A 120,763-nucleotide genomic window follows, 5' to 3' on the forward strand; every position below is an offset into this window, starting at 1 on the left:
TCCAGCCCTAGGTCAAAATTCTGTGTAGAATTTCGTCGACAGAGTCGCAGGAGGAAGTCGACTCGTTAAAAGGTCCAGTGAGTAAGCAAGCTAGTTCGTCTCGATTCGTCGGATTAAGTCGAAGAAAAACTTGAATCTTTTGGCGAATTCAGCAGGTTACCCCTCTCCATCGGCCCAGAATTTGTAGAAACATCGTTTGATAACAGTAGTAAATTGGCCGTGAGGGTCAAGTTCAACAGTCAGACTGTTATGACCATTTTCTATTGGTCGCCATTACAGACGAATCGGCAGATTTACGCACCGAACGAGAAGACTTCATATAACTCGGACCAGAAATGATTTTAGCCTCAAAAAGACCTTCCAGACTTAAGCCAGCAATCTTGCGAGTGCATTGCAGTGGATCTTGATGAATAGGTAAATGATGACGGAGCGACGAAAGTCAGCCACCGTGACGCCATACACGCTGTCTACCTGCATTGAGAATTATTTCGAACGTATTAAACCACTCTACATTGTTTCAGATTTTTAAGGTCATTTCGGATGTCAAGAACTACAGTCAGCTATTTGGAACGTCTGTTTGCTACTTGCCTAGGTCTGCCTCATGCATGGACAAAGGAATGGGGGGAGACCTACCATTGACTTACAGAAGTAGGTATTGATTACGAAATGGATACTTGGGAATGCCTGTGATCAGTGGTCGATCGATTTAATATTACAAAATCGATTTTATTTCGTGTTTATCGCAGAATTTGGGGAGCGATTGCCAACAATTTTTCCAGTCAATATATGAAGTACCTACTTGTTTGAAATTGAGCACCGCCAGGCAAAATGATTAATTTCGGATCCTTCGCCCAATGGAACGCGTTGGATCAATAATCCAATAATCCGTCTTTAGATCGCGCATATTAGTGATCCGATGAAACCTTGTTTAGAGTGAATTTGATAGATCACTGATCTGAAAATGGATTTGCTCGAAAGGAACGCCACAGATCAGAAATCCTGATCCGGATCTCCCTAAGGAACGCACCCTAAGTACGTCATGACTCTAGTAATGTTCCTTTCAGCTAGCGGCGCTACTGTTTTAAAATGTGCCGTAATTATGCTCAGTTTTCCAAATTATGCCAAAAATTACACCAGCACAACCTATAAGGAGATACCCCTGCCTTAAGATCACACGCTGTCAGACAGTCCGTAGCGCATGCTCAGTTTATCAGAGGTCCGCCGAGACCGTGTACCCATGACCAATCAGGGCGAAATCATCCCTGTATTTGCATATTTCTGATTCGACAGGTAATTGATAAACATCCTTGAGGTATTCTCTTACAATGTTGTTGGTGTTGTCAAAATTTGTTTCCGAGTGACTGAAAGGGCAATTTTTTGGATGTAATTTGCGTGACAGCACATGGAGACGATTTATGCATGGGTACGTCTCTGAAAAATCTAAGATGTTTAATTATCGCCATAGTTGGCGTCTCTTTCATGAGTACCATGGCGATGTTTTTCTACTCTTCAAACTTCTGGAGGGGAATGAAAGTGAGGGAGAAAGATGAGCAAGAGGGCAAGGAAGACACTCAAAAATGGTTTAACACTACAGATCAAGCCTACTACTCGGCGTTTATTGGTGATTCCCTCAAAGGGCCGTCGACACCCTCCGACGGTATCAAAGAATATTTACCTCGAGTAAATTTGCCCCTCAAGCATTCAACACAGATGCCCACTGTTAACGTTTCAGTTACAACTAGCACTGATACTGCTGAAAGTCTACCTACTGAACGGATTGAAGATAACGAAGCTCGGCAAAAAGGTAGTTCAAATATAAACGTAAGTGAAGCAAGGAAGACTGTTGATGCAAGTCGTGAGAGCGATTCAACGTATCACGAAGAACCTGCGTTCTGCCCAAAAGTTTCACAGATTCATGGTAAGTATTGGCTACTATTTGAATTTAATTATCTTGGAATTTCAGTTGCGTCCATTTTTCACCATAAGGACTTAACTAATTTGTTTGAATCAAACTTTAAAATTTATCTTCTGTGATATCGTGACAATATTTAACAGACGAAGGTTTTGAAGTGAAGGAAGAACCGTTAATTATATTGAGCGTCATAATAGATTCGCGCTTTCACGAGAAATTTATCATTCAATATACATCGAGATATCATGGTACTTGACACAAAAGGGAGTCAAACTTTTACACATCTTTACAACAGTTTGCTTTACAGTAAAGACGAAGTCCTGTGTAAACTTACCGGTAAATATCTACTACTTATAATGCATAATTTCTCAGATTCTCGCACTCTGATTGGTCGAAACAATCGCTAAAATATAGCAGGGGGGCTGAATTTAACAATGGTTGCATTGAATTTTATTTTGTCCATGTTTTTTTGTATTGTTTTTGTTTTTTGTAATATTCTTTGTTTTTTTTTTGTCCATGTATTTTGTCCATAGACAGAGAAAACAAAATTTTATTCCTAAGAGCTCAAAAGATATTAGGTTTGGAGTAACGCTTTTCAAAAGTAGCACAGAAAGTTATTCCTGATTAAATTGAGTAGACCTGTTAAATTCTTGTGCAAATTGGCAGCTTGCCTCAGCACAAGTACTCCAAACAATTGTGACAAATTATATGCAGAACTTTCTTTATTTTCAGAATGGTTAGAAAAGAAAAGACAAATTTGCAACAGAACTTGAAAGCATCAGACCAATCAATTATACAAAGACAATTTGCTCATTGCTTACAAAATACCTTGCAATATATGTTATATGTGATACAATGTTAGAGTTTATGTTCACTAGCATAAACATCTTGAATCAGAGTCATTTTAGACTGATCTGCTTTGTAAGGGTTAAAATGACTCAGAGAAAGGTCCATAACATATTTATTCCCACGGACATAAACTGCACTACTATTATCATCATTTTGGAGGGTATTGAGAAATTAAAAACCAAAGAAACACAGTCTGAACAATCAAGCAAGTATCTGAGCAAGTTAAACCCATTGTACCTACAAAATGTGCTACAATGCATGACAGTGACATTAATATGTGTTATATGTTTAATACCAACTATGGTTTATACCATTGATTCAGGTGTATATATAACTTACACACAATGTCCTTTTTTTTTCCCTTTCTTTCAGCAACTGAAATTTCATTTCATAAATTTAGATGGCTCAATGGTGTATTGAATAAAAAGCTTAGCTTTTAACCCTGAATGGAGTATGTTAGTGTTTCAAGGGTAAACAAGTGGTTTGAGGAAAATGTGAGGATTGACCATAAAGTGTGTGGGTCTGGGGCAAGAAACAGGTTACTTTAAAAAATTGGAAAATGAAGAACAGGGAATTGAAATTGAAATGAAAAAATCATTTAATAGGAGTTGAAGGTCTTAATGAAAATTTGCCAACAGCTAAGAATCAAGAAGTTTCCTTTTTCCTTTTTTTGTTATATTTAGAGTGTAACTGAAGATCAAGTTTAATTTGGAACAATAAAGAAACTTAATGTGGATTTGCTTTTTTCTTTGTTTCAATTTTAAAATTAGAAGGTGCTTTGATTGTAAATGTAACACAAGTTAGAATGACTGATGTTGAAAAGGACATGTCTAGTTGGGTCAGTGAGGGAGGTTGCTGGAAACCTTCGAAGTGTAAAGCCAGGGTTAAGGTAAGATGTTGTCTGTTCTTCGTTTGATTGTAAAAACTAAATCAAAAGAAATTGCGACAGGCTCTCTAGACAAGGATATATATCATAGGGAGATGATGTCATCCAAATAGTATGTCAGTTTTCAGGCACAGTGTGTGACACCCATGGGAAATGTTCTCTATCAGCCTAGACTGAGCAGATAGTGTTGTACATTGCTTGACACAAGTTAGTTCCAATTATCTTGGATTTGAGAGTTAACAAACACTTGCAATGCTGTAACACTGTTCTCAGAACTATTCAAGCTCTTTAAATACCTGTCAAAGTAATTTTTTGGGAAAAAACACTTTTCTCCTGGATACTTCAAGTGCTTAAAAGAAAATTGCTGCTTCACTCTTTTATATAAGAGTGACTAAAATCTAATTTCCCCTCTCAATATCAACCCTTAATCAAACACTATGGTCATGAGAATAAAAGAAATGATCAGCAACTGCAGAAGCTCTTGATTGTTAAACAAATTCTCCTTGTCAGCACCTTAGGAAATGTATAGAGAACAGTATGGAGAAATATGTTGATGTTAAAGTGTAAACAGTGAAAGTAAGGTAATTTTACAATAACAATGATACAAAGTTTTATTGAACATGTGTTATTTAACATGTATTTCATTGGATGATCTCTTGCCAGATGTCCCTCATTATTCCATACCGCAATCGTTACGAGCAACTGTCTATCCTAGCGAGACATATACACCCCATGCTAAAGAAACAGAATTTGGACTACAGAATAATTGTCGTAGAGCAGGTCTGTATTGGGAACTGTTTTTTGTTTAGTTTAAATTAATAGTGATATGCTTGTGGTTCTTGTTGCTTCCTGGGATGTTAAATGGGTCTATAACGATCATTATCTGATGTGTTTCATTTGCATAAGACTTAAAGCTGTTTTATCAGTGTAAGTGTCTGCTAACTATGGGAAGCTATTCCTAATTTAAGCCTTAAGTTCTTCAGATTGTTTATGGTCCTTTGTGCATGCCACTATTTCATATACATGTTGCACAGGTATGGTGTCAACTTCCAAGGCTACAAAACAACCTTTAGAAAACAACCCAAAGAGTGACAAGCATCTAATTTCTCCTTACAACATCACCTCTGATTCACATATTCAGGTCACGGGATCGTATAAAGGAAATTATCATCAATTAAAGGAGCTCATGATTGTTAAAAAAAGTCTCCTTGTCAGTACCATGGGAAATGTGTAGAGAAAAGAATGGAGAATGTGCAAACTGATGATGGGGTGTAAAGGGTTAAAATATATTTTAATAGTGGTTAGTTTTATTTAGAGTTGTAGTTGGGTTAGAGTTAGAGTTTCAGTTTTAAAATGGAGAGAAAATATTTTAGTTGTTGTAGCAATAAGGCATGATACATTGAGGATGAAGGCTTTGTGATCCAAGACTCTTTTTACCTTCTGCTTGGCAAGTTTGCCCAAGCTACATGTTGTTGTCTTCTAACTACTTCACATGTTTATGAGAGTTTTTAGTGAGCTACAAACTGTTACGAAATTAATAGAGACATTTTGTATGTATAAGATCGTTAGTTCTATGCTGTATGTCAGACTATGATCTTGCAAAAAAAATTACCCCTTCCCTCTGATTAAAGTTACTGGCTAAGCAATGCTATGCCTTACACCTATATTAATAAGAGGGGGTGGGGAGGGGTGGGGAATCTTTGTTTATTGGATATTGATTTGTAAGAAAGGCAGGTTTTTTAGAAGGAGTACCTCGCCTGACATTCTTGTGACCGTTCAAGGGTAATACGATAGTATAACTGATTAACTTGCTACATTTTTGTTTGCAAAAATTGCTTTTTTCGTGTTTTTTTTTTCTTTGCTCTTCTGTCATTTCAGCTCTTACTCTTAAGAGTGACCAAGACAGAATTTCTCCTCACACTATCACTACAATAACAGGCAGACAAGGGATAAGAATAAAGAAAAGTACCAGTTAGGGGATTATTAGTAGATTCAATACCAAATTCTGCAAACCAACATCATAAGACCTGTATGGCAGACAGTAAGGAGAATTACTAATGAGATCTTGAGAGTGAAAGGGTAAAATAAGTTTACTGAATATAACAAAGCAGTAGTTTTTATTGCTACTTACCCAGGTCACATGATGAAACGCGTAATTTACCATGATTAGAGCAACTTCAATTGAGTATTATAAGTAATCCAGGATTGCTTTAATTTGACTCAACTTTGCTCAGTGATTGGTGCAGAAAACTCGCGCAATCCTGTCAACCAATCAGATGCAGACTAAAATCAATAACGACTTGGCCATTCGCGTTTTCCCGCGATTTTAGCCGTTTGGGCGTTGTCACTTTTAGTTCTCATTGGCTAATGACAATTGGTTTCTGGGATTACGCTGGTTTTGGTTTTTCGACACTTTGTGATTTGGATTTATTGATTCTTTTTCTCACAGGCAGGAGATACTCCATTCAACCGAGCCATATTGTTCAATATTGGCTACCAAGAAGCACTCAAGTTTGATGATTACACATGTTTTGTGTTTCATGACGTTGATTTAATACCAGAGGATTATAGGAATGATTACGGCTGCTCCTCATCGCCCAGGCATCTGTCAGTTGCTGTGGATAAGTTCAATTATAGGTATGGTATTTCAGATGTAACAGAGGAGGAGTTGGCTATTTGCAGGTTATATTTTGGATGAAAATATCAGTAAGAGTCAGGTATTCCTATACAAGACTAGGTTTCCTTCTTAACGTATGGTTTTCTTTCAGGCTGCCGTATCCGACCATTTTTGGAGGTGCTGGGTCCTTTACAAAGGACGACTTTCAACTTATCAATGGTTTTTCCAACCAGTTTTGGGGATGGGGAGGAGAGGACGACGATCTGTACAAAAGGTGACTGGGTTTTACTCGATTTACCATATGCATTTTGGAATCACTGGTGTTCCTTGTTATCTGATCGGCTCTCACTGATGCGATTTATTCGAGAATTCTAAATCGCATCTTTTCTTAGCCAATGAAGAATCTTCACTAAAATGCAACAACCAATCAGATTTCAAGGCTTGTTTAAAGAAACAAATCACATTGCAGGAAAATGAAAACAACTTTTGCAACTTTCTACGAACAAGCTCGCCATTAGATCGTTAAAATATTTGTACAGACTAAAAATTCCTGTATCTGAGCGACTTAATTTTGCGATTGGACTTCGTGTCGTGCAATTTTGGTCTGAAACTATATTTTTTATTTCAGAACAAGTTGCGCTCCACTGACTTCAATTACCATTATGAGTTTTCGCTCCAGCGGAACTTCCGCGATTGCGTCAGTTTTTCTGCGTCATGGTGCCCAGCGCCAGACCATTGAAAAATGCGTATTTCTCTCAACTAATGATATCCAATGCTCAAAAAAACAGCCCAAGAGAGTCAGAAAAGACTGTGTCGCACATAGCAGATGGGAATCGATATCAATAAAGAATTATCTCCACTGATACAGGAAGGTCATGCGTGTGACTCTCTTTTAAGCCCGAATTTCTTTAAAGCTTTTTCTTTTCAACTGCGTCAGTTGTTTCTCTAACTGCGATGCTGTTTTGAAGCAGTCAAGGTTTTTTCTTTTTTTAGTTCTCTGAGTCATTTCGCTCACTCTTTCTGTACTTTTTGTAAGTTCCTACCAAGGACTTTGTCGAAGTGACCTTTTAGGCAAGTCTACCCGTTAGCTTTAGTTCCGTGTATTTCTCCTAAATCACGTCTAAACGAATCAAGCGTCCCGATTGGTTACTTCCTCTCCTGCGCTTGAGGTCGCTTAGATACGAATTTCTCTGAGCTTTGCGTCCTTGCGTTATTTTCCTTTGGTCACCTTAAAAGTGACAAGAATCTTATTTCTCCACACAATACCACCCCTGAATCACACATAAGATCATAAGAATAAAGGAAATCATTACAAACTCAAGAAACTCTTGATTGTTAAACAAACTCTCCTTGTCAGCACCTTAGGAGGTGTATAGAGAACAGTTTGGAGAATACGCATACCGATGTTAGGATGCAAAGGGTTGACGAAATTCCATCACAATCTGCCGTTAAAATTTAAACAACAGGCGACGCTTGACCTTGACCCTTAGCGTAGCATTCATGACGTTTCTAGCATCGTTTCATGACCAACCCAGCCCAGCGGACTCTCCTGTCCAACCCCTCATCGTCCATGCATTGTTCAGGAAGTTTTTGTGACTGTATATGTTTGAACTTTTAGAATAACGGCCGTGGGTCTTACATTGACTCGACCATCCATGAAAGTGGGAAGGTATAAAATGCTTAAGGCATTTCATCGTCGCAGTACAAAAGATGACCCAATTCGGTACGTACTGATACTTGATGATTTACAATGTTGTACTTCGAACCTTACACCATTCACGAAACAACTAACAAAATTCCTCTAATAGTTTGGTAGAAAACTCGTATCTCGATGATTGGCGGTCAGTCTCCTATAGTTATTCTTTTATACTCTGTTTGCGACGACTGATCTTTCCCCTGGAAACCACGTGATTTCCCCCTTCCCTCCCCCCCCCCCCCCCAAAAAAAAAAAATCCTTCTTTTTCCTTGGCGGTGAATAATGACTGATCCCCGTTTAGATACCTTTCACTTCGGCTCTGACAGCTGATGAGCGGGGGAGTCCTTTCCAACAAGACGACTAACAGTGAGTTGAGATAGCAGGAAGACACGAAGTCAAAAAACAGTTTATTTTCAAACAAAAACGAAAAGAGTTTTTGCAGCCGCGCACGAGATGAGATCACGGCTTGTTAAAAAGGTTCCAGCTACATATGGTGGTTCATAAGAATAATTGGTGTCCCTTGGAAAAGTGGTCACTCACTGGAGGTACTTGCTTATGGGACTCGGTCGCTCAGAGAGGTTCTATTGTTGTAAAAGATGGAAAAAAAAAAGAGCCTTAGATAGAGAGCGCATTTTCCCGACCTCCTAGAACCCTGTAAATCCCAAGATTTGATTTTTATTTCTCTCCTCTAGCTGTCACACATTTCCTTGTAAATCAGTTACAAGAATTTGTCGTGAGATCAAGACAAGAAGTTTTACCTGATATGTTCTTGTATTATCATTACCTGTTAAAAAGATTACCTATGGATATTATAGGGAGAAGTGACAGCTTAATCACTTCTGTTAGTTTAAGGGTTAAACTTTGTTACATCGGGGTTCCCATGAATGGGATGTTGCATGCACACTTCCCAAATATTTGCATTTAATCTTGATGTTAAATCTTTCTCGGAACTTTCCAATCCATGTTCACATTGAAGTATTTTTTCAATCAAGAATTCTCTATGTTCAAAATGTTTCTTATTTTGAGTTTACTTGACAAATAAATGTTTTTCAATTTACACGCAGCTACAATAAACTGCAAACTTCGGTTTACCGCATGAGATCCGACGGCCTCAACTCTCTTAATTATACTGTGGAGCAATTGACAGAGCATCCCCTCTACACTTTGGTAAAGGTTGACGTGAAAGACGCTTTGGCTGAATACTACAGGTTATATGGCATAGAAGATCACAACACGTAATTATTAACAAGTCTCTGGGTAGCTTGTGAGATAATTAAAAGGGAGGATCCTGACTCATGTGGACTGGAGTTATGAATGGCCAGCTCTGCACACTATTTCAGGCTAAGAGAAGTCTAGGACGAATGGAATGGTCTCGTTTCATATCGAAACAAAATTGAGGCAAGGAGGCATTGAGAGAAACCCATTTATTTCTTGATTAAGAAACAGGATCAACAAGAAGACGGTAAACTGATTTAATACCTCGGTGACTCCGAACCTCAATAGTATGGTGGACTACTGTCGCCTTCCCTTTTACTTCACGTTTGTTACTTTATGGCTTTCTTTGGGCCTTTCCGCTCCAGCGGATAAAACTAGACTTTTCCTGACAAAATCATGGACATATCCTGTCACGACAAATGTTTGTTCCGTCTGTTGCATCTGCATTAAATTTCAAAGCCGTTAAATTCCGTCAGCGCGTGAACTTTTCATAATACCCGCCAACACCGTTTGCCAAAGGATTTCACCTGCAATTTCCAGAATTTATCCTAACTCGTTTTGCAACAAAAGACAATTTTTACCTTGTAAATTGATTTCAGTGCAATTACATGCTGGTCGTAGCTTTTATGACAATGATCGACAAGTTTTATCACGGTTTTGTTTATTAGTCGATTTTGTCCAGTTTTTACTCGGGACAAATTTTGTCTGCGGTGCGCCAAAATTTTGTGTCTGCCTATTACAGTTTTTGGGCGAAAAAAAGGATCCATACTAGTGCCCCCAAAACCGCAGACCGCCAGCAACGCAGGCTATGCCCGCGTTTAATCGGTGTGGGAGTTTGCTGAGTAAAGGTACCTTGCAGTGAATCTACAGAAAAAATCGTGCGGTCAGCTCAAGGGGTATCTGCTTAATAGAGGGTTTTCGATCATTACATTTGTCTTTGTATCTATTTACTGAATTATTTAAAGCATATAATAGTTGTAACAATTTGTACTTACGGCTTTGTTAATAAAACGGTGATGAAGTTTGCAATTATTCACAATCAGACTCTGGAGAATTTATCAGCCTTTATTGCTTGGAGGCAAATGAACACACGATTCTGTCACGCAGTTTGCCAATTTATTTTCCCTTACAATATCCTTGACATTTTCTCTTACTCAGAAGTGAACAAACAGTCGATGTGGCTTCACGGAGGTTAACAGTTTTATGGTGATACTACCGTAGTTGCACTTTTTTATATCTTTTTACCTTACAGTTAATGGTTTGAACCCAGTGATAACATTTGATCGTGGGGTCTAATCGTTTGAGAGAAGTCCTGATAAGGACCGTTGTTGGTGGCGGTGACTGACGTTTTGACAACCTGAGCGGAAGTCATCTTCAGAGTCAAGTGCAGGGTTTTTGATGGGCGAGTGTTGAGTGCGCTTGCAACTGAACTATAATTCGGCTATAGCTTCACATGAAAGTGGGACTACAACATATTCTGCGTTGGCACATCGAGATAGAAAGAAACGCGGCCGGAAAATGACCTCGAAACATTTCTCCTGCCTGTGGTGGAACTTGTACTGATTCGGTGTAGTTGAAGAATAAAAGGTCAAAAATAAAGTGTACATATTGCAACAGGCTTCTCTTGCCCTAGACCACACATGATGGGACACATGCAGACTAACTTTAAGGGCGAGACGAGATGTAAGCCAAACTATACAGAAAGGAAGAAATGTGAATCGGTTAAGATTTTAACACTGAATAATAGAACATTCAAAGTAACTCTATCTTAAGATGTCAGTGAAATTAAATGCTTTTGCACTGAGATGCAGTGTCTTCTGATTTTTTTTTTTTAACTTTCCGATCAGGAAATTTTTTTTTCTGAATCATTCTCGACTGTGAGCTTTATATGTAATTACCCATGAAGCCAACGGTTGGAAGTGACTCAGTAAGAAAAGGTTTTTCAGCGGCCTGGAGGGGTAAACATTTCACGTCTGGCGATGACGGTACAGTACGTCTTTTTTACTTGACACATCCTTTCAACTTCTCTCTAACGCTGACCACGAGGAACGTGGTCCTTTTTAAATTAAAACCCAGACCTCTCGCGGTCTAGTGAACTGGGAAGTCAATATGGCGTCTAATTTGAGACGAATCAATAACGAGCCACATCTTATGTGAAGGTAAGCGCGGCGTATCACTGTTTTATTATTTCAACTATGATTTATCTTTTATTTGAAAAATTTCACAGCAGCTCAAGATTACACCAGAGCATTACAAAGATACGATTTTTTTTTCCATTTTGATTCCATTTTACGAGATAGGCTCGATAAATACACTCCCACTTTTTTTTGTCTAGAAGCTTCCTCAAGATTTTGAATTATACCAGTTTCACTGTATTTTTAAGACTCGGTTATAGTATTAAGTTAAAGGAAGGACGTCTGTACTGTTTATTCAATTTTTTACCCTTCTGATAAAATGATACTACGTATTCTTCGCTTCGATCGCTCACTGCCGGATGTGAGATTTTATTAATACGAGACCTCAGATTTGTGTCCACTAGTGGGAATGTAATAATCTTATGATTTTGTCAATGCTATTGGGATTCGTAAATCTAAGACAATTTTAAAACTCATTTGACGAACAGCAGGTGCAAGTTTGAGATCTTTTGCAAGTTAAATCAGCTCTAATGAAAACTGATTCATGTAACTTATAACTGAGCGGAGCTCCCCTAATATAAAAAGAAGAGCCGCAGTCCCAAAGGCATTCTATTGTCTTGCCATTGTTTTCCTTATCCAAGAAACTGTATGCATAATTTGAAGGGGCTTTAAACAAATCTTGCCAAAAGAGATCCACAATTGTGCTTGAGGTTTTGAGTTTAGCATACAGCCTCCCAGGGTTATTCTCAAGACTGAAAGTGCAGGTTTTTCCAGATTAGAACTAACCTTTTTAATCATGCAAAATGGCATACAATTTTTTTGTAGCCTTGTTTCTTGTGATGGAGTGGTTTTTGAATGAATTGTTTTCATAGTTGTATCATGGAATGGGCTTATGTGCCATTTGCAAACCATGCATCATTTTTAAAATATTCACAAAAAGTTAGTCAGAGATACCAAAGTTCTAAGACAAAACTTAAGATGAGACTCATTTTAAAGAACTTATTTTTACCTAAATTCATTTCACCACTTGAAAAATAATTTTCCAAAGTACAATGCAAAGATAAGTTTGCAGCTCTATTACAAGCATTTGTCTTAGTTAGTCAATGGAAATCAAATATGTCTGCCTTAAAAAGTATATCTGAAGCCAGAGACATCAGTACAAATGAAGTTGAATATGATCCCCTCCTAAATTTGTGGTTTAGGATCCTGTTCAAATTTGAAATTTTTCAGAGTCTATTTCCACAACTACTTTTGTTAATGTTGCTTGTTTAATTGCCAGTATCCTTATCTAATTTATTTCTAACAAAGGGCTAATGTTCAAATGTCAGCTTTGAAGCTCTTTACAGTGGCCAGATTACGTTATCAACTCCATTGATTAACAAACAAGCAGACTCTTGTTACTGACTTTGAAATGAAATTAACTTTGATGACTTTCCTTGTCTCTGACAAGTAATAAATGGTAAATTTAAGAAGGTAATCATTAATCCAAGAGTTCATGCTGCAAAGTGTTGACTTTTGCTAATTTATGGACAAGGAAGTAGAACAAAAATTAAAAAAAATTTTTTGGAAACTTTGAATATCTCTCTGTTTTTCATGATCTTATTTTACCACCTCTTGGCAAGATTTATTATAAATTTTAAAACAATTTTTCAGATTGAGTAGATTTTCATCAACACGGTTTTAATGTCTGATAAAGCCCTAAGTTATGAAAAATGTATTTAAACCTAAAGGGGAGTTCTACAGCTTTTGTCTAGGACTTTGGATCAAGTTGTAGGTGATATTCCAGTAATTTGTTGCAAGGCACAAATTACTTTGACAATGTTCTCTTCCAGGTATGTGTGGATGGGTTGGAGTAAAATGTGCCTCAGCTTGTGAAACGTGGAGTTCCCCTGCTCAAATCCTGTGATATTCCTCTTTACAAGATTTTTCCCGCAGTATTCCCAAATTTAACTTCTGCTCCATCCCTGCACAGTTTAATGCGCCAGCTTATTCAGCCATCTGCTGTTTGTAATTTTTAGCAACATGGTGTCTTTTTATTTTGATTGTTTAGGTATTCACAGTGGGGTATCACCAGGGAAGGGCTGGGTGAATTGTAACCTATTCAAAGCTATTAACCTCCTACACCCTAATGTCAAGATGCATATTCTCCATTTTGTCCTTTATACATTTTCTAAGTTACTCTTAAGGAGAATTTGACAAACACTTAAAGGAGTGTCCTAAGTTGGTGATCATTTCCTTTATTCGTATGACGTTTATGTGTAATTTAGGGGTGATATTAATTGTAACTAGAAATTAGATGCTTGGATAGTCACTTGTAGGGTCAAAGAGTTGAAGAATTAAACACTTGTTTTCTTTTGTTCTAATTGTTGTGACAATCTGATGGTGAAGGAAAAGTGGAGACGGAAAACCTGGATTAATTGGAAAGGAAATGAGAAGTTTCCTTGCTAACGATGAATACCACAGTCACCCATTTCACCACCAAAAATTCAAATTTAAACTGTCCTCTGAGTCATGACCCAGTAGGTGTCTGTCTGCTAATTTCTCTTAACTTTCTGTAAAGTTTAAATCTAAAGGTTGTGAATTTCTTTTTCCATTTTAAGATACTTGAAAATGACTGGGAACGATGGAAAATTGGAACACACTGTCTTCTGTCCCGAAAAATGTTCATTACGTCACAACGAGATGATTCTTGCATTATGTGGCAATGAAGATCACAAAAAACCATCGGATTTGTCATCTTTAAAAGTTGCACTCTACTCTCATCTTCAGAATGGATGGAATGCCCATTGTAATGTTCCGGATGCTCTTCCAGAGTTCCGCTTCCCGCTGGTTCACTGGGCATGCGTGTTGGGTAGAACTCAAGCTTTGAACTGGCTTCTTACAAAGCTGAAATTCAAGGCATTTGTGACAGTCGAACGAACCGGCGAAACGGGTTTGCATCGAGCTCTGAGGCTACTTCATCAAGTGGAAAGTCGCGATGCCAAGCCACGGTCTGTCAGATTCATTTGCAACAAGTTTCGTTCGATTGTTGTCAAGCTAACTGAGCAAGACCCTAGTGGCTTGTTTTTGAAAGACAAAGTTCAAGGAAATACGGTTTTCCATATGTGTGCACTCTGTATAAGCGAACAGGAATCTGTTAGTAGTGAATTAGATTACTACGACAATTGCATGAAAATCTTGCTCCAATGCGTCGATGAGCTAAAGAATACAGAGAAACTGCCCACAGATGCGCTGCACAGAGCCATCAATTCCCAAAATGACAGAGGCGAAACGATTCTTCACATACTTGCACGGAACAATTACTCCTTCCTAACGGTCAAGTATATCCTGTCCGATCATAAAGAGATTGTGGACAGGGTTAGAAAGAACCATGAACACATGACCCCGCTTGACATTGCTCGCGATCGACAGGCAAACCTCGTAGAAAAAGAACTTGATTCTGAAGGAGTTGGAATAGATCACCTTGCGCGGAATCATCCGGATTTATATCAGCTTTATACTCAAGATACTAACGATGCTTACCTTTGCGAAGACCAGTTTTCGCCTAATGGTCAAGTCACTCTTAGCACTGATAATTCTGTAACTGCGGCCCAAGATTCTTCAAGGGCGTATCCTTTGCGTTTAAGTAGCTTGGTTCAAAGAGAAGGGTTTTATTGTTCGTCCTCTCCGCAGAGATCTACTTCGGAGGATAGTTCACAGGACGAGGGAGCTCAGTCTCCGTCAGTTCTTGACAGTCTTTCAGTTCCTTTGTCACAGAGTCTTGCAACGAGTACTGAAAATACTGTTGCGTATGACAGCCAGTCGACTGTCGACTCTGATTCGGAGGGTGGATCTCAACGCAACAGGAATGAAGATGACAGCGGTGTTATTGTAGTTGTCGACGAAGATCCTATACGAATGAGCGTACAAGACCAAGGTGATACATGCGTTGTTAAAGAACTCAACAATTGCACAGTTCCATCCGTCGCTAATTGCGATGAAAACGTTGTCGTAGTGGAAATTCCTTCTAGTTCAAATTCATGCCCAGGAAGTGTTCTATTTCCTGAACCTGGGTTAGCAATGGAAGAAAGAGAGGACGTGCCAGCTTTGACGGGGCGAAACGCCCAAGAGGAGAGTGCATGTGATGCACTTGGTGACCGTCCATTATTTCGTGAGAATAATGTGTCCAGTGCTCTTGCAAAAGTTATTCGCGAAGAGACTGATGTTGCGAGTATGTTGGTGGCGAGACTTCAAGATAAAAAGGAACAAACCCGTGTGACTTTGCGGGCAGCGCAGCGATCGCTGATAGATAAACAGGCAACAGAGATAGCGGCCACCAACAATCTTCAGCAACTGAAAGTAGAGATGGAACATTTAAGAACTCAAAACGAACATGTGAAGCGTAGAAGGGAAGAATTGTTAGCAGAGCTTAAGAGTATAGAGGAAAGTGTGAACCATTTTGAAAAGCAGTCGCTTACAGTTCAGTCTAAGGTCGAAGAACAAGCTAAGGTCGTTGCAAGTTTAAAAGCAGAGCGTGAAAAGGCCAACAAAGAGTGTGTTTCTCTAAAACGCAAATTTACCGAATATAGCGAAGCTTTAAATGACATTGGTTCCCCTTGTGAGGGGCCAAAAACTAAAAGGGAGTGCTTTGAAAATATTGCCTCTCAGTAACATTGCCCATAGCAAGCACATTCTTGTCACACACTAGGTATTACGAGTTATGCTGAATCGGAATTGTAGTATTTACAATACATAGAGGTGAGAAAATATTAGCCGATGTTCTGTTGCTAGAGTCTAGAGGGGTCCTTCATCTGTAGCATCAGAGTGTGAAACGAGACTGAACTGATTAGTTGTCAATCGCTCTGTTGTTTCTTGATCATTAGTCCTTTACACTAAGATCTCAGTATGTTTAATCTTCATAGTGATCTTTACATGTTTCTTAAGGTGCTGAGAAGGAGAATTTGTTTAAAAAATCAAGAGTTTCTTAAGTTGGTAATCATTTCCTTTATTTTTTCGACCATAATATATGATTCAGTGATGATATTGTAAGGAGAAATTAGATGCTAGTCATTGGTTTTAGTCAAAGGGTTAATACATGCTTGTCTTTTGAAGTGAATTGGGGTTTGTTCATAAGTTTGTTTTGTTTTTAGTTTTACTTAGTGTTTTTTTTTTCTTTTATTTTTTCAGAAAAAAATAGTGGTATTTCGTACTCGTTTTCAGACCTATCTGGTGTGTTTGTGCATTATTAAGAATTGGACCTAAATTTTTCTTGCAAGTTTGTCCAGTGACTACCTCATTACTCTTTTTCTGAATTTGAGTCAAGATTTCGCGTTAACGGTTTGAGAACAAAATTTTGAATTGTGTAAAGCAAACTTTGATTTTCTGTGGTGTCTTTGATGCTCCAGCACCGTCTTCTGAAACGCTCTGAAACTCGACCACTATCTTGGCATTTTATTGAACGTTACCATCACCGCTTAATTTTTCAAAGGTTAATATGATATTGATGCTAAAATTTTGCGCCAATATCAAGGAGTAATTTGTGACTCATGAGTTTGGCTATTTTTGATCCGTCAATATTACAGGTCAATTTATTTTTACAATGATAAGTCTTCTAACGGAAGGGTAATAGATCTATTAAGTCTTAAAGATTACGTTACTTTCCCTTTGTCTCTTTGTTTCTCGCTGTGTTTGGCTCTCGCTAGCACGCTTAGCAGACCTAGATTTTGAGTCTGTCACGCAATTTCATAGCGTCGTCGAATGACTTCCTCGCGCTCGAAAAATCACTCGAGCCTGGAGCGCGAGCCTGCGTGGAATGAGCGTTTCACGGCTGGATGCCTCTTGTTGCAAGTGGTCAGAAGACGGGTTGATGATGGAAATGTGTCATGACAGCATAACAATTTGGCTTAGGAAAACGCGTTGTTTTCGAAGTTGAAAGAGGTTTTTTAGTAAACAGATTCCTCTCTATGCCTGAATTTTAGTCGCCTATTTCAAATCCTGAGGGAAAAACGATCATCAAGGAAACGAATATTTTACAAACAGAAAACTGTTAACTTCAAAAACGTGTCAGTTTCCATGGCAATGTCATCGGTACTTTGTCAATGCGCATAAAATCGCCTTATTATGGTCTTGCAGACCCGTTCAAACAACAATGCACCGGTTCCCTTGGGTGAACTGAGCAGTGCAGTGCATCAGTCGCTACAAGAATTTCGCTTCCTCTGTATGTGTGACGGCTAAACTATAGAGCAGAATGGATTGGGAATTCGAAGGAGAGCGCAAATTGGTGTGTAGATTTATTTCACAGACATGCTGTAGCTTTAGTTTTGGTGGTATTATTTGAGAACAGTAAATATCATAATTTACTCGTCAGAACGCGTTTTTATTTAGTTGAAGAGCGCCGTGCGTTACTTTGTGTTTCGCTGGAGATAATTTTCGGCTCTTTTAACATCTCTCGATAAAATTTTCCCAATTCATCGCAGAGAAAGCAGAGTCGAAGGAATTACAACTACGACACAGATGATATTATCGAAGGGAAACGAACATTTAGCGTCGAGGAAAAGCTAAACAGTCCTAAATTCACGGAGGGAGATTTCGTGCAGAAACTCACAGGAGATGGTGGGTGAAAAGAATTGCCTTGTTGAATAAAGTCATTTTATAGAAAACTTCTTTGCTTACTGTTTGTCTTACTATTGTAGAATTAAACCTAAAGTTTATACAAGAAAACGGCTTTTCCTTTCCCATGGTAATCAAACACCCAGACGGGTTAGATATGCGGTACGTATTTTGTTCAGCCTTCACGGGTTTCTGCAAATTTTCTCAGTCATTTTTCAAATTTCTAAGAGTAAGCTTATTAAAGCTCAGACTTCTCTGAATTTTACAACCATTGTAGGGTTCCGCGGGAAGACTTTTCAGTAGAAGATGTCAAGAATTTTGTCGGTGAGCTTTTGAAATTATTTCAGAATGTTTACCAATTAGATGTGTGTAGTTTGAAACTGCAGATTATCAGAATCGACACATCGTGATCTCAGACCGATCCTTATGTTTATGATGGCTAGGAGCTCGAAGAATGGTGGATGTGATCGATGTCAACACTCAGCAAGCGTTAGAAATGACTTTACAACAGTGGGTGAAATATTTTACGAGTCCAGAGCGTGAGGATATCTATAATGTTATCAGCTTGGAGTTTAGCCACACGAAATTAGAAGATTTGGTCGAGCCTCCTAAAATGGTAAGCATTGAAATTTTTCCTTTTCATTTATGAGCCAAAGAGAATTGATTTTTTATTCAATTGATGCACCTCTTAAATTAAGGCCATTTTGTCATTACTTTCAGTTCTTATCGTGGTTTGAGTTTGTGTTTCGCTGAAGTGATATAATTTACATTATTGGTTGCTTGTTAGTTCTTAAATGTCACTAAAGTTAAGTAATTGTTGTTTTTTAATTTGAACGTGTTCTGTAGAGCTTCTTTCTTTTGAAAAAGTTGCATCTCGTGGTCGAGTTTCGCTGAATGGAGTGTACAGTGTCTTTGGCACGACCTTCTCGTGGTAACTAGTTGGTTTGGAACTAGCGAAAGCGATATAAACGCAGATTTCATTCGTCACTTCGCCCAGAATACTATTTTACCCACAGAAATCGATCTAAGCTTGATGAAAAAGAACTAAAGAGGTTATTTTTTTAAGATGTCCAAGAACTGAGCCTTGTGGAAGCCCCCCTGATAACACGACTATGCCCCAACTTTCAGTACTAACCACACGCCCTCCGAAAACAAAATCTAAAACGGTGATGAAAATCCAAGTCTGATTTGTACTTGGTAAATTTGACTCCATTATGTATGTTGTTTTTCTACTGGAGCGATTGTGAGATCATTTTATTGAAGTATTTTAATTGGTGGCGAGGATCTTGTAACTAAGCCTGAAATCGTAAGGTTTTTGACTGGCTGTAGTCCATGAAACACTGCCACCACAAATTCAAGAAACCTTTTCGGTCTCGGTAAAGCAAACTGGCGAGTGAATTATAGCCGCCCTTTCAAAGAGATTACTTCTTACTAATTACTAATTGTTACTAGTTTCGGTCCAGAAGCAATTGTGCGAAGCTTCTCTTGACTTTTGGGTACGTTCCTTTGCTTGCAACCGCAAATGCGTCACCCCCTAGCAATCACTCTACAAGTTTTAAAATGACCGTGTGTGTTTACGTTTAATAGTCCCTTTCACGAGACCGTTACACATATTTATCCACATATTATTGGAGAATAAAGCCTGGTTCAGCTTTTTAGTACGATTTTTTACATAGAAGATCAAATAAGTTTTAAATATCGGCAAAAAATGCAGCGTGGCTTGTGTTGCTTTAGTTATGTAAATATGGCGGCAGGCTCCGAGTTAGCTCTTCTTTAACACCGCACGAGATCAAACGAAAGTGAAATTTTAGCCCTAGAAAGTGCGCCGATTTTTAAATGTCATCCTTTGTACTGCATTTCTGATGTTTATCTTGATTGTCACCACAAGTTTTAGACTGGAAATAATCTGCGTGCGATTTTGAGCACGGTTGCTCTTCAATAAGAACTGGTTCAACACTGCTCCTGCAGGTTTCATAAAAAGTATTTTAGTGGACACAGAATTGTCATGATCAAGGATATGATGAAGATTTTGTCATCGAGTTGCTTGACGTGGGAAATATAATTTGGCTAGGGAATGGGCCATTGCGAAGGCACAATTAAAAAAAGTACATTGGTGCGAGAGTTATTTGACTTAAAACTTATCGAATGACCGTGCTGTGTTCTGTAGTTTGGGTGTAACCGTCTCAGGTACTTGCATTCCTCACTGACCTTTAGAGGGTTCGTTTCGATGCCGAGTTGTGATACGCGTCGCTAAATATTTATCATATTGACAGAATTTACTCTCTTTTGTAATGGAGCAGCTTATAATATTTTATTACATAATATGAATTGAAATAGTCTCTTTTTTCAGTGAAATCGGTCCAAATAATTCTTTAATGGCTCATCTTTTCTTCCTTTAACTATTTCACCAACCAGCATCTTCAAGTTGATCAAAGTTGTTAGAAACGAAAGCTGAGAGTCGGTTCCTTGCAGAAAATATTCGTCCCACAAGAAATGAAACGTTTTGTTCAGCTCATTTTGTAAAATAGGATAAGGGGAAATCGTAATCAATTAAAAAAAGTAATGACAAGCACCAGAAACAAGCTGAAAATAATTGGGAGTAGTTTGAATTTCTTTGCCGTTCGCCAAGATTGAAGAATTTTTGTGTACTCTTCGGTCAATTCCACATAATGAATTGATAAAATCAACATAATATTCACTACTTCAAGCTGAAATACGACACGATGGTGAATAATTAATGTAAGCAGAAGATATTTCACGTCTTTCATTTTGCATTTACTGGCCTACCTATTCTGGGTTTGGTGAGAGATAGGAAACGTTTTCGCTCGTCAAGACCTTGTAACTCAACCAAGCAGTGGTAATATGTAGTTTTGCCCATGCACCTAGCTGGTTATTTTAGAATTATAATTTTGTACTTGGTTTTCTTTGCGTCTTTTCCTATGAAAACGCAAAAGTAAGGTTATCCTGCTCCCAGATATGACTGTGGATTTTTGAAATTCTGGTGGGGATTCTAAATGATTCAATTTCAGATTATGGAATTCTTATATTTCCTCCATTTCTATCTCTCCCTGTAAATTTTTTTTTTGTTTTTTGTTTTTTTTCGTTTTAGTTTCCCACCGCGAAACCAACCATTGGCGTTGAACGGTCATAGGAATTGTAGCTTTTTCTCTGTGAATGGAGGTTGAAGTTCACACAAATGTGCTTTAAAACATGTATTGGTATCCGTCTTTTAATTTTAGCACAGCATGCTTCTTAGTTTATTTTATACTTAATCTGAAAAGTTCGTAGTCTCTTTTATAAAAAGATATACGATTTCTTTCAGGTTCGTGAAATGGACTGGGTGAATGTCGTGTGGCCCCAACATCTCATTGAGCAACAGAGAGATTCAACAAATTCTTTAGCAGATATGAAGTATCCTAAAGTTAGAAAGTAAGTTTTTAAATTAAGGACTATTAATAACTCCTTGATATGTGGTCTGCAGACGAGTTATGTGCATGCACACCGGCGCTCATAAATTTGATTTGGCGGATTAGATCGATCTGAATCAGACCAATTTTTTCACTGAAATTGTCTGTTGTCCATACGCAAGTGACTATCATTCGTGATGAAAATATAGCACGTGCTCAATTGCATGATCATTTCTAACATAAATATACTGAACGTGAAAATTATTCACATCAATGAAATAACGATTTGATTTCTTTGATTCTTGTTCGTCTCAGGCGACGTTTGAAGATGGCTTTCGAACTTTTTAAATCTTAATAATGTGAACTATTTAATTAAACTTAGAGTTTTCTTTTGGAAGCTGAAGCTTTTGGACAAAATCAGTATTGAGTCCAGGCTGCCTAACTACTCTCAGCTGGGTTCGAGTGTGGTCACCACGCGCTGAACAGATTAAAGTACAAAGTCGTTTGAGATTTTCTTTAAACACGAAACACTGCTTAATCGCAGTTATTTTAAAGTGTAGTAAAAACAATTCTCCAAATCAGTCAAGTTAGAGACAAAACTCAAGCGCTCTTGCAACTGAACGAGATGAATATATTCAAATATCTGCGATCAACATGTATTGAATTTGTGCGCTCCATGTTTACTTTCGAAATGTGATTTTGTGTAACTCATAGGGTAACCGTTGGACTCTTTAGTGTTGTTCATTGTATGGTATTTAAAATATTGTTCAAGGAATAACACCTTGCCGTCGAAGCAGGTATTGAAGGACGAGCGTTTTCCGTTGAAATCGCTACGAAACGGCGGAAAACAAAGAACGAAATTCATTTTGAATTCAATCTGCATTCCCTGGTGAAATTTTTGCATTTCTTTCCCCTTTCAAATGCTAAAAAAGAGAGGAAAAATCTTCATATAGCGTTCTTAGTTATGAATAGCATTGAGAAAATCTCTTTCGAGACTCTTCGCTTAATTTTGCTCTTCAATTTCGGGTAGAAATCCCATGTTGCAAGATTGCTTTATTGCGTGACTCTCAGGGAACGATAAACAAACTTCTGTTTCATCAACAGTGAACAGCAAGTTATTTTGTAACACGTTTCAGTCGCTTAAATCCCTTTCAGATGTTACTGTCAAACTGCTGGGGAATGCGTTTTTGACAGTCGGGCTTGTTCGTCGTGAATAACTTTTTTGTGGTTAGGCTTGTTCATGTTTTCTCTGCTTATGTGGTTATGGTCGACTGAACAAACCTTTACTGCGTTTTCGTGTCGTCTTCGTTTTGCTTTAGTTCGACAAGGTGAGACTTTCCTTCGGTTCAAGCGCGTTGTAGATTGGCTGTTTGAGCGATTACGTTGGTAGGGAAGCGATTTTTAAGCCGAAAAGGATGGACTGTCTACTCCAAAAGGCGAAGATAGACAAGTAGTTTCTTTACCTCAACTCTAATTGCTAATTCATTCCGCTGTATGCTTAGGAAAGATCACTGGAAACTGGATGCAAAATTTCATTTTTTCGAATCAAGAACGACAAAAAACACTTCACGGAAGTATTATTTAAAAGCATGAATTTCAACTCTTTGCATTCTGGTTCTGTGTTTTGTCAGTCTTTTAAAACGATTTCACCATAACAACAGACTCAAGTAGTTTGAACTTTGAGAGAAACGAAGGGTTCAAATGTTAAAAAAAAATTCCACTATAGTCAATTGCTTTTTTAGAGGAGCTAACTCCAATATTCTTCAAAAAGTACAATTTCTCTAAGCGAAGATATAAATTTTAACAGCGCCTAAGAGGAATAAAATGTGCAGCTTTGTGGTAAGAACACTCACTGTTCCGAATCAATACAGTGTGCTTTTGTTCAGTTGTAAACACAATTAGCACAACCTTTTCAGAACTCCACTTGGTGAACTTATGTCTTAAAATTTGTTCATGTATTCTTCGACAGTTTAATCATGCCAATGTGTCAGGAGAAGGTTGGGAAATTATTTGAAAAAAAACCGGTCCCTCCTGAAAATATTATGAAAATATTATGATCTCAGTGATAATTTTGATAAATGGAAAAAATAAATCTCACAAGAATCTGATGTAGACAACAGATTTTATCAGTTAATTGTTTGGTGTATTTGTTGTTTTGTGTATTTGTAGTTCGGTTCGACTTTTTGAAGGGTAGGTCCCTCTTCCAACCAACAAAAGTAAACCTGTAGGCAGGCAAGGGAAGTCTTTATTTTGTTGTGTATAAATATAACTTTGAAAATCTTCCTTCCTGATCGACGAAACATTTTCTTGTCCGGCAATACGGTCATTTGTTCTGCCCTCTCATTATTCGAGAGAATATTTCACTAGGCTTATTGTTCCTTCCTGTGATTGCTGTGATAGAAAACCTATCAATGATATTACTTTTAAAAAGTGAAAACCGCTTTACAAAGCGAACAGTTTGATACACGAGTAGTGAAGGAAGAGACCAGAAAAAGCACTGAATGACAAGTAATTCGACAATAAACAGGTAGTTGTCATTTTCGTGCGTTATAAATGTAGTCCCATTATCTAGACTTTCTAGAATGTTGTCTTTTCTCAAAGGCGAACCAGATTGCAAAATTATCCCGACACGTTTGGGTGTCTGTTTTACCAAATGAACCATTTTGTGCACGAAGGTGGTAACTACCCTCTGGTAATCTTTGATTTTGGTTGGTTTGGTGAGAAGTTGCAACAAAAGCATGTCACAGCTGATGTTCAAACAGTTAATTGTTGTTTGTTTCTTTGAGAATAGCTCTCTCTTAAAGCCCACGCTAATATCCAAGTCTTAAAATAGCCAACAAACCATCCTACCTCTGTTAATGCCCCCATCAAAGAAGCAATTCACTAACTGGTGCTTTATAAAAACTTGTTTACCCCGCCATAAGTTATCATGTAGAGTTGATATTTCAGATCAGACTGCCTTTTTACGTCAACATTAGAAATCAATTGAAAAATGCCTCAGCGCAATTATTATAAATGTTCACAATACCTTCATTTAGCAAATCACAGAAAATTTTTGATGTCTGTGAATCGACTGAGATGGCGTAATTATTTGTCTCTAGGATAACCATGAATAATTATTCTCAGGGTTCTGCATAGAAAGAACAAAAGATGTTTGAACACTTTCAAAAAGCAAACCGTTAACTTCCCTTGCAGAATTAATTAAATGGCGCTTTGCGTGCCCTTTTCTTTGACCGATTCAGATTTTATTTTCATTTCAGCAGACGTAAATTTAGCCATGCCGCAAGTATTCACTTTCACGTGTTGCGCAATCCTCGAAACCTTTGTCTGGCATTGTTGAGAATCGAAGCTTCTCGAGGAATCCTGCAAGAATCTTAATAAGCAAAGTCACAGTGAAACCTGTATTTCAGCGCTCTTGTGTTCAGGTGACACGTCCATTGAAAGGACACAAACTTAAGTCCCGGCCGAAAAAAACATGCGCGGACACTTCTCTTCAATCAGTACCTTGTTAATATGTCTCAAAAGAGATATTAAACCCTCAATTATGAAACAAGAATTGTCAACAACAGAAATCCCCCCACGCGCCGTACAGCTATGGAGCAAAAATCGTTTCTGATAGAGGGCCATTTGTGTGGAACTGCTGACTACCCAAAAACGGAGTCTTTCAAACATAGCAGCTGAAGGAATCACTGGCTAGAATGTCGTCCTAGTTTCTGACTCATTTTCAGTAGAAATTAACCCATTTTAGAGTTTTCTGTGGCAGTTTACATCTTTTTTGTGATAGTTTTACATATGAATCATAGGATAATTTCGTTTCAATAAAAGTAATGCATTGTATCTTCAGAGGATGCTTCACCTATTCGTGAGAGTTTCTTTGGAATAGAGGTTACGCTTTATTTGGGTTTAACTTGGAAGGCCTTTCTCTTACATTACTGAAGGTGTTTAGCTCACTTTCTTGTCTAAAAGTGACCCTTTTTTTTTCCCTTAATCAGGTACGTGTTGATGAGTGTTGGTGGCTGCTACACCGACTTTCACATAGACTTCGGTGGCACCTCAGTGTGGTACCACATAATGAGAGGCAGGAAGGTCAGCTATTTTGGTTGTTACACTTAAAACCTATGTGCTCTGCTTAAAACCAAAGGAAAGGATATAGTGGGCCTTTGAGAAATCAGAAGAGGAAAATGAGATGAATTAATTTGATTGAAAGAATTTGGTTTTGGTTCCTTATCTGCTTGCTTGGGAGTGGGGCGAGGGTTTTCTTAGACCAATCTTGAGGTGTAGCCAAGCAAATCCAATTCAGTCTGGGAGTACTTTGTACTATCCATTCAACATTTCTCCAAATGTCTTTAAAGCGTGACTTTGCACATCATGGTGATGTGCCAGTGTTCATGAGTGTTGAGTCCTCATCTGGATCTTTGGTGAGACTTGTCACGTAGTTTTAAAGAATTACATGACAGATCTGCCTTGTCACTTAACACTTCTCTTCGTGTCGTGGAAGGAAGCTTATCTCATAGAGCGTTACCCGTAGAGTATCTTGCGTGTTATGCTAGCAAGACGAAAACATGCCCACTTTGTGCAAGACTTTTTTGCCTTTGATATTAACAATACCAACCGAAACATCCTTTGAACCATGTGTATGTATTTCTTCGAACGGGTTAATAATAGTAATACACTCCTACGTTGCAGGTTTTCTGGCTAATTCCACCCACTGAGAAGAATCTCCATTTGTACGAACAGTGGGTGCTATCTGGAAAACAACAAAATGTTTTCTTTGGTGATCAAGTGGAGAAATGTTGCCGCACTTATTTGGAGAAAGGAGATACGTTCTTGATTCCCACAGGTGAGAAGGAAAACACCACAAGGGGGTAAGAGAGAATGAGTCTCAAGTCATAATTTGGTATACGAAAATTCGATTTTGAGTGTTTCTTTTTTGTTGTTGTTCAGTAGCTCTTTTACTCTTTTATTTTATTTGTGACACAAACCCTTTGATCCCCAAGAGTGACCGCATCTAACATGTACTCACAAAATCCCACCTGAATCACACCTCAGGGTCACCAGAATAAAGCAAATAACCACCAACTGAAGAAGCTCTTGAATGTTGAACAAATTCTCTTTGTCAGCTTCTTAGGAAATGTCTAGAGGACTGTATGGAGAATATGCATATTGATGCAAGGGTGTGTAGGGTTAGCCTAAGATTTTTATTGGAATAAACTTTTCAAGTCTACAGTTATGGGGGTCAATAACACTGCAATTTCTACCTGTCATACGAATGGATTATAGGCTGTTCAAATACAAAAGGAGGCCTACCCCCCCTTCCTCAAGAAGATAATTTGGTTTTATCAAGTGAGTTGATAATGTAAATTGGCTACCGTAAAGAGTTTATACAGTGGGCGATTTACATTATCAACTCAGTTGATGAAACTAAATTACCTTGTAATACCCCTCACTGATGCAGCACAACAGTTCCTTTAATAACTTACCCCTTCCACTCCCAGTAGGCTCACTTTTCTTTCCCTATGCGGAATTAAGGTTACAGAGTGTTAGTTGGTCAGTCGGTCGGTCAGTCGGTCGATGATGAATTAAGGAGAGGGACTTGATAGAACCAGGTGGTAGAATCCACCTGAAGATAATTAATGGTAATATGAAGGAGAAAACTCTGATTCGGTTTGTAATCTTACGAGTGATTTAACAAGAGAGGGAGCTAACAGTGAACTTACACTATGAACAAACCGTGATCCAGCTCTTCAAGGAATGGAACGCTTGAGGCGATAGTGAATCGCGTTTTATGTTGTTTCCTTCTCGGATGATACAAGTTTGACTTATGAAACTTAAAGCTTGCTCACCAAGCTTGACTTATGATCACTTTGTGATGTGTTTAGGGTGGATTCATGCCGTGTTTACCCCTGAGGACTCGCTTGTATTCGGCGGGAATTTTGTGCACAGTTATAACATCCCGGGACAAATTAAAATCAGTCAGATCGAAGACAATACCAAGGTGAGTGTAAATCTGTTGTTTATCTTAAAATGATATTCCTCACTCCTCCCGGGTCCATCTGTCCTGCTCTGCTGCCTTGGAGGCAGGTGGTATCGAGATGGAACAGAGCGAGAAAATTATAGAATGAGAACTTTCGTCATTGGGGTGGTGCTGCTATCAAAAACAATACATCATGGTGGTTTGTGTCCATGTTCAAAAACAACAAATTTCCTTTTCTAAGCTCTTTGTTGTAAAATTCTAAGTAGACTTGAAACCACTCCTTGTTTAGTGGCATTCCCTCATATTTATTACATGAGAGATTCGCCAGCCTTTTAATTACGGATGTAAAAACCAAGTCCAGGATACTGGTCATTATATATGGCTTAGAGAGAAGAAAGCGTCTTCACATGGAAGGAAATCTGACCATGTTGAAATTTACCCAATTGTGGGAGCCCCACATTGAAAAACTCTCAAATCTGAAAGATTCCTATTAAATCAGTAAGCAAAGAAATAAATTGGAAAGAGTAATCTGGATTACTTACAACTTGGAGCTCCGAGCTTAGGTAACAGGGGTCAAAAGAAGTTTATTTATGTAGTTTGTCAATGTCGAGTGGCCCTTGACAATCAGCGAAATATGTCATGTATTTTCCTTTTAATGCATTTTTACTGTATCGATGTCTTCAGTAGTTACTTTAGAATCAATTCGATTTAATAGTTTTTAACAAAGAACCTTTGAAAAGCTGCTATAGGATAACAGACTTCTTTTACGCAGGGCAAGCAGTTCTAGTCGTCGATAACTGATAGTTATTTATTTTTTGTGTGTGTGTCGCTTTTTCGGTTTTGCAAGCTTTTAAGACCGCCATAAAGTGATATTAACGCCCTGATAAGTGTTTCAGTGTAAGGAAAAAAAACACCTTGATATGAGGATAAGGCATCAGCCAACTGTAAATTAAAAACTCAAGTTATCGATAAAGCTGGCTTGCATAATTGGTACAACTTGTTACTCTTTCTACAGGTCCCTCTGAAGTTCCGGTACCCGTTTCTACCTCAAATCATGTGGTACGCCGCTGACAAGTATGTCCGATTGTTGGAACAAAATAAAAAAGAACTAGGTTTGAAATCGCCCATCAAAACCGATAGCAAGGAAGTTACTTTCGCTTCAAAGAAAAAAGACGCATCTGGCTTGAAAGGGAAAACTTCTGGTAAACGAACAAGCAAGAAGGATCCACGAGAAGTGGACGAGAAAGCTAGTAATGGCACACATGGAGAAAATGATGAGGACGACGCAACAGAGACTACAGGGCGTAGGAGATCAAGCCGGGTCGCGCGAAACGAGGCCATCGCCAAGCAAGCTCAGGAGAACGCAGAGAAGAAGACCAGTACGAAAGGTAAAGAAGAGGAACCTGATACAGAGGAAGGGAAGAAAAAGAGGGGGAATCCTAAGCGACAAGCTAAGGAAAAAGAGGTGAAGGTGGAAGTGAATGGGGAAACTCACGATGAAGAAGACGACAAAGAGAAGACTGAGGATGAAGGGAATGAAGAAGATAACAAGACTCCTTGGAGTCGGGTGTATCTTACACGATTTGAAGTTGATGGGCTGACTAAGCTGATAGAAAGACTGAGGGATTGGCCTCAAGCTCAAAAGAATGTTCCTAAGACTTTAGAGGACCCCGAGGGAGTGTTGCAGAGATTAGAGGTTTGTGCAACGTCCATCTAAAAAATATTGTTTTCAATGAAATGCCTATTTTTAAGCCATGACAATAAACATTAGATGTTACTTAAGTTCTCTCTTAGCTTGATATTAGCTTGTATGGGTAGAGCGTTTTTTACAGAGTAATACCATTTCTCCATTTAGGACCTTCTTGAATTACATAGGGACGATGACCCTGAGCTTGCAACTTCAGGGTTGCAACATCTGTTGCAGATTGACAAACCAGTAGTGGTAAGTAGAAATTGTGTCGTATGTGATCCAGCACCGTATGGGTTTTGCCTTGCTTAGCACTTTAGGGATCATTGCTAGCATCTGGGCAACTGCGCAGTTACCCCTCCCCTCATTCAACAAGCTTGTCATCATTTGACTGTTGTTGGCTTAGGGAAGGGGTAGGTGTGCAATCACGTGCATCAGTTTGTACTGGTAGAGACATAAATATGTTTTGTTTCTGTTTTAGAAAAAACCTGTAGCAAGGAAGCAAGGTCCTAGGGGACCGATGCTAGGTACAAAAGTCGGCCCAGGAATCAGACGCCGGCGCACTCGCTGCGGGCAGTGTGAAAATTGTCAACGAGAGGACTGTGGCGAGTGCCGTACATGTAAAGATATGAAGAAATTTGGAGGGGCAGGAAGGATGAAGCAATCGTGTCTTCTTAGAGCGTGCACTGACGTATGTCAAGTTTTAGTTATTTTTGATTAAGCGTACTAAAGTTTACTACCTTTAAACCCCGGGTAGCACTTTTGTACCAAACAGGTCATCGAATTTGACTCGGTGAACTTATGGTTAGCAGTTCAAGGTAGGAACTGGAAGGTTTGAGTTCGAGCTCTGTGAAGGCTTACTGTGGTGTATCTGTGGGCAAGAAAGACAGTTTACTCTAACATTACCCCTTTCCACTCCATTGTATGAATGTGTCTAGGAAGGAGAAACCTGGTAAAATGCAAGGGTTACCTTGTGATGGACTCGCATCTCATCTGGGAGGACATGCAAAAACTCGTAGTCGCTTCTTGCCACCTTAACTGGGACACGCGCCTGCATCTAATGAAATAGGCTCGTGGTAGAGGATTGGAAAGTTATTGTCTAGTTGTTCTCTTTTCAGCCTAACTTGCCCACTTGTGTGAAGTGTTTAATGTGCAATCAGGTCAACACGGAGGATAATCCGCTCATGGAGTGTCGTTTCTGTGGTGAGATCGTTCACCCACCTTGTCTGAAAGACATCAAAGGGCTTTGTAAGATTGTTACTGAGATCAATAACTGTTGGGAGTGTCCTAAGTGTTGCAAAGATGCAACGGTAAGTACTAATTTCAAAGTCTGCAAACTAAGAGTTTGATGAGCGATTTTCTTTGAGTGTCACTTGAACATTGTAGAGACTGCTTTTTTCTTTCTTTACTTTGCGGAATGAGTTGTTTAGATGACGCCCGTTTTATTTAATCATCTAGATTCTTGTAAATTCCGTGAATGATTCTTCTTTCACTTCTCTGTCTCTCCGTCTCTTTGTTCTTTTACGTTGACTCTTCTTTTCCAGTTTGTCTGATTTGATGGATCGGTCGGTCAGTTTGTCGGATGATACGTGTTCGCTCGTTTGGGAACATCCGTTCTTTACAATCAGATAATACTTGGTCATATATTTTATGACCTCTCAGTAGTATATTATATCTCTCATAGGCGACGTCTGTCGATGATCTTCCAAGTATTCCAGCAAAGAAAAGAAAGGTAGTGTGAATTTGTACTGCTTAATAACCCTTTGGCTCCTAACAGTGACTAGCATCTAATTTCTCCTTACAATATCACCCGCAAATCAAGCCAATTACGCTCACGAGAATGATGCGAATGATCAACAACTGTTAACCCTTCATCACACCCTAATATCAGTAAAGGTATTCTCCATACATTCCCTAAGGTGCTTTCAAGGAAAATTTGAGTAAAAATCAACAGCTGCTTTAGCTGCTGATAGTTTTCTTTATTCTGGTGACATTACTGCATGATTCAGGGGTGATAATGTAAGGAGAAATTAGATGCTAAGCACTCTTAGGGTCAAAGGGTTTAACAAATTCTCCTTGTGGGCACCTTTTGAAATGTATAGAGATCAGTATGGAGAATATGCATACTGATGTTGTGGTGTAAAGGGTTAAAAGGAAAAAGGTAGCACGACTGCAAGGAGATACTAAGGAGATTGTTCGTTATAATTCACGGAAACTGTTCTTAAGAGAAACAACACAAATCAAAAGAAGTAAACATACATGAAAATAAGGTTGTAGCTAACAGAAGTTTTATTTTCGAATTCTTGTAATATATCTATATATTTACTTTTTTTGTCTATAGGCAAGTCCAATCAAAGAGTCTGCTAAAAAGGTACAGTAAATATTTCTTTGGCGCTAGTCAAATCGCTACATACACAGGGTTTCTATGAGCTTGGCTAACTTCTCAACGGAAGTTAATTGAAGGGATGCGCGTAATGAGTACTTAGATAAATTTTGATGCGACATATACTTCTCTGTTTCATTAGAAAGTAGTGAACAATTTGGAAGGAAAAATATTTGTCTAGCAGAAGTTTCTGAATGCTTTTTTCCGTGCACCCTTCAATTAAACTTGGCTAGACCATTTTGTTTATGGGAAACAAGGCTGATCGCCCCCTTAAAGCCTTGTTACACTTGATGCAATTTGCTTAGCTTTTTTATTTTTCTGTTGGCTGTAACATGTCAAAACACTTGTGCACGGTTTCCATTTCCTGAGACTTGCTTCTACGCAATTATACGTCGCCAACTGTTACTAAACCTTGGCGAGACCCTTCTTCATCAGATGTTGTTACATGCGTGACAAATATCAATGAAACTAGTGCGGCAGTGAAACTTACAGCCACTGTAGAAGTTACCTTGTGAAAGAGAGCGTAGGCTCTTTTACTTCCACCAAATTTTATAAGTGATTCTTCTTACCTGCTGCCATATTAGCATTCCTGGTGGTCTTTTTTAATGGTAATTTGGTGTCGAATCTTGACAATACATATTAACTGATTTGGTTTTCTATTCCCTCTATCTGTCTACCTCGAGATGTATCAATGCAAGAAGACATTAGCTCACGTTCGTATTCTCTTGATTGATAATTTAAGGATAAGTAGCATGCATTTAAAAAACAAAAACAAAACAAAAATTCAGAAAAGCGCTGTTCAAACTAATTGCTGCTTTGACATCGTTTCCATGACCCAAGGGCCCTTTTTGGTTCTTCGCTGTAGTGTGCTCCAACACTAAGTAGAGAGGGCGTTATGGCTCTCTCTAAAGTTCCATTCTACGCCGAATTACATGCACATGAATATGAAGGTAACGGACTAATGCCCAGTATGCGGTTGAGTCGCAATCGTTAAGAGTCTTCCTCTATAAATTTATTAAGTTCTGTAAATTTGATTGAAGCTCGCAAGGGCTATATAGTCGTCCGTACTTGTCTCTCTTTTACGTGGAAACCTTTGTAATCGTCGTAGAGTAATGTTTCGGTTGTAATTTTTTGCTTTGTCGTCATCTCATTTGTCATCTAATCCATCCTGTGGAGTAAACCTTGAAATTGTGAAACGCGCCAGTTGTCATTTTGGGATGTCTACTCATCGTCCGAACTAGACTATTATTATCGGTCGCCGAGTCGCTGCACTGCGTCTCTTTCTGTGGTCCGTCGGCTTCCACGAGAAGGGGTCTAGTACGTTCGGCTAGGATTTGAAATGAAGGTTATAAAATCGTCCAATAACTCACTGTAAAACTCGTTTCCTAATCGACAGGATGACCGAGCTCCAAAAGAGAAAATCAGAAAGGTGCCTTTAAGTATGTGTATCATTTTCATTTCGTTTTTGTGTTTGTCTGATCAGTGAGACATGAATTCGTTTTTTAATTGATGGCTCTCAGGCCATTAGACATGTACATCAAGCCGAACCTTCACCAAGTTTGATGACCCCTTCTCAGGGGCCGTGAATGTAACTTTTTGAAGTTTGAAAATCGCTCGCATTAACCTTCCAAGTACTCATGTGCACACGTTAAAACTTCTTTTGTTTTCTTTCAGAGGAGCAAAATGGAGAGCGAGTCCTCAGACGGAGAAAGTGACGAGTTTTCTGTGAATGTTTCCGATGAAGTGACTTCACGGCCCCGCCGTCCTGTTGTAGTACCCAGACCTCCACCTGGCCCTCCGCCAGAAGTACATCCTAAACTTGTGGTTCGTCCTTGCCCAGTCTCTCCTCCTCCTCAGTCTTTCCCGCTGGACAGTGGTCAAAGTCACGTGATGGACTGTCAGCTCTGGCTTTCAGTGTTTAGCTTTCTCTCCCAACCCGAGCTCTGTCTGTGTATGCGCGTATGTCGCACCTGGAACCGCTGGTGTATGGATCGCCGTCTCTGGTCAGTGATCGATTTATCAGAAAAGAAAGTTGTGACCCCTTCGGCCCTGAGGGGGATTGTACGGCGCCAACCTTCAACTCTAAACCTGAGCTGGACAAACGTTACTTTTAAGCAACTGCAATGGCTCCTGAACCGTCTGCCGAGAATAAGAGAGCTTTATCTGAGTGGCACAACGGAAGCGACGGCGTATGCGCTTTCCACTGTCATCTGCCCTCGTTTGAAAGTCCTGGGGCTGAGCTGGTCCGTAGGAATCACTGACTCATTGATGAAAGAACTTATTTTACCTGTTTCTGACTCACTTACGGCTCCAGGGGACAACAAAAGCCCTCTTCTAAGATTATCCACTCTCTTTCTTTCCGGTAGTGACATCACTGGTTCGACTCTTCGTTTGCTGGTGCAACATTGCCTTGACTTGAAGAAGCTGGACCTGAGTTTCTGTCCCGGAATAACTGATCAAGATATTGAAAGTGTCTGTGGACAGGCATCGATAAATGAATTTCTTCTGAGTGGCTGCGCTAAGCTGTCTGATAAGTGCTTGTCCTTTTTGAGGCTCTTTCCGTCGCTTATCCGTCTTGACTTGCGCTCTTGTAATGGGGTCACTTCCGATGCCGTTCAAGAGTTTGTAAAAACTCGCAAGGATTTGCTGAAAATTCTGGAAGGAAAACTCATTGTAAATATGTAAATACGACTGGCTGTTATGCCCTGCATTGGCCTAACCTCTGCTTGATCTAACTCAAAACCCAAGAACGTTTTCTTCAGATACACCAACCTTCGCATGCCCATTCGTATCGTTCCTAAGCATTCATTCCTACGTTTTCTTTGTTGGTTGTGTGTTTTTAGTATCACTTACATTTTCACTCATTAAGTTCAGTTCGACGTAGAAGGGGTTATATTACTGTAAGATGAAGACGGAGGGTTGACCGAGGGTACAACGATCTTGGCGAATTTTTTTTCTGTTTTGTTTTGTTTTATTCTTTAGCACAACAATTTGTTCAACCTAATTATTGTACTTCGAATTTTTCCTCTCAAAGCATTTTATTTTCCTTGTACTGTAGCTTGTGTACCAGCCTGTCGTTATGCGTCCATTTTATTTTCACAATGCCGGACTCATGTAAACACAGGCTATCTTTCGTCGAGAAAAACGTCCACCTCAATATTCAACTCTTACTCCTACAGAAAGTTTGCCACACGCTTATAAGTTAAGGAGAATTACAAAGAATGTTTTTGTGCCTGGGAGCTTTTTCATCATCGTAAATGTTTAGGCTCAGTCATGTAATTTTGCTTATTTCTTTTAATTTTGTTTGTTTTTTTGTTTCGCTTTTTTCGTGAAACTCGCACAACTTTTAGTGGTTTATAAAATATCGAATTGTTACCCCTTGAACTTAAAAGAAGGTGGTTGGCTGTATTTTGAGCCTTTTCAGTAGACAAAAGACAGTTTCGGATAGTTGACAATAGTTAGGTAAACTAATACTGTTTGAGATTGAACCATACTCTTTGTCGCTTTTTTTATATCCAGGAGAAACAAACATCAAAACTAAGAGAGAAATAGTTCAGAGATGATCAGCATGAATTGGATCTTCTTTGAAATTGTTTGAGACAACTGCTTCAAAAGTGGGACATATTGAGAAAGAGCAAATGAACACCAGACAACTGCATTCATCTTTTTAGCTTTGTTTTCCTAGGTGCCTATTCTTAGAGTTTTCTCTCCTCCACTGCCATGTTAGCTTGCACAATGAGTCCTTCGTCCAACAACAGCTTCATAGTAGTGGAGCCATCAGAGAGGAATAGGTGTTCGACACATTTAACGAACGTTCTAACTCCTTTTAGTTCGTGATCACTGGAAAATATTGAAATGAAACTAACAAGCTCACGCATTTTTATTTTTTTGTAGTTTGATTACAATGTATTCCTCGTTCTATGCGGGTCTTATGACGATTGTTAAGGTTTTGTTATTTAAAAGAAAAAATACGATGGACTCGTAAGACATGCAGTTACCTAAATCCTAATGCATTTCGACCAGCTTTGTTAACAATTTTTTGAAAATTGTATAGTTTTAATGACAGCATTTTTTACCAGGTTACACATATAAAGTTACAATGAATTATTAAACTATAGGAATTGCGGTAAGGTTAAAAGTTTGGTTTGATGACAGTTGTACCTTGATTGAAGGAGGTTTCGCGCAAATGCAAGGTGGTTAGAGAACGTCCTCCGTCACGCGAACCAACTCAAGCCCCCCTCGTCTTTTTTATTCCACAGCAATTATCGGGCCTCGTATCACTAACAAAACGCCTTGAACAGCCTACGACGAATTTATCGAGCCATTATCATCAGTACGTCCCTGTCTTAATCAGTTGCGAACTTTCACGAGGGAGTGGATTGCAAATCAGCGTTAGCCGGCTGAAACCATTCGTGAGATCCTGTGCACGACTGACATTCATGTCACTTTCAAGCTTTGGCCTCCTACGCCGTACCGAACGTTTGTCATTCATAAGAAAAAAATCGGGGTGTGTGGTTTGTTTTTTCACTAGCCTATGGAGTGAGCACTGATTCCCGGCTTATGGCACATGTGGAATGATTCGGAGAGGTGCTCTTCTATTTCCGGTGTCGCTCCTCATAATTAACTTTTAAATATGCATTAGTCCCTAATCCAATAACCGTAACATCTTTGGAGTTTGGGTGTTTCGATCATCGATTATTAGTCGATTAATGTTCTTTTTGGAAACTCACGTAGGAATATACCACATTCAAGTCGCAATTACAGCAAATCTGAAAAACGTAGTTCAGTTCTAAGAGAACCTAAAGAGTTGTCTAGACGTTACTCAATTGAATTGAAAACCTAAACTTACCTATCGGTTCTCGTGATGTGATGTATCGCTGAAACCACTGAAAAAAATAATATGACATGGTCACGGATTCCGTTCACCGTAAACTCCATTAGGTCCTTTCATCGCTGCTCATAGATCGCTAGTTATCACCTTTCAGTTTATTATCTCTTGCCTCCTATTACATCTATTTTTACGCTCTACAGAATCGGACCTTTCCCTTCAACGAACCGTCTACGGGCCACAATCGGCTGATTACCGACAGAAGGTGTTTGAAAATGAAAATATGGCGAATCGCTCCCGATTAGCAATTTAAGGACATAGCCGACAATATTTTTTTTCTTTTCTAAGAAATACTAATCCTGTCACTAAGGCCCTAAGAAGTCAGAGATACATCAAAACATGCCCAATTACGTTGCCTCATTGGTCAAATTTTGAGTGATTTTAAGATTCTCTTCCGCTTGAGGCGGCTTGAAGTGGTTTCGTTTAAACTTTTCTTTCTTTCGCAATTTTTCGCTATCTCCAAGTCTCACCATGGATATCAAAACCCTACTAAACAATCTTCATGAAGAGGTCTCCTGTTCTGTGTGTATGAACACATTCAATGATCCGAAAACGCTGCCATGTTTACATGCCTTTTGCCTGCATTGTTTGAACGAGATTCTTCGAACGAGTGGCCGCCACGATATCATCGCATGCCCTGAATGTCGGAAAGAGATTCAAGTTCCTAGAAGTGGAAATCTTGAGGATCTTCCAACTAACTTTCGCATCAACAGTCTCCTTGACGTGTTGGCCATCAAAGAGTGCAGTGTTACTGGAGTTAAGTGTGGAAATTGCGAAGAGAGCAGCTCCCAAAGCTTTTATTGCTTCCAATGTTGTGCTTTCTGGTGCGAGGCTAACTGCATCAGTCTTCACAATGGAATAAAAGCGAATAAGGAACACTGTGTATTAGCGCTCAAAGACTTTAAAGACCAAGATTTTGAAAATGTTTTGAAGCGACCGGTATTTTGTCGCAACCGTGGCCACGAGAATAAGGAATTGGAGTTTTTCTGCAAAGATTGCCGTGTTGCAATTTGCCATTCGTGTGTTGCCACTTCTCATGACCGTCACGCTAAGATGCTATTGGAAGAAGCTGCAAATGAACAGAAATTACAAGCAATGTCTGCGATTGAAAATCGGAAGAAAATAGCATTGAAGAAGAGGCGAAAAATTGCCCAACTTGACTCGGATTTTGCCAAAATTCAAGAACATGTTGCCAGTGTAAAGAAAGGCGTGCAACAGTTTGTCGACAACATGATGGCTGTTATCGAGGCACAAAAGCAAGAAACCTTTGATGACTTAGACAACAGAGCTGCAGAATCCATGCATCGCCTGAGGATACAAAGAGGTGAGATTGAAAAACAAGTGAAAATAACTGAAACAGGCATCGAAGCTGCTGAGGCAATTCTGCAACGGAACATTAGCGCTGAAATCATTCAGTCAAACCAAATTATAGAAGAAACATTTCAGGGTCAAGTTGAGTCAGCTTATCCTCGCATTGGCAATCAAAGCATTGTAGATTTTGGATTTGTGAGAAATCAACGATTGTTTGATCATGTATGGACTGACAGAATTGGCTTTGTGAAAGTTCTACCGACAAGTCCAACTGAGTCGAGCGGCTTCGGAAAAGGAATCAGTGAACCGATTATTGGACTAGAAGCAAACATAATGTTGACAACAAGAAATGCTAAAGGAGAACAATGTTATGAAGAACGTGACTATGTAACAGTGGAGATCAAAAATCAAGAAGGCCATGACTGTGCAACGGAGACTCGAGTCCTGGATAACAAAGATGGTAGCTACAAGATCAGCTATTTTGCTAAAGAAACCGGAAAATGCCGTGTGTCTGTGAAGGTCAATGGAGAGCACATTCGTGACAGTCCCTTTGCGGCTGAAGTAAAACCCAGACAGTTAAGACCCGTGTTATCCTTCGGAAAATATGGTGCGGCCAAGGAAGATTTTAGATATCCCTGGGGAATAGTAGTAAACAAACGCGATGAAATTGCAGTCGCTAGCAATGGTAACAACAGGGTCCAGGTATTCAGTAGTGATGGAACTTACTTAAGATCATTTGGGTCTAAGGGGGATAAAGAGGGAGAGTCTAACTCGCCTACAGGGATTGCAATCGATAATGAAAACGGAATCGTTTTCATAGCAGATACAGAGAACCACCGAATTCAATTTTTCAGTGGGCAGGGAGAGTTTCTGAACAATTTTGGTGAAAAGGGAAATCTTGATCACCAACTCGAGTTTCCCCACGGGTTATCTTTCGGTAGTGACGGAAATTGTATTGTGGCTGATACCGGAAATAAGAAAATTAAATTATTTTCCCGTACCGGCCAGTTTCTCCGTAGTATAGGCTCCGAGGGTTCTTTCACAGTACCCATTCACTGTATCCAGTATAAGGAATATCTTATAGCATCAGACTTTAATGAACACTGTATCAAAGTTTTTGACAAAGCTGGACATTTTCTGTACAAATTTGGAAAGTATGGAACAGGGGACGGGGAGTTCAATGGACCTTACCATTTGTCAATTAACAAAGCTGAGCACCTGATGGTCTGTGATACAAACAATCACAGAATTCAGGTGTTTGAGGTGAATGGAAAGTTTGTTGGAAAATTTGGCTCAAAAGGAAAAAAGGTAGGACTATTTACTGGACCATTCTCTATAGCAGTCCTCAGTGATGGTAGGATAGTTATTACTGACTTTCACAATCATCAGGTTCAGATATTTGAGTAGCCGTATCCTCTGTTGTCTTATAATAGTGTTATGATAGTGTTATAATAGTAATATCATTAATCTTTCCGGTTCTTTAAACATTATTGACTACATGTGAAAGCTTCTTGTTACATTTGTAGGTTGAAACTTGTTTTTTTCACAATGTTTAACGACATTCACTCCAATTGTAGCCAAGAAGATATACACGCACAAACGAGTTACAATAGACATAGCTCTATATCCAGAGAGTTGAGTATTAATTTCATAAAGGTTTGTTAACTATATTAGCTTTTTTTCTGAAAGAGAATTTAGTTCGATAATTTGTCAGTTTACAAGACTCGATTTGGCGATTCATTATGTACTCTTTGAGACTGACTGTTCACCTCTGAGGTAGTAGTTAGTGGTCAGGGAGTGGATTTTTTCTGATTTTGTTGTTGTGGTAGTTGTTTTTGGATTTGATCAAATTCAGTGCGAAAATATATCTCTAATAAGGAGGGATTTATTCTAAGATCACAAACCTACCGTCTATTGCACCTATAAACCCATAAAAAATTGCAAGTTCATTTTTTTAGAAGCAGTAGACCGCACTTTCTGTCATTAACTGGTGAAATAAATACTAATAGATCACTAATATAATAAATCACAAGCTGGAGGCGAGTGACATCATACATGGGTCATTATGCAGGTAAACCGATATAAGGTGCTGTGTCCTTATTAAATGGAGCTTGAATAGGAGACTTATGATATCTGTCTGTGTTTTACCCAATATTGATGGAATGGCAAATACTCACCAAAAAGGCACCCAAATTGTACATGATTCTCCTCATGAAAAACTTCACACGCACATTGAAATTGAATGGATTTTCTCAACTGGTCTCGGAACAGTTCTCTTTTTAGCTGAGATTACAATACTCTGTTGGGTTAAGTTTTACAATTACAGTAAGCCTGCAGCAGTGGCTGCTTCTGTGGTATTAGTAGCAGTATGCATTGTCTTTGTATGGTTTGCTGTGCATTTTTACTGATCTCTTGTCCAACACAAATAGATATTTTCAGGGAATTGAAGAACTTTAACAGATTGCAAACCAACTGTACACAGATAAAAGGACGGCATCCATGTCCTAATCCCGGGGTTTCAGATAGTTTCCCTTGCGAACTGAATTCCCAGTTTTCTGGGAATTCCTAGGAATTCTAAAAAATTCCCAATTATGCAAATGACCCTTGCAAACTGAATTCCCAGTTTTCTGGGAATTCCTAGGAATTCTCAAAAATTCCCAACTATGCAAATTAACTCTGATTTAAAAAGCTTGGAATTACTGGGAATTTCTGGGAAGGGAAGACTCTAGCTTTGTGAGGACTTGGAATCCCTAGGAATTCCTAGGAATTCTCAGCTTTACAAACTACCTATAATTTAAGAAGTGTGGAACTCTTGGGAATTTCTGGGAATTGAATTTGAGGCAATTTTAATACCCTGAGGTCCACATAAATTCTAAGAAATTCTCAATACCTTGAATGTGAAGGTTTTAAGAAAAGGAGTAAGGAGGCTTAAAACTTTGGCTCAATAAAAGGTATGCTATACAAAACATACCTAGAGATATACATACATGTATATGTTTATAACTTAAAGATCATGAAATTTATTATTCAAACTAAGTTTTAGTAAATCTTTACTTTAATATGGATTTTCTCATGAACCAGCTGTCAGTTATGTTAAATGGAAAATTGCCAATTAATCCAATGTACTCATATCACAGATTTGCTTTCTAACCTCAAAGGACTCTTGGATTCCATGATCAAAAAATATTTTTATTGTGATGCAAATTAATGTCTCATGTTCACTGATGTGCCAAAATCATCAAACATTCATTGGCTATTCCTTGGTACACAACTTCCACAATAATTAATAATAATTACATTATTATCTACACTTAAAGAACTTTGTTAGTTATGAACATAAGTTACTTCCCTAACCTACATTACTGGTTGCCTTTGTTAGAAAACCTTGGAACAGTCAAGCTCAGTTGCCTCAAACACTGTCAGAGACTTTTTGTTGACAATATTTTTAGTAGAAATTTCATGCCTTAGACAAACAAATTCAACACCTAATTAATCTTTCTTTTTTCATGATTGTTGTTGCTGTTTTTTTTTTCAGTTTTTTGCTCTGTTTTTGTGACTAATTGCTGTAATTTGTTTTGCTGTTTTTATTCTTACAAAACATTTTTGTAAGAGTTCCAAAACTAGTGGATCATCCACAGACTTTGCAAACATTTGGCATGCAATCTTTGAGAAAAAACACCTTTTAAATGACATCTTCAATTTACTTTATTTGAAACTCTGATCTGAAAATATTTGTCAACAAGACTTGTTAGTAGTGAGAAGTACCAACCAAGTTTCCTTTCATAACTTAATTTCTTAAGTGTCCCAATCACTGGATCTCCCAAAAAATATTACATCGTTTTATTTTTGGTGCAAAATACAAGTCCTTCTTTATATAAAAATGAAAATTGCAAGTCACACTTCAATAATAACAGCTCTAAAGTTTACTTGTTGTTCTTCTCTGTCTGTCATCTATCAACAAAATTGTTTTATACTTCGGACAGTGCATAACTATTTGTGGACCAGAGTTCCAACGCACCTCTGTAATCGCATATAGTTACTTCTGTCTCTTGTACAAATTTTTCTCCTTTGTAAGACGCACTCTACTCTGTTGTCACTACTGCTTTGAGTTCAGTGGAAACGACTGACTGAGGAATCGAGATGGCGGTGTTGGTACATGTTGCTGAACGCTTGCTACGGTCAAGCTTTGTAGATTTAGGTACTGGTACACTGGGATCATCTATGTATCTCTTATACTTCCTAATGTGGTATCCTTCTTTTATAAATATGAGGGTAAAAGACGATTTGTAGTCGCATTCAAAACTGTGATTGGCTTGTGTTATTTCTCACCTTTGCCATGAACACAACTCAAGTGAGTTTCAAGTCTTTGTTTCCTCGACAACTTTCGGCCACAAATCGTGCATTTGTAATACGATCGATTCTTGTCGATTCTTTCCACATAGAGTGAGCTCACATCATTATTTATATCACCAAGGTATTCATTGTCTAGAAGCAGAGAACCGGTCGGAGAAGTCAAAATAAAGTTGTAAATAAAGCCAGCGGATTCACTTTGCTAGCCAATGACAAGTCCTAAAAGATCCACGTGATCATGCCCGTGATCGGAAACAAAGAAGACTCTATTTGGCGCTCATCTTTGAATGTACTTTTCATCGATTGATCGTTTTTCTCAACTGTTTTGCTTAATATAACATTTCTAAAGATAGCTTTTATTGTGGTTCAATGGGAAAACGAGAACAGCGTGAGTGTTGTAAAAGAAAAGAAAGTCGTTGGCGCCGTGGAGTTAAAAGAAAGGACAACAGTTGACATATTGACTGGTACAAACAAGGGTCGAGTGGCCATCCGTAAAGCTACGATTTTGAAAGTTTGTGGTGAGTAAAAATTGCGATATTCGTTACGTGATCAAAATCTTATAAAAGAATAGATGTAGCGGGTTGAATTAAGCTTACATAACGCTCGGTGCAACTGAAACTAGAATAATTCTGAGAATCGAATCGGTCACTTGCATGCCGCAGTTTCTTAAGCTTATGCTTTACAATGAAATAAACCTATCAGTAAGGTTTCAAGATTCCTCTAGTCGCGTTTGAGAACATTCAAGATTCATAATAGGAACTGTTATTAAACAAACCTTAGTACATAAAGAAGCCCTCCTTGGTAAAAACAAAATAATGTATTCAGCCCTTTTTTAGTAAAATCCATGAGAGAGATGTACTAACTCCAATATAAAAGTCACTCAATATAACAGAGATTTCTCAATTTGAGAATCCAATGAATGCCCTTTTCCTCATAGCCGTCTCAAAAGCCTGGTCTGAGCTTTAAATATACATATTTTAATATATTATTTTTTTTCAAATTCAGATGTCAAGGAATCCAGATACAAAATGGTCAAGGTTCTTGTAGACAACCTCATTCAAGGCCAACTCATTGTGAGCCCAGGAAAAAAAATACAAACAGTACAAACAGCAGCTAAGTTTGCAATTTAGGATAAATTCATTCTAATTTATTGTTACAGTTACAACAAGATTTTAATCAAAAAATCAATTTTATTTGTCAGTAATTAGCCCCTTCACTCCCAAGAGTGCTTGGTTTTCAGATATAACTTAAGATATTGTATTTTATGGAAAAGAATCAACAGATTTTATTCACAATTTGTGTCAAACAAAATTTAATGGTTGATTAGAACTATTTTATATGAATAGCTGTAATTGAGGATTAATCCGTATGAAGTTTTCAAGAAAAGAAAAATAAATCAAATTCCATCCTAATATTACCACACATTGATGTTAATAATTAATCACAAATATTTTACATGTAAGCCTTAATTAAGCTTCTAAATAAATTTCATTGAATACTTGAATTTTAGCTGGGTCTTTTTAATTTAAAGTATTTATTTTATATCATTAGCCTCAAATTTTTGCTTAAAATTCCCAGTAATTCTTAAACATTCCTAAAAATTCCTAAAAATTCCCAAAAATTCCTAGGAATTTTTTAGATTGACAGCTTTTCAGGGAAAGTCATTGGTTCTCTGAGTTGGAATTTCTAGGAATTCCAAGTCCTGTTGGCTATAAACTTGGAATTTCTGGGGATTTCTGGGAATTTCTGGGAATTTCTAGGAATTTCTAGGTTTTTAGAACCAGAGTTTTTATGGTTGGGAATTCCCAGTCCGAATTTACCGTGAAAATTCACACCTTTATTCCTTGGAATTCCTAGGAATTCCAAAAGCCATTTCGCAAGGGCGGGGTTTCAGATAGTTTTTACTTCACAAACCTGGTGTGTCATATTTTTTATTGGCATGCTCCTTGTTCATACTGCACCTTCCAAAATCTAATTTGCAATCCTCCCTTTTGCTGCTTCTCTATTCCTTCCAAATTGTTAAGATAATTTTTTTCAAGATAATTCCCTTTAGCATATACACTATGTTTTCTTATAACCTTTTTTCTGGATAACTTATTGAAACTGTAAAGGGAAGAGACTTGATATGCACTTTTGGAGGGATAAGTTACAAATTGATATAAAACAATAGAAACTCTTAGAAGTGATAAACATATAACTTTACCTAATGATATCTGCACATTATCCAGCAAACAGGTAATGAGAATACTCAAACTTATCAGGAAGAAGTGTTACCTTGATCTAAAATTAAAAACCCATAAAAAATTACAAGAAAATGTGTAGCAGATAGAGGGGAGAATTAACAATCAGATCTTGGGAGTTAAGGGGTTAAACTACCACCAGTATTACCAGTTTGTCATCATTGTTGGCTATAATTAGTGCATTGTGATTTTATTTGCTCTGTCTTTTCTGTGGGGTCCTTTTTTTTGTATTAATGTGGAATAGTAGTAAATTATTGTAAATTGCAATCTTGAGTGTTTTATAGGACTAGGGGTTCCCATTTAACACTTAACCCTTTAACTCCCAAGATCTCATTAGTAATTCTCCTTACTGTCTGCCATATAGTTTTTGTGATGTTAGTTCAGAGAATTTAGTATTGGATCAACTAATAATTCCCTATTATATCCAGAGAGTTGAGTATTAATTTCATTAAGGTTTGTTAAATATATTAGCTTTTTTTTTTCTGAAAAAGAATTCAATTTGATAATTTGTAAAAGGATGTTTACAAGACTCGATCTGGTGATTCATCATGTGCTCTCTGAGATTGACTGTTGAGCTCCAAGGGAGTAGGTAGTGGTCAGGGAATTAGGAATTTGTTCATGCTTAGCGTGCGTATATCGAGTTAGGGATGTACGCGGGAAGTTTGGAGAGCACGAAAATGCGTAGGGGTCAAGCAACTCTAGCTTTTTTAGTGCTCTCCAAACTTCCCAAGTGTATCCATAACTCGACATACGCACAGCTAAAAGCATGAGCAAATTCTTTTATAACAGAGCGACAACAAGGATCTGCGCGAAGAAGCCTTTCATTATGATAAAATTCTCAAATTTAGCGCCGAAATGTCTCTCTAACAAAGAGAGCTTTATTCACCTTGTGATTATTTTATCATTTTTAATTTTCAGAGATGAATTTGAACTACTGGATTTGTTTGCATTCGAACAAAATTCTTTCAGTTTGGGATAAAATTAGTTTACAGACTCAAAACTCCTTTTCATTATACCAAGACTGCAAACTGAAGCCGGAAAACGTTGCACTTCTGTATCAGACCTTGTTTTAAATAATTTGTGCTCAGTTAGATCTGAATTTCTTTTGCAATATTACGTTAGGACCATAAGTAAGTAAGTTTATTAAGAGCACTTCCTGTTATTATTCTAACATATTTTATATCTACTACTTTTGTACTTCTTTAATTACAAAGATTGCTTAATCACCAGCAAAAGTCTAAAAGGAACTTTCTATGCACACAGTCCTTTCACTTAAATGACCAATTGTCATTCCTCAGACCTGATTGTAGTCATGATGGGATGAATAAAGTTTGCGCATGTGAAACATGAAGTTCCTTTAAAGATTTAAATTTAGCGGTAAGCACTGTAACGTTTGTAATGTTGTTACGAATAAATTTGGCCTCTTTAATTGCTTCGCCAGTTTCATTGATCACGGAAGGGGGGCTGAACAGTCCTGAGAAAACGAAGTTTAATGGATCAAAAATATGAGTTCGAGATCTTGTGTTGCTGCATTCCACTTTAACGTTGGTTTTTTGTCAATAGTGATTGGATTTGTCAATAGTGATTTACATTTTGTTAGAGCTCGGTTGAAAAACGTTCGAAATCAGCGCCTTTCAGTTCCTGTCTCGCTGAGTTGAGGAGCATCAGCCAAAACTGGAATATTTAAATCTAAGTCTTAAAGCTAAATCCAACCAACTTCAGTTGGAAGCACAATGAGTATCCAATATATATAGACTTGTCTGGATTTCCCCGCGTCAGTGTTAGATAATATATAGAGCTGAAAATTAATATGATTGCATTTTGATAGTAATGCATGTCGTCATTCCTGCTTTTACCCGAGCGGTCAATACTATCCAGGTCACATTCTGAGCGGAAAATCCTATGAAGCTGAAGGGTTGTTTATTCTTTCGTCACTTTTCCACGACATGAATGGTGGTTCTGTCACCTGCACTGTAACAGGTCAAAAACATCTCTTTCGTCGCAATCATGTTAAAGTTGGATTTGTAAGTTCAGAATCAATTCATGTGAAAACTGAACAGCCTAAATTTCGCTCATATAATCGATTGACTTGTGGGCTGAAAGTCAAAATGATGACATTTTAAAATAGCATTTTACGAAACTAAAAGGTTTCGCTTGTGATGATTTGGTTTTCAGACTCGAGAGCAGGTACAAGCCATTCTTTTTCAGGGTGAAATTGCAATTACTCTTCAACGATTTCTCTTCAAAACAAGCAAATATTGGGAAATTATTCCCCTACAAGAAAGCACATCACGTTGATTGGAACTTTTCTAGTTTCTCTGAATATTAACGTATCCCACACGAAATTTCCAAATGGTGGTGGCGCTTGTCTTTAAGGGCAGCATATCCTGTGTTTATTAATAAGAGAGTTTTTCAAAGAAGGTATCTGATTGTATGTACTTGTTCTAGACATCTACGAAATATGAGTGATGTTTTCACTTTTTGTTTTGACGTCTATATTATTAAAGGACGTGACAACACCTGTCACGCAACCACATTCACGTCGATTGGTCAGCGGGTATTACGCCAAAATAAAACACGGTCATGTAGTATTTATACTCCATAGCAGTCGCCTAGAACAGCGAATGACATCCAGGTGGTGATCAAAATGGGATAAAGCTAACGTAAAGCGCGCAGAAGAAGAGTGTGTTCAAAAATTGACGGTGAAAAGACTCTTTCTCACCCGTGGAAAGTTGAAAGCATCAAGTCGCACATCGGCTTTGATGTCCGGTTTTGCTATGGTAAGTGTTTTAATGCTTCTAATTTTCTAACTTTAGCAAACAGAGTACGGCTTAGTTGAATGTTTGTAATATTTATCACAGAAAATGAGTGAGTGAATCTTTATGGAATTTTTTTTTATTAAAAGGGCGTTTGGTTATGAATTTAATTGACTTTTATGTGTTAATTCTGATTGTTTATAGCAAGTCCTTGATGTTGTGAGAAATTTACCTTTTCCACATTTGCATAGCGGTTTTATTTTTTCCATCCGTTGCGGATAGGTTTATTGTATTTCATGAAATCTTTGCGTGATCGTTATGTGATGTGGAAGTTGAACATTCAGTTTTATAATACAGCAGAGATGCCATGAGCACCCTGATTGGTCACAAACCTATCGTTTATTAAACCAGTAAACTATAGAAAATTTTAAGTTTACTTTTTTTAAAAGCAGTAGACTGTTCTTTCCATCATTTCCTGGCATAATAATGGAAGAATACTAGGGAAGTTTGTAAATCATGATCTGGAGACAAGTGATTTACAGACTTTTCTTGTCTTCTTACAGCATCCTGCATGGGCCATTAAGCTGGTAAACCGATAGAAGGGGCTGTCTCCTACTTAACCCTTTAACTCCCAGAATTGATTAACATGTGACTTTTTTCTAAAATATCCACACATAATTCAGTGGACATGTCAGGAGAATAATCAAAATTATCCGGTTAAAGTTGTTATCTTGAACTAACACCAAATTCTCATAACCAATTTACAAGGAAATGTGTGACAGCAAAAGGGGAGAATTAACAATCAGATCTTGGGAGTTAAAAAGATTAAATGGAGCCAGGATAGGGGATGCAACCTATCATGGGTTACATGAAGGGATACTCTGTCCTATGGAGATACAATATTTTTAGCCAGATATAAATAGGGGAGTAGGAAGCTCATTTCCATATTCCATCATGTATAATGGTCATCTGGTGCCCTTGAAGAGAAAGTGGTAAGAAAATGTTACTGCTGTGCTTAATGACTAGACTTTTCATGGATAGTTACTCAAAGGAGGGTGTATTCTAGCGGTTTTATTTTGTTTGGGTGTTTAATGTAGCACCTTTTTGGGAAAAAAAAATTGAAAAGGAAAGGGTTTTGAGCATAGGGAAGAGTATCCATATGTATATGCAAAACTGAAATGATTATCTCACCATGTGTGTATAAATTATCGTTGCTGTATTATCCTTGAACAGAACACTTCAATGTATTTTCTGTTCTTTCAGGACCTTTTCCCTGTTTATGGTGGAAATTCCGGTAGAACCAGGTATACCAGAAGGACTTTTGATAGCATTCAGTGTGATGACTACCATTCTGATCTCATTTCATGTCTTTGCACTTGTGATATCTGTCTATATTTTTCCAAATATTGATGGTGTGGCAAATATTCATCAACAAGGCACCTAAATTGAATGCAATTCTCCTCATGAAAAACTTCACACACATTGAAATTACATGGAATTATCTGAACTGGTCCTGGAACACTTGTCTTTTTAGCCAAGATTGCAATACTCTGTTGGGTGAAGTTTTACAATTAAGTAAGCCTGTGGTAGTGGCTGCTTCTGTGGTATTAGTACTGGTATGCATTGTGTTTGTATGGTTTGCTGTGCATTTTACTGATCTCTTGTCCAACACAAGTATGAAAGATCTTTTCAGGGAGAGATCTTTCTCAACAGATTACAAACCAACTGCACACAGATACAGGGACAGTACCAAGCTCACCATCAGGCAGTCCATGTCCTAATCATGGGGTTTGAGATTATTTGTTTCGCAAAAACCCAGTGTGTTACACTTTTTATTGGATGCACCTTATTCTTACTGCACCTCCCAAAACCTAACTTGTAATCCTCCCTTTTTACTGCTTCTCTGTTACTTGTAAATTGTAAAAATAATATCCTTTAGCTTATATGTTGTGTTTTCTTGTAATCCTTTTTCTGGATAATCTATTGAAACTGTGAAGGGAAGAGACCTGATAATGACTTTTGGAGGGGTAAGTGACAAATTGATTTAAAAGAATTGAAACTCCCAGAAGTGATTAACTTATATTAACTTTACCTAATAATATCCATACATTATCCAGCAAATAGGTAATAAGAATACTCAAACTTATCAGGAAGAAGTTGTTATCTTGATCTAATATAAAAAACACAAAAAGTTACAAGGAAATGTGTAGCAGATAGAGGGAAGAATTAAGAATGAGATCTTGGGAGTTAAATGGTTAAACCACCACCAGTATTATCAGTGTGTCATCATTGTTGGTCATCATAAGTGCTTTGTGATCTTATTTGCTCTGTCTTTTCTGTGTGGTACTTTTTTTTATTAATGTGGAAGAGTTATAAATTATTGTGGAATGCAGTCATTTGAGTTTTTATATGAATAAGGACTCCCATATAACACTTAAGCATGGAAATGCAAAATTTCTTCTATACTTAGCACAGAACTCTGAATAGTTCTTAAGTGTTTTGTAACACTGTTTATTCTCAGGACATTTACTAAATCAGGGAAGGCTTTATGTATTTGTTTACTATAGCTAGTATGACTGATTTTGCAAACTTAATGTGATTTGGTTCATTTACTTCCATCACCAAGGTGATATATTAATTACAGCCTATTGAATCAAAGTGGTTTATACATGGACAGTGGGAGTATTTGTGTGATAAAAATTGATTGGGAACTGAGGTTGTGTCTATTCTGTTTAGCTGTATTTCTCATTATTTTGACTATAATTTTACATTTCCAAAGGAATTAGTATTATTTACTTTTACTTTATTCAGAACCTGCATCAACAGAATACCTATTTTGAATTGGTAATGATTACTAGAGTATCAAGTAGGTTGTTATACAAAATTTATTAAGTTATCTTACATTACATTTATTAGACACATTTTATGTTACAGAAACAAATCTACTGGTAAGCCTGCAAGAAGCAAACAGGTTTTTACTTGGTGAGAAAATTGATGAATTGAATTCTTGCAGGACACTAGGCAAGTCTTTCAAAATGGATCCAGAAGATTCTCCAGATCACAATTGGTTGATTTCTACAGTACAAATCTATACACTAGTCAGGCTTCTTTGAACAACTTGTACTCAGTCGTACCCTAGGTATTTCCATGTTTTAGTTTAGGTTTATAATTAGTGTATTAGTTTCAGTCTAAGTTAAAATTTTGGTACGGATATATTGCTTTGCTGATTTCCTTCATTTAAGGACACATATTCATAGGTCAGGTTTTATCTGTTATAAAATTCTTTCACCTCTGGCTTTTGTTGCTATGTAAGTTGCAAAAAAATGGGGAAAACTTAATAAAATGATAATAAATCTACTAAGATTGTTGTTAATTAAGAAATGAATCTTCTGCCTCTTTTATTACTCCTCTTATGTCTTTAAGTTTGCAATGTATGTGGAGATCCACATACATTGAGTGAGATCTCATACGTGAGATCCTGTGCACCAGTGACATTTGGGTAAGTTTCGTGTCTTGTAAGCTTGAGCCACCTGTGCCGTTTCCAGCGTTTCGAACGTTCGATATTCATTGGAGCAAATTCGGGGCGTGTGGGTTGCGTGGGTGGGTGCGTGTGTCTGTTTTTTTTTTCATGGAGATGTAGTTATGCGCCTTGAGTGAGCACTGAAAGTAGTTGAGCCTTTGGAGTGAGCTCTGATTCCCGTCTTATGGCACATGTGGAATGATTCGGAGAGGTGCCCTTCTACTTTTAAATACGCACTAGTCGCTGATCCACTAGCTCTAGCATCTTCAGAGTTAGGTTGTTTCTATTACGATTTTTAGTCGATTAATGTTCTTTTACACATAGGAATGTTCCATATTCCAGTCATAATTCCAGCAAATCTGAAAAACAACAAAGTTTGCATGTGCTAATACTTTCGAGGATCATGATTACAATTGCCTGTGAGGAAAAACAGAAATCTAATAACTGCTTACCTCAAGGTAAACAAGAAAGTTTAAAGTCTTTCCTCTCAGGCAGCATTCTGCCCATAAATTACTGTCTCGCCTCTGCACTCACCAGTTACACACAGGTTCTGTAGTTCGCCGTAGCTTAGTAAACCTCCTGCCTCTTTTCGGGCCTAAGAGAACTAAAAGAATTGTAGAGACGTTACTCAATTGAATTAGAAACCTGAACATACCTATCAGATCTCGTGACGTGATCTTTAAATGAAACCACTGAAAAAAAATATTATCACATAAACTGCGGTGTTATACAGGGATTTCTGGCCCTGGGGAAAGCTGTAACAACACACGTGGAAAATTTCGTATTTTTTCACGTGTGTTGATATAGCCAATCAGCTGCTGACACGTCACCCGCCTTTGGCGCCACTCGGTCAGGTTGATGACTGAACGGCAAAGCTTTCACGATTCTCAATACAAGATAGTTTGTCGGAACTTTCTCGGATTGTGGCGGTTAAATCGCTAAAAAAATCCGTATTGCTGACAGACAGTGAAGTTCAAACTTTCCTGGAAGGGAAAATAAACAATGTACCAAAAAAAACCGAAAGTTAAGTATTCAGTGGCTTTGGTGTTGGCATTTCTCGCGGCTGAGAATGAAAATCGTCAACTGGAAGGTCTGCCACTGGCCGACTTTGGCCGTTTACCTGAAAGACTTTTTCTGTCGGTGAGGACAAAGTCAATAAATGAGAATTTTGTAAATTGAAAATTACGACCATTGTTGTTTTTGTAATCATGATTCAACGCATTTTTCCATCTTAAGAGTCAGCGCCAACGCACTCTACGATTGTTATTTGGGGATCGTCGATTCATTTATTTTCATTCATTAATTAAGTCAGCTTGTCAGTAAAGGGCTCTTGGGTTTATATGATAAACAAAATAATACATAATTAATTGTAGATATGGAATTTCTCTTCTCGTGTTCAACGCGACATCTTACTCGTTCGCTGCGCTCACTCGTGAGCTATCGAGTTGAACACCCAAAGAGAAATTCCGCATCTACACGCGCCCATGTATTATTCTCTATTTATTACATGGTCACGGGTTCCATTTACCGTAAATTCCATTAGGTGTTTTGTAAATTCAATGTAAAGTGCGAAATTTTTTCATGTTGATTTTTTCACGTGTTCAAAGTTTAATATTTAGGTCTTGCGAGCCAACGTTTTTACTTATTGTTTCATTAGCACCTTTTTCCTTTCGTTGTTTTTATCGCCACTTTATTTCCGCCCTATTGCTACATCGCATAATTTATCGATATATTTAGATATGTATCACCAATACGCCTGTGTTCTTGTTTTTCGCGCTAAGCGCAGTTCAATAGCGTACCGCTGTGTTTAGCTTGTCTTTCTCCTTTTCCATTTTTTGGCCACAGCATTTTGCAGTATCAATGTTGGTCTTGCCTGTGGCCGTAATAATGTAAGTGTTTTATAGTCTTCTTTCCGTCGTGTTGTTTGTTATTTCTTTATATCAAATATTGTGAAACTTATGTATTTGTTTATTATTTTAGTTTCAACTAACGTCATTTGACCGTTGAGGAGTTAAACTCATTGCTTTTGTTTCTACACGACGTGGAGTCGTTCATTCCGTGGCCACAAATTTCATTTTCCCATAGTGCATGCAGTTTCATGTTTACGCAATACCTTTCATCACTGTTGATAGATCGCAAGTTATTTCCTTCTTTCGGTTTGTTATCTCTTGCTTCCTTGAACATTTATTTTTACACTTTACAGAATCGTACCTTTCCCTTCAACGGACCGTTTACGGGCCACAGTCGGCTGATTACCTGACGCGGCGCCCTAACCTTTAACTCCCAGAAGTGATTAACACGTAACTTCTCCCCATCATATCCATACATTATCCAGCCGACATGCAATGAGGATATTCAAACTTATCAGGTAGACGTTGGTGGTCCTGATCTAACACCAAATTCTCGTGACTTATTTACAAGGAAATGTGGGGCAGCTAGAGGAGAGAACAGATAGTCAGATTCTGATTTTATGAATAATTTTAAGATTCTTCCGCTTGAGGTGGCTTGAGGTGGTTTCGCTTTTAACTTTTCTCGCTGTCGTAATTTTTCTCTATCTCCGAATCTTGCCATGGACATCAAAACCTTACTAGACAATCTTCATCAAGAGGTCTCCTGTTCTGTGTGTATGAACACATTCACTGATCCGAAAACGCTGCCGTGTTTACATGTCTTTTGCCTGCAATGTTTGAACGGGATTCTTCGAACGAGTTGCCGCCACAATATCATCGCATGCCCTGAATGTCGGAAAGAGATTCAAGTTCCTAGAAGTGGAAATCTTGAGGATCTTCCAACTAACTTTCGCATCAACCGTCTCCTTGACGTGTTGGCCATCAAAGAGTGCAGTGTTATTGGAGTTAAGTGTGGGAATTGCGAAGAGAGCAGCTCCCAAAGCTTTTACTGCTTCCAATGTTGTGCTTTCTGGTGCGAGGCTAACTGCATCAGTCTTCACAATGGAATAAAAGCGAATAAGGAACACCGTGTATTAGCGGTCAAAGACTTTAAAGACCAAGATTTTGAAAATGTTTTGAAGCGACCGGTATTTTGTCGCAGCCGTGGCCACGAGGGTAAGGAATTGGAGTTTTTCTGCAAAGATTGCTGTGTTGCAATTTGCCATTCGTGCGTTGTCACTACTCATGACGGACACGCCAAGATGCTTTTGGAAGAAGCTGCAAATGAAAGAAAATTACAAGCGAAGTCTGCGATCGAAAATCAGAGGAAAACAGCATTGGAGAAAAGACGTGAAATTGCTCGACTTGACTCGGACTGCGCCAAAATTCAAGAACACGTCGCCAGTGTAAAGAAAAGCGTGCAACAGTTTGTAGACAACATGATGGCTGTTATCGAGGCACAAAAGCAAGAAACCTTTGATGACTTAGACAACAGAGCTGCAGAGTCCATGCATCGGCTGAGGATACAAAGAGGTGAGATTGAAAAGCAAGTGAAAATAACTGAAACAAGCATCGAAGCTACTGAGGCAATTCTTCAACGGAATATTAGCGCTGAAATCATTCAGTCAAACCAAATTATAGAAGAAACATTTCAGGGTCAAGTTGAGTCAGCTTATCCTCGCATTGGCAATCAAAGCATTGTAGATTTTGGATTTGTCAGAAATCAACGATTGTTTGATCATGTATGGACTGACAGAATTGGCTTTGTGAAAGTTCTTCCTACTAGTCCAACTGAGTCGAGCGCCTCCGGAAAAGGAATCAGTAAGCCGATCATTGGACTAGAAGCAAACATAATGTTGACAACAAGAAATGTTAAAGGAGAACAATGTTATGAAAAGCGTGACTATGTAACAGTTGAGATCAAAAATCAGGAAGGCCATGACTGTGCAACGGAGACTCGAGTCCTGGATAACAAAGATGGTAGCTACAAGATCAGCTATTTTGCAAAAGACACCGGAAAATGCCGTGTGTCTGTGAAGGTTAATGGAGAGCACATTCGTAACAGTCCCTTTGCTACTAAAGTAAAACCTAGACAGTTCAGACCCGTATTATCCTTCGGAAAATATGGTTCGGTCATGGAAGATTTTAGATGTCCCTGGGGAGTAGCAGTGAACGAACGCGATGAAATTTTAGTTACTGACAATGATAACAACAGGGTCCAATTATTTAGTAGTGATGGAACTTACTTAAGATCATTTGGGTCTAAGGGGGATAAAGAGGGAGAGTTTAACTCGCCTATAGGGGTTGCAATCGGTAATGAAAACGGAATCATCTTCATAGCAGATTCAGCTAATCATCGAATTCAACTTTTCAGTGGGCGGGGGGAGGTTCTGAGCAAGTTTGGTGGAAAGGGAAATCTTGATCACCAACTCAGCTATCCTTACGGGTTATCCATCGGTAGTGACGGAAATTGTATTGTGGCTGATAGCGGAAATAAGAAAATTAAGTTATTTTCCCGTAACGGCCAGTTTCTCCGTAGTATAGGCTCTGAGGGTTCTTTTTCTACACCCATTCACTGTATCCAGTATAAGGAATATCTTATAGCGTCAGACTTTGCGGAACAGTGTATCAAAGTTTTTGACAAAGCTGGACATTTTCTGTACAAATTTGGAAAGTATGGAACAGGGGACGGAGAGTTCAATGGACCTTATCATTTGTCAATTAACAAAGCTGAGCACCTGATGGTCTGTGATGCAAACAATCATAGAATTCAGGTGTTTGAGGTGAATGGAAAGTTTCTAGGAAAATTTGGCTCAGTAGGAAAAAAGATAGGACAATTTACTGGACCATCTTCTTTAGCAGTCCTCAGTGATGGTAGGATAGTTGTTACTGACTTTCACAATCATCGGGTTCAGATATTTGAGTAGCCGCATGTTATGAAGTGTTATAATAGTAGCATCACTAATCTTTCGATTCTTTAAACATTTTATTGACTCATGTGAAAGCTTGTCACATTTGTAGGTTGAAACTTGAATTTTTAACAATGTTTTGCAACGTGCTCCAATTGAAGCTAAGAAGATTACACGCACAAACGATTTTCATGGACATGGCTCTGTATCCAAGAGTTGAGTATTAATATCATAATGGTTTGTTGACTACATTAGTTTTTTTCTTAAAAAGAAGAATTCAGTTTGATAATTTGTAAAAGGATGTTTACAAGGCTCGATTTGGTGATTCATTATGTACTCTTTGAGATTGATTGTTGAACTCCAAGGTAAAAGGTAGTGGTTAGGGAATGGATTTTTTCTGATTTTGTTGCTGTGTTAGTCGTTTTTGCCATAGGCTTTTGACATTTAATCGAGAGTAGCACGGAATTGTTTCTCTACTTAGGAGAGTTGAGTCAACAAGTAATAATTCTATCATTTATAATTTTCAGTAACGTGAATAGAAAAGAAAACAGAAAAACTGAAAAAGTCAGGTAGTGAATCAAAACCAATCAATATTGAAACTTTCTAGCTGCACGTAGGCATCTTATGCAGTGCTACTGGATATGTTTGTATTTGTAATAAAACTCTTTAAGTTTGGGATAATTGAACTTTACAAACTCAAAACTTCTTTCTATTACTGTAAATTGCCTGAGAACGTGTACCTTGTTTTAAATAATTTGTGCTTAGATAGATCTCAATTTCTTTTACAATACTAGATAAGATTGGTGTAATATTAGTTTATTGAGAGCACTTCCTGTTATTATTCTGACATATTTTATATCTATTACTTTTGTGCTTTTTTAATTTTTTAATATTGCTTAATCGCCGGCTAAAGTTTAAAAGGAGTTTATGTACACAGTCCTTTCACCTAAATGACCAATTGTCGTTTTCTTAGACCTAATTTTAATCATAATGGGATGATCAAGTTCGCACATGTGAAACATATGTAGCTCTTTTGAAGATTTAAATTTAGTTGTTAGCACTGTAACATTTATAATGTTGTTACCAAATTTGGCCTCTTTAATTGCTTGCCTGTTTCATCGAATCACGGAAGGGGTCTGAACAATTAAAAACTTGGGTTAGAGATCTTGTGTTGCTACATTGATTGGATTACCCGTGTGTCATTTCCCAAGTCTGGGTGCAAAAGTAAACATTTGGTAGCGTTCAAGAAACGTTCGACATCAGCGGCCTTTTATTTCCTGTATCACCGAGTTGATGAGCCATCGGCCAAAACTGGACTATTAAATTTAAGACTTAAAGCTAAGTTTAACCAACTGCGGTTCGAAGCCCAAGTGAGTATCCAATATATATAGACATGTCTGGATTTTCCCCGCAGTCAGCGTTAGATAATATATAGAGTTAAAAAATCGATATGATTGTATTTTGATGGTAATGCATGTCGTCATTCCTGCTTTTTCCCGAGCGGTCAATACTATACAGGTCACATTCTGAACGGAAAATCCTATAAAGCTGAAGGGTGTGGTCCACTCTTTCGTCATTTTTCCACGACATGAATAGTGGTTTAGTCACCTGGACTAAATATTCATAATATTCTAGTTCATGCCTGCAAGGACGTTTAGCTATTACACGCAATCATGATAAAGTTAGATGATCTGTAAGTTCAGAATCATTTCATGTAAAAACTGGAGGGCCTAAATTTAACTTATATACTCGATTGACTTGTGGACTGAAAGTCAAAATGATGACATTTTAAAATTGCATTTTACGAAATCAAAAGGCTTCGATTACAAATGACTCGAAAGTAGGTTCAAACCCCATCAAAGATTAAATTTTTTTTTCAGGCTGATATTGCAGTACCTTCATCCGTTTTCTCTTCAAAGCAAGCAAATCATGGGAAATTGTTCTCCTACAAGAAAGTACATCCTGTTGATTGGAACTTTTCTCGTTTCTTTTAATATTAGCGGTATTCAACACGAAGTTTTCAAATAGTAGTGGTGCTTGTCTTTAAGAGCAGCATATCCTATGTTTTATTAATAGTGAATTTTTCAAAGGAGATGTCTGATTGTGTTATTTGTTTGAGACATCTATGGAAAAATGAAACGATGTCTTTACTTCTTTTCGTTTTGAAACGTCCATAATGTTAGAAATTGTATGGATTTTCTCAACTGGTCTTGGAACACTTCTCTTTTTTAGCAGAGATTGCAATACTCTGTTGGGTGAAGTTTTACAATCACAGTGAGCCTGCGGCAGTGGCTGCTTCCTGTGGTATTAGTACCTGTATGCATTGTTTTTGGTATGGTTTGCTGTGCATTTAACCGATCTCTTGTCCAACACAAGTATGAAAGATCATTTTCAGGGAATTAAAAGAACTTCAACAGATTACAAACCAACTGTACACAGATACAGGACAGCACCAAGCTCACCAGTAGGCAGTCCATGACCTTATCACCGGGTTTGAGGTTGTTTGTATGGCACAACCCAGTGTGTTATGCTTTTTATTGGCATGCTCCTTGTGTTCTTACTGCACCCCTAAAAAATCTAACTTGCAATCCTGCCTTTTTATTGCTTCTCCGTTCCGTGTAAATTGTCACGAGACTTTTTTTTCTCAAGATTATACCCTCTAGCTTATACGTTGTGTTTCTTGTAATCTTTTTCGGATAATCTATGGAAACTGTCAAAGTATGAGATATAATAGTCGCGTTTTCTCTATTCCCTATTTTCAAAATAGTGGACAATCGGGAAAGTGAATTGCTCATGTAAAATAGGAAAACTGACATCTGTGCTGGATAGAGGCTCAGCGTAAAGCAAACATCAGTCCACGTTTATTTATACAATCACATAAATGTCAGCTTAGAGTGATTTGCCTTAGTAAAATCCCGCCATTTTATTCCCATGTCTACATGACAACTGTCAAAAAGTTATAACCTTGAAAACAATAGTTTGCTGTTCTTCCCCGTCGCTCAACTATAATCACAGCTTTCCCTATCGATGATTAGGAATGTCATCACTTCCTCAGCAAGCAACTCCAAAATGTATCTGTGGAAGAAAATTCATATATAGTATCGGTTTAACCAAAGTTCATTTCTCCAGGTGTAACGCACACATATCTCTCTCCCTGTTGTATTTTTAGTCCTTCCATCCATGCAATGTTGGGGTCTGCAGGACTCTTGCAGAAAAAAAATACAACAGGGAGAGAGATATGTGTGCGTTACACCTGGAGAAATGAACTTTTGGTTAAACGATACTATATATGAATTTTCTTTCCACAGATACATTTTGGAGTTGCTTGCTGAGGAAGTGATGACATTCCTAATCATCGATAGGGAAAGCTGTGATTATAGTTGAGCGACGGGGAAGAACAGCAAACTATTGTTTTCAAGGTTATAACTTTTTGACAGTTGTCATGTAGACATGGGAATAAAATGGCGGGATTTTACTAAGGCAAATCACTCTAAGCTGACGTCGCTGCTGGCATTGGTGCTTTCTTCTACAATACATTTCTTTTAATTTACACCAATTTTCTTTGCGTGCATTTCAGTTTGATTGTAGGTGGTACGTAATGTATTTACAGTTTGTATTTATATAAGTTAGTCAACCTCTCTCCCTCGAGGTATTATTACATCTCATCCCTTGACAGTTTCCATAGATTATCCAGAAAAAAGGTTACAAGAAAACACAACGTATAAGCTAAAGGGTATAATCTTGGGGGAAAAAAAGTTCTCTTAACAATTTACAAGGAACGGAGAAGCAGTAAAAAGGCAGGATTGCAAGTTAGAGTTTGAGAGGTGCAGTAAGAACAAGGGGCATGCCAATAAAAAGCATAACACACTGGGTTGTGCCATACAAACTACCTCAAACCCTGTGATAAGGACATGGACTGGCTGCTGGTGAGCTTAGTGCTGTCCCTGTATCTGTGTAGAGTTGGTTTGCAATCTATTGAAGTTCTTTAATTCTCTGAAATGATATTTCATACTTGTGTTGGACAAGAGATCGGTTAAAATGCACAACAAACCATACCAACACAATGCATACAGGTACTAATACCACAGAAGCAGCCACTGCCGCAGGCTCACGGTGATTGTAAAACTTCACCCAACAGAGTATTGCAATCTCTGCTAAAAAGAGAAGTGTTCCAAGACCAGTTGAGAAAATCCATACAATTTCTAACATTATGGATGTTTCAAAACGAAAAGAAGTAAAGACATCGTTCATTTTCCATAGATGTCTCAAACAAATAAACATAATCAGACATCTCCTTTGAAAGATTCTCTTATTAATAAAACATAGGATATGCTGCTCTTAAAGACAAGCACCACTACTATTTTAAAATTTCGTGTTGAATACCACTAATATTAAAAGAAACGAGAAAAGTTCCAATCAACAGGATGTGCTTTCTTGTAGGAGAACAATTTCCCATGATTTGCTTGCTTTGAAGAGAAAACGGATGAAGTTACTGCGATATCAGCCTGAAAAAACAATTTAATCTTTGATGGGGCTTGAACCTACTTTCGAGTCATTTGTAATCGAAGCCTTTTGATTTCGTAAAATGCAATTTTAAAATGTCATTTTTGACTTTCAGTCCACAAGTCAATCGATTATATAAGCTAAATTTAGGCCGTCCAGTTTTTACATGAAATGATTCTGAACTTACAGATCATCTAACTTTATCATGATTGTGGCAATAGCTAACGTCCTTGCAGGCATGAACTAGAATATTATTAGAACCTATTAGTCCAGGTGACTAAACCACACTTCATGTCGTAGAAAAGTGACGAAAGAGTGACCAACCCTTCAGCTTTATAGGATTTTCCGTTCAGAATGTGACCTGTATAGTATTGACCGCTCGGGAAAAAGCAGGAATGACGACATGCATTACCATCAAAATACAATCATATCGATTTTTAACTCTATATATTATCTAACGCTGACGCGGGGAAAATCCGGACATGTCTATATATATTGGATACTCACTTGGGCTTCGAACCGCAGTTGGTTAAACTTAGCTTTAAGTCTTAAATTTAAATAGTCCAGTTTTGGCCGATGGCTCATCAACTCGGTGATACAGGAAATAAAAGGCGCTGATGTCGAACGTTTCTTGAACGCTACCAAATGTTTACTTTTGCACTCAGACTTGGGAAATGACACACGGTAATCCAATCAATGTAGCAACACAAGATCTCTAACCCAAATTTTTAATCCATTAAACTTCGTTTTCTCAGGATTGTTCAGACCCCCTTCCGTGATTCGATGAAACAGGCGAAGCAATTAAAGAGGCCAAATTTATTGGTAACAACATTATAAATGTTACAGTGCTAACAGCTAAATTTAAATCTTCAAAAGAGCTACATATGTTTCACATGTGCGAACTTGATCATCCCATTATGATTAAAATTAGGTCTAAGAAACGACAATTGGTCATTTAGGTGAAAGGACTGTGTACATAAAAAGTTCCTTTTAAACTTTAGCCGGCGATTAAGCAATATTAAAAATTAAAAAAGCACAAAAGTAATAGATACAAAATATGTTAGAATAATAACAGGAAGTGCTCTTAATAAACTAATATTACACTAATCTTATCTTAGTATTGTAAAGAAATTGAGATCTAACTAAGCACAAATTATTTAAAACAAGGTCTGATACCTTGGTACAACGTTCTCAGGCAATTTACAGTAATAGTAATGGAAGGAAGTTGAGTTTGTAAAGTTCAATTATCCCAAACTTAAAGAGTTTTATACAAATACAAACAAATCCAGTAGCACTGCATAAGATGCCTACGTGCAGCTAGAAAGTTTTCAATATTGATTGATTTTGATTCACTACCTGACTTTTTCAGTTTTTCTGTTTTCTTTTCTATTCACGTTACTGAAAATTTAAAATGATAGAATTATTACTCGTTGACTCAAACTCTCCTAAGTAGAGAAACAATTCCGTGCTACTCTCGATTAAATGTCAAAAGCCTGTTGGCAAAAACGACTAACACAGCAACAAAATCAGAAAAAATCCATTCCTAACCACTACCTTTTACCTTGGAGTTCAACAGTCAATCTCAAAGAGTACATAATGAATCACCAAATCGAGCCTTGTAAACATCCTTTTACAAATTATCAAACTGAATTCTTCTTTTTAAGAAAAATAACTAATGTAGTCAACAAACCTTTATGATATTAATACTGAACTCTGTGGATACAAAGCTATGTCCATAGAAAACCGTTTGTGCGTGTAATCTTCTTAGCTACAATTAGAGCGCACGTTGTAAAACATTGTTAAAAATTCAAGGAGCAAACAAATGTAATGGGCCCACGGCTAGCCTATTCAAAATTATTTTAAACGCGGCTCTCTGTAAGCTGATCCAATGCGACTCGTTGCCTATCAGTTTGTACGTTTGCTGAACTCGTTCTGTTGACTAGGACACCTGTTCCCCTTTATATATCCCAATTTTTCCCTCCTATAGAAAAGGATTTATTGAGAGCGATATTTGTTCAGGTTGGATTTTGTTCACGTTGGTTTGCGCAATGTTTTTTCCATTAAGTGGCGAAACAATGCAATTCAGTTCAGGTGTTTTGATATTTTGGCTATAACGTGAATGAAACCACATAATGTTTCTTGAGCTTTATTCTGATAGTTCCATTGTCCTGGTTTTTAACGTTTCAGATAGTTTTACTACATTCGCTGAACCTCAGGACACCATTGTCTGATTGTCACAGTTTTTTTTAAGGTTGATTTGGGCCGCAATAAGGTCTAGACTCTTAAACTTTCAGGGGCTGAAATATTGTTATGGAAGGGAGTTCAAATTCAGCTTTGATGTACAACAGGTTGTAACTTTCATTTTTGTAAATTCAACTTTTGAGTGGCCTTTCTGCTAAGGGTTTTTCTCGACCTCGCAACCCAAAAAAAGTTTCCTTTATTTTTCTCCTCGGCGGGAAAAGTGTTTAGGAAACATGTTTCAAAATGGTTTGATTGTTTCTCAATTCTCTCTTTCTGTGTTGCCACAACCTAAATCATGCATGTTTTAATTAAACCGCCTGAAAGAACAGCGATCCAAGACGTAAATTTGAGATTTGCCAATTTCAAGCGCGTTACCAGTTGAACAAATTAAAAGCTCTCAGAATTCTATTCTTAATTCACGGACAAAATCTGGAAAGTCCAATCGGAATCCTTTTCATACTTATACCAGCGTGATCAGATCATATCCTTGTCTTCAACCTTCGCTTGCAAAAATTCACCAAATTAAAGGTGCGATTTTTCAAAACTAGTCAGGACCAATTCCGGCTGAAAATGCACATAAGGGCAAAACCTTGCTTTTTTTAGATGCAAATCAATGTGTTTCCCTGCACATTACTCTTGTGGAAGTTCATCTGCATAATTCACAAAAGATTGAGGAAAATCTCTCTTTCGCATTTTGGGTTGCATTAGTTGTTTGTTGATCCTCTACTCAAAGAATTTTATTTAAGTTCCTCTAATGACCAAATGCAAAAAATACAGTTTGTGCTGTGATTAGTCGTCTTTAACACAGGTCATGAACATAAAAAATGCATGTTATTAAGAAAATCAAAATTAACGGACAAAACCTAGCAATTTGGTTATTGTAGACATAATTTGAAGCCTTAAAGGACACTCTCCCCTCAACACCCCCCTAACGATAAAAAACGTATTTTTTTAAATTCATACATCTAGCGGCCTCGATTGAGAAAGTTCTGTACTTTTCTATAGAAGAGGAGTGAGGATTATATGCCAGGGTGGTCTTGGGCAGACCATCCGACTTATCAGGCTATAAGAGACGGTTTACTATTCGCTCAAGCGAAAGGCTAACGCTCGAAACGTCAGCCCATAAACTCTTTAAGGTGGCCAATTTACGATATCAACTCAGTAGATAATACTAAATTAGCCTGTCTCACCCTCCCACCGACGCAGCACCACAGTTTTTTTTAGAAACTTACCCAATTTAATCATTTTAGTACATGTAGTTTATTTGATTACCAGAGAATATACGATTACAACTATTTTACTAGTGTTACTAAAAAATATAGCGAGGTGAATTTTTTTTTTTTTTACTCAAAGGCAAACCGGTGGGCCAAGAAATTCGATGGTCACAGAAATCTTCTTCGGTAAAATCTCCCACATTAGTTTCATTCTCCTGAGAGACAGCTCGGACAAGATCACAGTTTGATTTATTCATGGTTGGTTGTTTTCCATACCACACCACACCAACGAAAAAATTAATCACTGTTCAAATTTCAGGTATTTCTTTGCTCGAAAACCTGTGAAATTTCCGCAGCTGCGGACTAAAAAAACTCCCCTCTCCACAGCGGATCGAACGCCTTCCAACATCTTTGAGTATAAGTCGCTGACAATGAGAGAACATTCGTCTTTGGTCATTCATTTTCACAGTGACTAAATAGGAGTCTCAAAGGACAAACTATGTGGTAAGAAAAATGATCCGACGTAAATTATGTTGACAATGTTAACGTGGCTAATCTTTAGCCGATTTACCACAGTCCTATTAGTTATATAAAAAAAGGTGTCCTAGTTATATAAAAATAGACGTAGTTTTGTTTCTAATCTGTGCCTACACTTTATAAACAACACTGTCGGTGACAGAAACTATTTGTTTTGCTTTCAATTTTTTTTGTTGTTTGTATGATTTGGACATTTTTTTTTTTTTTAATCTCCCACAGTTTACGTTTTGTAAAAAATGGCCTGTTTTTCTCATCACGCCTCAATCAGTCAATCAATCAAGCAAAGATCCAATTGAAAAAGATAAACAAATGCTTGCATAGTGCGAGTGTATAGTCTTAAACTCAATACGTTTTTTCAAATAATTTTGAGCACAGAAATTAAACTTCAATACGTTGCAAATAATTTTGAGCACAGAAATATCCTAACATTAGGGCTCTAATAGTTAATAGGACCTAAACTACCAAAATTGTACCACTTTTTGAACGTTTCTATCAGAGTAGTATAAAGACCAACCATAATATGGGTACTATCTGATCTGACCGGTAATTACAAGTTAGTTTATGAACGGAGCACTCTGGCTGTCTTCTTCTGGAAAATGCTAAGAGCCGTTTGTAATTGTGTTTCTTTACAGTAAATCAGCCAAACGTGGGAATTCACAGTCCACCAATCTATCATACAGATCTCCCACATTCTGTATCAACTGCTGTTTTCGAGCATGCACAAGGGCAGCAGCGTCACATGGATTCAAAACTCGCTTGTCGAGGAATTTGATTTCTGCTGGAGTTAAACCCAGTTTCTCCGCAAGGAACATCCACTCCTCTCCACCTAAAAACGCAAAAAATGTTGAGTCCTAGCAATAACATTTTTTTAAATCATTAGACCTTGAAAATTCTCAAAGAATCTAAATGATTATTTGCCAAAATCGTTCTGCGTCGCTCCAGTGCGATCACGCTTCGGAATATTACGTCAGTGGGATAATGATAACGATCGCCTTAGTGCTCTTCTCTGTCCAGCCTATTTCCGTGGAAGGTTTAAATTAATTCATTTCCAAGGAATTTCGAGGAGACAGTCTTCAGGTGCATGTAACAGCCGCTTAATAAGAGGGTTTGTATATTGCTGACCTAAAAAAAAATATATCAGACAGAAGGGAAGGATGGGGTCACAAGCACCGAAGAATTCCCTCTACTTGTACCCTTGATGTGGTTCTGGTGGACTACTCGTGAGAGTACTAGAGAGAAATTGTGACGATAGACTTTTCACACTAACTGGACTTTTGCGGGGAACGCAACAATAACAGGGGAAAATAGCTCGGTAGAGACCACTTGCAGCGGGAACGGAAACTCGTCGCGGTTTACTGGTACACGGAGACCTGCTTCAAGCGAACTTGTTACGGAAGTCAAGGATTAGACAGCGTTTGGTTCCACAATAACTTCATTCTGTCGAGAACCGACATGACCTCAAGCGTACTCAACTTCGCAATCAATGTAATCCAAAAAGCTTTCCAGTGTAGCTTGTTCCTTGACTAATATCGAGCGCGTGCTTCTGTTGTTCTCTAAATCTACAATATTTGAATAGTATCGCAAAAGAAGCGGAAAATGTCTCTTTGTATTTATAGATTTCACTTAAATGATTCCATCGGTTCGGAAAGAATTTAAAAACTAAGAAATGGATACAATAGACTCTAAGCCATTGAAAAGAGCAAACTTAAGACAAATTTCACAGTTTCAATATTAAAAACACCTATCTTGATTGCGGTAGAACAGCTTAGGAAATGAAATTGAGAAGTAGTAATAATTTCTGCTTATCTATGTACTGTGCATGTGATGTTAGTGTTAAGTTCTGAAAGCATCAACGTCAGAAATTATCCTATGAGAAGAAAGCGAACTTCCATGAGAACCAATTTTCCCGTAACAAAATTGTTATTGAATCCTCGTTGAAAAATAAAGTTAGACTGCTGTCATAACCCATACCTAGATAATGTAAGGGTCGGCACACACGAGGGGACAGTAGTTGGGACTTGTTTCTGTAACTAGTCCAATGATTGACTAAGACAGAATATCCCCTTACAATATCAATACAATATCAAGCAGACAACTGATGGGAATAAAGAAAAGTATCAAGTAGGGGATATAAGTTGATCCAATACCAATTTCTCCAAACTAACATCACAAGAACTGTATGACAGACAGTAAGGAGGATTACTAATGAGGTCTTGGGAGTTAAAGGATTAATAGCAAAATTTAGAGCGCCTTCACTGAAATTCAGGGAAGCGTACAGGCGAAAAAGGAGCGGCCCTAAACACTGAAACTGAATTTACCTTAGAGCTGCAAAATATTGAAGTACACGTTCACATCCATGAAAAGCATATTGGCGATCTACGAAATTGGTCAGTCATTTACAATTTTGAAAGCTTTTTCTTCAGTATTTTCTTTCCCTTGGGTTCGGTATAAAATTAGATTAGCATTCTTGTATTGCTAACACTCCATGCTCTATCTTCCACTTCTGTCAACTTTACTTGTTCAACCAAACCGGTGGCCGCTATCTTGAATTAAACGGAGTTCGAAAGGGGTTATGCGATCTTAAAACACTAATCAGTGATTGGATTATTTTCATTTGGTCGCACGGAATTGTTTCAGTAACAGTTTACACGCAGGGACCTGGATAATTCGTGGTAAAAGTCCCGGGAACTCGTCGCATGAATTTCAACCAAATTCAAATTCAAATTCGTGGGACAAGTCTCGGGGACCATCTTTTAGTCCTTGTGACAAGAAGCTTTGATGAAGATGAGTAGCTCACACGAAGCGTCTCTTTCCTCATGTTATCCTAGGGGGTTCGTTTTTACGCCTTTTGAGATAGAGAACTTACAGCCATCAAGCAATAACTAGGAAATTACTTGACAAATATCCCTATAGAGTAATAAGTCTAAACAAAGTGTTTCGTCTCACCGCTAAGGTTTATCGTTAATTCTCTTCTCAGAGGCAAAGGAATCATGGCAACATCACACTTTTCAGGCAACAAGGACCTACCGGAAGAAAGATTTTGATGAAAGTAAACTTGAACAACTGAGGGCATGGTTAGGGTGGTATTTTTTCATATAAGATAAATACAAGACGCATAATTTTTTATCATTTTCTTTCTGGTAGACACCATTGTCACATCTAGTGCGCATTCTATGGCTGCAACATACTACTTTCACCATGTCATCACTTTGTCGACTCAACGAAATCACAAAAGTGTACCATGGCCATCAAATGACCGCATCACTATACCTGGTTATGCACGATCAGACTGGATGAGCAATGTGACTGAACCGTTGCTGACCCTAACATAAAACTAGTGTTACATACGAACAAGACGTAAGGCCTAATTTACCCTCTCTGTGACACGTGTTAAGGCAGCAAATGATAATGACCAGTGCACCTTAATAAATATAAGCCGAACCCAAAGATGAGACCCTCTCTAAGAAGTAAACCCCGACATCCCTCTGACATCAGTAAAGGTGTATTTCAATTCACCTGTTGTACCCGCGGGAGTAATTTCTCTCAATTTTTCGACAACTTCCGGCTTGTTCGCAGCCTTAGCCCTCAAACAAAGGTAGCGGATCCTCTTCTTAGTGTCAGGGTCTGGTTGTTCCAATAACAAGTTCCTCAAGGAGAGACTTTGCTGAAATTGGGCCACAACCTCACTTGCATCACATGTCTGTGACGTCAGGGCCTCAAGCACCCCACTGCACAGGACAATTGCTTGTCAAAACATACAATGAATACAAAAGTGGAAAAGAATGAAACAAGGAAACATAAAAGGATACATAATTTGTTTGTATCATTAATTATTTTTTTCATCAACACAAATGAAATACGAAAATCGTTTAGATCTGAAACTGACTACCGAAGAATTTTTTAAAACTAAACAGCTACATAAAATAGCTTACCATCTCCACTGCTTGGCAAAGGGCTCTTTTCGTCGCATCCGTCTGTGGCTTGCTATATGAAGAAAAACAAATCACGAAATTATCACTTTAGTACTTTCAATTATCACTGATTTAATCAAGAAATCTAAGGATTCGTTAGAGCATCAAGGCGTCCTGGGTTTTGAGTTACACGACTGCCGCACCGCAAATCCCTATTTTAAGCTGTAAATCATTTGCTTTTGAAAATAACAGTGGAGGTAATTGAGGGAATGACGAGTAATATTTTATCCTGCAGACTTTCGTCAAAATTCCATGCACTGTCTTAACATCGGGTAACTTGAGCTAAAGAGATTCAATTCCACAGATACCTCTCCTTTTTTTGGGTGCTAAGAATGAACTCGTAATTGACAAGAAAAAACCCATGAGTAATGGGTATAGATTCATTAGTACATTACCCGTTCCTCTAGAGATCCAAACCAGAATCCAACACAATCGACAGGAACCTTGCAATTTACGGCAACAACCGACCGTGTGCATAAAATAAACTCACTGCCAGTGAGGAGCTGAGACTCTGACCACAGGTGTAAGCACTGCTCCTTCTTACAACCACGTACATTATGGTTGCAGCAGTGATTCACAGAACGACTTGCACAACACACTGGACAGCATACTAAGAGATCATATGCCATGTTCTTTAGCCAGGGAAACTCTTTTCGTATGCACTCGAGAATCAATCCTAGTCGTCGACAGACTGCACGAGCAAAATTCACCTGAAAGGCGTCGAATGTGGATTTTGATGGCAAATTCACCTCTGATTCTACATCCGATGAGAGTCCAGCGGCACATCTTTCTTTGTGAACAACTACCTCAATGAAGGAAGAATGGTATTGGAGAATTATAGAACAACCTTCAGCAGGATGTGTGTAAAATCTAGCAAAGTTTTGATGCAACTGAGGTTGCGCTTGACTGGAAAACTCCTTTGTGCACCACTGAAAGACCATTAAGACCACACGAGGAAAAAGGCAAGACGGCACTTGACTGGACTTAAACTTGAGATAAAGTGGCGGGATCCCTGCAAAGGCTATCAGCTTCCTTACATCCTCCATCGGTGGGGAACTTCAACATGGAAGGTACAAGATATTCAGTAGGTGAATCAGTCGCGACTGATGACGGCAAGGGACATAACAAGCAGAATTTCTCCATCAAGGCAATGAGAGTGTGACAAGTTATTCGGTCGTCAAACAAGGGGCCCCATACATGTTGCAAGAGCTCTTCTTCCAAGATTCCTGTTCTCTCAAGCTTCAGCCACAGCCGCTCGTATTTTCTCTCTTGGCTTTGGTATGGCCTTATGGTAATCACCTCCTTGAAGACATCTACCAACCATTGAGGGTCCAAGATCACCATTCTGTTTAACTGTTGAGTGCAATCAAAATGGACTAAAATTCTCTGATCGTGCAAGAAGTTCAACATTGTCACAAATTGTTCAGTGCTGGAAATACCACATTTTTCGGTTGCAATAGTTTTGGCTTCATTGAGAGTAATCCACTTATGGCCGTCTTGATTCTTCTCCTTCATTTCCTTTTCAAACTTCAACCACCTGATCGGAATTGCCTCTTTCATTTGTGGTAATTCATTGGCAACAGTTTCTACCTCCTTTATCAGACGATCGACTTCTGGACATTTTTCTGCACTTCCAGATTTAGTGTTGTCTACAACAAAGAAATCAACTAGATGTTTCCCATAAACCTGCGTCTTCAGTGAGCCAAATATCTTGCGGGCCAACGCATGAGGATCTAAACCATGAAAAGGTTTATCAGCGTGAGTGCAAACAAGGAAAACTGGGGGAAGCCTCTCCGGTAATATTTCAGATGAAAGCTTTTCCTGGAGATCCCCGTCTTCCAGAACCAAACCAGATACAGCGGACATCCATAAGTCAAGATAATCCATGTTATTCCTTTCACAGAAAACATCCTCGATATCCTCGTAGAATCCGCGTTTCAATTGAGGGCTGACTTTGCCATCTGGATTGCGACTTAAGTCGTTAGCTAAAAGGTAAATCGCTCTTGTTGTGAGAAATATAGGATGGGTGGCGTAATAGACAGATTTTCCACCAAAATCCCACAAAATTGAGTACAGATCCTCTTTACCTTGGGCACTTTCGGCTTCGTCTAGTTGAAAAAAATTTTCAACCAAAGTAGCTATTTCATGCGGTACCTCTTTTAACTCAAGTACATCCGGTCCAGCCTCGACTTCACCAATCGTACCTGTATTCTTTATCTCCTCTAACTTTGTTCGTTCTTCATCTGAATTAGTTGCTTCATGTTTCATTCCACTTTCAAGATTTGACGCATCAGCACTTTTCGTCTCTTTTGAATTTATACCTTCTTTAAGGCTCGTGAAAATACACTGAGCTGTACATTGTTCATAGGAAATGGGTGCTGGATCTGAATTTATTGCTTCATCTCCTCTTTCTCCTAGTTTCCAAACCTCTTGGGAAATTTTGCAGTAGGATGGGTCACTCTCTATTCCTATGGTGGTGGTTTCTTCTGGGTTGAAACGCTCTCCTTTTAATGATCTCTTTAAGCTTGTTTTTCCCGACTGACCTTGTCCAATGAACATGATGGGAACTCTTTTTACAATTGTTTTCCCCTCCAAGAGTGCGTTTTGATAGGCTAAAACTGCTGAATGACCTCGGGAAATAATCTCCGTTGGGGCTGTGTGGGTAATAAAGGAAACGTCACGTAATAAAAAAAATTTCCATCTCATAAATGAAACGCACTAAATAAAGGAATCAAACTGAAGAAGGAAGGGATAAATAAGGCTTTACAAAGAGTATGTGGCATTAACCTCTTTTATTTATCGTAAAGATGTAGCGACCTTTTTCGGCTTGAAAAATAAAGTTGGGTTTTATTATAATATGGTTACCACGGTAGGCATTTTTTAAAAAAATATAATTCATGCGAGTGTTTACTGCGTTTCAGTTTTGTTACCATACTTGAGCTTATGACAATCTTAAAACGTGAAACCTTCAAAAGCTCGGACGATCCATTTCGTTTATTCTTTAGTAATTTTTGTCTCTGCTCACGTTATAATTTCCTTAATTTAGGCTTTGGCATGTTCACAAACCCTTGTTTGTTTCTTTTGCTGCTATCTGCCGGTATCACAGCGGCTATGGATCCCCTCTCGCTGATTTAGGCCCCCTACAAAACTTCCGCTTTTCAGTCTTTTCTCCATCATGAATTTATCTTTTTAGTAATGTAAACTTTTTGAAGACGTTCTTTGGATTCTGGACACAATTCCTAAATACTCATATGAGCCATCAATACAAACTCCTACATTAGTTTATTAGCGGCTTTAAAAATGGGAGAAAACACAATAAAGTACGTACTAGAAATTTCGGTATGAAAGTGAGTGCTAACGATAGGAAAAGGGTCGGGAGGGGGGTTACGTACAGGGGTACATAGAGGAATAATTGGGCGATTCTTTAGGCAGTGATCATTTTGGTATTTTATTCCAATAAGTGTTATTGGTTCACAAAGGATTACATGAATAGCTTGACAATACTCTAAGAACATTATTAGGTTGCCTTTGCAGTCTTTGAGCACACTATCTCACATGATGGAGGAAAAACTAAACAAAATAAGTTTTATAGGGGGGTATAAAGGGGGTCCATATCCGCTGGCAGATTTGGACCAGGAGGTCCAAATCTAAGGGAGTCCACATCCGCTAGGACACCGGGTAAGTGTTTTAATGTACTGAAATGTCACTTTCGAGCTCTAAATGTCACTTTTCTAGTTCCATTTGTCGTCAGGTCAGACATCGTGTCTTCTACTGGTACCATGTAACCCAGTACAACCTGCCGCATGGACGGGTGGTCGGCGTCTAAGCTGGCTCCCCTCACCAGCTGTTTTCTGGTGAGGAAGGTGGCATGTCACCCTTGCAGGACTAAAAACAACACCTGCTAAACGGGGATGAGATCCTTGTGAGCCATCGGCCATCATGCAAGGCGGTCCTGATAGTCAACTCGGCTTCAGCTCCAGCAACGGCAGTCCTGACAGTCAATTCGGCTTCAGTTCTGACAGCATGCAACGAGCTTCTCTGCGACCATCTTAGCTTTGCTGTGTTGTCGATCAACAGAGTTTCTCGCCGAGGGACCCTGCCCATGCGCCAAGCAGTGTCGACATTATAGGTGCAACCCCACAATTTTAATGGAAGTATAGCCGCAAACGCTAATCACACGTATTTCAAACTTTACTAGAACAAACTTGACACATTGTTGAATACGGTAAAAGACGAATGTGACCAACCCAAAGACGAAAACATGAAACCCAGAGCTAGATATGTAACGGTAATTTTCACAAACTAGACAACTAACCAAATAAATTACGCGCAACCAATATATATACGATATGCAAATAAATATAACAAGTACAAAACTGGTAACTGACAAAGGACACTAATGGAAGACGAGAAAATAAACACCTAACACGAAACTATGAAACACCAACACTAACAAAAAATGATAGTACAAATTCTTGCGCCTACAGGAAGTACAGACCAGGAGTGAAGATATGGCTACCGCATACGTGGGAACCGATGCGCCACTCGATACGGCGGTGGCGACAAGTGGACGAATTCCGTATACTGCTACCGCGTCCGGGGAAACCGGCTAACGACACCATCTACCCTCTAATTCCAATGCCCGAAACAAACAACGTCTTAACCTAGGAGCTTGGAATGTTCGTACGACCAACGACGGTGACTCTTCAATAAGACCGGAGCGAGCAACTGCCCTCACCTCTCGTGAATTAGAGAAAGCGAGCATCGACATCTGTGCTCTAAGTGAAGCTCGACGACCTGGCACGGCAAACATAGTCGAGAGGAGTCATACAATTTTCTGGAGTGGAGGAGAAGAGAGAACAGCGGGCGTTGGTTTTGCTGTCTCCAACTGGCTAGCTGCTCAAGGTATTAGCCCTACACCAATCAGCGACAGACTCATGTCAATGCGCATACAGCTTAAGGGTGGCGACAATCTAACACTCATCAGCGTTTATGCACCAACCATGCAAAGACCGCAGGAAGAAAAGGAACAGTTCTATGAAATGCTCGGTAACTGTGTATCAGCTGCCGAAATGGACAGCGTTATCATTTTAGGTGACTTTAACGCTCGTGTGGGTTCGGACTGAAAACTATGGCCGAATGTCATCGGGAAGCATGGTGTTAGAAAGATGAATTCCAACGGTCTCATACTCTTGGAATTTTGCACCAGATTCCAGTTCAGTATCACGGGCACAATTTTCCAACTGAAAGACAGCTTAAAGAACACATGGCAACACCTTCGTTCAAAACACTGGCATCAGCTCGACAATGTACCATACAAAAAGGCCGCAAAGTCATATGTTACACTGACAAAAGTCAATCGTGCAGCAAACTGCTTCACTGATCACAAGCTCCTTATGTCTAAGTGTCTCTTCTCCATCAAGAACAAGAAGAGAGGTACAAGACCCCCCAAAAAACTAGACACACGCTTGGATGACGACAAGAAAGTATTGCTAGAACAGTTTCTAGATGAGAGGCTGTCCAGCTGTAACACTGACGTTGACGAGCTCACAGTTGTTCTCCAGAACGCTGCTGCCCATGTCTTTGGCAAGAAGAAAAGAGTGCAAAACGACTGGTTCGATGATCAGGATGATGCAATTCAAAAACTCCTCCAAGATAAAAAATTGCTCAAAAACAATTGGTTCCGACATAGAGCTGAAGAAGCAGAGCGGTACTCTCAGGAGAAGAACCAAAGAGACTTCAATGCCACTCTAAACGCTGTTTATAGTCCAAGATCCAGAACCTCTCATCCAGTGAATTCCAAAGATGGCGAGCTCCTGACTGCCCCTGACATGATAAAAGACAGATGGGTTGAACATTTCCGCGACTTACTAAACCAACCAACTGATGCTGACTTGACCATTGCCGATGGCATAGACCAGCTTACAGTTATTGAATCAATGAGCCGCCCAATTGAAGAGCAAGAACTTTACCAAGCTCTTAGAAACACCCAACTAGGAAAGAGCCCAGGTCCTGATGGCATTCTTCCTGAAATACTTGTGAATGGTGGATGTCGTCTGAGAGCTTTCCTGCTTGTCCTTTTCAACATCTGCTGGGTTACAGAGATAATCCCATTGGACTGGATAGATGCGAACATCGCCATATTGTTCAAAAAAGGTGACAGAAGTCATTGCGGTAATTACAGAGACATATCGCTACTTAGTGCTGTTGGCGGACGTCATTTTGCAGAGGCTACACCAGTGTACAGATCAGGTTACGTTACGATGGAGATCTTTTTGACCTACGCAGGCTTAAAGCAAAAACCAAAGCCCTAACAGAGTTTATCAGAGAAGCTCAGTATGCTGATGACATTGCTATTTTCAGTGACACGCCAGAGGGTCTGCAATCGCTTTTGACCTCCTATAATGACGTCGCTAAGAGGATGGGCCTGTGCATCAACACGGTCAGACAGAGACTATGTGTATTGGTAACACAGCTGATTTCTTCGTAGACGGCACCAAGTAAGCTAACGTCACTCGCCTCAAGTACCTCGGCAGCTATGTCAGCAGCGACTGCTCTATGAAGGAGGAACTTGCATCTCGTATTCAAGCAATGTCATGTGCTTTTGGTCGACTGCGGAAGAGAGTTTTCGACTCGCATGATGTAGCAGCTTCAACTAAAGTCGTTGTGTATAACCAATGTCTAATGCCCCTTCTGATGTATGGAAGTGAAACTTGGACTCTATATCAACAGGAAATCATGCAGCTCCATACAATACAACAGCGTCATCTACGTCTCATCTTAAACATCAGCAATGAAGAGGTTTTGCGACGCGCTGACGTTGAAGACATGGAGGTGATGTTAGTAAGGACCCGTCTGCGTTGGTTAGGATACGTTTGTCGAATGAACAATGATAAGCCGGTAAAGCAGCTCTTGTACTGTGAGTTGGCTCATGGTTCTCGCCCTATAGGCCGACCCAAGCTTCGGTTCAAGGACACCTGCAAAAGTCCTTTGAAGTGCGGTCATGTCTTAGATCAGTGGCTTTCAACCGTGAACAACAGAGCCGAATGGAAGAGACTCACAAGGGTAGTCTGTGACGCATACAACTCTAAGAGGGTCCAGGATTATGAAAAGAGAAGGGCTCGACGTAGAGCTGAACAGAGGAAAACTGTGGATATACCCGTGTTTGGGCTATAGGCCTATTATATTATATATAGTAATTTAAGCTGTTACCTACAGGTTGTTCTGTATTAATTGAAGCCAAGACGCTCGTTTTCATATACGTTTTACAGTTCATGTAAGACATGCAGGTAAAAAAAACAAAACAAAACAAAACAAAACAAAAAAATTCGAGAGAGTTGCCTGGAAAATGTTCGGTAATTATAGAAATCATGTTGATCGATGGCGTTACACCGTTACTCCGTGCATCTCTACTTTGATAAAGCACGCTGTTTCAGCCAATCAGAACGTGCGTTAGATAAAAACTTTAAAATTCGCATTCACAAGAGCCAAAATGGCGCCTTCATTTTCCCCTTTGCCTGGAAAGTAAACGTGTACATTGTGCATGCTTTGTTGCTTTCGCGCTTCCAACCGACAGCATGAATTTTCAATAGTTCCGCTATCGGTTTTCTGTTGCTGAAGAAGAAACTCTCAAGCGAATTAGCAATTGTGCTTCACCTATTTCACCTTGCGAGACTCCTATTGTGATGTTCTTGAAGAGATGTTTAGCTTTGAAGAAATTCTAAAGGTCCCTTGCCCTGTGGCAAGAAAAGGAAGCAAAGAGGATGTGGTAAAGAGCAGGTATTGGGCTACAACCTATGGTGACGGCACACGACAACTGAGCGTGAGAGCAAAGTCGACCAAGGATAACCCAGGCACTCTGCCCATCAGCGACTACAAGCGTCGGACATTTCTGAGCAATCCAGCTCCTTTGGAGGATCTCACTGAAAGAATTCCAGAAGAAAGAAAAACAGATGAAGGAGACGAGGAAAATGTTGTTGGCAGGGAGGAAAGTGTTGAGAAGAAAGACGAAATAGTTCTCATTACCAAATTTGAAAGAATCAGCAGACCTTTTTTATTTGGAAAACGCCGCAGAGAACAGAATCTAAAGTAAAAGTGCATGTGTACGTAAGCGATCCCGAAGATTGTCTCGCATTCAATTACGAGTTCCCAGCCCTAGTGGAGAGAAGGAATATGATTGGTACCGTTGGAGACGTGAAGTTTACTGACGAAGGCTTCTACATCGATTTAAACCAAGAACAATATGAAGAATTTCTCGAGCGCATAAAGGGTGTTGAAGAAAGCGAAACAGATGAAGAGGACCTTGAACAAGAACATGATCCTCGATTCACCGAACCTCCTCTGGAAGAACTTAAGATTTCCAGATCGTTTTTATTGAAAGCACGATCATAACCTGCAAGGTACCTCTTCCTCTTCCCCCCCCCCCCCCCCCCGGTGGAGTGGAAAAACTGCTACTGCAACCAGCTTACAACATTAAGCAGAATAAATTAAAGGAGCTCTACAAACTGACACTGCTTCTATGAACACGATTGATTATTGCAGTTATACACACAACTTAAGTAGTTGTGAAATTAAAGGCTGGGAAAAAATTCAGGCCTGAACGGGATCAGAACCCATGACCTCTGCGATACCGGTGCAGTACTCTACTATCTGAGCTATCAAGCCAACTGGGAGCTGGTCACCTTGTGAGTTCGTAATATACCAGTAGATGCTGAAGAAATAAGTGAATAGATGAAAGATCGTATCAGTTTGAACTGCGGAACTGTATCCCTCTCAAGCAGAAAGCCTGCGACGATGAAATATGATAAAAAATAAACCAGTAAACGAAATGCTTGTCAAGGAGCTTCGTGCGTATTCCCGATAAGGCTGAACTGTTGAAGAGAGACTGAAGCCAGAGGTAAGGATCGATGTTTCAACCTTTTTGTTTTAACCATATCATAACTGATTTATCGTTTATATACTACAAAGCAGGATTGACGAGATTTCGAGCAATCGAGCACATGGTAACGAGAATGCGAGCATGCGAGCAGTTGCAAAAAAATGCGAGCACGAGCAAGTGAGCACCCGTGTAATTTTGGCGAGCAATTCGAGCAAAGGCCAAATTTTGCGAGCACTCTTAAATTGAATGGGACCAGCGGCGGGCTCCTTTGGTTTTTCGAGATTTGGTCAGCCCCACCCAAGCACACCGGCGTCTCTGATGTTTTTTCCCGATTTTGAAATTTTTGAAAAATCGCAAATGAGGGAAGTTTTGCTAATAAGGTGGAACACTCTCATGTCCGAAATATTTAACTTTAAATCCGCTAAAAAAATGAAAGCCGACCTTGACGAAACGGTAGAGAACCTCAATAAGGGAATTCAGGTCGAAGTCTTTACTAAAAGCCCCGTTCAGAAACCGGAAGTGCCAGTGCCGACGCAAGCACTGACCTAAGCAAATGCAAAACAAAGCCTGTATTGCTGAGCTTGGTGCCCCCTTATGCTGACTATTACGTGTTACCTAGCCGAAAAATCTTGACTGTAATGGATTTGTTTGATTTGTTTGTTTTGATGAGAAGAACTTAAAAATGCCCAACAATGAGCTGCTAAAAATTTGTCAAAGCACCAACATTCAAATGACCAACCAACAAATTGATCAGGTGCAAAAAGACACTATTGCACAGTCAAGTGACACAAACATTTTTAAGCATAGGGCAGGCAGGATTGGTGCCTCACAGAGTAAGGCTGTAGCTCACTCAGACCCAGCATTGCCATCACAATCACTGATACAAAGGATTTGTTACCCTGCACTGCACAAAGTAAATACTAAGGCTGTGCATCATGGGTGCCAGCATGAAGCCTCTGCAATCTGTGCTTCTGAGGAATCAATGAAGAAAACTCATGAGAACTTTAGAGTCATCAAATGTGGTCTCTTTGTTAATCAAGAGCATCCTTGGTTGCATGCTACCCCAGATTTTTTATGCTCATGTGATTGGTGTGGGAAAGGTTGTGGAGATATTAAGTGTCCCCTCTGTTTAGAGAACAGTGATTTTAATTCTTATGTTTTAAAGACCTCCTCTTGTCTAAAAAAGAACAGTGCTGGGGAATTCATACTGCTCATCACACACGCATATTATTACCAGGTTCAGCAACAACTATTTTCAACTAAGTTAAACTACTGTTACTTTGTTGTTTGTGCTGTTTCCTCAAATGAACTTAAGCTACTATCACAAAGAATTCTTCCAGACAGAGACCACTGGAGTAAAGTTGGACCCAGATTACAAAAATTTTGGAGGATTTGTGTTTTGTCTGAGGTACTTGCTCAATGGTACACAAGAAGAGAGTCTTGCAGAGGATGGGGTTCCACTGGTTGATGCAGTGTGCTATTGCAGACAGGAAACTGATGAGGATACTGTCAAGTGTTGTAATCCAAGTTGTGCTATTCAGCAATTCCACTTGTCTTGTTTGGGTATCAACACTGTTCCCAGGACCTGGTAATGCCACAGATGTAGAGCTTTGCCAGAATTTAAGAAAAGAGGCTCTAAACAAAACTCAGCAAATTCCAAGCCAAAACTCACATGTCTTAACACACACCAAGCAAACAGTCACACAAACCTCAACAAACACCAGGCCAAACCTCACACGTCACCACAAACACCAATCAAACAGTCACACATGTCACATCACACTCTAAGCAAACAGTCACACATAACACAACACACACGAAGCAAACAACCACACACATCTCAACCAACACCAGGCCAACAGTCACACATGTCACAACAAACACCAACAAAACAGTCACTAAACCCACAGCCAGTTCTGGCACTGAAGTAACAATTCTGAAAACTGTTATTACAAACAGGCCTCCTCGTGACAAGCATGAGCCAGAAGGAAGACTGGGACGTCATGAACATGGCCTAATTGCTTCCCCAAATGGATGGCTGGACTGTGTAATCATACATGAGGCGCACATAATACTGAGGGGAATCAGTAAAGGCATACAAGGATTTCAGAGGCCTACTCTTGGCTCAGTTTGACAATTTAATATTATGACTGGACCACTTATTCAAATAGTGCACATTAATAACAGTCACTGGGTATGTCTTAGTAACATAAATAGTCCTCCTGGTTATGTTGATGTCTATGATAGCCTCTCATCCCCTGTGACTCAAGAGTTGAGGGAACTAGCTTTTGATTTGACTGGACCAGCCTTTAAGGGAATTCACTGTGTTCCAGTGCAACAACAAGCAAATGGTTCTGACTGTGGTGTGTTTTCAATAGCATTTGCGACAAGTTTGGTTTATGGACAAAATCCTGCATTCAGTCAGAAGCATCCACATTTACTGCACTGTCTTAGAGGAGGAGTTATGACTCCTTTCCCTACCACTTGAACTTCTTTTACAGAACAAAGTCATCATTAGATGAAAAAAAAATCATGTTGCATGGTTGGGACGTGATCATGGCATGGTCAAAGTAGTTTGACAAAAATACTAAATTTTTTAGGACATGGACTGTACAGTAAAATCCTTTGCAATCGTACAGTCTGCCTTATCAGACTTACATACAAAAACGTCAGAATATAAGTAAATGTTAAGTACCATGTCATTCTCTCTATTAAAAATATGTTACTTCATCAGGAATCTCTGTCATCTCCTACTCATTAGTGGTTTGTAGTGACAATAATACAAATACAAATATTTTATTTATCAAGGGTGAAATACATTATTACTGGTAGCCCAGTAGTTTACATAACAGCCCTCAACAAAAACAAAACACAAAAACAAAAATCATACTGATCCTACTAATAATTACTAAGGAAAATTTTGACCGTATTGTGATTCTTGTAGGTGGAGAAAGTTTGTGCCCGGGCCATGAGATTTGAAGGTCTAGAGATAAACACCTCAAAGCAGTCGATAATTACCAAGGCTGTGCTCTAGCGGCGCCCGGTCGCCTCAGGCGACAAACATTTGGTCTCGGGCGACTGAAAAAGAAAAGCGGTCGCCCGTCTGGGCGCATAGATTTCGGCTTGTGTGAAAACCCGAAACGAAACCAGCAAACGTATAGAAACGATACGGAACGGAACGAAACAAAAAGAAACTCCATCGTGCTCCCCGGCTCCCGTTAGCCCGAAAAGCAAAAGCGCTGAAAGCGCAGTGCAATCAATAGCCTGTGTGATCTTTACATTTAGGTTAAATATTAAGTGAGGTCATGGGTCTTGTTTCGCTTCGGTGGATTCTCTTCTGGTTTATTAATATAGTACATGGCCCAGGTTTCTTGTCCATTGAACGACGCGATAAAGCGAGCAACTGATTGTAACTAACATTTTATAATTTTACTTGCTAATTTGATGACATTTGCAGAACTAAAAAATATTCGGCAGGACAACAACAAGAATTGTTCACGCTCAAAGTTGTCGCGTGTGTTATGTAATATTGTTTCACATGGTTTAGCACGAAAAATTATTTTTTCCTTGCCCGTGAGAAACTGCACGATTTTTGCACAAGCATGTGTTGAAGATCTAATTTTCTATTGAAGTGGTTGATGCTTATATTTAATTTTTGTTTTTCAACAGTTTCAATAGTGGAGCGCGTGATTAATAAAACCAAACCGTCCTTTATGCAAATTTGTGTTTATTTAATTAGCTTCGAAGAAATTTTCTTAGCGGTTTTAACATATCACAAGTTCGCCAAAATAGAGTACGTGACTGCTAAATATAGTAACTCGCTTCGCCGCCCGTGCCCGGTGAAGTGAATATTGAACGAGAGAGATTAAAGATGAAACTGTTTGGCAATTCTGCGGATTCTCTGGAACTGTAAGAAGTATACAACGCTACTCTTTCAAAACGTCACGGATTAGTAAAGATTGTCATTCAGCAATGGTTTCCTCGGCCAGAATAATCAATAATTAATCAATTAATTATTAATTAATTAATTAATCAATTCGGGCGACCAACCTGGAAGGCTGGGCGACCTACTTGTCATGGTTAGGCGCCCGAAGGGCGCCCTGAAAATTTTCCTAGAGCACAGCCTTGATTACTGTAGTTTTGTTGCCAAAAACAGCCTGGAAACATTGAGGCATGGTTCTCACATATCCTCACGTTCTGACCACCTTATTAAAAGTGCTAAACAAACAGAAAAAACAACCATCCAAGCCGAAAATATTCTCGAAACAGTTTATAGTGAAATTCCAAAGCGGTAGGCAAGATCCTGCATTGGCATGTTTAACTTAAGTTTCATCAGCGTGGAAATAAATTCTTAAAATAAAGTTGGAGACTTCCTAATGAAAAATGTCGAAACATTTGTTTACATTCTTTGTAGCACATCATAGGTAAGCAATCCAGTGTAAAACCGAACCTTGTCATTGTCATGGGCAAAATAAGCTTCATCGCATGGCTGTTTCACAGCTAAGGTGTGAAATAGGTAGTCAAACTCTTCTGTTTGAGTCGCTGTTCCCGTTTCACTCTCAGTTTCCACTTCCACTGCTGATTCGACATCGAAGGAAATGTTGCTAACCTTTTCTCCTGGTTCATCAAGTTTTTGTTTCTTGGACTCGATTTCTTCCCGAGGCTACCTTTCACGTTCTCCTGCGACACGTTTCAGCTCACGATCTCTGGCTCTCTCGTCTCGCTTGGTGGCAACTTCAAGATCGGCTTGAAGCTTTTCGACAGAACCACATTTCTGATGACCTAGATTTTGGGTCGGAACCCGATCTGGATCGTAACGATCCCACAGTTTAGCCGCCTTTCCTGAGATAAATGTTTACCATGGACTCGTGTTGCCTGTAAGGTTTTCCCTACTTATCGCAGAAATCCATTTGTTTCGCCTCTCCTCGGAAAGTTTCCCTACTTCTTCTCCTTGACTGGTAATAATCGAAGGTATCCTTGCCATATTAATTCCTTTATCACGACCACTTCGGGTCCCACAGCCAAAAATCGCGCATAAAACCATTTTTATCACAGTCACAACTAGTGTCATATGTTTACAGGCAAGCCGGATGTGCACCAATATGGTGGCCAATTAAAATGAGATCACGTGACTGAAACCGATCTGTTTTTGGAGGTGTCAGCCAGATTATTAGTTATTACTTCCTAATAATAGAAAAGAGATTTCGGCTAACGGAAAATTTACGAAGTACTCGAAGTGCTCGGTGCTCGCCATCTGTATTTTTCTAAAGTGCTCGGTGCTCGCCATCTGTATTTTCTAAAGTGCTCGCTGCTCGCAAGAAAAATTGACAACTGCTCGTGCTCGCAAAAATAAACACACTGCTCGCAAGGACCATTCGATACCCCTTGTAATGCGACCCGGCCCTAATTACAGGCTAGTTTTTACTAAGTCGTCAATAACCTGGTCATCACTCTTTGACCGTCGCTTCTTATATCTCACTATGGAGACCTTCTCATTCCACTGTCCAATATGATCATATTGGATATCATATGATATCAATATCAATATCATATAATATATCATAATATCAATAAGACCAATATTGAAGTTTCGAATATGTATTGACATGCATTTAGGAATTCAGAAATTACCAGGATCATGCTGTTTGGAGATTTCATTGAAGAGCGAAACGTATAATTTAATTGATTTAAACTCCCTAAAGCGTTTAATTTTCGCCCTTCTTCAGAAGTAGCTATCGTCCTGAGCAAGATGAAAGCTGGCTTCAATGAAGGATTCATATCACGACACAGGAACTGCAGGAACTGTAGAACCGTTTGCATTTTGAGCGTTCATTTTAAGCTCCGGTAGAGCATTATTGTATGTTACTGTCCGACTGGTTTACCACATCATAAAACTATTCAGATTTCTTCAAGAAGTCGAAATCTTCTTTAAACCTCTACGGAAAGGTTGAAACGTTGTACATACATTCTCTGATAGATTTGTAAACCGGTATGATGCGGCTATGTGATTGTCAATTACAGAAACAAGGTCTTGTGTGGACTGATTTTTCGTTGCGACACCTATAATAATGAGGCTGATCAACAAAGACATTTGACGACATTTGGCCTATATGACTCGCTTTGATCGCTGGAGAATTTTCCCCTGATACAGCTTGCAAGACACCGACATATGTGAATATTTTTTTATGTCATCTCATTTATGACCTATTATGCAAATAAACGCATATAAAATTTTCTTTCAGGGTGGACATTACATGAAAGTCAAAAAAACTTTGCTGGGTACGGTTTTCCATTGGATGATAAGTAGCAATAAACAACAAAAGGTTGCCTTTTCATTCAGTCGGTAAAATATATACTTAAATAATTTACGCCAGTAACTAACGGCGTGATATTTCTAGTCGATATATATACAGACTGAGAGATTTTACGCCGTCAGTAAACGGCTTAAAATCTTTCAGTATGTACACCGACGCAGATAGTGGCGTAAAATCGTACAGTCGATAGACTGTGGTTGTCACATATTTCGTTTTTATCTAATTACCGCGATTTTCGATCGCAGACCGTACCTTGTATATTTGCAGCTTCTTCCAAAAGCATAATGAAGTGATGGACATGAGTAATGTTAACACAGAAATAGCAAATTGCTACAGAGCAATCTTTGCAGAAATACTTCAATTCCTCACGCTCGAGGCCACGGTTGCGACAATGTTCCGGTCGCCTCCAAAAATGTTGAAAATCTTGTTCTTTAAAGTCTTTGAGCGCTAATACACGGTGTTCTTTATTCGATATTATCACATTGTGGCCAATGACGCAAGCCTCGCACCAGAATATACAACATTGGAAGCAGTAAAAGCTTTTGGAGCTCTTCACATCGCAATTTCCACACTTAACTCCATTAGCACTGCACTCTTTGATGGCCAACGCGTCAAGGAGACTGTTGATGCGAAAGTTAGTTGGAAGATCCTCAAGATTTCCACTTATAGGAAATTTAATCTCTTTTCGACATTCAGGGCATACGATGATATCGTGGCGGCCACTCGTTTGATGAATCCCGTACAAGCAATGCAGGCAAAAGACATGTAAACATGGCAGCGTTTTCGGATCAGTGAATGTGTTCATACACACAGAACAGGAGACCTCTTCATGAAGATTGTTTAGTAAGGTTTTGATATCCATGGCAAGATTCGGGGATAGAGAAAAATTACGATAGAGGGAAAGGTTAAAAGCGAAACCACCTCAAGCCACCTCAAGCGGAAGAGAATCTTAAGATCACTCATAAAATCTGACCAATGAGGTGGTGTTATTGGGCATGTTTTGACGAACTTCTGACTTCTTAGGGCCTTAGTGACAGGATCAGTATTTCCTACACAGGAAACAGGAAAAAAAAACATTGATGATGTGTCCTTAAATTACTAATCGTGTGCGGTTCGCCATACTTTCGTATCCAGACATCTTTTAAGACACTGCGCCGATGATGTTACAAGGAGGCAAGAGAGTGTAAACTGAAAGAAGGTTATTAATAACTTGCGATCAATGAGCAGTAATGAGAGGTATTAAGTAAACACTTGATGAGGTTTACGGTAGATGGAACCTGTGATAATAACCCGTGATAATAACCCATGTAATTTTTTTTTTCGGTTGTTTCATTGGAAGATCACCTCACGAGGTCTGATGGATATGTTCAGGTTTTCAATTCAATTGAACAACGTCTATACAATTCTTTAGATTCTCTTAGATCAGAAAAGAGGCAAGAGGTGTACAATACTAAGTTACAACGAACCTGTGCGCAACTGATAAGTGCAGAGGCAAGGCCGTAATTTATGGGCAGAAAGCTGCCTGAAAGGAAAGACTTTAAACGGTCTTGTTTACCTTGAGGTAAACAATAAGCAGATTTCTGTTCCTCCTTAAAGGCGAGTGTAATCATGATCGGCCTCCAAAGGTATAGTACATGCAGGTTTTGTCGTTTCTCAGATGAATGAAAAAAACAAAACAAACAAACATACTCACACACGCAAACCACACGCCCCAAATTTGCTCCAATGAATAACGAACGTTCGAAACGCTAGAAACGGCACAGGTGGCAGTAAAATAGTTTATTGTTTTTTTAGAGGGCACGGTAACGAATCCTGCAATCTGATTGGTTCTTTACCCGGTCAGTGTTTTCCTATCTCTGCCCACGGGCCACGGTAACGCTTTCGTGAATCGCCGAGTACATCCCAACTTTCGTTGTCATTTTTCATAAATATACCTCGTTTTCTGGCTGGGCAGTATTTTAAAGCAAACAAGTCGGTCACTACCTCAAGCCGATAAATAACTTATGAATCCTCTCTTTTCTCTCTCTCAAATCACTTTGGTTGACAGAAAAATATTGGTTTCAGAATGAATTTGTATAAACAATAGTGTCATTACGTTGGTTGACAAACGGCCTAAAAACGGTCTGCAATTAATTTTAATCGTTCACAAAAAGTACCCAGAAAGTTAAAACGTGAGGTATTTGATTACAGTTAAACTGAACGATGGAACTTTAATTTAATATCTGAATTTTCTCGAGAAAATTGTTAGTAGAGAAAGAGCGAGCAAAGTTTTAATTTAAGTTCTACAACAAATATAGGCTCCCGGTGAGTCTTTCCAATTCCGTTCAATTTGGACATTTGTACTGTAAATTACACAACAGAAACTGAAGGAATTTTTTGAGAAAAGGCCGCATTAAATTCCCTTGTGTCTCGTTGGAGTGTGCCGTTCGAATTTAGTTTTTGTGAAGGAAAGACCAGATTTACACACGCCATTGCAGCAAACAAACGAGCGAACTCTCACAACTTCAAAATAAAAAAGTTGAATTTACTCACAATTACTTTCCTCGCCGTTTACTTAATGAACAGAGGTAAATCTTCGTACATGAATGAATCGTCGATGAGAGTGAATAATACTTTCCGTTAGATTATTGACTGATTTTGAAGAAAACATTGTCGTGACAGTCCTTGCCAAACTAGTTCCGTTGTTTTTCAAATGCTCTTATGCTTTTTTTTTTCTTACGCGCTCTCTAATTGACAGGTGTCAGATTGTGACAGATACTTGTAAAAATAATGTTTCAAAGTTTGTTTGGAAGCCTTTTAAATCACCTTTATCGTTACGGAAATGAAAATGTTTCGCTGAGGCATCTCTCTTTAATTTGCTTCACCTCTATTTTAACTACCATTTACTCGCTCAAAAATTGTTCAGTTTATGGAAGATCTTGCCGTATTAACAGCCCTAAATCATTCGGGTTCTTTCGGAGAGAATTTCGTCAAGTTTAAAAACAATAAATATGTTATTTACCGGCTAAGGGTCGGTCCGTATGGTGAAAAACTGTGACCTCGGTCTTGAAAATGCTGCCCTCGGCCTACGGCCTCGGGCAGTATTTTCAAGACCTCGGTCACAGTTTTTCACCATACGGACCTCCCAGCCGGCAAATAACATATATATATCTAGCACCATGCCGAAAAGAGCACAACGCATTAGTTATGTTTAGAAAGTTACCCAATGTTTGTCATGCAAGATCACCCTTCAGCCATATCAACAAGTGTTACTTTTGACCTAAACACAGATTGCGGCTGGAGCATCATTGCACCCAGTGGTTGAATACGATAATTGAGCAGAAATCCGTCTTCCTTAAATTAAACTTAGCTGTTTTTCGTCCCCCCTTCCCTCACTTTTTGAGACAGTAGTTATCGTTTTGTTTGAGTGGATTTTTTTTTACTCCTTGTTACCCAAATCTAAATGGTTTCGGCTAAAATAAATTTGGGAACTTTCGAATTACCTCAGTCACGTTAAAAAAAAACTTAGGAAATGCCAGGTTGTGAAATTGATCAGAATAAAGGCAAGATGAAATGAACGCAAAATACCTATCTTTACTATGTAATCACACGGTTATCTGTACTCCGTTTAACCAAAAGCGATTACGCCGAAAATATCTACGTACTGAATTATGAAACAGTGCATATGAGCACTTTCCGTAACTTTTTACTAAAGTTGCAAAATCCTACGCTATTTCCCGGCTATATAAAGACGACAAAATCTTACTCTAAAACTAAATAAGATAAGAGTGTCTGAAAGAAACCATTTGAAAAGTAAACTCCAAACGTGTCACGTCATGTCAAGCATCGAAGCTTCCAGGTAAGCAGACGTACAACTCGTAGCAGATTTTTTAAGAAGAGTACGAATATCCCCATGTGGAGTCAGGTGCAACCATGATAGTATTGGTTCTTCGCAAAGAGAATGTTAATTGAAGAGAAAATCTTCAACATTTCGGTCTGTGCCAAATGGAGTGCAAGAAAGAATATAACGTTGGTGTTTATTCTAACCTTGAAGAGAGTTTACTTGCAAGTTTTCTGCGCGTGCCAAAAAGAGTGCTGCGAGATGTAGTGCTAAACTTAAAGCAAGTATTACGTTACATAATGTTAACAGGAAAAGGTCTTTACCTGCAAATTTTCTCTCCGTGCCGAATAGAGTACGAGAAAGAAGAAGACAGTAATAGTCATTCCAAATTACAAAGATGTTATCTGCAGAATTTCTGTGCGAGTACGAGAATTGAGGAAAATTTTACGTGGCATAATTCTACAGGAAAAGATGTTCACATGCAGGTTTGCTACCCGTGTCGAATAGAGTGCGAGAAAGAAAAGAGAGTAGTAGTCATTCTTATTTGAAAAGCAAAATTACATATAGGCTTTTTGTGAGTGCCAAACAGAGATGAATTGCAAGACTTGGGACAAGTCTTCATAATATAAATATTAGTAGAAGAGGAGATTATATGCAGGTTTTCTGTGCGTGCAAAATAGGGTGCAAGAAAGAAAGAAAAAATGGTTGTAGTCATTTTCACCTGCAAAGATTTTATATGCTTATTTTCTCTCCATGTCGAATAGAGTGTCAGAAAGAATAAGAAATTAGTAGTCATTCCTACTAGAAAAGACTTGCATATTTTCTCTCCATGCCGAACAGAGTGCCACAGAGAATAAGAAAGTAGTTACCTAATAAAATGTTACAAGCAAAGTTTATTATGCGTGCCGACTAGAATGCGAGAAGCAAATATCACGTGACAATACGTTAACATATACATACAGACTTTCCATGCGTGCTAAATAGGATGCCAGAAAGAGTACGAGAGTAGTAGTCACTCTATCATGAAAAGTGTTTCCATCCATGCAATGTTGGGGTATGCAGAACTCTTGCAGAAAAAAAAATACAACAGGGAGAGGGATATGTGTGCGCCACACCTGGAGAAATGAACTTTTGGTTAAACCGATACTATATATGAGTTTTCTTTCCACAGATACATTTTGGAGGTGCTTGCTGAGGAAGTGATGACATTCCTAATCATGGATAGGGAAGGCTGTGATTATAGTTGAGCGACAGGGAAGCATTTGCTGAGGAAAAGCCGTTGAACGCGGTTTACGTGGGAAAATGGGACGAGCTCCCCAGAGTAAACACCCACCAGTGCCAGATAGATATCGAGGGAGAGTTACTAAGGAAAAATGAAAATATATTTGGAGACCAAGACAAGTTCTTTCCTCGTTTTGAAAAGAATGTGCGCAGAGGATCACCAGCAAATAACTGACGGGGTTCTCGATACCTCTAAACAACTTGATTTAGTTCTATAAGTAAAACCAGGTTAATTGCTGGTGTGCTGTTAAGTAATAAGTATTCTGATATCCTTAGTACGCAAATTAATCTAAACAAGACGTAATGGGAGAGAGAGGTATTTTTAGTTTGTAAATAATTGCCTAAATGATCACTTTCTTCCCTTCTTCAAACTTTTGTAAACTGTGGATATTATTTCTATGTTAGCTTTTCGTAACATTTGTATTATCTCTCCCTTAAAAGATTTTTCGTTTACCGCACAGAGCCATTTACAATAAACATATAATATTTTCATTATAAGATCTCGCTGTCGTTGTTGCTCTGTTGGAAAAATTGTCGCCATCTAGATAAAAACAAAGCAGCCTGAGTATTAACTAAGCTGGGTTAGAATATGTACACTCTAAGGAGCTCAAGTTACGCACCGTTACACATTGAGTGCGAGACTCACGCAAACAAATTATTTCTCATGTTCTTAGGTTGAAATTGTTTTTCTGATTTAAAACTATTGATTCTGAGATAACAAACTGCTGCTTGACAGTAAGGTGCCTGAGAAATAACCAGTAGTTATCTTTGTAAATATGATGTAATCCTTGTTCCCTTTGTACTGGCTTCAAACACTTTCCAGCAGCTGAAACTCTTGCTTAGAGCAAAGGCATGCATGTCTTAGCTACTCCATTTTTTCACAATTTTCCAATGGAGTATTCCTCCATTCTCCCTCAGCAGGGTGATGCCTGCACTGTCACAGTCAAATGCTAAGTAGTCTAGAATCTTACTCTTTGTCGCCAAAATAACCTGGAAAGCTGTTTTTGACATGCAAAGAAATCTCCTGTGTACTGTCAAGATCAGCGATGTCAAAGGTATCCAGTGACAAGAAAGGGTTTATCATAAACAAATTACAAAAACAAAACTTTGGACTTAAACTTACTGAGCAACTCTTCACACCCTTAAACATCAGTATGCATATTCTCCAAACTGTTCTTTACATGTTACCTAAGGTGCTGACAAGGAGAATTTGTTTAACAATAAAGAGAAAGAAAGAACTTCTTCAGTTGATGATCATTTCCTTTATTCTCATGACCTTAAAGTTTGATTCAGGGGTGACATTGTAAGGAGAGATCAGATGTTACATGTAGTTACCTTTCGGGGTAAAGTAAAAGTACCCCACAGAAAAGTCAGAGCAAATAAGATCGCAATGGACTTATTATAACCAACAATGATGACGACACTCTGATAATAATGGTGTTGGTTTAACCCTTTAACTCCCAAGATCTGATTGTTAATTTTCCCCTCTACCTGCCACACATTTCCTTGTCGTGTTTTGTAGGTTTTGGATGTTAGATCAAAGTAACACTTCTTCCTGATAAGTTTGAATATTCTCATTACATGTTTGTTGGATAATAAGTGGATATTATGAGGTAAAGTTATATGTTCATCACTTGTGGGAGTTTCTATTGTTTTACATCAATTTGTAACGTATCCCTCTAAAAGTGTTATTTGCTGCGGTTCTAACAAGAGCAGCAAATTATTGTTTTCAAGGTTATAACTTTTCGACAGTTTTCATGTAGACATGGGAATAAAATGGCGGGATTTTACTAAGGCAAATCACTCTAAGCTGACATCGCTGCTGGCATTGGTGCTTTCTTCTACAATACATTTCTTTTAATTTACACCAATTTTCTTTGCGTGCATTTCAGTTTGATTATAGGTGGTGCGTAATGTATTTACAGTTTGTATTTATATACGTTAGTTCAACCTCTTTACCTCGAGGTTCATGTTCAGTGTCTGTCTCTGCATTCGGGAGGGTACAGGTTTCCTCCTCAGATGGAAAGGGGGGTTTTCCTGACCGGCAGCAGGCACAGATCTGTAAATTACACCAGTGATCATAAAACTGTACTCCAGAGTTTGCTGTCAACATTGTAATTTTTTCTTGTTGCTGCCTTTGCAGTATTTATGTGATGGTATAAATAAACGTGGACTGATGCTTGCTTTACGCTGAGCCTCTATCCAGTACAGATGTCAGTTTTCCTATTTCACAATGAGCAATTCACTGTTCCGATTGTCCACTATTTTGAAAATAGGGAATAGAGAAAACGCGACTATTATATCTCATCCTTTGACAGTTTCCATAGATTATCCAGAAAAAAGATTACAAGAAAACACAACGTATAAGCTAGAGGGTATAATCTTGAGAAAAAAAAGTCTCTTAACAATTTACAAGGAACGCAGAAGCAATAAAAAGGCAGGATTGCAAGTTAGAGTTTGGGAGGTGCAGTAAGAACAAGGAGCATGCCAATAAAAAGCATAACACACTGGGTTTGTGCCATACAAACAACCTCAAACCCTGTGATAAGGTCATGGACTGCCTACTGGTGAGCTTGGTGCTGTCCCTGTATCTGTGTACAGTTGGTTTGTAATCTGTTGAAGTTCTTTAATTCCCTGAAATGATCTTTCATACTTGTGTTGGACAAGAGATCGGTAAAAATGCACAGCAAACCATACCAAAACAATGCATACAGGTACTAATACCACAGAAGCAGCCACTGCCGCAGGCTCACTGTGATTGTAAAACTTCACCCAACAGAGTATTGCAATCTCTGCTAAAAAGAGAAGTGTTCCAAGACCAGTTGAGAAAATCCATACAATTTCTAACATTATGGATGTTTCAAAACGAAAAGAAGTAAAGACATCGTTCATTTTCCATAGATGTCTCAAACAAATAAACATAATCAGACATCTCCTTTCAAAGATTCACTTATTAATAAAACATAGGATATGCTGCTCTTAAAGACAAGCACCACTACTATTTGAAAATTTCGTGTTGAATACCGCTAATATTAAAAGAAACGAGAAAAGTTCCAATCAACGGGATGTACTTTCTTGTAGGAGAACAATTTCCCATGATTTGCTTGCTTTGAAGAGAAAACGGATGAAGTTACTGCGATATCAGCCTGAAAAAACAATGTAATCTTTGATGGGGCTTAAACCTACTTTCGAGTCATTTGTAATCGAAGCCTTTTGATTTCGTAAAATGCAATTTTAAAATGTCATCATTTTGACTTTCAGTCCACAAGTCAATCGAGTATATAAGCTAAATTTAGGCCGTCCAGTTTTTACATGAAATGATCCTGAACTTACAGATCATCTAACTTTATCATGATTGCGTGTAATAGCTAACGTCCTTGCAGGCATGAACTAGAATATTATTAGAATATTTGCTGAAACAACGGAAGAGATGTTTTTGACCTGTTACAGTGCAGCTGACTAAACCACACTTCATGTCGTAGAAAAGTGACGAAAGAAGTGACCAACCCTTCAGCTTTATAGGATTTTCCGCTCAGAATGTGACCTGTATAGTATTGACCGCTCGGGAAAAAGCAGGAATGACGACATGCATTACCATCAAAATACAATCATATCGATTTTTAACTCTATATATTATCTAACGCTGACGCGGGGAAAATCCAGACATGTCTATATATATTGGATACTCACTTGGGCTTCGAACCGCAATTGGTTAAACTTAGCTTTAAGTCTTAAATTTAAATATTCCAGTTTTGGCCGATGGCTCATCAACTCGGTGATACAGGAAATGAAAGGCGCTGATGTCGAACGTTTCTTGAACGCTACCAAATGTTTACTTTTGCACTCAGACTTGGGAAATGACACACGATAATCCAATCAATGTAGCAACACAGAAGTTTTTAATCCATGAAACTTCGTTTTCTCAGGATTGTTCAGACCCCCTTCCGTGATTCGATGAAACAGGCCAAGCAATTAAAGAGGCCAAATTTATTGGTAACAACATTATAAATGTTACAGTGCTAACAGCTAAATTTAAATCTTCAAAAGAGCTACATATGTTTCACATGTGCGAACTTGATCATCCCATTATGATTAAAATTAGGTCTAATAAACGACAATTGGTCATTTAGGTGAAAGGATTGTGTTAGCCGGTGATTAAGCAGTATTAAAAAATTAGAAAAGCACAAGAGTAATAGATATGAAATATGTCAGAATAATAACAGGAAGTGCTCTCAATAAACTAATATTACACCAATCTTATCTTAGTATTGTAAAAGAAATTGAGATCTAACTAAGCCCAAATTATTTAAAACAAGGCACAACGTTCTCAGGCAATTTACAGTAATAGAAAGAAGTTTTGAGTTTGTAAAGTTCAATTATCCCAAACTTAAAGAGTTTTATACAAATACAAACAAATCCAGTAGCACTGCATAAGATGCCTACGTGCAGCTAGAAAGTTTCAATATTGATTGATTTTGATTCACTACCTGACTTTTTCAGTTTTTCTGTTTTCTTTTCTATTCACGTTACTGAAAATTATAAATGATAGAATTATTACTTGTTGACTCAAACTCTCCTAAGTAGAGAAACAATTCCGTGCTACTCTCGATTAAATGTCAAAAGCCTGTTGGCAAAAACGACTAACACAGCAACAAAATCAGAAAAAATCCATTCCCTAACCACTACCTTTTACCTTGGAGTTCAACAATCAATCTCAAAGAGTACATAATGAATCACCAAATCGAGCCTTGTAAACATCCTTTTACAAATTATCAAACTGAATTCTTCTTTTTAAGAAAAAAACTAATGTAGTCAACAAACCATTATGATATTAATACTTAACTCTTTGGATACAGAGCCATGTCCATTGAAAATCGTTTGTGCGTGTAATCTTCTTAGCTACAATTGGAGCGCACGTTGCAAAACATTGTTAAAAATTCAAGTTTCAACCTACAAATGTGACAAGCTTTCACATGAGTCAATAAAATGTTTAAAGAATCGAAAGATTAGTGATGCTACTATTATAACACTTCATAACATGCGGCTACTCAAATATCTGAACCCGATGATTGTGAAAGTCAGTAAGAACTATCCTACCATCACTGAGGACTGCTAAAGAAGATGGTCCAATAAATTGTCCTATCTTTTCTCCTTCTGAGCCAAATTTTCCTAGAAACTTTCCATTCACCTCAAACACCTGAATTCTATTATTGTCTGCATCACAGACCATCAGGTGCTCAGCTTTGTTAATTGACAAATGATAAGGTCTATTGAACTCTCCGTCCCCTGTTCCATACTTTCCAAATTTGTAAAGAAAATGTCCAGCTTTGTCAAAAACTTTGATACAGTGTTCCGTAAAGTCTGACGCTATAAGATATTCCTTATACTGGATACAGTGAATGGGTGCAGAAAGAGAACCCTCAGAGCCTATACTACGGAGAAACTGGCCGTTACGGGAAAATAACTTAATTTTCTTATTTTCGGTATCAGCTACAATACAATTTCCGTCACTACCGATGGATATTCCGTAAGGACAGCTGAGTTGGTGATCAAGATTTCCCTCTCCACCAAACTTGCTCAGAAACTCCCCCTGCCCACTAAAAAGTTGAATTCGATGATTAGCTGTATCTGCTATGAAGATGATTCCGTTTTCATTACCGATTGCAACCCCTATAGGCGAGTCAAACTCTCCCTCTTTATCCCCCCTAGACCCAAATGATCTTAAGTAAGTTCCATCACTACTGAATACCTGGACCCTGTTGTTACAACTGTCAGTGATTACAATTTCATCGCGTTTGTTCACTGCTACTCCCCAGGGATATGTAAAATCTTCCTTGGCCGCACCATGTTTTCCGAAGGATAACACGGGCCTGTACTGTCTGGGTTTTACTTCAGCAGCAAAGGGACTGTTTCGAATGTGCTCACCATTGACCTTCACAGACACACCGTATTTTCCGGTTTCTTTCGCAAAATAGCCGATCTTGTAGCTACCATCTTTGTTATCCTGGACTCGTGTCTCCGTTGCACAGTCATGGCCATCCTGATTTTTGATCTCCACTGTTACATAGTCACGTTCTTCATAACATTGTTCTCCTTTAGCATTTCTTGTTGTCAACATTATGTTTGCTTCTAGTCCAACGGTCGGCTCGCTGATTCCTTCTCCGGAGGCGCTCGACTCAGTTGGACTAGTAGGAAGAACTTTCACAAAGCCAATTCTGTCAGTCCATACATGATCAAACAATCTTTGATTTCTTACAAATCCAAAATCTGCAATGCTTCGATTGCCAATGGGAGGATAGGCTGACTCAACTTGACCCTGAAATGTTACTTCTCGAATTTTGTTTGATTGTATGATTTCAGCGCTAATATTCCGTTGCAGAATTGCCTCAGTAGCTTCGATGCCTGTTTCAGTTATTTTCACTTGGTTTTCAATCTCACTTCTTTGTATCTTCAGGCGATGTATGGACTCTGCAGCTCTGTTGTCTAAGTCATCAAAGGTTTCTTGCTTTTGTGCCTCGATAACCGCCATCATACTGTCAACAAACTGTTGCACGCTTTTCTTTACGCTGGCGACATGTTCTTGAATTTTGGCGCAGTCCGAGTCAAGTCGAGCAATTTCTCGCCTTTTCTTCAATACTGTTTTCTTCTGTTTCTCGATCGCAGACTTCGCAAGTAATTTTCGATCATCTGCAGCTTCTTTCAAAAGCATCTTGGCGTGACCGTCATGAGTAGTGGCAACACACGAATGGCAAATTGCAACACAGCAATCTTTGCAGAAAAACTCCAATTCCTTACCCTCGTGGCCGCGGCTGCGACAAAATACCGGTCGCTTCAAAACATTCTCAAAATCTTGGTCTTTAAAGTCTTTGAGCGCTAATGCACGGTGTTCCTTATTCGCTTTTATTCCATTGTGAAGACTGATGCAGTTAGCCTCGCACCAGAAAGCACAACATTGAAAGCAGTAAAAGCTTTGGGAGCTGCTCTCTTCGCAATTTCCACACCTGACTTCAGTAGCATTGCACTCTTTGATGGCCAACACGTCAAGGAGACTGTTGATGCGAAAGTTGGTTGGAAGATCCTCAAGATTTCCACTTCTAGGAACATGAATCTCTTTCCGACATTCAGGGCATGCGATGATATCGTGGCGGCCACTCGTTCTAAGAATCCCGTTCAAACAATGCAGGCAAAAGACATGTAAACACGGCAGCGTTTTCGGATCAGCGAATGTGTTCATACACACAGAACAGGAGACCTCTTCATGAAGATTGTTTAGTAAGGTTTTGATATCCATGGCAAGATTCGGAGATAGGGAAAAATTACGGCAGAGAGAAAAGTTAAAAGCGAAACTACTTCAAGCCACCTCAAGCGGAAGAGAATCTTAAAATCACTCTTCAAAAACTCATTTATAATTCATAAGCCCATTAACCTATCAAATGGTAGATAATACATCACGTGCAGTGACTTTATATCGATAAACCTAAGCATGTGACTTATGAATATTAATTAATTATCAACACAGAAACTGACACAACAAATGGTGGGAACATATTTAATGTTCTTTCAACAAATTTCACACAGTAAATTTACTTTTGTACCAAAATTAATAGTACAGTTGTGAAATGCACATCTGGAAAAATTCTCTATTCCATTAGTACTGTAATCTGGTAAAGGCATATTAGACAATACATCATCTGAAACTTCGAATTCAAGATCATGTTTTTCTCGTATGCTAATTTCTAACGTTCACAAAAGCATAATTGTCATGAACTCTCTTGACACACGCTTTTCCAAGAATGTTTTTGAAGCCGTTCAAAAAACTCGCAGCACGTGTTTTATCGGGTCAAAAACGCCTCGTGGTTTTAAACCCGATAAAACACTCCTGCTCGTTTTTTAAACATTACATAAAATCTGACCAATGAGGTAGCGTTATTGGGCATGTTTTGACGTACTGCTGACTTCTTGGGGCCTTAGTGACAGGATCAGTATTTCCTACACAGGAAAAAAAACATTGATGACTATCTCCTTAAATTACTAATCGTTTGCGGTTCGCCATACTTTCGTATCTAGACATCTTTTAAGGCACTGCGCCAGGTAATCAGCCGATTGTGGCCCGTAAACGGTCCGATGATGTTACAAGGAGGTAAGAGAGTGTAAACTGAAAGAAGGTAATAAGTTGCGATCAATGAGCAGTGATGAAAGGTATTAAGTAAACACTTCATGGAGTTTACGGTCGATGGAACCTGTGATAATAACCCGTGATAATAACCCATGTAATAATTTTTTTTTTTTGGTTGTTTCATTGGAAGATCACTTCACGAGGTCTGATGGATATGTTCAGGTTTTCAAGTCAATTGAGCAACGTCTATACAATTCTTTAGATTCTCTTAGATCAGAAAAGAGGCAAGAGGTGTGCAATACTAAGCTACGGCGAACCTGTGCGCAACTGATAAGTGCAGAGGCAAGACCGTAATTTATGGGCAGAAAGCTGCCTGAAAGGAAAGACTTTCTGAAAGGAAAGAGAGTAGTAGTCATTCTTATTTGAAAAGCAAAATTACATATAGGCTTTTTGTGAGTGCCAAACAGAGATGAAGTGCAAGACTTGGGACAAGTCTTCATGATATAAATATTAGTAGAAGAGGAGATTATATGCAGATTTTCTGTGCGTGCCAAATAGAGTGCGAGAAAGAAAGAAAAAATGGTTGTAGTCATTTTCACCTGCAAAGATTTTATATGCATATTTTCTCTCAATGTCGTATAGAGTACCAGAGAGAATAAGAAATTAGTAGTCATTCCTACTAGAAAGATTTTATATACATATTTTCTCTCCAGGTCGAATAGAGTGCCAGAAAGAATAAGAAATCAGTAGTCATTCCTACTAGAAAAGACTTGCATATTTTCTCTCCATGCCGAACAGAGTGCCACAGAGAATAAGAAAGTAGTTACCTAATAAAATGTTACAAGCAAAGTTTATTATGCGTGCCGACTAGAGTATGAGAAGCAAATATCACGTGACATTACGTTAACATATACATACAGACTTTCCATGCGTGCTACTAAGAGGATGCCAGAAAGAGTAGGAGAGTGGTAGTCACTCTGTCATGAAAAGTGTTTCAATCCATGCAATGTTGGGGTCTGCAGGACTCTTGCAGAAAAAAAAATACAACAGGGAGAGAGATATGTGTTCGCCACACCTGGAGAAATGAACTTTTGGTTAAACCGATACTATATATGAGTTTTCTTTCCACAGATACATTTTGGAGGTGCTTGCTGAGGAAGTGATGACATTTCTAATCATGGATAGGGAAGGCTGTGATTATAGTTGAGCGACAGGGAAGCATTTGCTGAGGAAAAGCTGTTGAACACGGTTTACGTGGGAAAATGGGACGAGCTCCCCAGAGTAAACACCCACCAGTGCCAGATAGATATCGAGGGAGAGTTACAAAGGAAAAATGAAAATATATTTGGAGACCAAGACAAGTTCTTTCCTCGTTTTGAAAAGAATGTGCGCAGAGGATCACCAGCAAATAACTGACGGGGTTCTCGATACCTCTAAACAACTTGATTTAGTTCTATAAGTAAAACCAGGTTAATTGCGGGTGTGCTGTTAAGTAATAAGTATTCTGATATTGTTAGTACGCAAATTCATCTAAACAAGACGAAATGGGAGAGAGAGGTGTTTTTAGTATGTAAATAATTGCCTAAATGATCACTTTCTTCCCTTCTTCAAACTTTTGTAAACTGTGGATATTATTTCTATGTTAGCTTTTCGTAACATTTGTATTATCTCTCCCTTAAAAGATTTTTCGTTTACCGCACAGAGCCATTTACAATAATCATATAATATTTTCATTATAAGATCTCGCTGTCGTTATTGCTCTGTTGGAAAAATTGTCGCCATCTAGATGAAAACAAAGCAGCCTGAGTATTAACTAAGCTGGGTTAGAATATGCACACTCTAAGGAGCTCAAGTTACGCACCGTTACACATTGAGTGCGATTCTCACGCAAACAAATTATTTCTCATGTTCTTAGGTTGAAATTGTTTTTTCTGATTTAAAACTATTGATTCTGAGATAACAAACTGCTGCTTGACAGTAAGGTACCTGAGAAATAACCAGTAGTTATCTTTGTAAATATGATGTAATCCTTGTTCCCTTTGTACTGGCTTCAAACACTTTCCAGCAGCTGAAACTCTTGGTTAGAGCAAAGGAATGCATGTCTTAGCTACCCCATTTTTTCACAATTTTCCAATGGAGTATTCCTCCATTCTCCCTCAGCAGGGTGATGCCTGCACTGTCACAGTCAAATGCTAAGTAGTCTAGAATCTTACTCTTTGTCGGCAAAATCACCTGGAAAGCTGTTAACATGCAAAGAAATCTTCTGTGTACTGTCAAGATCAGCGATGTCAAAGGTGTCCAGTGACAAGAAAGGGTTTATCATAAACAAATTACAAAAACAAAACTTTGGACTTAAACTTACTGAGCAACTCTTCACACCCTTAAACATCAGTATGCATATTCTCCAAACTGTTCTTTACATGTTTCCTAAGGTGCTGACAAGGAGAATTTGTTTAACAATAAAGAGAAAGAAAGAACTTCTTCAGTTGATGATCATTTCCTTTATTCTCATGACCCTAATGTTTGATTCAGGGGTGACATTGTAAGGAGAGATCAGATGTTACATGTAGTTACCTTTCGGGGTAAAGTAAAAGTACCCCACAGAAAAGTCAGAGCAAATAAGATCGCAATGGACTTATTATAACCAACAATGATGACGACACTCTGATAATAATGGTGGTGGTTTAACCATTTAACTCCCAAGATCTGATTGTTAATTTTCCCCTCTACCTGCCACACATTTCCTTGTCGTGTTTTGTAGGTTTTGGATGTTAGATCAAAGTAACACTTCTTCCTGATAAGTTTGAATATTCTCATTACATGTTTGTTGGATAATAAGTGGATATTATGAGGTAAAGTAATATGTTCATCACTTGTGGGAGTTTCTATTGTTTTACATCAATTTGTAACGTATCCCTCTAAAAGTGTTATTTGCTGCGGTTCTAACAAGAGCAGCAAATTATTGTTTTCAAGGTTATAACTTTTCGACAGTTGTCATGTAGACATGGGAATAAAATGGCGGGATTTTACTAAGGCAAATCACTCTAAGCTGACATCGCTGCTGGCATTGGTGCTTTCTTCTACAATACATTTCTTTTAATTTACACCAATTTTCTTTGCGTGCATTTCAGTTTGATTGTAGGTGGTGCGTAATGTATTTACAGTTTGTATTTATATACGTTAGTTCAACCTCTTTACCTCGAGGTTCATGTTCAGTGTCTGTCTCTGCATTCGGGAGGGTACAGGTTTCCTCCTCAGATGGAAAGGGGGTTTTTCCTGACGGGCAGCTGGCACACATCTGTAAATTACACCAGTGATCATTAAACTGTACTCCAGAGTTTGCTGTCACCATTGTAATTTTTTCTTGTTGCTGCCTTTGCGGTATTTATGTGATTGTATTTCACGTGTGTTGATATAGCCAATCAGCTGCTGACACGTCACCCGCCTTTGGCGCCACTCGGTCAGGTTGATGACTGAACGGCAAAGCCTTCACGATTCTCAATACAAGATAGTTTGTCGGAACTTTCTCGGATTGTGGCGGTTAAATCGCTAAAAAAATCCGTATCGCTGACAGACAGTGAAGTTCAAACTTTCCTGGAAGGGGAAAATAAACAATGTACCAAAAGAAAAACCGAAAGTTAAGTATTCAGTGGCTTTGGTGTTGGCATTTCTCGCGGCTGAGAATGAAAATCGTCAACTGGAAGGTCTGCCACTGGCCGACTTTGGCCGTTTACCTGAAAGACTTTTTCTGTCGGTGAGGACAAAGTCAATAAATGAGAATTTTGTAAATTGAAAATTACGACCATTGTTGTTTTTGTAATCATGATTCAACGCATTTTTCCATCTTAAGAGTCAGCGCCAACGCACTCTACGATTGTTATTTGGGGATCGTCGATTTCATTTATTTTCATTCATTAATTAAGTCAGCTTGTCAGTAAAGGGCTCTTGGGTTTATATGATAAACAAAATAATACATAATTAATTGTAGATATGGAATTTCTCTTCTCGTGTTCAACGCGACATCTTACTCGTTCGCTGCGCTCACTCGTGAGCTATCGAGTTGAACACCCAAAGAGAAATTCTGCATCTACACGCGCCCATGTATTATTCTCTATTTATTACATGGTCACGGGTTCCATTTACCGTAAATTCCATTAGGTGTTTTGTAAATTCAATGTAAAGTGCGAAATTTTTTCATGTTGATTTTTTCACGTGTTCAAAGTTTATTATTTAGGTCTTGCGAGCCAACGTTTTTACTTATTGTTTCATTAGCACCTTTTTCCTTTCGTTGTTTTTATCGCCACTTTATTTCCGCCCTATTGCTACATCGCATAATTTATCGATATATTTAGATATGTATCACCAATACGCCTGTGTTCTTGTTTTCGCGCTAAGCGCAGTTCAATAGCGTACCGCTGTGTTTAGTTTGTCTTTCTCCTTTTTCCATTTTTTGGCCACAGCATTTTGCAGTATCAATGTTGGTCTTGCCTGTGGCCGTAATAATGTAAGTGTTTTATGGTCTTCTTTCCGTCGTGTTGTTTGTTATTTCTTTTTATCAAATATTAAGAAACTTATGTATTTGTTTATTATTTTAGTTTCAACTTACGTCATTTGACCGTTGAGGAGTTAAACTCATTGCTTTTGTTTCTACACGACGTGGAGTAATTCATTCCGTGGCCACAAATTTCATTTTCCCATAGTGCATGCAGTTTCATGTTTACGCAATACCTTTCATCACTGTTGATAGATCGCAAGTTATTTCCTTCTTTCGGTTTGTTATCTCTTGCTTCCTTGAAACATTTATTTTACACTTTACAGAATCGTACCTTTCCCTTCAACGGACCGTTTACGGGCCACAGTCGGCTGATTACCTGACGCGGCGCCCTAACCTTTAACTCCCAGAAGTGATTAACACGTAACTTCTCCCCATCATATCCATACATTATCCAGCCACATGCAATGAGAATATTCAAACTTATCAGGTAGGCGTTGGTGGTCCTGATCTAACACCAAATTCTCGTGACTTATTTACAAGGAAATGTGGGGCAGCTAGAGGAGAGAACAGATATAGTCAGATTCTGATTTTATGAATAATTTTAAGATTCTTCCGCTTGAGGTGGCTTGAGGTGGCTTGGTGGTTTCGCTTTTAACTTTTCTCGCTGTCGTAATTTTTCTCTATCTCCGAATCTTGCCATGGACATCAAAACCTTACTAGACAATCTTCATCAAGAGGTCTCCTGTTCTGTGTGTATGAACACATTCACTGATCCGAAAACGCTGCCGTGTTTACATGTCTTTTGCCTGCAATGTTTGAACGGGATTCTTCGAACGAGTTGCCGCCACAATATCATCGCATGCCCTGAATGTCGGAAAGAGATTCAAGTTCCTAGAAGTGGAAATCTTGAGGATCTTCCAACTAACTTTCGCATCAACCGTCTCCTTGACGTGTTGGCCATCAAAGAGTGCAGTGTTATTGGAGTTAAGTGTGGGAATTGCGAAGAGAGCAGCTCCCAAAGCTTTTACTGCTTCCAATGTTGTGCTTTCTGGTGCGAGGCTAACTGCATCAGTCTTCACAATGGAATAAAAGCGAATAAGGAACACCGTGTATTAGCGGTCAAAGACTTTAAAGACCAAGATTTTGAAAATGTTTTGAAGCGACCGGTATTTTGTCGCAGCCGTGGCCACGAGGGTAAGGAATTGGAGTTTTTCTGCAAAGATTGCTGTGTTGCAATTTGCCATTCGTGCGTTGTCACTACTCATGACGGACACGCCAAGATGCTTTTGGAAGAAGCTGCAAATGAAAGAAAATTACAAGCGAAGTCTGCGATCGAAAATCAGAGGAAAACAGCATTGGAGAAAAGACGTGAAATTGCTCGACTTGACTCGGACTGCGCCAAAATTCAAGAACACGTCGCCAGTGTAAAGAAAAGCGTGCAACAGTTTTTGTAGACAACATGATGGCTGTTATCGAGGCACAAAAGCAAGAAACCTTTGATGACTTAGACACAGAGCTGCAGAGTCCATGCATCGGCTGAGGATACAAAGAGGTGAGATTGAAAAGCAAGTGAAAATAACTGAAACAAGCATCGAAGCTACTGAGGCAATTCTTCAACGGAATATTAGCGCTGAAATCATTCAGTCAAACCAAATTATAGAAGAAACATTTCAGGGTCAAGTTGAGTCAGCTTATCCTCGCATTGGCAATCAAAGCATTCTAGATTTTGGATTTGTCAGAAATCAACGATTGTTTGATCATGTATGGACTGACAGAATTGGCTTTGTGAAAGTTCTTCCTACTAGTCCAACTGAGTCGAGCGCCTCCGGAAAAGGAATCAGTAAGCCGATCATTGGACTAGAAGCAAACATAATGTTGACAACAAGAAATGTTAAAGGAGAACAATGTTATGAAAAGCGTGACTATGTAACAGTTGAGATCAAAAATCAGGAAGGCCATGACTGTGCAACGGAGACTCGAGTCCTGGATAACAAAGATGGTAGCTACAAGATCAGCTATTTTGCAAAAGACACCGGAAAATGCCGTGTGTCTGTGAAGGTTAATGGAGAGCACATTCGTAACAGTCCCTTTGCTACTAAAGTAAAACCTAGACAGTTCAGACCCGTATTATCCTTCGGAAAATATGGTTCGGTCATGGAAGATTTTAGATGTCCCTGGGGAGTAGCAGTGAACGAACGCGATGAAATTTTAGTCACTGACAATGATAACAACAGGGTCCAATTATTTAGTAGTGATGGAACTTACTTAAGATCATTTGGGTCTAAGGGGGATAAAGAGGGAGAGTTTAACTCGCCTATAGGGGTTGCAATCGGTAATGAAAACGGAATCATCTTCATAGCAGATTCAGCTAATCATCGAATTCAACTTTTCAGTGGGCGGGGGGAGGTTTCTGAGCAAGTTTGGTGGAAAGGGAAATCTTGATCACCAACTCAGCTATCCTTACGGGTTATCCATCGGTAGTGACGGAAATTGTATTGTGGCTGATAGCGGAAATAAGAAAATTAAGTTATTTTCCCGTAACGGCCAGTTTCTCCGTAGTATAGGCTCTGAGGGTTCTTTTTCTACACCCATTCACTGTATCCAGTATAAGGAATATCTTATAGCGTCAGACTTTGCGGAACAGTGTATCAAAGTTTTTGACAAAGCTGGACATTTTCTGTACAAATTTGGAAAGTATGGAACAGGGGACGGAGAGTTCAATGGACCTTATCATTTGTCAATTAACAAAGCTGAGCACCTGATGGTCTGTGATGCAAACAATCATAGAATTCAGGTGTTTGAGGTGAATGGAAAGTTTCTAGGAAATTTGGCTCAGAAGAAAAAAGATAGGACAATTTACTGGACCATCTTCTTTAGCAGTCCTCAGTGATGGTAGGATAGTTGTTACTGACTTTCACAATCATCGGGTTCAGATATTTGAGTAGCCGCATGTTATGAAGTGTTATAATAGTAGCATCACTAATCTTTCGATTCTTTAAACATTTTATTGACTCATGTGAAAGCTTGTCACATTTGTAGGTTGAAACTTGAATTTTTAACAATGTTTTGCAACGTGCCTTCAATTGTAGCTAAGAAGATTACACGCACAAACGATTTTCAATGGACATGGCTCTGTATCCACAGAGTTGAGTATTAATATCATAATGGTTTGTTGACTACATTAGTTTTTTTTTCTTAAAAAGAAGAATTCAGTTTGATAATTTGTAAAAGGATGTTTACAAGGCTCGATTTGGTGATTCATTATGTACTCTTTGAGATTGATTGTTGAACTCCAAGGTAAAAGGTAGTGGTTAGGGAATGGATTTTTTCTGATTTTGTTGCTGTGTTAGTCGTTTTTTTGCCATAGGCTTTTGACATTTAATCGAGAGTAGCACGGAATTGTTTCTCTACTTAGGAGAGTCTGAGTCACACAAGTAATAATTCTATCATTTATAATTTTCAGTAACGTGAATAGAAAAGAAAACAGAAAAACTGAAAAAGTCAGGTAGTGAATCAAAATCAATCAATATTGAAACTTTCTAGCTGCACGTAGGCATCTTATGCAGTGCTACTGGATTGTTTGTATTTGTATAAAACTCTATAAGTTTGGGATAATTGAACTTTAAAAACTCAAAACTTCTTTCTATTACTGTAAATTGCCTGAGAACGTTGTACCTTGTTTTAAATAATTTGTGCTTAGATAGATCTCAATTTCTTTTACATACTACTAAGAAGATTGGTGTAATATTAGTTTATTGAGAGCACTTCCTGTTATTATTCTGACATTTTTTATATCTATTACTTTTGTGCTTTTTTAATTTTTTAATATTGCTTAATCGCCGGCTAAAGTTTAAAAGGAACACAGTCCTACACAGTACACAGTCCTTTCACCTAAATGACCAATTGTCGTTTATTAGACCTAATTTTAATCATAATGGGATGATCAAGTTCGCACATGTGAAACATATGTAGCTCTTTTGAAGATTTAAATTTAGCTGTTAGCACTGTAACATTTATAATGTTGTTACCAATAAATTTGGCCTCTTTAATTGCTTGGCCTGTTTCATCGAATCACGGAAGGGGGTCTGAACAATCCTCACAAAACGAAGTTTAATGGATTAAAAAGAGATCTTGTGTTGCTACATTGATTGGATTACCGTGTGTCATTTCCCAAGTCTGAGTGCAAAAGTAAACATTTGGTAGCGTTCAAGAAACGTTCGACATCAGCGCCTTTTATTTCCTGTATCACCGAGTTGATGAGCCATCGGCCAAAACTGGACTATTTAAATTTAAGACTTAAAGCTAAGTTTAACCAACTGCGGTTCGAAGCCCAAGTGAGTATCCAATATATATAGACATGTCTGGATTTTCCCCGCGTCAGCGTTAGATAATATATAGAGTTAAAAATCGATATGATTGTATTTTGATGGTAATGCATGTCGTCATTCCTGCTTTTTCCCGAGCGGTCAATACTATACAGGTCACATTCTGAGCGGAAAATCCTATAAAGCTGAAGGGTTGGTCACTCTTTCGTCACTTTTCCACGACATGAAGTGTGGTTTAGTCACCTGCACTGTAACAGGTCAAAAACATCTCTTCCGTTGTTTGAGCAAATATTCTAATAATATTCTAGTTCATGCCTGCAAGGACGTTAGCTATTACACGCAATCATGATAAAGTTAGATGATCTGTAAGTTCAGAATCATTTCATGTAAAAACTGGACGGCCTAAATTTAACTTATATACTCGATTGACTTGTGGACTGAAAGTCAAAATGATGACATTTTAAAATTGCATTTTACGAAATCAAAAGGCTTCGATTACAAATGACTCGAAAGTAGGTTCAAACCCCATCAAAGATTACATTGTTTTTTCAGGCTGATATTGCAGTAACTTCATCCGTTTTCTCTTCAAAAAGCAAGCAAATCATGGGAAATTTGTTCTCCTACAAGAAAGTACATCCCTGTTGATTGGAACTTTTCTCGTTTCTTTTAATATTAGCGGTATTCAACACGAAATTTTCAAATAGTAGTGGTGCTTGTCTTTAAGAGCAGCATATCCTATGTTTTATTAATAAGTGAATCTTTCAAAGGAGATGTCTGATTATGTTTATTTGTTTGAGACATCTATGGAAAATGAACGATGTCTTTACTTCTTTTCGTTTTGAAACATCCATAATGTTAGAAATTGTATGGATTTTCTCAACTGGTCTTGGAACACTTCTCTTTTTAGCAGAGATTGCAATACTCTGTTGGGTGAAGTTTTACAATCACAGTGAGCCTGCGGCAGTGGCTGCTTCTGTGGTATTAGTACCTGTATGCATTGTTTTGGTATGGTTTGCTGTGTGCATTTTTACCGATCTCTTGTCCAACACAAGTATGAAAGATCATTTCAGGGAATTAAAGAACTTCAACAGATTACAAACCAACTGTACACAGATACAGGGACAGCACCAAGCTCACCAGTAGGCAGTCCATGACCTTATCACAGGGTTTGAGGTTGTTTGTATGGCACAAACCCAGTGTGTTATGCTTTTTATTGGCATGCTCCTTGTTCTTACTGCACCTCCCAAACTCTAACTTGCAATCCTGCCTTTTTATTGCTTCTGCGTTCCTTGTAAATTGTTAAGAGACTTTTTTTTTTCAAGATTATACCCTCTAGCTTATACGTTGTGTTTTCTTGTAATCTTTTTTCTGGATAATCTATGGAAACTGTCAAAGGATGAGATATAATAGTCGCGTTTTCTCTATTCCCTATTTTCAAAATAGTGGACAATCGGGAACAGTGAATTGCTCATTGTGAAATAGAAAACTGACATCTGTACTGGATAGAGGCTCAGCGTAAAGCAAGCATCAGTCCACGTTTATTTATACAATCACATAAATACTGCAAAGGCAGCAACAAGAAAAAATTACAATGTTGACAGCAAACTCTGGAGTACAGTTTTATGATCACTGGTGTAATTTACAGATCTGTGCCTGCTGCCGGTCAGGAAAACCCCCTTTCCATCTGAGGAGAAACCTGTACCCTCCCGAATGCAGAGACAGACACTGAACATGAACCTCGAGGTAAAGAGGTTGAACTAACGTATATAAATACAAACTGTAAATACATTACGCACCACCTATAATCAAACTAAATGCACGCAAAGAAAATTGGTGTAAATTAAAAGAAATGTATTGTAGAAGAAAGCACCAATGCCAGCAGCGATGTCAGCTTAGAGTGATTTGCCTTAGTAAAATCCCGCCATTTTATTCCCATGTCTACATGACAACTGTCGAAAAGTTATAACCTTGAAAACAATAATTTGCTGCTCTTGTTAGAACCGCAGCAAATAACACTTTTAGAGGGATACGTTACAAATTGATGTAAAACAATAGAAACTCCCACAAGTGATGAACATATAACTTTACCTCATAATATCCACTTATTATCCAACAAACATGTAATGAGAATATTCAAACTTATCAGGAAGAAGTGTTACTTTGATCTAACATCCAAAACCTACAAAACACGACAAGGAAATGTGTGGCAGGTAGAGGGGAAAATTAACAATCAGATCTTGGGAGTTAAAGGGGTTAAACCACCACCATTATTATCAGAGTGTCGTCATCATTGTTGGTTATAATAAGTCCATTGCGATCTTATTTGCTCTGACTTTTCTGTGGGGTACTTTTACTTTACCCCGAAAGGTAACTACATGTAACATCTGATCTCTCCTTACAATGTCACCCCTGAATCAAACTTTAAGGTCATGAGAATAAAGGAAATGATCATCAACTGAAGAAGTTCTTTCTTTCTCTTTATTGTTAAACAAATTCTCCTTGTCAGCACCTTAGGTAACATGTAAAGAACAGTTTGGAGAATATGCATACTGATGTTTAAGGGTGTGAAGAGTTGCTCAGTAAGTTTAAGTCCAAATTTTGTTTTTGTAATTTGTTTATGATAAACCCTTTCTTGTCACTGGATACCTTTGACATCGCTGATCTTGACAGTACACAGGAGATTTCTTTGCATGTCAAAAACAGCTTTCCAGGTTATTTTGGCGACAAAGAGTAAGATTCTAGACTACTTAGCATTTGACTGTGACAGTGCAGGCATCACCCTGCTGAGGGAGAATGGAGGAATACTCCATTGGAAAATTGTGAAAAAATGGAGTGCTAAGACATGCATGCATGCCTTTGCTCTAAGCAAGAGTTTCAGCTGCTGGAAAGTGTTTGAAGCCAGTACAAAGGGAACAAGGATTACATCATATTTACAAAGATAACTACTGGTTATTTCTCAGGCACCTTACTGTCAAGCAGCAGTTTGTTATCTCAGAATCAATAGTTTTAAATCAGAAAAACAATTTCAACCTAAGAACATGAGAAATAATTTGTTTGCGTGAGTCTCGCACTCAATGTGTAACGGTGCGTAACTTGAGCTCCTTAGAGTGTACATATTCTAACCCAGCTTAGTTAATACTCAGGCTGCTTTGTTTTTATCTAGATGGCGACAATTTTTCCAACAGAGCAATAACGACAGCGAGATCTTATAATGAAAATATTATATATGTTTATTGTAAATGGCTCTGTGCGGTAAACGAAAAATCTTTTAAGGGAGAGATAATACAAATGTTACGAAAAGCTAACATAGAAATAATATCCACAGTTTACAAAAGTTTGAAGAAGGGAAGAAAGTGATCATTTAGGCAATTATTTACAAACTAAAAATACCTCTCTCTCCCATTACGTCTTGTTTAGATTAATTTGCGTACTAACGATATCAGAATACTTATTACTTAACAGCACACCAGCAATTAACCTGGTTTTACTTATAGAACTAAATCAGTTGTTTAGAGGTATCGAGAACCCCGTCAGTTATTTGCTGGTGATCCTCTGCGCACATTCTTTTCAAAACGAGGAAAGAACTTGTCTTGGTCTCCAAATATATTTTCATTTTTCCTTAGTAACTCTCCCTCGATATCTATCTGGCACTGGTGGGTGTTTACTCTGGGGAGCTCGTCCCATTTTCCCACGTAAACCGCGTTCAACGGCTTTTCCTCACCAAATGCTTCCCTGTCGCTCAACTATAATCACAGCCTTCCCTATCCATGATTAGGAATGTCATCACTTCCTCAGCAAGCACCTCCAAAATGTATCTGTGGAAAAAACTCATATATAGTATCGTTTAACCAAAAGTTCATTTCTCCAGGTGTGGCGCACACATATCCCTCTCCCTGTTGTATTTTTTTTTCTGCAAGAGTTCTGCATACCCCAACATTGCATGGATGGAAACACTTTTCATGATAGAGTGACTACTACTCTCGTACTCTTTCTGGCATCCTATTTAGCACGCATGGAAAGTCTGTATGTATATGTTAACGTATTGTCACGTGATATTTGCTTCTCGCATTCTAGTCGGCACGCATAATAAACTTTGCTTGTAACATTTTATTCGGTAACTACTTTCTTATTCTCTGTGGCACTCTGTTCGGCATGGAGAGAGAAAATATGCAAGTCTTTTCTAGTAGGAATGACTACTAATTTCTTATTCTTTCTGACACTCTATTCGACATGGAGAGAAAATAAGCATATAAAATCTTTGCAGGTGAAAATGACTACAACCATTTTTTCTTTCTTTCTTGCACCCTATTTTGCACGCACAGAAAACCTGCATATAATCTCCTCTTCTACTAATATTTATATTATGAAGACTTGTCCCAAGTCTTGCAATTCATCTCTGTTTGGCACTCACAAAAAGCCTATATGTAATTTTGCTTTTCAAATAAGAATGACTACTACTCTCTTTTCTTTCTCGCACTCTATTCGACACGGGTAGCAAACCTGCATGTGAACATCTTTTCCTGTAGAATTATGCCACGTAAAATTTTCCTCAATTCTCGTACTCGCACAGAAATTCTGCAGATAACATCTTTGTAATTTGGAATGACTATTACTGTCTTCTTCTTTCTCGTCTCGTACTCTATTCGGCACGGAGAGAAAATTTGCAGGTAAAGACCTTTTCCTGTTAACATTATGTAACGTAATACTTGCTTTAAGTTTAGCACTACATCTCGCAGCACTCTTTTTGGCACGCGCAGAAAACTTGCAAGTAAACTCTCTTCAAGGTTAGAATAAACACCAACGTTATATTCTTTCTTGCACTCCATTTGGCACAGACCGAAATGTTGAAGATTTTCTCTTCAATTAATATTCTCTTTGCGAAGAACCAATACTATCATGGTTGCACCTGACTCCACATGGGGATATTCGTACTCTTCTTAAAAAATCTGCTACGAGTTGTACGTCTGCTTACCTGGAAGCTTCGATGCTTGACATGACGTGACACGTTTGGAGTTTACTTTTCAAATGGTTTCTTTCAGACACTCTTATCTTATTTAGTTTTAGAGTAAGATTTTGTCGTCTTTATATAGCCGGGAAATAGCGTAGGATTTTGCAACTTTAGTAAAAAGTTACGGAAAGTGCTCATATGCACTGTTTCATAATTCAGTACGTAGATATTTTCGGCGCAATCGCTTTTGGTTAAACGGAGTATAGATAACCGTGTGATTACAAAGTAAAGATAGGTATTTTGCGTTCATTTCATCTTGCCTTTATTCTGATCAATTTCACAACCTGGCATTTCCTAAGTTTTTTTTTAACGTGACTGAGGTAATTCGAAAGTTCCCAAATTTGAAAAACTGTGACCGAGGTCTTGAAAATACTGCCCGAGGCCGTAGGCCGAGGGCAGCATTTTCAAGACCGAGGTCACAGTTTTTCACCATACGGACCGACCCTTAGCCGGTAAATAACATATTTATTGTTAACTTGACGAAATTCTTTCCGAAAGAACCCGAATGATTTAGGGCTGTAAATACGGCAAGATCTTCCATAAACTGAACAATTTTTTGAGCGAGTAAATGGTAGTTAAAATAGAGGTGATGCAAATTAAAGAGAGATGCCTCAGCGAAACATTTTCATTTCCGTAACGATAAAGGTGATTTAAAAGGCTTCCAAACAAACTTTGAAACATTATTTTTACAAGTATCTGTCACAATCTGACACCTGTCAATTAGAGAGCGCGTAAGAAAAAAAAAAAAAAAAAAGCATAAGAACATTTGAAAAACAACGGAACTAGTTTGGCAAGGACTGTCACGACAATGTTTTCTTCAAAATCAGTCAATGATCTAACGGAAAGTATTATTCACTCTCATCGACGATTCATTCATGTACGAAGATTTACCTCTGTTCATTAAGTAAACGGCGAGGAAAGTAATTGTGAGTAAATTCAATTTTTTTATTTTGAAGTTGTTGAGAGTTTGCTCGTTTGTTTGCTGCAATGGCGTGTGTAAACTCTGGTCTTTTTCCTTCACAAAAACTAAATTCGAACGGCACACTCCAACGAGACACAAGGGAATTTAATGCGGCCTTTTCTCAAAAAATTCCTTCATTTCTGTTGTGCAATTTACGGTACAAATGTCCAAATTGAACGGAATTGGAAAGACTCACCGGGAGCGTATATTTGTTGTAGAACTTAAATTAAAACTTCGCTCGCTCTTTTCTACTATGAACAAATTGCTCGAGAAAATTCAGATATTAAATGAAAGTTCCATCGTTCAGTTTAACTTAACTGTAACCAAATACCTCACGTTTTAACTTTCTGGGTACTTTTTGTGAACGATTAAAATTAATTGCAGACGGTTTTTAGGCCGCTTGTCAACCAACGTAATGACACTATTGTTTATACAAATTCATTCTGAAACCAATATTTTTCTGTCAACCAAAGTGATTTTGAGAGAGAGAAAAGAGAGGATTCATAAGTTATTTATCGGCTTGAGAGTGAGTGACCGACGTGTTTGCTTAAAAACTGCCCAGCCGGAAAACGAGGTATATTTATGAAAAATGACAACGAAAGTTGGGATGTACTCGGCGACTCACGAAAGCGTTACCGTGGCCCGTGGGCAGAGATAGGAAAATACTGACCGGGTAAAGAACCAATCAGATTGCAGGATTCGTTACTTATCAGTTGCGCACAGGTTCGTTGTAACTTAGTATTGTACACCTCTTGCCTCTTTTCTGATCTAAGAGAATCTAAAGAATTGTATAGATGTTGTTCAATTGAATTGAAAACCTGAACATATCCATCAGACCTCGTGAGGTGATCTTCCATGAAACAACCGAAAAAAAAAATTACATGGGTTATTATCACGGGTTATTATCACAGGTTCCATCTACCGTAAACCTCATCAAGTGTTTACTTAATACCTCTCATTACTGCTCATTGATCGCAAGTTATTAATAACCTTCTTTCAGTTTACACTCTCTTGCCTCCTTGTAACATCATCGGCGCAGTGTCTTAAAAGATGTCTGGATACGAAAGTATGGCGAACCGCACACGATTAGTAATTTAAGGACACATCATCAATGTTTTTTTTTCCTGTTTCCTGTGTAGGAAATACTGATCCTTTCACTAAGGCCCTAAGAAGTCAGAAGTTCGTCAAAACATGCCCAATAACACCACCTCATGGTCAGATTTTATGAGTGATCTTAAGATTCTCTTCCGCTTGAGGTGGCTTGAGGTGGTTTCGCTTTTAACCTTTCCCTCTATCGTAATTTTTCTCTATCCCCGAATCTTGCCATGGATATCAAAACCTTACTAAACAATCTTCATGAAGAGGTCTCCTGTTCTGTGTGTATGAACACATTCACTGATCCGAAAACGCTGCCATGTTTACATGTCTTTTGCCTGCATTGCTTGTACGGGATTCTTCAAACGAGTGGCCGCCACGATATCATCGTATGCCCTGAATGTCGAAAAGAGATTAAATTTCCTATAAGTGGAAATCTTGAGGATCTTCCAACTAACTTTCGCATCAACAGTCTCCTTGACGCGTTGGCCATCAAAGAGTGCAGTGCTAATGGAGTTAAGTGTGGAAATTGCGATGTGAAGAGCTCCAAAAGCTTTTACTGCTTCCAATGTTGTATATTCTGGTGCGAGGCTTGCGTCATTGGCCACAATGTGATAATATCGATAAAGAACACCGTGTATTAGCGCTCAAAGACTTTAAAGAACAAGATTTTCAACATTTTTGGAGGCGACCGGAACATTGTCGCAACCGTGGCCTCGAGCGTGAGGAATTGAAGTATTTCTGCAAAGATTGCTCTGTAGCAATTTGCTATTTCTGTGTTAACATTACTCATGTCCATCACTTCATTATGCTTTTGGAAGAAGCTGCAAATATACAAGGTACGGTCTGCGATCGAAAATCGCGGTAATTAGATAAAAACGAAATATGTGACAACCACAGTCTATCGACTGTACGATTTTACGCCACTATCTGCGTCGGTGTACATACTGAAAGATTTTAAGCCGTTTACTGACGGCGTAAAATCTCTCAGTCTGTATATATATCGACTAGAAATATCACGCCGTTAGTTACTGGCGTAAATATTTAAGTATATATTTTACCGACTGAATGAAAAGGCAACCTTTTGTTGTTTATTGCTACTTATCATCCAATGGAAAACCGTACCCAGCAAAGTTTTTTTGACTTTCATGTAATGTCCACCCTGAAAGAAAATTTTATATGCGTTTATTTGCATAATAGGTCATAAATGAGATGACATAAAAAAATATTCACATATGTCGGTGTCTTGCAAGCTGTATCAGGGGAAAATTCTCCAGCGATCAAAGCGAGTCATACAGGCCAAATGTCGTCAAATGTCTTTGTTGATCAGCCTCATTATTATAGGTGTCGCAACGAAAAATCAGTCCACACAAGACCTTGTTTCTGTAATTGACAATCACATAGCCGCATCATACCGGTTTACAAATCTATCAGAGAATGTATGTACAACGTTTCAACCTTTCCGTAGAGGTTTAAAGAAGATTTCGACTTCTTGAAGAAATCTGAATAGTTTTATGATGTGGTAAACCAGTCGGACAGTAACATACATAATGCTCTACCGGAGCTTAAAATGAACGCTCAAAATGCAAACGGTTCTACAGTTCCTGCAGTTCCTGTGTCGTGATATGAATCCTTCATTGAAGCCAGCTTTCATCTTGCTCAGGACGATAGCTACTTCTGAAGAAGGGCGAAAATTAAACGCTTTAGGGAGTTTAAATCAATTAAATTATACGTTTCGCTCTTCAATGAAATCTCTCCAAACAGCATGATCCTGGTAATTTCTGAATTCCTAAATGCATGTCAATACATATTCGAAACTTCAATATTGGTCTTATTGATATTATGATATATTATATGATATTGATATTGATATCATATGATATCCAATATGATCATATTGGACAGTGGAATGAGAAGGTCTCCATAGTGAGATAAGAAGCGACGGTCAAAGAGTGATGACCAGGTTATTGACGACTTAGTAAAAACTAGCCTGTAATTAGGGCCGGGTCGCATTACAAGGGGTATCGAATGGTCCTTGCGAGCAGTGTGTTTATTTTTGCGAGCACGAGCAGTTGTCAATTTTTCTTGCGAGCAGCGAGCACTTTAGAAAATACAGATGGCGAGCACCGAGCACTTTAGAAAAATACAGATGGCGAGCACCGAGCACTTCGAGTACTTCGTAAATTTTCCGTTAGCCGAAATCTCTTTTCTATTATTAGGAAGTAATAACTAATAATCTGGCTGACACCTCCAAAAACAGATCGGTTTCAGTCACGTGATCTCATTTTAATTGGCCACCATATTGGTGCACATCCGGCTTGCCTGTAAACATATGACACTAGTTGTGTGACTGTGATAAAAATGGTTTTATGCGCGATTTTTGGCTGTGGGACCCGAAGTGGTCGTGATAAAGGAATTAATATGGCAAGGATACCTTCGATTATACCAGTCAAGGAGAAGAAGTAGGGAAACTTTCCGAGGAGAGGCGAAACAAATGGATTTCTGCGATAAGTAGGGAAAACCTTACAGGCAACACGAGTCCATGGTAAACATTTATCTCAGGAAAGGCGGCTAAACTGTGGGATCGTTACGATCCAGATCGGGTTCCGACCCAAAATCTAGGTCATCAGAAATGTGGTTCTGTCGAAAAGCTTCAAGCCGATCTTGAAGTTGCCACCAAGCGAGACGAGAGAGCCAGAGATCGTGAGCTGAAACGTGTCGCAGGAGAACGTGAAAGGTAGCCTCGGGAAGAAATCGAGTCCAAGAAACAAAAACTTGATGAACCAGGAGAAAAGGTTAGCAACATTTCCTTCGATGTCGAATCAGCAGTGGAAGTGGAAACTGAGAGAGTGAAACGGGAACAGCGACTCAAACAGAAGAGTTTGACTACCTATTTCACACCTTAGCTGTGAAACAGCCATGCGATGAAGCTTATTTTGCCCATGACAATGACAAGGTTCGGTTTTACACTGGATTGCTTACCTATGATGTGCTACAAAGAATGTAAACAAATGTTTCGACATTTTTCATTAGGAAGTCTCCAACTTTATTTTAAGAATTTATTTCCACGCTGATGAAACTTAAGTTAAACATGCCAATGCAGGATCTTGCCTACCGCTTTGGAATTTCACTATAAACTGTTTCGAGAATTTTCGGCTTGGATGGTTGTTTTTTTCTGTTTGTTTAGCACTTTTAATAAGGTGGCCAGAACGTGAGGATATGTGAGAACCATGCCTCAATGTTTCCAGGCTGTTTTTGGCAACAAAACTACAGTAATCAAGGCTGTGCTCTAGGAAAATTTTCAGGGCGCCCTTCGGGCGCCTAACCATGACAAGTAGGTCGCCCAGCCTTCCAGGTTGGTCGCCCGAATGATTAATTAATTATTGATTAATTAATTAATAATAATTGATTAATTATTGATTATTCTGGCCGAGGAAACCATTGCTGAATGACAATCTTTACTAATCCGTGACGTTTTGAAAGAGTAGCGTTGTATACTTCTTACAGTTCCAGAGAATCCGCAGAATTGCCAAACAGTTTCATCTTTAATCTCTCTCGTTCAATATTCACTTCACCGGGCACGGGCGGCGAAGCGAGTTACTATATTTAGCAGTCACGTACTCTATTTTGGCGAACTTGTGATATGTTAAAACCGCTAAGAAAATTTCTTCGAAGCTAATTAAATAAACACAAATTTGCATAAAGGACGGTTTGGTTTTATTAATCACGCGCTCCACTATTGAAACTGTTGAAAAACAAAAATTAAATATAAGCATCAACCACTTCAATAGAAAATTAGATCTTCAACACATGCTTGTGCAAAAATCGTGCAGTTTCTCACGGGCAAGGAAAAAATAATTTTTCGTGCTAAACCATGTGAAACAATATTACATAACACACGCGACAACTTTGAGCGTGAACAATTCTTGTTGTTGTCCTGCCGAATATTTTTTAGTTCTGCAAATGTCATCAAATTAGCAAGTAAAATTATAAAATGTTAGTTACAATCAGTTGCTCGCTTTATCGCGTCGTTCAATGGACAAGAAACCTGGGCCATGTACTATATTAATAAACCAGAAGAGAATCCACCGAAGCGAAACAGACCCATGACCTCACTTAATATTTAACCTAAATGTAAAGATCACACAGGCTATTGATTGCACTGCGCTTTCAGCGCTTTTGCTTTTCGGGCTAACGGAGCCGGGGAGCACGATGGAGTTTCTTTTTGTTTCGTTCCGTTCCGTATCGTTTCTATACGTTTGCTGGTTTCGTTTCGGGTTTTCACACAAGCCGAAATCTATGCGCCCGGACGGGCGACCGCTTTTCTTTTTCAGTCGCCCGAGACCAAATGTTTGTCGCCTGAGGCGACCGGGCGCCGCTAGAGCACAGCCTTGGTAATTATCGACTGCTTTGAGGTGTTTATCTCTAGACCTTCAAATCTCATGGCCCGGGCACAAACTTTCTCCACCTACAAGAATCACAATACGGTCAAAATTTTCCTTAGTAATTATTAGTAGGATCAGTATGATTTTTGTTTTTGTGTTTTGTTTTTGTTGAGGGCTGTTATGTAAACTACTGGGCTACCAGTAATAATGTATTTCACCCTTGATAAAATAAAATATTTGTATTTGTATTATTGTCACTACAAACCACTAATGAGTAGGAGATGACAGAGATTCCTGATGAAGTAACATATTTTTAATAGAGAGAATGACATGGTACTTAACATTTACTTATATTCTGACGTTTTTGTATGTAAGTCTGATAAGGCAGACTGTACGATTGCAAAGGATTTTACTGTACAGTCCATGTCCTAAAAAATTTAGTATTTTTGTCAAACTACTTTGACCATGCCATGATCACGTCCCAACCATGCAACATGATTTTTTTTTCATCTAATCATGACTTTGTTCTGTAAAAGAAGTTCAAGTGGTAGGGAAAGGAGTCATAACTCCTCCTCTAAGACAGTGCAGTAAATGTGGATGCTTCTGACTGAATGCAGGATTTTGTCCATAAACCAAACTTGTCGCAAATGCTATTGAAAACACACCACAGTCAGAACCATTTGCTTGTTGTTGCACTGGAACACAGTGAATTCCCTTAAAGGCTGGTCCAGTCAAATCAAAAGCTAGTTCCCTCAACTCTTGAGTCACAGGGGATGAGAGGCTATCATAGACATCAACATAACCAGGAGGACTATTTATGTTACTAAGACATACCCAGTGACTGTTATTAATGTGGACTATTTGAATAAGTGGTCCAGTCATAATATTAAATTGTCAAACTGAGCCAAGAGTAGGCCTCTGAAATCCTTGTATGCCTTTACTGATTCCCCTCAGTATTATGTGCGCCTCATGTATGATTACACAGTCCAGCCATCCATTTGGGGAAGCAATTAGGCCATGTTCATGACGTCCCAGTCTTCCTTCTGGCTCATGCTTGTCACGAGGAGGCCTGTTTGTAATAACAGTTTTCAGAATTGTTACTTCAGTGCCAGAAACTGGCTGTGGGTTTAGTGACTGTTTTGTTGGTGTTTGTTGTGACATGTGTGACTGTTGGCCTGGTGTTGGTTGAGATGTGTGTGTGGTTGTTTGCTTCGTGTGTGTTGTGTTATGTGTGACTGTTTGCTTAGAGTGTGATGTGACATGTGTGACTGTTTGATTGGTGTTTGTGGTGACGTGTGAGGTTTGGCCTGGTGTTTTGTTGAGGTTTGTGTGACTGTTTGCTTGGTGTGTGTTAAGACATGTGAGTTTTGGCTTGGAATTTGCTGAGTTTTGTTTAGAGCCTCTTTTCTTAAATTCTGGCAAAGCTCTACATCTGTGGCATTACCAGGTCCTGGGAACAGTGTTGATACCCAAACAAGACAAGTGGAATTGCTGAATAGCACAACTTGGATTACAACACTTGACAGTATCCTCATCAGTTTCCTGTCTGCAATAGCACACTGCATCAACCAGTGGAACCCCATCCTCTGCAAGACTCTCTTCTTGTGTACCATTGAGCAAGTACCTCAGACAAAACACAAATCCTCCCAAAATTTTTGTAATCTGGGTCCAACTTTACTCCAGTGGTCTCTGTCTGGAAGAATTCTTTGTGATAGTAGCTTAAGTTCATTTGAGGAAACAGCACAAACAACAAAGTAACAGTAGTTCAACTTAGTTGAAAATAGTTGTTGCTGAACCTGGTAATAATATGCGTGTGTGTGATGAGCAGTATGAATTCCCCAGCACTGTTATTTTTTAGACAAGAGGAGGTCTTTAAAACATAAGAATTAAAATCACTGTTCTCTAAACAGAGGGGACACTTAATATCTCCACAACCTTTCCCACACCAATCACATGAGCATAAAAAATCTGGGGTAGCATGCAACCAAGGATGCTCTTGATTAACAAAGAGACCACATTTGATGACTCTAAAGTTCTCATGAGTTTTCTTCATTGATTCCTCAGAAGCACAGATTGCAGAGGCTTCATGCTGGCACCCATGATGCACAGCCTTAGTATTTACTTTGTGCAGTGCAGGGTAACAAATCCTTTGTATCAGTGATTGTGATGGCAATGCTGGGTCTGAGTGAGCTACAGCCTTACTCTGTGAGGCACCAATCCTGCCTGCCCTATGCTTAAAAATGTTTGTGTCACTTGACTGTGCAATAGTGTCTTTTTGCACCTGATCAATTTGTTGGTTGGTCATTTGAATGTTGGTGCTTTGACAAATTTTTAGCAGCTCATTGTTGGGCATTTTTAAGTTCTTCTCATCAAAACAAACAAATCAAACAAATCCATTACAGTCGAGATTTTTCGGCTAGGTAACACGTAATAGTCAGCATAAGGGGGCACCAAGCTCAGCAATACAGGCTTTGTTTTGCATTTGCTTAGGTCAGGTAAAATTTTGCCATTTCCGCTTGCGTCGGCACTGGCACTTCCGGTTTCTGAACGGGGCTTTTAGTAAAGACTTCGACCTGAATTCCCTTATTGAGGTTCTCTACCGTTTCGTCAAGGTCGGCTTTCATTTTTTTAGCGGATTTAAAGTTAAATATTTCGGACATGAGAGTGTTCCACCTTATTAGCAAAACTTCCCTCATTTGCGATTTTTCAAAAATTTCAAAATCGGGAAAAAAACATCAGAGACGCCGGTGTGCTTGGGTGGGGCTGACCAAATCTCGAAAAACCAAAGGAGCCCGCCGCTGGTCCCATTCAATTTAAGAGTGCTCGCAAAATTTGGCCTTTGCTCGAATTGCTCGCCAAAATTACACGGGTGCTCACTTGCTCGTGCTCGCATTTTTTTGCAACTGCTCGCATGCTCGCATTCTCGTTACCATGTGCTCGATTGCTCGAAATCTCGTCAATCCTGCTTTGTAGTATATAAACGATAAATCATTTATGATATGGTTAAAACAAAAAGGTTGAAACATCGATCCTTACCTCTGGCTTCAGTCTCTCTTCAACAGTTCAGCCTTATCGGGAATACGCACGAAGCTCCTTGACAAGCATTTCGTTTACTGGTTTATTTTTTATCATATTTCATCGTCGCAGGCTTTCTGCTTGAGAGGGATACAGTTCCGCAGTTCAAACTGATACGATCTTTCATCTATTCACTTATTTCTTCAGCATCTACTGGTATATTACGAACTCACAAGGTGACCAGCTCCCAGTTGGCTTGATAGCTCAGATAGTAGAGTACTGCACCGGTATCGCAGAGGTCATGGGTTCTGATCCCGTTCAGGCCTGAATTTTTTCCCAGCCTTTAATTTCACAACTACTTAAGTTGGTGTATAACTGCAATAATCAATCGTGTTCATAGAAGCAGTGTCAGTTTGTAGAGCTCCTTTAATTTATTCTGCTTAATGTTGTAAGCTGGTTGCAGTAGCAGTTTTTCCACTCCACCGGGGGGGGGGGGGGGGGGAAGAGGAAGAGGTACCTTGCAGGTTATGATCGTGCTTTCAATAAAAACGATCTGGAAATCTTAAGTTCTTCCAGAGGAGGTTCGGTGAATCGAGGATCATGTTCTTGTTCAAGGTCCTCTTCATCTGTTTCGCTTTCTTCAACACCCTTTATGCGCTCGAGAAATTCTTCATATTGTTCTTGGTTTAAATCGATGTAGAAGCCTTCGTCAGTAAACTTCACGTCTCCAACGGTACCAATCATATTCCTTCTCTCCACTAGGGCTGGGAACTCGTAATTGAATGCGAGACAATCTTCGGGATCGCTTACGTACACATGCACTTTTACTTTAGATTCTGTTCTCTGCGGCGTTTTCCAAATAAAAAAGGTCTGCTGATTCTTTCAAATTTGGTAATGAGAACTATTTCGTCTTTCTTCTCAACACTTTCCTCCCTGCCAACAACATTTTCCTCGTCTCCTTCATCTGTTTTGCTTTTTCTTCTGGAATTCTTTCAGTGAGATCCTCCAAAGGAGCTGGATTGCTCAGAAATGTCCGACGCTTGTAGTCGCTGATGGGCAGAGTGCCTGGGTTATCCTTGGTCGACTTTGCTCTCACGCTCAGTTGTCGTGTGCCGTCACCATAGGTTGTAGCCCAATACCTGCTCTTTACCACATCCTCTTTGCTTCCTTTTCTTGCCACAGGGCAAGGGACCTTTAGAATTTCTTCAAAGCTAAACATCTCTTCAAGAACATCACAATAGGAGTCTCGCAAGGTGAAATAGGTGAAGCACAATTGCTAATTCGCTTGAGAGTTTCTTCTTCAGCAACAGAAAACCGATAGCGGAACTATTGAAAATTCATGCTGTCGGTTGGAAGCGCGAAAGCAACAAAGCATGCACAATGTACACGTTT

General features: G+C 38.7%; 6 protein-coding genes, 1 long non-coding RNA gene and 3 pseudogenes across 9 annotated transcripts; 8 read left to right on the forward strand and 2 right to left on the reverse strand.

Moving 5' to 3' along the window:
* The first annotated feature begins 1,285 nt into the window (after window positions 1-1,285).
* LOC131787564 (beta-1,4-galactosyltransferase 1) lies at window positions 1,286-10,979 on the forward strand. 2 transcript variants are annotated; one of them, XM_059104648.2, is made up of 7 exons: window positions 1,286-1,918; window positions 3,532-3,650; window positions 4,311-4,427; window positions 6,097-6,284; window positions 6,416-6,538; window positions 7,883-7,987; window positions 9,025-10,979. In XM_059104648.2, exons 1-7 carry the CDS (start codon window positions 1,420-1,422, stop codon window positions 9,197-9,199), a joined length of 1,326 nt encoding a protein of 441 aa, XP_058960631.1. In that variant the 5' UTR covers window positions 1,286-1,419; the 3' UTR covers window positions 9,200-10,979. The 2 variants fall into 2 exon arrangements, with proteins under 2 accessions (XP_058960631.1, XP_058960632.1); XM_059104649.2 differs by having other exon boundaries at window positions 3,535-3,650.
* Window positions 10,980-11,266: 287 nt separating this feature from the next.
* Window positions 11,267-16,405, forward strand: LOC131787568 (uncharacterized). The gene is made up of 2 exons (XM_059104654.2): window positions 11,267-11,334; window positions 13,911-16,405. The coding sequence occupies exon 2, from the start codon at window positions 13,921-13,923 to the stop codon at window positions 15,958-15,960; it is 2,040 nt and encodes a 679-aa protein (XP_058960637.2). The 5' UTR covers window positions 11,267-11,334; window positions 13,911-13,920; the 3' UTR covers window positions 15,961-16,405.
* A 1,025-nt stretch (window positions 16,406-17,430) lies between these two features.
* LOC131787566 (lysine-specific demethylase 2B-like) lies at window positions 17,431-35,481 on the forward strand. Of its 2 annotated transcripts, XM_059104650.2 has the most exons (17): window positions 17,431-17,569; window positions 17,766-17,901; window positions 17,982-18,060; window positions 18,176-18,222; window positions 18,342-18,514; window positions 21,221-21,327; window positions 25,298-25,391; window positions 25,992-26,145; window positions 27,185-27,300; window positions 28,295-28,975; window positions 29,135-29,221; window positions 29,448-29,657; window positions 30,085-30,276; window positions 30,651-30,698; window positions 31,308-31,337; window positions 32,746-32,778; window positions 33,024-35,481. In XM_059104650.2, the coding sequence occupies exons 1-17, from the start codon at window positions 17,537-17,539 to the stop codon at window positions 34,032-34,034; spliced, it is 3,231 nt and encodes a 1,076-aa protein (XP_058960633.2). In that variant the 5' UTR covers window positions 17,431-17,536; the 3' UTR covers window positions 34,035-35,481. The 2 variants fall into 2 exon arrangements, with proteins under 2 accessions (XP_058960633.2, XP_058960634.2); XM_059104651.2 differs by lacking the exon at window positions 32,746-32,778.
* Window positions 35,482-36,630: 1,149 nt separating this feature from the next.
* LOC131787569 (E3 ubiquitin-protein ligase TRIM71-like) lies at window positions 36,631-41,377 on the forward strand. The gene has a single exon (XM_059104655.2). It carries the CDS (start codon window positions 36,709-36,711, stop codon window positions 38,953-38,955), a length of 2,247 nt encoding a protein of 748 aa, XP_058960638.2. The 5' UTR covers window positions 36,631-36,708; the 3' UTR covers window positions 38,956-41,377.
* Window positions 41,378-41,419: 42 nt separating this feature from the next.
* On the forward strand, window positions 41,420-43,402 carry LOC136279062 (uncharacterized). Its single transcript, XR_010716695.1, has 2 exons — window positions 41,420-42,416; window positions 42,904-43,402. It is a non-coding gene; the product is annotated as an uncharacterized lncRNA (long non-coding RNA).
* Window positions 43,403-46,084: 2,682 nt separating this feature from the next.
* LOC131787570 (calcium release-activated calcium channel protein 1-like) lies at window positions 46,085-57,680 on the forward strand (annotated as a pseudogene).
* Window positions 52,984-55,230, forward strand: LOC131779193 (E3 ubiquitin-protein ligase TRIM71-like). Its single transcript, XM_059095715.2, has one exon. The coding sequence runs from the start codon at window positions 52,984-52,986 to the stop codon at window positions 55,228-55,230; it is 2,247 nt and encodes a 748-aa protein (XP_058951698.2).
* A 6,506-nt stretch (window positions 57,681-64,186) lies between the features above and the next one.
* On the reverse strand, window positions 64,187-83,752 carry LOC131793152 (uncharacterized; annotated as a pseudogene).
* An 8,293-nt stretch (window positions 83,753-92,045) lies between these two features.
* Window positions 92,046-95,262, reverse strand: LOC131771848 (E3 ubiquitin-protein ligase TRIM71-like). Its single transcript, XM_059087712.2, has one exon. It carries the CDS (start codon window positions 95,260-95,262, stop codon window positions 93,016-93,018), a length of 2,247 nt encoding a protein of 748 aa, XP_058943695.2. The 3' UTR covers window positions 92,046-93,015.
* A 6,018-nt stretch (window positions 95,263-101,280) lies between these two features.
* On the forward strand, window positions 101,281-103,527 carry LOC131787567 (E3 ubiquitin-protein ligase TRIM71-like; annotated as a pseudogene).
* Window positions 103,528-120,763: the final 17,236 nt, after the last annotated feature.

This window comes from Pocillopora verrucosa, chromosome 2 (assembly GCF_036669915.1).
Source record: "Pocillopora verrucosa isolate sample1 chromosome 2, ASM3666991v2, whole genome shotgun sequence".
In the NCBI taxonomy this organism is placed as follows: domain Eukaryota; kingdom Metazoa; phylum Cnidaria; class Anthozoa; order Scleractinia; family Pocilloporidae; genus Pocillopora; species Pocillopora verrucosa.

What these genes read in the sequence shown, in the direction of transcription:
- LOC131779193 (XM_059095715.2), top strand. Translation starts at nt 52,984, where the DNA reads ATGGACATCAAAACCTTACTAGACAATCTTCATCAAGAGGTCTCCTGT.
- LOC131787566 (XM_059104650.2), top strand. Translation starts at nt 17,537, where the DNA reads ATGGATTGGGAATTCGAAGGAGAGCGCAAATTG. An exon ending in ACATAATGAGAGGCAGGAAG is followed by an intron (nt 25,392 to 25,991) that starts GTCAGCTATTTT and finishes CCTACGTTGCAG; the next exon opens with GTTTTCTGGCTAATTCCACC. An exon ending in TCAAAGAGTCTGCTAAAAAG is followed by an intron (nt 31,338 to 32,745) that starts GTACAGTAAATA and finishes CCTAATCGACAG; the next exon opens with GATGACCGAGCTCCAAAAGA.
- LOC131771848 (XM_059087712.2), bottom strand. Translation starts at nt 95,262, where the DNA reads ATGGATATCAAAACCTTACTAAACAATCTTCATGAAGAGGTCTCCTGT.
- LOC131787569 (XM_059104655.2), top strand. Translation starts at nt 36,709, where the DNA reads ATGGATATCAAAACCCTACTAAACAATCTTCATGAAGAGGTCTCCTGT.
- LOC131787568 (XM_059104654.2), top strand. Translation starts at nt 13,921, where the DNA reads ATGACTGGGAACGATGGAAAATTGGAACACACTGTCTTCTGTCCCGAA.
- LOC131787564 (XM_059104648.2), top strand. Translation starts at nt 1,420, where the DNA reads ATGGGTACGTCTCTGAAAAATCTAAGATGTTTAATTATCGCCATAGTT. An exon ending in AAAAGTTTCACAGATTCATG is followed by an intron (nt 1,919 to 3,531) that starts GTAAGTATTGGC and finishes TTTTAAAATTAG; the next exon opens with AAGGTGCTTTGATTGTAAAT. An exon ending in GTGGATAAGTTCAATTATAG is followed by an intron (nt 6,285 to 6,415) that starts GTATGGTATTTC and finishes GTTTTCTTTCAG; the next exon opens with GCTGCCGTATCCGACCATTT.